The sequence below is a fragment of the Choloepus didactylus genome, chromosome X, assembly GCF_015220235.1.
Source record: "Choloepus didactylus isolate mChoDid1 chromosome X, mChoDid1.pri, whole genome shotgun sequence".
NCBI lineage: Eukaryota > Metazoa > Chordata > Mammalia > Pilosa > Megalonychidae > Choloepus > Choloepus didactylus.
In genome coordinates this window covers 172178579-172319697 of record NC_051334.1, presented here as the reverse complement: position 1 = coordinate 172319697, position 141119 = coordinate 172178579, and the positions used below count along the sequence as shown (strand labels likewise).

Genomic DNA, 141119 nt, shown 5'->3' with positions numbered 1-141119 from the left:
CTATTCACTTTTAAGGTCCGTGGCTTGTTCTGTCATCTTGGGGGGAAGCTGTCCACCTCTGAAGCCTGCAGAGTCTGGGAGGATTCTTAAGAATCCAAAGTTTAAGGTCTTCAAATGGAATCAATGTCTAATCAGGAGGAAGTGATGCCTATCTTTTGAGTTGAGAAACATGAATCCAAGGATCAATACTTTGGAGTTTTACCACTGTATCACTTGTTAGAACAGTGCCTAGTAATAACCTGTCTGTTGAGGCTCAAGAGTGGGTTTTCTTCCAGTATCTTTTCCGGAAGTCTAAATCTCCGGGTTGCAGATCATGCAGAGTTCGTTTAGGTGGGCATTTTGGAAATGCAGCTTGTACCTGTTGGTGATAAAACTGGAGATATTGTATATATATTACAGCAATTAATCATATCTTCCTGTAATAAGATAGAATGTAAGACTGAGGATTCAATTTCCAGACACATGGAGTGGCCTGTTATTAATTCATAAGGAGGTAACCTGGGGGTCCCAAAGGGAGTTAATCTTGTAGGCATTAAAGCTAATGGTAATACTTGAGGCAATGGAAGTTCCAGGGTTTCTGAAAGCCTTGCTGGTTTAAGTTTAAGAATTCCATTAGTTCTCTCTACTTTTTGTGATGACTGTCCATGATAAGGACTGTGAAGTTTCTGGGTAAAAAGTAGACGTTTACAGAGCCCCTTAATAACAGTGCCTGTAAACATGGGTTCCCCCGTCACTAGAGAGATAAGTTCTAATTGCCCAGGTTAGAAAAAACAAAATCGATATTTTTTTTCAGAGCCTTCAGATAAGGAAAAGCTTTAACCCACCCTGAAAATAAACTAGTAACAGCAAGACAGATTTATGGCCCATTGCAGGAGGCATTTGTATAAAGTCCATTTGTAATTGTTCAAATGGCCCTCAAGGCTTTGGTTCCAGTCCATGACAGAAGTTTACGAGGATTGTATTGTTAGCAAGTAGGACATGTTTCAGAAACATCCTCAGCAATACTGCTAAAAATACCCCCCAGTGTTGGTTTAGTATTGTGGCTAATTTTTGTCTGCTGTTGTGGATAATATCATGAAGAATTTCTGCTAAATTCCATTTTAAGGAATTTGGTGCTACCAGTCAGCCCTCCTAAGAGGGCCTACAGTTATCTTAATGAAATGAGCCTTCAAATTTTTCCCAATATCTTTTTTCCAAATTAGCAGCTTATCTTGGACCATTAACAACGATCTTGGTTAATTTCTCTAAGCTTTCTGCTTTCTGAGTGTTTACAGGAGCAAATATCTTGGTTAATGCTGCTTGTTTAGCATAGCAGCCATCTAAGGTTTTATAATGAGATTCTAGGACCTTGTGGTTTTGAGTGACCCTCCATTTTTATTATAGTTATTTCCTGAAGTTAACATCATCTAAGAGCATCTAAAAGTTCTTTGATTTGTCCATTTCTTATTGCGGTTTCTGTCGAGATCAGAAAACCTCTTTATTTTCACAGACATTTTAAAGCCAGACTAACCTAAAATCAAATACTTACTCTAACGTAAATATTTATCCTTTTGTTGGTAAGTCTAGGTGAAGGCAATTAACTCATCTGAATCAATTTAATTTCCATGAGAAGTTTATATTTTAAGGGTAAATTTAAGTCTTTGATAGCATATCCTGTTTGGCAATTTTTAGTTACATTTTAGTATTAATTACTCATAGACTTAACAACACAATTAAATCAAGATTACTCAAGGGAGTCTCTATAAAGTCTGTGCAGTGTGTCGATAGTTTTTTAACAATGGTAAACAAATACGGGATTTTCCTTTCTCAGGTAAAGGAAAGATGGTGCCCGAGTTTAGAGTGTGGTAGCAATGGACAGTTATATATGAATGAGAAAGGAGCAATACTTTAGAGGAGGTTAGGTAACTAACTAAAAACAAGAGTTTTTACAGCATGGAGAATCATTACGTTTAGTTGGAACTAAACTAACTGAAGTTTTCACACGTTTTGCCATTGTTGTTATATCTTTTTAAAAAGAGTGGGTGGGTGGGTATGTCTTAGCTACTGGATCTGATAAAAGATGGAAATAAGCAATGGGCCTCTAATGATTCCCATTTAACTGTCAGTATCTGTAATGCCTGTTCAGACCCTTTATGAACAAAAGAGGAAAGGGGCTTGTAAATTTAGAATCTTGGAAAATTTTTCTGGTAAACAGTTATTTTATCAGTGTTTGTGCTTATACATGAATATGTTTCTTCTACCTTGAAAAATAATCAATCATTGAAATATCTTTATATATAACCTTGACTTGGTCCACTTATTTCATAGTTTAGGATAGGTCATAGTTGGTTGGCTAGGATACAACAGAGCAGTCTAGGAGGGGCCAGGGTATAAATACAGGCTCACCCCGTGAGAAAGATCAGTCACTGGATGAAGAGCCTGCATGAAGACATCGTAAACCTACTGTTGTGGCAAGGATCCTAACCAGAGCAGTACCAACATCCATCCGCAGACGAGGCGAGCAGTGATATTTGGCATCCATCGCATCCCATAGGAAGAAGCAGGCTTGGCCAAAAAGAGAAAGAGAACACGGTAACTGGGGATATGGGGTACATGGAACAAGTAGCAGATGGAGTCATCAGATTAGGGCTTAAGGGTGGAATCCTCCAGGATGGGCTATTTTCGTTTCCTTCCTTCCCTCCCTTCCACTCTCCCTCCCTCCCGCCCCTCCCTCCCTCCTTCCTTCCTTTCTCCCTTCTTTCTTTCTCTTTCTTTCTTTCTTTCTTTCTATAATCTATTTATATTGCTTTATCTTTCTTTCTTTCTATAATCTATTTATAGATTTATCATCTATCTATATATCTAAATTATCCATCTATTTATCAATCTACTATTTCTATTTTTTTTTTTTTTTTTTTTTTTTGCTCCAAAGAGAATTTGAGACAGATTACGAAGATTCTTCCAATATGGCAACCTAAATAAGTTTGAAATAAAGTAAGAAATATTGGACAAAGAGATAAAGGTACTAAGCAGGTAACCTAGTCAAAGGAGCAAGGCAAACATCCACTTCTGACAAAGGGTCGCAATTCAGACTAGCAGCAGATGGGAGTATTTGAACTAGGAAGTGGAAAAAGACTACAAAGGGGGTAATGGATCTGGACTTTAAAGGATCAATGGCATTTTATGGGTTGAGATGAAGTTTAGTGTTTCAGGTGGACAGAAAAGGCCAATACCTGCACTGAGGCCTGAGTAAAGTGTGTCCACCAGAGATGATGGGAAGAAACTCTGGGAAATGGCTAAGTGTGGAAGGGGAAGCAAGGACCAATTCATACAGGGTTCTGAATGACTGCTAAGGGACTGGAATAGGCTCCTTTGCAATCATGCAGCAGATGTCAAAGGTACTGAAGAGTAGAGAAACATGGTTATGTCTTAGAAAAATAAATTGAATAATAGGGTATGTGAAGTGCCTAAATGTGACTGCATGTAAATCCCTAAGTCACTGTGATGTGAGCAGTCTATGACATCACTGAATAAAGAGAAACTATATGGATGCAATTTGGGATGAGGGTGAGGAAATGAAATTAAGAGAGGAAGGGGCCTCATACATAATAATGGTCTTTTATATTTATAACTCTATTCTACAGGAAGGTATTAATGGACTAACAGGCATAATTCTCTGACATTAATATACACATTTCATCCACTGGGGGTCTCCAAGTTGCTGAGGGATCCAAGTGAGAGAGGAGCCATGATGCCTCCATTGTGAGGAATTGACTGGCCTCTCCAAATAAGGATTCCCATTGGAGGCAAATGAGTCAATGGCTGCCCTCTTTAGTAAAAGCCTCTATCTTTAGCCAAGGTGCTTGATTCTCTTTCCAGTGCTGCAACACAAGGGTTGATCCATTCAGAGGTATAGAGATGACCCTAGACCTCAGTGCCCTCCCACCCAAAACACCACCACCACTCCACATTGCATTGCTGTCCCATGGGAAGGTTTTTGTAGGGATGCAGTTGTGATCCATGACATTACTATTCACCATGACATCCCAAGGGACTACCAGGACTTGACGGGACTCCTGTGAGGGAGGAGCCATGATGCCCCATTGTGAGGTAGTGACTGACCTCTCCAACTGAGGACTCCCATTGGTGGCAGCTGGGCCAATGGCTGGCCTTCTTAGTAATAGCCTCTATCTGTAGCCAATGTGTTTGATTCTCTTTCCAGAACCCAACACCTGGGCTGGCCCAATCAAGGGTACAGGGATGACCCTAGATGCCAGTGCCCCACCCACAACACCTCCACAACCACCCCCCAACATACACTGCACTGCTGCCCCATGGGAAGGTTTTTGTAGGTTACAGTTGTGATCCATGACATTAATATTCACTGTGTCATCTCAGGGTCCTATCAGTGACTGAAGGGACTCATGTGAGGGAGGAACCATGATGTCTCCATTCTGAGATAGTGACTGGCCTCTCCAACTAAGGACTCCCATTGGTGGCAGCTGGGCCAATGGCTGGCCTCCTTAGTAATAGCCTCTATCTGTAGCCAATGTGTTTGATTCTCTTTCCAGAACCCAACACCTGGGCTGGCCCAATCAAGGGTACAGGGATGACCCTAGATGCCAGTGCCCCACCCACAACACCTCCGCAACCACCTCCCAACATACACTGCACTGCTGCCCCATGGGAAGGTTTCTGTAGGTTACAGTTGTGATCCATGACATTAATATTCACTGTGTCATCTCAGGGTCCTATCAGTGACTGAAGGGACTCATGTGAGGGAGGAACCATGATGTCTCCATTCTGAGATAGTGACTGGCCTCTCCAACTAAGGACTCCCACTGATGGTAGCCGGGCCTATGTGTGGCCTATTTAATAACAGACTTCTGTATCAGCAAACCCTAGGTGCGTTTTGCATCAGGGCCAAAGGTGAAAAGGTCTCTCTCCCATTACAACTCTCCTGAGTCTACAAAATTCATATCCTGGTTTTGATGAAGAGATTATTTAAAAGCACATACTCTTGACATTTTAAGTGGTAAATGTCACCGAGATTTAGTAGAATTGGATAGACAGGATTATACAAAATGGGATAGAAATTTTTAAATCACTTAGTTTAATTATATTTGCATTTATATAAATACATATAATATATATTGCCAGTCAGTGAAGGTATGAGCCTTTTCATGGCCCCATTTTGATCCTTTAAAAGTGATTTTAATTTGTTTTGGAATATTTATATGAATTTGGCCATGGTTGCTATGGCGATCTGGAAGCTCATCCAAACTTCTCTGTGGTTATGTCTGAAATGATGCCTTTAGGAGACTCAAATTATGAGAATGAGAACTGTGGGTGTCTGCCTCTCATGAAGCCACTTGTTATCAGCTACCATCACCTACTAAGATAGACTCATAGATTCCCAATCTTAATAAATGATTGCCCCCATAGTAGATCTTTTATCCTGTCAACCATCATGAATAGCGTGCCAAATTAATTTGGGGGGATAAATGGATGTGCTTTTTATGAGAGTTTGGCTCTATTTTCAGCTGTGAATTATGCATTAGTAAGAATTATTTGGACAGCATTCATCATCATTTCCGAAGTTAATGAAATTCCATTACACTTTGGTTCATTTTCATTTCATCTAATGGTAAATTAATTCTCCCTCACTCTTTCTCTCTGTCTCCATCTCTCTCTCCTCTTTTGCATCATTTACAGTAGTTAGAGTGGGGATATGGATTTGCTTCATAACCAGAATAAGTTAAATAAGGGGCAAGAAAGACAGATGTTACTGATTCCCTTGATAATGATGATATGCTCCGTAACTCAATGCCAAGATGAGCAAGGCTGCTTGTTTTCACAGCTGCCACTACTGTTTCCACTGCTCAGGAATTCAGGGCAGGGTGGAGGTAGGGGTGACTGGGTTACAACTTAGAAGACTGGCCCCTCATTTCCTTAATGCACCACTCGCATTTGTCAGCAGCAATGGCAGCACATGCCACCCAGTCACATTGTTGAACAGGCTCCTTGGGCAGCTGAGAGGGCCAACAGCACTGCAAGGTCCAGCTTTGCCCCGCCAAGAATAAGCAAGGCCGGAGCTCCCCTAGGTGCTAGATGTCTTTGTTTAGTTATTGGTGTGGTCCTTCCCTGGGGCCACTCTGCTTCTAGCCTAGGCATGGTCCAAGCCAGATCCTGCTTTCACAGGTCCCCTGGCCAATAGGCAAACAAATATCTTCTGCCCAGTTCTCTAGGAACTGACCATAGTACACCCTGGAAGCTACTTTGAGCCCCACTCATAGTTGGCTCTGTATGTTTCTAGAGTCTCCTTCCAGCCAATAGTGCAGCAATTAAGAGAACTCTGACTCTGAACTCTGAAAGAACAGGTTTTGAGGGCCTTGGACCACTGTGGGAACACTGCCAAGTTTCAAACCAACTTGAGCCCTAGTTTCCATAGCATAAAATGGAGATGATATATCTCTCTCACAGACTTACTATAAGGAATAAATGAAATAATGTATAGGAACATGTGCATAGAATCTAAACTTTAGTAAATAGCAATTATTATTACTACTCACTCATTCTAGTGATGTTGACTGACTACTTCTGACCTAACTTCTAGTTCACAAGTTCTCTTTCACCCATGTCTAATACATTGTTAAATCTATAAGTCAATTCATTGAATTCTTAATTTCAGTTATGGCATCTTTAAGTTCTAGACTTTTCTTTTTTAAATTTCCATTTCTTAATGAAAATTCTCACTCTTTATCTCCTTATACATAGTCAGCATAATTATTTTATACTTTGTGTTTATAAGGCTGATCTACTGCTGGTTAATTCTTCATATTAAGGTACATATCTTTTTCTCTTTGCTGTTGGGCACAGCCTCCTGCCCAACACCCCTGAGGCTTAGAAGGGTGATGGCAGGCATAAAGTATGAAAAGCTTAGCCTCCGACACTCATGTTTGTATACCTGACTTCCCAGTGCAGGCCAGTCTAAGCATGGTATTTCCCTCCTTTTCCATTCCCTGTCTCACAAAAGCATGACCAGACATCTTTGTTCTCTCTCACATAAGCATGCCCAGATATATCTGTTCCTACCGATTTTTCAGAGGTTGGCATTCTGCCTACAGGAAGTTTGGGAATGGCAATGTTTCTCTCTACTCTTTTTAACTGATTCATTCATCCCAGTACTGAGTCCCATCAGACTCTATGCTAGGCAAAGAAATATTTTCTGAGCACCTATTCTATTCCAGGCACCACACTAAGGATTTAAGGGTCAGCAAAACTAGGCATGGTCCCTGTTCTCACAGAACTTAGTGTACTAGGTGAGGAAGATATCAATAAAATAGAAACATTAATGATTTAATAATGCAAAACTAAGATAGGTGCTCTGTAGAGGTTGATTTACCATGAAGCTAAGAAAGCTAATAAAGCTTCAGATAATCTTTTGGGCCCATCACTTGAACAGGCCCCTGAAAGTGCTGGGAGTCACTGGGAGTCACAGAGTGTTCTAAGTGGAGAGGATACGGATACACACAGGATGATGCAGGACTTGAGGTAAAGAGGAAGACAATTTTCATAGTGATTTAATTATGCAATTAATAGGTGACGTGTTATAAACTTGCAGGCTTCAGACAAATTTGTGTTTGCTTTTTTTTCTTAAGAAAGAGAATGGAACCATTGAATCATATACAGAAGGAAAAGGCTTCCAACTTCCTAAATATAAAAACCCTACAAAAACAAGTCTGTTTCCATAGCTGAAAAAGTCCTCAATCAATTCTGTCAGAACCATTCAAAATGACCACAGTTAGTTGGATTATTTTCTGGTCGATAGTATTTGGCTAAACTAACTAGAATGAAATCAACCAGATGGCAATCCCATTAATTGTACACTCATCGGCCATTTTCTAGTCCAAAAAAAAAATGACCTCCAAATGAGCAATTCAGGCATATAATAACAACAGAGACGCTTGCTTACAGATAGTAGTCATCACTTTAGATTACTCTTCAGCTTGATTTAATAGCCCTGTGTGACAAAATTATATTTATTCAGACTATTTGATGCTGTATATTTCAATTAACTCCAGACAGGTCCCCTCCAGAGGCAAAAGGTTGAGAGTATAAGGGTGTTTACCTACATTAACCAAATTGGCGCATTATCAGGCAAACACAACTATAGCAATATCTGTCCAGTAAGCTGCTCAAAGCTCCCAAGCCAGGAGAGTGATTTGAGTCATGTGGAGATAAGAGGGTACCTTGACTGTAATGTACAATTGTCAGGGAAATGACAGAACTGGGGAGTTGCCCTAATCTCAGTGAAAGCAGAAGCCATTAATGAGAGGAAGTAATTGGTATTGATCTTGAAAGGTACAGTAAATCCTGTGACCACCTGCATCCTCTTATCAAGAGATGGTCTCCAAGAGTCACAAACCCTGGGCAGCTCAGATTGCTCTGACTAATTTGAAATGATGCATAACGTAGTCATTAGAAGGAGCATTGAATTAGACTGGGCACAAAAAGGCCCATGTGCCAGTCGTGGCTCCATCACTCTGTGACCTCGGGCAAGTCATTTCTCTCTTTTGGGCCTCAGTATGTCCATCTGCAAAAGAAGAGTTGCAAGGTCACACACACACCCTCTAATTCTAAAAACTTCTCTCTCTTAGGAGGGGTCTAAAGAATTGATCAATTTCTTAAAATGGAAAGGAAATGGGTGCCCTCTCGATGGTCGAAATTAAGTTTCCAGAAGTGTGTATGTAGCTTTAATCAAAATATTGCCCAATACTGAGCCCTCTACCACAGGACTTGCCCTTGAGAAGACTGTTGCTGCAAGGGAGAGGCTAGGCCTGTCTATAGTTGTGCCTGAAGGTCTCCTCCTGAGTGCCTCTTTGTTGCTCAGATGTGGCCCTCTCTCTCTAGCTAAGCCAACTTGGCAGGAGAAAGCACTGCCCTCCCCACTACGTGGGATCTGACACCCAGGGGTGTAAATCTCCCTGGCAACATGGAATATGACTCCCGGGGAGGAATCGAGACCTGGCATCATGGGATGGAGAACAACTTCTTGACCAAAAGGGAGAAGTGAAAGGAAATGAAATAAGCTTCAGTGACAGAGAGATTCCAAAAGGAGCCGAGAGGTCACTCTGGTGGGCACTCTTACGCATAATATAGACAACACTTTTTAGGTTCTAATGAATTGGAGTAGCTAGCAGTAAATACCTGAAACTATCAAACTACAACCCAGAACCCTTGAATCTTGAAGACAATTGTATAAAAATGTAGCTTATGAGGGGTGACAATGTGATTGGGAAAGCCATGTGGATCACACTCCCCTTTTTGTCCAGTGTATGGATGGATGAGTAGAAAAATGGGGGCAAAAAAAAAAAAAGCACCCAGTGTTCTTTTTTACTTTAATTGTTCTTCTTCACTTTAATTTTTATTCTTATTATTTTTGTGTGTGTGGTAATAAAAATGTCAAAAATTGATTTTGGTGATGAACGTACAACTATATAATGGTACTGTAAACAATTGAATGTATGCTTTGTTTTGTATGACTACATGATATGTGAATATATCTCAATAAAAATGAATTTTAAAAAATATTGCCCAATAAACTCTTCTCTTTGGGCCAGGCTTCTGGCTGAGATCATGAGCTGAAGTCTTTCTCCAGGGTTCTTCATTTTACTCTGAAATGATTTATTTAGTCACCACATAACATGTGGTCACTACTGTTTTTAGCCACTGCTGCTATCAGGGTCTGCTTATCATAATACTTTATTTTAGCTTTTGGCAAGATGATGAGACCAAATTATAATGCATATTCATCCTAATTTCCTTGAAGAGTTCTCATCTTACCAGCAACATATGTGTTCCAAAAGCTCAGCATCCTTGCCAGCATTTGATATTATCTATTTTCATTTTGGTTTTGTTTTGTCTTAGCCATCCTAATAGGTGTGCAGTGGTATCTCACTGTGGTTTTCATTTGTATTTCCTTAATGACTAATGATGTTGAGCATCTTTTCATGTGCTTTTTTGTCAGCATTATGCTCCCTCTCAAGATTTCAGTTGGTTTCTTACCCCCTTCTTCCCAGATAAATGATTTTAACAGAGAACTTCTAGAGACAAGACCTCTACCCCCAGAATTTTCTTTATCAGTGTCATGCTTGAGAAGAAAAGCATGGAGAGCTAGGGGAAAAGGGAGTATCTTTGGGAACATCCCGCATACACACCACATAAGTGACCATAGACTTCTGATAGTAAGGCTTGCCCTGATCCTAAAAATTCATTCCGGTACTATTTTCTCTGATTTACATGCACACACACACACATACACACTTTACAGACACACACACAATATTTTATTTTTTCACACATACACACACTCTACACACACTTTTATTTTTTCACAAATACACATGCATACTTGACCACAGTTTTATTTTTTCACACATACACATACACACTTTACACACACACTGCTTTTTTTTTTAATTAAAAAGTTGTTTTAAAGTAAGTTCTACCATAAATCTAAACTATAGGGCAGCTGTAACAAATCACTGAAAAACTCCCCAAATGTGCTGCTGGCTGCATTATTACAGTTATAATTCATATAACGTGAGATGAGAACATATACTATCTTTACAATCTTCCCTTCACATTTGCCATTGTTTCTCATTTCTTTTGCTGTTTAAGAAACAACAACAATAAAACTTGATTCTTGAAGGCTGGTACCTGATTACAAAGTTCATTTTGACTCACCAAATATTTGTCAAGTCCCTAAGACATGCCAAGCACTAAGGTAGACAGTATGGGAAAAACTGATGATAAATAAGACACAATCTTAACCACTGGAGGTTTGTGGTCCAATTGCACCTCAGGGTTATTTCAGGGAACAGCTAAAAATTCTGCCTGAGGTGTCCAGACTTAGTACATGGAGTCTAGGCATGACGCAGGTCTTGATTTTTTTGTTGTTGTTGTTGTTTTTTCCAAATAGGCTTTTTCTTTTTCTATGACTCTCTGAATACAAAGCTTCCTTTACTCCTCAACTCACTTCCTCTTTTTAACAGCATTCTTAGCTGTGTTCAACTATTCCTGTTCACATTTTGTAAATGCCCTTATTTATCATTCTCTGCCTTAAAAAAAACTGTAGCGACAACATAAAATATGTTATATAAGCCTTAGCATGTATCCTTATCCTATGGAACCAATAAAAAAAAGAGGGGTGAGGTGTGGGGGCAATGGTAAAATCACTGCGTTACATATCGTGTTCTTATTACATAGATAGATGGTTAGATTGATCGATTTTTGTTTAAAGAACGTCTTCCCCTAATCAATAATTTAATGGCAGAAGGGAGATGAATTAACAAGAAGCACGAGAAGCAAGTCCATTCCTCTCAATGAATAAATCCTGTGTGTGTTTGTTTATTATGGAAGAGGATTTTGTGTTTTGTGACAGAGGAGGGTTTGAATCACTTAAGGACACAGTCATTTCTTAATTGTTCATGTTAATAGAGAGAAGCAATCGTGCCGATAATTTGAAACAACAGGTAGTCAAAATTCTTCCCCATAATTGAGTCACCTACCCATCTACAGTCTCTCTCCCCATCTGTCCAGCCCAACAAACAATTTTTATAGATTAGAGAAAATATTTTCCCGAGGTAACCTCTCCCCCTACAGGCAACTAGCTTACCAAGCTGATCCGTTCCCTGAGGAGAGGCTGTATTACTTCCCATGTGTTCATTGACAACAAGAGCTATGGAGGGGCAAGAGGAATACACATGTCCACTTGCCAGAGTGTACACAGACACCTGGAGGTGGCATAAGGCAGTGAGTAAGAGCTGATCTAGTCAGGGGATGCTGTGTGACTTTGATTAACTCTACTCTCTGAGCCTCAGCTTACTCAGCTGTAAAATGGGTCTCATAATTATTACCTCATCAGGCTATGGCCATATGTAAATGAGTGAATGCAAAGTATCTGACTCGGTATCTCCTTGGTGCTCTCAGCCATTATTATTAATGTTGTGGTTTTTGCTAAGGTTGTTGACTAGAAAGAATCATTACAAGAGGGAGTGGATCATCACCTATAAGGGCTATGCATTTGTTGAAAGTAATTTAGCATAATAGTTAAGGTTTCGAGGTTTTCGCTATTCGAAAATACATTACGGCAGATTCAAGTTATCCCCACAATAAGCTTTGCTGGTGAGTGTAAAGGCCCCCAAGTCTGCAGATCTCATGAGGTGTAAGATCTTCCTCACAGCCGAGAGCACCTTCTAGTGACTGGAGTTCACCTCAGCTTCAGCTTCTCCACCTTTCCAGCCAGACCACCTATTCCTCCCCCAGAAAAAAACGGGGACATCCTTTAAATATGTTAATATCATTCATTAGGTCTCCTAATCTTGCTCCAGCCCCGAGAGCTGTATTCTCTTCAGAAGGTGATTTTGCGACTATCTAATCTCATCCATTCTGAGTCGATTTTATGAGACCAAGTTTCAGAGCCCTGGGAATAGTCAACTGTCATCCTCACCTACATTAACTACCTGTATGACCTTGGTCAAATCACTTTTCCTCTGTGCCATGCTGTGGGTTGGCCTAGAAATTCTCTTAAGGATAGTCCCTTTCTTCTCAGACCTTCTAGAATTCTGGAATTCCAACTGGGAGAGGGAGAGAACCAGTAGTGGGGAAAGAACACGGTATAAGCGTGATTGGTGGAGGCCAAAGGCAGATCATGTCTACTTGCTAACATTGCCCGGAGTTGCTCTTTCCCCAAATACTGGGCTTGCTAATACTGAAGCCAACCTTGTAATATTTAACATAGAGAAATCCCATGAATTACCTGGTCAACTGAATGATTTCTGGTGTTTTTTTCACTCTGTCTCCTTGCATGGAAGCCATGCTTCTTTTATTCACTAGGTGGCAGCAACACTTAGCTTTGCCAACTAGAAAGTGTCCTTTCTGTTGTCATTTTTATGATGATCTCTATTTTCTAAATGCTTGATTTGGGGGCATCTCGATACTTTCTACTTTTATTTTTCTGAACAGTTAACTAGGTTTAATTATGAACACAAGTAATCACAAATAGTTGTACAGATTTCAGAAAAAGGCACAGAATGCAAAGCCTGGGAAGAACCATAGCATTAATGGAGTATGGCCCTTTGATTTACAGAGAATGAAACCGAACTAGAGTGACATTCCCAAGGTGACACAGGTAGTTAATGGCAGAGTTGGAACTAAAACTCAAGTATTTTAACTCTCTCAGTCCCAATCTCTTCCCCTTTTCTTCTTTTGGAAGGTGAGTGTGCTCAATACTTTAACTTAATGGTCCAGAGCAACATCTGGGCTTTGTCATTTAGTAACTTTGTACTCTTGGGTAGATTAGTTAACCTCTCTGGGGCCTCTAGTTCCTCATCTGTAATATGGGGATAAATGATGGTATCCCATAGGGTTTTAAGAGAATTTGATGAGACCATACATGTAAAGGACAGGGAGAGTGTCAAACACACACAGGGAGGGGTGTCACAAACAGGAATACCTGTTGGCGTTTTGTGCCATAATTTCCCATAACAGATTTCGAGACAACATACCACCTATACAGTGTTCTGTCTCTTTTCCCTACATAGGACAGTGCATGCCTTTTTAACAAGAACAATAAAGCTATATTTAGGAAATAATAGGAAGGGGGGATCAGCATCAAATGAGAGGATAACTAAGGTCTTTTTCAATGCTAATAGTCTCTGGTTCTAATATCAAGGTGATATGCATCTAACTCTAGGTTTCAGGCGTAGGAGAGGAAGTGAGAGAGGCAGCGGCTCCTTCAGTTACTCCTCCCGGCTCCTTTTCACCTATCTACAAAGACCTGAGGTAGAAGAGTTGGGCTAGAATTGCACACCAAGTCTAAAATTCATCTGACTTCCTCCAAATAATGCACAGGACCATCATGCACCATAGCATCAACACAGGTGGGTCTCAACTTTTTCTCCTTAGAGCTCGATGGTGGGGGAGTGCTGTGTTTGTAGATACCAGAGTGTGACAATAAACAGGGACCCACTTCTCAGAAATTATTCTCAGGACAGAAACAACTGAGTCTCTCCAGAGAGCTTAAGACTAGGCCAGATTCTGTGGCTGGTGGGGTCCTAGAGAATCACGACAGCAAAATTAAATCCACATGATGATAATGCCTTACCTTTTCAAAATGCCTATGTTTTGTGATTTTTATCTCATTTGATCCTTGAAAGAGCACCGTGGAGTCAGTACAGCTGGTAAGATTACTCCCGTTTTATAAATGAGCAGAGTATGAGAGGCAGAACAAGATTAAACACTAAGGCTTTCAAAACAGAGAGAGCTGAATTCATATCACAGCTCTGGCACTTCCTAGCTGTGTGACTTTGGGCAAGTTAATTAATCTTTCTAAGCCTCAGTTTCCTCAGCTGTAAAATGGGGATAATAATAGTGTTGGCTCCAAGGGTTGTTGTGAGGATTAAATGAGATAATGTGTGGAAGCCAAGGGCCTTAACACTCAAAAATGTTACTTATCACTAGTAAATCATTGACAATCTGTAAGTGACAGAAGTCTGAACTAGCAGCCCAATCCAGGGAGCTGAATATTCAAATACATAGACCCACACTTGGACTTTTTTTCTAAAGAGGCAGCTTTTTTTAATCAGCTTTTTGTCCATGATCCAAAGTGAAGTGCCTTGGATAGTCACACTCCCATGTGTTTCTTTTGTTAGATTGTGCCTAGTACTGATACAGAAAATGTTCATCAGGTTCTGGAGTAGCATGGTCACTTCTGCTCCAAGGGGGAAGTTAGAAAAAGGCCAGGAAAGCACTAACACAGCTGAGGGTAGAGGGGTGGGGTGACTAGGGGTGGGGAAGAAAGTTCCTTTTCTGCACCCAATAGAGAGAAAAGTTCAACTAGTTTGTTTGTTTGTTTGTTTTAAATAATATAGTCTCCCCATCACTGGTGACACACAAATAGTACATTTCTCTGGGGAGTAATCTGAGAAGATACCCCAAAGAAACAATCCCCAAAGGAGCAGGGGGCAGGAGGATGAGAAGCCATGTACAGTTATTCCAAGAAGCACTATTTATAATCATGAAACAATCCAAATGTTCAATAATGGTAGATTATCTAAAAAAAAAAAGTAGAGTCTATCAATTGGATGGAATGCTATTTAACCAATAAAATGGAAAGTATGCGGGCTGTGTTAAGTGAAAAAAAAGAAGCAGATCTCAACATGGTACCAACACAAACATTACAACTATGCAAACCCAGAATATATGTGGACATTTAAAAAGGGAAAGAAAATTTATAGTGAAATAGAACATTTTAATTTAGTTTTGTTTAGCTACTACACATGCATGTACAGTAATCCTCATAACAACTTATCTTGTAAAAGATGGGATTATAATTGGGATTGTGTATAGCAGTATTTTGAAAATGGGACTTTGGAACAAAATGGTTTTGCTGTTTACTAGCTGTGTGACCTGAGACAAGTCACTCCATCTAAGTCACTTCTCTTGTAAAATGCAGAGGAAGCGGACTAAATTTTAAATTTCGAGATCTAAAAATTCTGTCTTGGAGCCATCAAATGAGTCATAATTGTAGTTTTTCTGTCTCTGGTGCCCCTGAGAGTCCCTGCTCAGAATCCCTACCACATGTTGTTTTGAAAAATATGGTACAAAATGCCACCAGAGAAAAATATAACAGACTTTCCCATTTTCAAGCAATTCACAATTCAAAATATTATATTATTGTCATTCGTATTTCCATAAATTTCAGCGACCAGAGAGATTGGGCATAGAGAGCAAGAAACCTAACTCATTAAGAATTTAGACTCTTTCTCAGATAGTTTAAGTGAAAACTGTTGAAATTCTATGCTGTGGCATCCCCAAGGCCAAAGGAAAACTAGTGTTTGATAAGGATTAAAATAACCTGATTACCTAGGAGGCACTTCCCCCTACCAAAGTACGTAGGAGGGTGAAGCGCGTGGCTTCTAAACCCACTGTTCTTCAAGGCCAATGTGTCTTCCTTAGCCATAAACTGCTGAGGCTTTTGCCTTACTTTTGAGAGTTTTTTTCTTCTTGCAAGATCTGTCTTCCAATAATGCCGCTTCCATTCTTAAGAAACGAGGGAAGAACTCAAGCATCCTAGTGGAGGCAATCCATCTGTTTAGACTAGATTTGTTTGCTCCTACTGGCTTCCCCATGAGAACATGGACAAATAGTCTCTACTTTGTCCCCTTCTGAAACAGGCCTTCTCCTCCCCAACAGCTGAGGGAAGTGGAGGAAGGAAGGGGAGGGGCAGGAACACAAAGGGTACTGACATTCTGTGAAGCTCCAGTATTCTGGTTTAAAACAATTTCAAGTATATGAATATCTCCTGTGTTTATTCCGTCCCCCACCCCTGGCCCCGCCCTGAAACAAGCTTCTGTATCAGTTACACACAATTATTATTATTCTTCATATGCAAAATTGATCTCTTGTCTCTGACTCCAAACCCCTCCTCCAGCATTTGGGTTGCAAAATGCTTGTTCGTTTTGCCTCCTGTCTTTATTCTCTTATCACTCAATGAACTATCTCTAGCCCTCTGTCCAAAAATGAAGATGTTTAAGGGGAAGATGTCAGGGAGCAATAAGGGAGAAAAGACTTTCCTGTAACTTTTGAGGTTGGGCAGGATTAGGAAGCATAGAATTATTGATTCTGATTTCAGCTGTGCAGTATGACCATAGTATTGGGCATTTCAGAGGATAATTCTCCCAACCTCATAGTATTATTGTCAAGAATAGGTGAGAAGATGTGAATAAGGTGCTTAACTAAGTGCATATAGTAAGGGCCTCCAAAACATCAGCTGCTATTATGACTAATAACCATTTTGTATTGAGCTCATACTGTATATTGGGCACTATTCCTGATCCTTTCTATCAACTAATTTGAGTATCAATAAAACAGTTTTAAGCAAACATTATTATCCTCATTTTACAGATGAGGAAACTGAGGCTCAAGGGGGGCACAGTCCCTACACAGCAGAACAGGGAGCCGGGCCCAGAAGTACTGAGCTCCCAAACCCATGCTCTTTTCACCACACATCTTGGGGCTTTACAGGTTAGCCCATCTCTCACTCATCTAACCAGTCTCTTGCTACATTTTGAATGCTTATATAATGACAGTATTTCTCTCTGAACCAATTTTATTCAAATGTCATCTCCTCCTTCTATAAACAGATCAAGCACATCACTGACTCACATGTGAACGAAGTCATTTCACATTTTGAAGTGCCTTTCCCCTGCCGTCAGTCCTATGGCAATGCCACAGGCCCAAGGCCAAATTCCAGCTCATAATGGAGGATGTGTGAATACCATAGGCTAAGAAAATAGCATGAGACCAGCTGACAAGTCCCCAAAGTGCTGGCGTACCCAGCTATTTCCCAGAAGGCTGTGGATTAAGATATAAACAAAACATATGGAAATGGGAACAAGCATATGCCAGCCATACTGTGGTCCACGTTCCTGTCAGGTACATGCACCAGGTCGTTTTAATCATAGAAACACCACCAAGCAGGCTATCCAAATATTTCTACAGAAACAAAATTGAAGTCAATGCTTTATTTCTCACACCCTCCTTCTTAAATCAACCTCATCTGTAGTATCCCAGTATACACACACATCCAGAAGAAATCAGAATTTGGCATCCACACACAGAAAAAGTAAAATGAGAGAGAACTGGTTAGAGTCACCCAAACACTGAACAGCTCTTCCTGGGAATGTTTCTGTTGAATTCATTATCCTCAAGCATAATAATAAATGTCATCATCAGCAACAAAAACTTACTGAACACGCACTCCCTTCAGAGCTCTGTGCTGACCCTGAGAATGACACATATGAGACAGAATCTGCCCTCAAAGAACTCTCCATCCAATAAATAGCCCAATTGTAAGAGCCAGCTCTTCCATGAAACCTCCCAGGCTAGGCTAGTGCTTGGCCATCTACTCTTTTCCCACCAGCATGACCTAATTCAACTGACAATTAGATTTCACTGCTCATTTAGCCCTTGGCACATGGAGTACCAGGCAATGGTGTTAGGGATCCTCTGTTGCTCTGGCTCCTCATACTGATGGAGAAAGCTCTAGAGCTCTGGAGTCAGACTGTCTTGAATTTGCATCACGCCTCTATGAGGTGGGGGAAGAGGAAAGATCAAGAGGCAGGGGAACCTGGTTTAGCTGGTGGAGGAAACGATGGGAGATGAGGCTGGAGCAGCAGATAGGGGCCAAATAATAGGAATGTTCACAAAAACAACGGCAGCTAAGGAATCCTCTAACTGTGCCTTGCAGAACTTAGCATCTCCATTTATTTTCCTCCCATCTCCTTTTAAGTTTCATTGGGAGGGTAGAGGTTCAATTCCAACTGGATTACAGAACCCAGTACTGCATCAGCAATTCTCATTTTCTTCCTTCCAAAGATTGTTTGGACAGCCTTTTACTCGTGTGTAGAGCAAAGAGCATGAGATAACAGGTCAGGAGACCTAAGTTCCAGCTCTGGGAACTTGAGTCAACACCCCTGACTGAGCCTCGGGGGAGAATGAGAGGACTAAATTTATGTGGCCTTGAATGTCCTTCCTAGGTCTAACGTTCTGTGATCTGTCCTAATACCTGGAAGCTAAAGAAAAGCAAATTCAAGGGTATGTGTCTTTCATGAGAAATATGATCTGTTTGCCCATAGGCTCAGGGACCACCTGTACTTCTTCTCTTCTCCTCCCCATCTACTCCAAAAGTCTTCTCTGAAAACTCTCCTTGGGGGCCTGAAGGGGCTGGCTGTTGGACGAACCTGACCCTCCGAAGTTTTTTTCCGTTGTGCTGAATCCTTCACTCTAGCTACACCCAGAGATGATGGGAACCCACTGGTGAAACCTACTTTGGCCCTTGGCTGCCCAAGTGTGCATTCCAATAGACCCGCATGGCCTGGAAGTGTGCACATAGGTCCCTTTGTCCTCTCGGGCCCTTTTTTCTGTCAAAATACACATTCTCGAAATAGATCTGTGAGCTGGCCATGAAGAAACAATGAGGTTTACAGTGCAGGCTTTCAACTCCACAACTGTTTAAGTCTATTGACAAACAATTGAGTTTTGCAAAGGGAAATCTCAAGAAGAGCCAGATTAAGAACAGATTTTTAACCATTGAAAATGGTTTCAAAGCTTGAGTCTCTTAAAGATCTGACTTTTTAGAATACCAGGACAGGCCCAGATAGAATGTGATGATTAAGTGCAACACCTAAAATGGAGGAAATTCCTTCCATCCACACAACTTCCAAACATTTCAATCAGTACCCAAAGCTACAAACCATTCCCTCTACCATGGAGGCATCTGAGATTGCAGCATGATAAACTCAGAGCTGAGTGTGGTCCTTTAGGAGTGGGCGAGGGGACACGATCTACTGCTACTCAATACCTGGCACAGCAAGCACAGATGTCTGATCAAAGCTTCCTACAAAGTTTTCTGCATTTCATTTCCTGTGAGTGATCAGGTTATCTTTACTTTCCCCTTGTTCATTTGAGTAGCTATTTTAAATGTAGTTATGTATGTGCCTGCATTGTCCTGTGTGGGGAAAAGAGGAGAACCGTATATATAGTGTGTTGTATCAGACTCTTCCAGGAAATTGTGGTAGGAAATGCCATCAGGCATCCCTGTGTGTGATGCATCTGCCTTTTGTGATTCTCACAGGTAATGCCATGATGATACCTTGGCTTTCAATGTACCTGCGGACAAAGCATTTGCCTGCCCTTAGTATCCAGGATGCAAACAACACTAGATCCGTATTATAATTTCTAATATTTATCATCATGAATGCATAATGATATTAAGCACTCAGCTGTAATTGACATTGTACTAGACATTATTTAGTTCACTTCTTTCGGGGAGGGTATGTTCTACAAATGATAACATTGATGTGGGCTAACTCATTGTTATAAGCCTTGCTGAGAGTTTTAGCTCTTATAATTGTTAGTGAATTTATAACAGTCCCTGATTCTTTAAATCAAAATGAAAACATTCCTCCCTCCAATTATAAAAATAGTAGTTCATTGTAGACAACATGGAAATAATAACACATTCTTCTACAATCATGGAAGACACTGATAACATTTTAGTTTACGCCCTTTCATTTTTCTAATGTACATGATCAAATAATCGTAGTCATAATACAAATGTAATTTTATAATCTGCTTTTTTTCACCTAATATCATCCTAGTTATTTTAGCAGGTGTGTAGTATTCCATCAGTTGGATGATTTGTAAATTATTTAACTGTACTCCAACTGTTGTACATTTTGGTTGTTTCCAATTTTGCATAATCATTAAGTGTTTCAACAAACGTTTTGTCTATAATTCTGATTATTCCTGTAGGAGAAATTCTAGAAGTAGGATCACTGGATCAAATGGGCATGAACATTTTTTAGGCTCTTTTTGCATGCTGTCAAATTGCTTTCCAGAAATAATGTATCAGTTATACTCCCACCAGCAATGCAAGAACCTGCCCATCTCACTACAGCCTCCTCTCCATTGAACGTTAAGGGATGAATTATACGAATCAATTATTTGAGGCTCCTCTGGCAAAATCTTCATTTCTTTAAGCAAAATATTTTTTTCTTTAAACAAACACTCCAGACTATTATGTCCACCTTTGAGAACCACGGGTAAGGAAACCCAGGATGAGGTACCTACTTCCAGATTCCACTGTTGATGCTTTTGTACCCAGATTCAGATCCATACATTCCTAACTGTTTAACTGCCATCATCCTGTCTATCTCTGTTTTGATGATTCTTACTCCAGTAAGCCTTCTCAGAATCCCACCCCCCCCCATCCTAACAGAAAATTCCTAACAGAAGTTTCCATCTGGGCTCCCACAGCATCTAGCGCCTACTGTATCACAGGGTTTATCATGTTTTGTGTTTCCAACTAGACGGGGCGAGCTCCTTGTTTGCAAGGCCTAAGTCTTATTCATCTCTGTATCCTCAGCACCTAACGTAGCCCCTCATATTGAACATACGTTTGTTGAATGAAGAAGGGCTGAGAACAAATGAATATATGAAATATATGGCAGTGATTCCCAAAGTCTGTCCCTGAATCAGTAATATCAGTATCACCCGGGAACTAGTTAGACGTGCAACATCTCAAGCCCTGCCCCAGACTTTAGAATCAGAAACTCTGGGGATGGGGCCTAGCAATCTGTGTTTTAACAAACTGTCCTGACTCCTCTTTTTTTTTTTTCTCATTTTCTCCCATCTGGTTTTTACCAATTTTTAGCTTTATTAGGAATTCCAAAGTGTTTTTAAAGGGCATTCCTTGCTATTTTATGCTTTTCTGGCATCCTGTGATGCTTCCCTTATATTTCAGGCCTGTATTTAGAATGAGAAGGCACAGCCCATGTTTGCTCTACTTTATTAGAAGTCAAGAAAAAGAAATGAGGGCATTCTCTTGCCCTTCAATAATTTTAAATTTAGAGCTTTTCAACACCCCAGTGGTCATCCAAAACATTTTTGTTTCTTCCTCCTTCAGCACTGTGCAGGCTTTTAGTACTCTCATTTATCCAACAAATATTTGTTGCAGGAAATACTGTGATAAATGCAGCACGGTTTCCATTACACATGCCTTTTGAAATCAGCCCCAAATACTAGGCCTTTACTGAGTTCAGCTGAGCTGTTCTAGAAGGAAGGCTACTTGAGAGAATTCATATTTATCTCCATTGCAAGAACTATATTAAACACCCATATTCAATGGTTTCCTATTCAATAGTTTGAGTCAAGTCTATTAAAGGCTTAAGAGGCAGCTCTGCTGACACATCGATTTGGAAAAGTAGTCGTGGGAAGACCTTACCAATTAGAAAGTACATCTTTGGAGAAGGTTTAGTCGCCAGGGTGTGGGGACTGGATCAGTGAAGAAGTAGAAGTCACGGGTTAGTAACTAAGAGTGGACGAAGGCTCTTCAACTGGTAAGGTGGGAGGTCCAGGGGAAGAAGTATGAGCTCTGGAATCAGATATTTGTGGACTTGAACCCTGGCTGTGCCACTTCCCAGCCTTCCTTAGGCAGGTTAGTTAACCTATTTGTGCCTGTTTGCTTATCTGCAAAATGGGAGGATAATAATAGAAGTGATCTCATAAGACTGTGATGAGGATTACATGAAATAATCTACATAAAGCTTTTAGCACTGTGCCTGCCACTGAGTTAGGCCCTCAACAGATGATGGCTCTTACTATCTACCATTAAGTAGCCAAGACTTCCCTACTACTCCAAGCAGACTGCCACCGCTGCTACATCCTTCCTTGCGGAGGTATGTCTGAATTTGCAGTTTGGCGGGAAATGCCCTCAGTGGTGGTGGTGGTGCTAGCCTCTTCCTACTCTCCTTCGAAATTCACAGCCCCCCACTGCCACCCCAGAGAAGACCAGGATTCCCTAAAAGGAGATGGTAGAGTAGTCTGCTGAAATTAGAAAGCGAGATCACCCCGGTCCTCCGTGCAAAGGGAAGAGAGGTGCTGAAGGGTCAGCTGCAAGGGTGGGTGTGGGATGCTGTGCTCAGTAGGAATTGCAGAGCTGGGAAGGCTGCCATCAGCCAATCAAGACATGACCAGGACCCAGAGGTAAGTCTAACTTTGGAGGGAAGGAAAAAGCAGATTTGGGAAAGGGAAGGAAAATGTGAGTAGATTTGGCAAGAGACTGTCCAGACCGAAGCATCCATCGTCCTCCCCCTCCCCACACCCCGCCCCACATCACAACCAAGAGGCAACAGATGCAGGGCAAGAGTCAGGAATGAGAGTAGAATTGCAAAAGCAGAATGCTGTCTCAACTGTGTGCATGATGGATGAATTTGACAGGTAAATCAGGACAGAGTGGAAGAACCATCACATGGGTTGCTAAGCTTAAAACAGCACAGTGCTGTGGTGGTGGCAGTTTGCGTGCAAATCCATTAGTCTGGCTGAGTTCGATGAATGTCCATCACGTGAATTTAATTTTTCATCTTTTAATGGAAAAAAATGTGACAATCCCTAGACCTATTATGAACTGAGGTTTCTGATTATTTTTCCTGCTGGGGTGAGGTTTAAAAAAAATAGCCAACTAGGAAAAAAAAAGTGAGCAGGATTCCAGTTCTCTTCTGCTCATTGGGGAGCACATGCTTTCCATATGTGGGGAAGAGAGGAGAGTTGCCGCCTGGGTTCTTTCCCAGCTCTGAGTCTGTTTTGGCTCCATAATAGACTCACTCTCCCCAAGCTGGCAGCCTTCCATTCCAGTGATTTTCTGAAAAACGTACAGACAGTCTCATAGGGGGCTCAGGGAGCTGTTCTAGTCCCAGGAAAATGTCTAAGGGTGCCCTGATGTGAATCATTAGCTTAGAATCAATGAAATTTCCAAGCCCTGTCTTTGTCCTCACACTGCCAGGTGCAGAGTAGGTGGTCAGTGAAAGTTTAACCAATGACTTACCTGCTGAATGAATGAATGCCAAATTGCACAATAATCTATCAAAGCCATTAGAGAGAAGGAGGGGGAAAGCTATAGAGCAAAAGACATACCAATCAATTGCAATTTTTGGACTGTGTTTGGATTTTTATTGAGGCATAAAAAAATGAGACAATCAGCAAATTTGAAAACTGACTAGATATTGGATAACTTTATTTGCCCTACAGCATGTTTTTCAAAAGTTTTGATGTTATCATTTTTAAAAAAATAAGAGATGTCACATTAAAATCCAGATAGCCAGCTTATTTTGGAAAAAAAAAGGAAAGATTTGGCCACAAATGGGCATATCATCCCACTCAGACATTCTGACACTTCACCCCTATATTCCTTAGCATCTATTTCATAAGAAAAAAAGATGTTTCCCTAGCTAATCACAATGCCATTCTTGCAACCAAGAATTGACCTCAATACAGTATTATCTAACATTCAGTTCATATTCAGATTTCACCAATTGTCCTAATAATTAACGTCCTTTAAATGAAGCTGCTTTTTGTTCAATCTAGGTTCCAAGTGCATTGCATTTGGTCTCCTTAGCCTCCTTTGTTCTGGAACAATCTTTCATGCCTTGACATTTTGAAGCAGCCAGGCCCATAGAAGATGCCATGGTCTGGATTTGTTAAATTTGGGTTCACCATTTTTTTCCAGAAACTAAAAATTAATGCTGCATTTTTTTTTTCTGTATGTGAAGTTCTGCATACATTCATCAAAGTTGTGTGTGTGTGTGTGTGTGTGTGTGTGTGTGTGTGTGTACTTTGCTGGTGTCTTAATCACGTGTGCCATATAAATACCATGGAGACCATCATGGTATGGTATGATGCGAAGCACCAATCTCTGTATATACTTCGGAGCAGGGCATCAGATGCTATAATGCCAAACAGTTTTTTCCCCACTAGTATTGATCTACATCGTCACCAAAATTTACTGTCCACCCTTTAATTTTTGCTAAATCTGTAGGTGTAACATGATATCTTACTGTGACTTTCATTTGTATTGTCTTGACTACTAAAGAGTTTGAGCATTTTTTTCTTATGCTTATTGGCCATTTGTGTCTTCTCTCCTGTGAAAGGCCTGTTCCTGCCTTTTGCCTACTTTTGGGGAGGTTCTTTTTCTTACTGATTTTTACATCTTCATGCTGTCTGGATCCTAATCACATATAAATTATATATTTCCCAACTTTGTCATGAAACAGTATCACATAAGGTGCTTGGATACTATAGTCCAATGTTTTGGGTTCAAATTCCGTCTTTGTCACTTACTAAGTGTGTGACTCTGGACAAATTAACTTCTCTCTGCCTTAGTTTCTTTGTCTGAAAAACGGGAGTGACAATGTTACCTTTCACAGGGTAACAGGGAGATTAAGTTAATAATATAGGTAGTGCAGTTAGAACAGGGCCTGGCACATAGTAAAGAATCAGTGTTTGCTATTGTTCCTTTCTTCCACTTATAGGTCCCATGCAATTTTGAGGCAGTAGGCTTATCAAAGTGCTCACCCTACATGTGATCTCCTGCCCCGTTTTGGGGTTTCCTGCACTATGCCTAGGGCCCCATTCATACATTGTGCCCCTACAACCGTGTGTTACACCACACTAACGGGGGTGACTACACCTTGTCCACACAAGTGCCCCGTGAAGTGATGTCTATCCCTTGAAGGTTCATCAGGCCAATTAAGTTTTCCTTTGGGATTGGGAAAAACGTTTTGCAACCTCGAAGGGCCGCCTCCCAAATCTGAAGAGATTAACGCCCAGTAGTCCCCTCCTTTACTTTAAAGACCCACAAACACCCTTCACTCAACCATGAGACCTAACAGCATCATGATTTATTCTGCAACAATTTAAGAAAATTCTCTACTTAGGATTGGGCCCCTAGCACCTCACAGCAATCTACTCCCCAGCCCCACCCCGCTCACTGGGCCTCTCCCCCAACTTGGGCCTTTCTTTCTGCAGTGTTTCAAAGACTAGCAAACTCATTGTACAAGTGCATCCAGAAAGCACTCAGTAAGTGTTCGTTAACGGAAAGAAATGGTGGCAGGAAGGAAAGTTACTGCGTTGCTAGGTAGATTTGATGAGCTGAAAAACTGAGTGAGGGTCAAGCAGGGCGACGATTGGCTGGTCCCGAGAGTGGGGCTGGGGGTAGAACACCGAACGTCGGAGGGAGTTTCTGGCGACCAGACAGTCGCTGCGCAGCGGGTCAAGGAGCGGTGCGTGGCGAGAAGCGCGGAGAAGTTTGGTGTCCCCAGCCGGGACAGGCTGCTGCTCACGCCCCGCCCAGCTCCGTCCAGCCCCGCCCCGGGGTGCCGGGGCCGCGGCCAGAGCCCGGCCGCCCCAGAGCCTGCGCACTGCGGCCCGTGCGCCACTAGTGGTTCCCAGCTGGGCTCCGAAGATGGCGGACGGCACCGGCGCGGGCGGCAGCACATCCTTGAGGGGGCTGCGGGAACGGATGGGTGAGCGGGGCCGGTGGCTCCCGAAACGGGTGGGGAAGGATGGTGTTGGGCCCTCGCGGGAGGCGGGTTTCCCGCGGCCCCGGGGCCGTAAGAGCGACATGACCGTCGCCGGAAAACTTTTCTCCGGAGTCGACCCGCGTCTTATGGTCCTCCCCTCACCCCCCCTCCCCCGGAACCCGTGATGAGGACGGGGACACGGGACACGGGAGCCGTTCTGGGCCAGGGGCAGGACGGGAAACGGTTCCGCCGGCGCGGCGCGAGAGAACTAACGGGCGCTGCGGGGGGGGGGGGGGTGCGGGGGTACTCGAGGGTGCACCCTGGAATCCGGGCGCCCCACGGACAGTCCCGAGCCCCTTCTGGCGTTGGGGAGCGGCGAACGGACGCGCAACCGCCGCGAACCGCTACGCCGCTGGCTGGGATGTGCGGGCGCCAGCCCAGACCCCCGCGCCCCGCAGCGAGGGGAAGCCCTTCCTGGCAGGCATAGTTTTGAGTTTCCTTAGCCCAGGGCGTTTGCAGTTTAATGCTCTTTTGCTCTTGAAATCCTTCCTCTCCCAAAGTCTTATCTCCCGCACCCTGCTGGGCAAGGGCCAGTAATGGATGAGTTGTCGGGATCTTTTTCCTGGGAAGTTGGGATGAACTTGGCTCGCTGCTCCTCCTGATTTGCCTGCTGTAGCACATGACTTCGACAAGATGTCACCTTCCGTGGGACATCTTGCAATCCCTAGGCTGAACGGAACGAGAATCAGCACTTCAGAGTGCTTCTTCCTAAACTGGTCCCATTGCCAAAAAGTTCTTCCCCCTTCTGAAACCGTTAACTTGACAAGATCTGGCAGCGTGTTACTTGGTCCAGGAGACCGCTCGACTACCTGAGCGAGCTGGCACCCGGCGAGTTTGCGAGACTGCTTTTTAGCAAGTTTTCAGGCTAGTTGCCTCTAATATGAGCTTGAATAAAACGATTTTATTGAAATCCTGAGGGTTTTTTTCCTATGTAATTAAAAATTAATTTAGATCTGGGTGAAATAAGAGATATGTTACTTAACACTTTGAATCAAGTCCCCAAAGAATATATCAGAAATGCACTTCCATCGTGTCTACAGTGAGAAGAGTTTTCCTTTTCTCACTTTAGCTTATGGTTCTGGTCCACCTAGAGAGAGAGTTTGCAATAAATTAAAGTTGTTTTATTGCTAATTGACACCTAAGGCTCAGTGGTTTAATGTGGTTAACCAGCATTTTCCCAGTGTGTTAAAGGAGCTATGGTCTGGATAACCCTAAAAGCATTTGAATGTTGAATGTTGGAAAGTATTTAAAAATTACATATGGAACAGTTGCTTGAAATCACACTATTTCATACACCAAAATGAAAGCCATGCTAAAAAAGGCTTAACCCACCTAGTTTACATCCTTGCTACCCTTTTCATACTGGGAATTGCAAACATTACTGTTAGACTAACAGAGCACCAGCTTGTCTAGAACTGCCCTCCTGGGCTCAGCATTTTCCTGAAGGGGACAAGGAGACAATAAAATGCTTTTGCTAATAGGCCAATTTCATCTTCTGCTGGGTCCCTGGCTGCAAAACTTCAAACACTGTCCTGAACAAATAACCTATTTAGGCACAGTAGAGAACATCATCAATAGAAATTGTGTCTACATAGCATACATTGTATACATATACATTTATTTAGTTATGTTTTCTGCACATAGCACTGTGCTAAGCTTGCAGGCATGCCAAAGAAATAAACTTATTTTACCAAAACACATGTGTTTTATATTTTTATACAGAATTGCTTTAAAATAAAAACTTATTTAAACATTTCAACTGGTTGAGCATAAGAAACTTTGCTGCTGTCACCTTTCTCTTCTTGGTTTTTCTAAAATCACAAATGGTTTCTGAGTTTAGAATAAATTTTTCCAAAGAATTCTTTTATTTTCTACAAATGCAGAAAAAGCAGCTGAGATTGAGAGCTGGATTATCATAGAATTTTCACGCCCCATCTATAAAATCCTGGGCAGCTTGTATAACTTGCATGTGTACTGTAATGGGGAGCATAATATGTTTCCAAGTAGCTATCCCATTGTAAACAGCTCTAAATGGCAGAAAGTTCTCTCTAATTTCCATTTTTTTTAAGACATGCTATTTTTGAATTGGACTTGATGTCTTCTGGAAGTCTCTCTCTGCCCTATGACTTTGGCTGTGACTGTCTTAAGCAAAACTCGGTGAATATCTGCCTTATTTTTCTGATTCCGTGGTGGCAAATTTCTTACTTTGGTTTCCTATTAAATTTTTTCTTAATACTTATCTCCTCTCTCCCTGGCTTAATGATGTGTAGACTGTCCTATTGCCATGAAGAGAGATCCTTGGCATGGGTGGAATGGATCTGCTGGGACCACACCACTCCCAACTGCTCAGCTTTGCAGGGTGGATCCAGGGCAGGGCCAGCAGCTGTGGGGAGGCTCAGCTATTCTGCTCTACTCCCCAGAAGGGACTTTGTGGGCTACCCCCAGTGGGAGCTCAAGATAGGATTTTGTGGCAATTGCTCTTTTTTATTCTGTTATCCAAATAGCAGTGAGTAGTCCTACATCTATTAATCTGTAAAAATTAATTTCATGGTATAGTGTTCTCTGCCAAAACCATAGCCATTTTATAATAAATAAAAAACTTTCAATACATTTTTGTAACCTATACCCTTTGCTTCCTAATGAAAATACTGGTTTATGTGATCTAATATTTCTTATTAGTGCATAAGAAAACATCTTGGGGAACAAAGGTCATGGAGAGACGGGGCTACAAATTTTATTCAAGAGCAACAGCTGTGACCAGCAATTTAGAATTGCTGAATTAAGTATTGTGATGAGTATTTATCATTGACATCGCATGAGATAAAGCACTTTGAGGTGATTGTTCTTGGGCACAGCCTTGGGAAGATTATTACCCTGCTTGAACTAGTTTGCTCTAGTGTTTGTGTGTATGTGTGTGTGTGTTTTGGGGGAAGGGGGCAGAAAGGGAGAGAAGCAGAAATCTTCCACTATATTGAAGTCAATAAAGAGCTAAAATGCTTTATGTCCCAAAAGGGCCTCAAAATTTTAATGAAAACTTTTAAAAATCTATTAGTATATATTTTTTGCTGATGCTTAGAAAGCATTCTTTAATTTTGGCTCCTGGGTTCATCCTAGTGGCCCTTAACTGTTTTTGGTTTGTTTCATTCTGACACCTTTATTGGCCTAAATAACCAGAATGATTAAGGAAGGAATCCTCACCCAAAAGAGTTTGTCACTGTTCCCCTGATAGGAGAATGGTTTTCTTCTTATTATGGCTTTTACAAATTTTCTCTAAACTTAGACCTTTCCTAGCCACAGCATAAATAGTGTTTTTATTTTTTTAAGCAAACTTTAAAAATGGCGAATCCTTTATTTTAAAAATCTTTCCGTTGCTATATTTTTAAAGTACATAGTAAGTACCTTTTAAGCCAAAACCATATTTTTCATTTATTTTATAATTGATTTATTGATCACTTTATTTATTTATCATCAACTTTATACATTTAGGTCCTAATTCTTTCTTCCTGATATCTTAAACAGAAGTTCTTAGAAGTAGCTGATAGGAATAAGGAACTAAATCATAGAAACGTTAATGTGGTTTTTATACAATTTGGTTCTTGATAATATAATATTTAAAAGTAAAGTTACTTTTTAATCTATAATTGAGTCAAGTTCTGGCTTCACCACTTACTACCTATGCGATCTGAGAAACTTATGCTTAGCTTCAATTTGCTCATCTGAAAAAAGAATAGGGAATAATGTCCACTTTATAGAATTGTTGTGAGAATTAAACAAGGTTATACAAATGAAAAGAACTTCATACATGGTGAAATGATGTACAGTGTGCCTTGTGGCACTTTCCAGGAACATAACCATATATAAAGATTCATAACCCAATTTTAGTCATAAACTGTACACATTTCCTTATATAATCTCCAGGCAAAAGGGAGGTATTTAATTTGGGGCTTAACATTAGTGTAAGAACTATAGAAAGATATGGACATATAAATATTCTAAATACTGGTGTATTTATCATGCCTTGCTGTTCCTTTTAAGTGAATGTTAAGTAAATTCCCTCACAATGAAGTTAATTAAATAAAATGTTCATTTACTCAAGCCCAGCTATAAAGGCTTTCCCCCATTGCCTGGACATTTTAAATAATTTTTAAAGCCTGTCCTTTTTGTAAATGTATTTCCCGCCAGTAGTAATTTGGGTATAAAGGTCTAAAAAAATCAGATTTGGTATTATTACCATATTAACCTTTCTATGATTCAGTTCATTATTCCTACCACAGCTACTTATAATGTTACTTCTGTTTAATAAGCTATTTAATGAATCTGGTCAAATCGTACATACTGAAAGAAATTATCTTTAAGGTCAGCTGAATTGTTTCAAAATATGGACTATTAAAATTTGTAAGTAGGAGAACTGAATGTGCAAAAATAATGCTACAAGGTACTTTATTTTCTCTGTGCTTAAGTAGAAAGGTTGCTGGGGTGGGGGGGGGGATACCTGGGAGGGCTTAATTAATTTCTAGACCCTATTTAAGAATTTTTCTTAGTGTGCCAGTGCTGAAATTCAGAAGACGATTGTGGTCCACAGAATTGCCAGTAGTTAAATTATTAGGAAGTTGAGAAATTTAAATTTAGCTAGGTCATGAATTATCTGAGCTATTAGGTCTCTGGAGAAAAAAAAAATCTTTTCTTTTGAAATGATCTCTATGGCAGCAATTATGAGGTCACCTTGAAGGTTATACTGTAAAATGACTCCCGGCTCTCTTTCCTCAGTGGCAAAGTAACATATCAGAGTCCATTCATTCTACTCTCTTAATTATTTTAATTGCCTGTCCTCCCAACTGTTATATTTTTCTTGATGTATAGAAACCGGAATTGTATGCAATATCCAAGGGGCATATTTCCTGTGATTTTTATATAACGGGTTTCAGTGTTATTCCCCATACACTTCCTGAAGGTGCCCAGTATTTGGGGGGCATGTGTCTGATCCCATGTAGACACAGCCATACATGGAGTTAAAGAATTCAGGGAATCCCGTATAATAACTCTTACCTGTATCACCCTATAGTTAGTTTTTATTACTTTCCCTCAAATTGTACTTCCCTAATCTTATACTTAACCCTTATTGAAGTTCTGAAGTTCCTTTACCACTTTTCCACCTTTTTACACAAGTCGTTAGCACTTTGTATAATTTATATTTGTTTGCTTGTTATTTTTCTAACTAGAATAATGTCATCTTATTGGCCAGTCCTTCTAGATGAGCAGTTCTCCACCTTCACTGTGCATCAGAGTAAAGATGTGGGAGGGGCCCAGGCAGTGCTATTTTTTTTAAGTTTTAGGTGGTTCTGATGTACAACCAGGGTTGAAAGCCCCTGATCTGGGTAGTTTATAAATGTACTTCGTAATAATGTGCCCAGTCTCTGAGGGATCTCACTGTTGATGCTTTTGTACCCAGATTCAGATCCATACATTCCTAACTGTTTATTTTCTAAACGCCCAATTTATGGTGAAACATATTTTTTTCCAATTCCTTGCAAGCTCAGTTTTTCTAGTACTTGGTGAAATGTCTTGTTTGAGGCATTTTTGAAAGCTGATAATCATTAGCTCCTACTCATCCACAAGCTCCTGCTGCCACAGCCACCAAAATTTTAATTATCTTTATGTCCACAGTACCCTGGCACATCCACAGTAGACACTTTTAGTTCTTGGTAAAATGAGTGTTGAATATCATAGGTACTTAGTATATCATTAGTCCAGATTAATCAGTCATCATTTTACTTTATAGAAGACACTATAACTTCAGCGATCCTATCGTTTATCATCAAAGATACAAGTGGCCGTGGTTTCCCGACCTCTGTATTCACTGTTTGTATTCTTAATCTCTAATCCCTGATCTCTTCCCTTTATCTCCCTGTATTTTAGTTGCTGCAGCTCACGCAATTGCCGAAGAGAGACGTAATCAGAGTGGTATTAGTTCTACTTTATCCCATTCTTCAAATATAAGATCGACATTTAAACCAGGTATAATTTCTATTCTGCTTGAGATAGATGTCAGAATGTCATATCTTTAAAACTTGATACCCTATTAATGTCTAACTATATTCTTTTTTTTAGTGATAGATGGATCTGTACTTAAAAATGATATAAAACAAAGGCTTGCAAAGGAACGTAGAGAAGAATCCAAACGGCTACACGATGGTATATTTAAAACATTTTTAAAAAATCAAAATGAATGAATTTCATGTTAAGGTTATATGTTTCCAAGTCCAAACCTGTTTGTTTGATAGATGTTTTAGTTTTCCTTGGCTGCTCAAGCAAATACCATGCAATAGGTTGGCTTAAACAATGGGAATTTATTGGCTCACGGTTTTGAGGCTAGGGGGAGTCCAAATCAAGGCATCATCAAGGTGATGTTTTCTTCCCGAAGACTGACATTCTGGGGCTGGCTGCTGGTAATCCTTGGTCCTGGGCTTTTCTGTCACAGACAGTGCACACGGTGGCTTCTCCTGACCTCTCGCTTTTCTTCTGGGTTCCACTGACTTCCAGCTTCTGGTTGCTCCCTGTCTGAATTTCATTCTGCTTATAGAGGACTCCAATGATTGGATTAAGACCCATCCTGATTGAGTTGGGCCACACCTTAACTGAAGTAATATCCTGAATAGATCTTATTTACAATGGGTCCACACCCACAGGAATTAAGTTTAAAAACATGTTTTTCTGGGGTACGTAGCTCCAAACCACCACAATAGATTGCAATTATATTATAAATTATATTGCAGTAAATACTTATACTAAATCAGGTAAAGAAGGATGATAAAAATATTTGACTAAATTATTTAATTTTTGAAAGAAGTTTTTGTTGCAAGCTTTAATTTTCTGAAAACTAAGCTACGAAAAATTCTTCAACATTTATAGAAACAAGCAGAATGAGATGTCAGTAAAAATCATTGTAAAAAGTGAAAATGAAGCGCTTAATAATCTTAATATAAATTTGGTGTCTTTTTACTGATTGCTCTGCTTACTTAATCAAGTGTAGCTCCATATAAATTAGGATCTGAAAAGATAATCCTTGTACAACTTGAAAGAATGTTTTTCAACTATGTATCTTTCCTCTTTGGTCTTCTAAATCCACTGTCAGAATCATTGCTCAGCTTCATCCAAATGGAATATAAATGATCTCTGTTTTGATGGAACAGTTGTTTCTTCCTGTAGCACTATAGGAGTGTTTTACAACTGCATAGATACTCTCCAGGCTTTAGTGAGGGAAAACTTGAATGTAGGAAAATGTGCTATTCTATAATGTGGTATATAAGTAAGTCCATTAATGTAAAACTACTATGCTTAATACGGTCTGTATAGATGAAACCTTTGAAAGAAGTTTCTATTGAAAGAAAATAAAACATATATTCTGGCCATGTGTTTTTATAAAATTCTTATTTTAATGTATAGCATGTTAATCTGGTGGGATTTAACTTTAGATGAGCGTCATCTAAGTCAGTTGAGTTCTTTGGAGTTAAATGAACACTCAGTGAAAATGGCTCTTTAGTGGCCATCTGTTATTTATATAATAAATCTTTAGTTATTACCACACCTTATGTTATTTTAAGAAGGAGAATGAGGTATATTAGCTTTTTCCTTCTATGTGTATAATGTGGAAAACTTAAATATTTTCTTGGCTTCTGTATATTGAAAATGTATTTGGAATATTTCAGCTAATAAAGAAATGCAGATGCTTGAAAAAGAAAGAAAGTCCAAGCTCCAATATGAAAAGCAAATGGAAGAAAAGCAGCGAAAGCTGCGAGAACAAAAGGAAAGAGATGAACAACGGAGGGCATCTGCTGAAGAAAAAAGAAAACAGAAGTTAGAAGAAGAAAGGGTACATCATTTTATGGCCTGTTAATCATTTGATATGCTGTTTGGCCTGGGTCTGGAATATTTGATTCTTAGCCTTCCTCTGCCTTTACTGGTCCAACCTGTGGAATTGGAACCTCCCAATTCTTCCTTCTTCCTCTCTGTTAGAAGCTCTCATCCCTGTCCTGATAAGATCCCAGGAATTTAGACCAATTCTAGGTTGAGGAGCCCAGCAGATTCAGGAACAGAGCCCTTTCAAGCCTCAGGACATAACACGTGGGGTACCTATAGCTCGGGGTTTGTTCTGAGCAGCTCTCTACTATAAAAAAGCAGTCATTGTTGTCCCATTGCCTAGCAAGTATGGGCCGATCCCACCATCTGTCCCTCCCCAGTATGCCTCCATTTGACTGTCTCAGTCTTATTTGTCACAGCTCCTCTAATTGTATTTGACTCACCAGACAAGTCAGCACTTACTCTCCTTTACGTTTTCCTCTGGCTCTCTCTTATGGGCACTCATACTCTATCCCTCTCACTATCCCTTGTGTTCTTTCTTCACATTCCCTTCCCCCCACAACTGGGACCCTCTGCTTTACTGGTTCATTGCCAGCATTCTCTCTCTTTCCCTCCCCCTTTCATTCTCTCTGTTGTTTTTTGTTTGTTTGTTTGTTTTTTGGCTCTGCCACTCTTTTCCTTTCTGGACTCTTGTAGTATCTTTGGCACTCTTTTGGTATGAGTCAGTGGCTTTGTCATGCCCTCTTTCTGTCACTTCTGTCCGTCTTCAGTCAGTTTGTCCTTTGTTGTTTATACTGGGCATCTGACTACCTGTCTCATTCTATATGATTCTCCTGCTGTGACATCAATTTTTTCTCTCGCAGATCATTCCACTGTTGAGTATGAATATGCTTGACGCTTTCTGTCGAATCTGGCATGTTCACTCTGATGCGGTTCTCTTTTTTGCTGGCATTCTTGCTGTCTATTCTAGTGGCTCTCAACGGTCCCTAAATAAGACTTTGTCAGTCTGTCTCTGGTTTTCTAATTCTGGCCTTTTCCTGCCTCTGTCCCCTCACTTTTCCTTCTGCTTTCTTTGTCTTAGCTTCCCTTTGTTTTTCTCTCTTCATCTTTGGACTGTGCTGTTGTTTTCTCAGTATGTGTGTGTTTTCATCTTCCTCTCTTTTTCTCTGTTACACCATTTTAAGATTCTCCTTGGTTTCATTTCTCCCTGCGAATTTCTCTGTGCCTTTCTCTGTGGTGCTTACTTTTCTTCCTCACTTGTGCACACAGTTGCTCTTGTACATGCCTCACTCCCTTTCTTTCTTATTCCAGGACTGTTCCATGCCATTTTTCCTCATTCATGGCTCACTACCTCTTTCTTTCTCTGTCGTTCTGAATCTTTTTCTTTGTTGGTTATGCTCTTTCTCATGTTCTGTTATTTGGTAGACCCTCATTCAGAATTTCTATCACTCTCCCTCTTCCTCCATGAAACTTCTTCCTATTATCTGTGGCAAAGAGAATGAAGGCCTGGGAGAGAATATGAATTAAGGACTGTTAAAAAAATCAAAGAAAGTAAAATAGAAACCTGTGTGTGTCGGGTGGGGGAGGGTCTCTGGAGGAAAAGGGAACTGTCTCAAGGACTGAGAGAAAAAGAGACCATCTCAAAGAAAGAGGGTCCAGACAGGGAGAACATGGAGGAAAGAAGAGAATACAATATAATAACACTACAGACAGAAAGGGAGCCAGAGACATGGCAGAAAAATAGGCAGAAATGTGAAGCAAAAAGGCAAAAGAAAGTCAACCACAGAGCTAGCATGGGGGCATCCCAGAGAGAAACAGGAAAAATGGACACTCTAAGTAAGTAGGCTATACAAAGAGAAGAGAGAATACTATGGACAAAACCAAATTCGGTGGTACTGAGGAGGGGTGAGCGTGGACATCAGAGAGTGTATGTATGAGCCACAGGCAGCCAAGCATGCAAGAAGGAACCTGAAAGAACACAGAGGAGCAGTGCAGTTGGAAGCAGTGGGATAGAATTCTTAGGAATCAGAAATGTATTAACAATACAAGATTAATCTCTGGTTTTAGTCTTTATCATAGTTTCACAGTTTAAGTAAATCTTATTTTAAGAATTATAGTTGCTTTTCTCCTCAGAGGAAATGGATTATTCTTCAGTTTTCCTAGTATGTTTTTGCCCTCAGAGAAACAGTGGGGACCTTGTAAGGATGGTGATGTTATGGGGAAGAATAGAAAATCTCCTGACCTTGAAGTTGATTTGCTTGTCCTGAGTATAGTCTGTGGTTATGTTATGGCACAGGGATGAGAAATATCTGAGAAAAGAAAACTGGGCAACTCATTTCTGGAAGCAGAGTTGTTTTGCCACAGTGTCACGTTTATGTCTGTAGAGCTGCTGTCCTGACCATTTTAAATTGAAGTTGAGGTCAAGGCAAGCACGTCAGCTATTTTTTTAACTTTTTTTTTTTATCAGTTAACACCAGAATTAGAGATGATACAAATGTGGCTATAACAGATGGCTGGCATAGGTTTCATTTTGCTTATATGTGTATTGGTTGATTTTTTTTCCTGCTTTATTCTACAAAGAATTTAAGGTGGCTTAAAAAAAAAATACATACTGCACCAGATGATAAGACAAATGGTTGAGGGAATCGAGGAGAGTGGAAAATCAAGCTTAGGAAATAATAAGCATAAGAAACGGTTAGCATACACAGTCTTTGTACAGTCGCTAAAATAGGCTACAGATTCGGCTCTAGATTTCCTGATGATATAAGCAAAAAGGGAAATATGATCAGTTCTGGATTCTGGGTCCATAAAATTAAAAACATTCAGGTGAAGCGCTGATATTGATACCTGAGACATGTCTCCAATTATTTGTGAACTTTTACCTGATACAAAAAAGCAAAAGTTGGTGCTGGGGTTGTTTTATAAACCATAGATCAAAATTATAGTAACCAATGTAATATGTAAAAATATGTTGACTTTTTTTTTTAACATAGGAGCGATTCAAAGCCGTACTTTACCGTACTTTGGAACGGAGCAACCGTGTTGATCATCGTCAAAAAAGGTGGTCATGGGAAGGCTCTGCCACATTGAATTCTGAGAACAAATCTGGTAATTTATATAACAGTTAAACTTCATTGTTCATATTTAAATATTGGCTGTTAGTGTAAGGTTGCATTTACTGCAAGGTCTTAAACTGTAGCCTAAACAAGTATGCTGCTATGTTGTCTTTGGGGAGGGCCTAGTAAACTTATATTTAAGTTTGTGTCATGTGAGATTGCAAAGGAAACAGGAGAAATCAGTTTTAATGATATATTTTATTTAACTCAGTATATCAAAAATCTTATTTAAACTTGTAATCAGTATTGTTCTAGTTTGCTAATGCTACTGGAATGCAAAACACCAAAGATGGATTGGCTTTTCTAAAGGGGGTTTATTTGGTTACACAGTTACAGTCTTAAGGCCATAAAGTATCCAAGGTAACGCGTCAACAATCGGTACCTTCACTGGTGGATGGCCAGTCACATCTGGAAAACCACTGTTAGCTGGGAAGGCATGAGACTGGTGTCTGCTCCAAAGTTCTGGTTTCAAAATGGCTTTCTCCCAGGACGTTCCTCTCTAGGCTTCAGCGCCTCAAAAATGTCACTCTTAGTTGCTCTTGGGGCATTTGTCTTCTCTTAGCTTCTCCGGAGCAAAAGTCTGCTTTCAAAGGCCATCTCCAAAATGTCTCTCTGTAAGCTGAAGCTCCTCTCTCCATTCCAGTGCATTCTTCAAAGTGTCCCTCTTGGCTGTAGCAAGCTCTCTCCTTCTGTCTGAGCCTATATAGTGCTCCAGTAGTCAAGGCCCACATTGAGTGGGTGGGGCCATGCCTACATGGAAATTATCTCATCAGAGTTATCACCTACAGTTAGGTGGGTCACATCCCCATGGAAACACTCAAAGGATTCCAATCTAATTAGCACTGATACATCTGCCCCACAAGATTGCATCAAAGAATGTGGCTTTTTCTGGGGGGCATAGTACATTCAAACCGGCACAACTATTAAAAATGATGAGTGATTAATAAGGTTTACATGCTTAGCCAATACGTATTTTAAAAATAAACTAAGTCTGCTTGTTTACTATTGAATTATCATAAAATTTCCATATAAGGTCATAATTCTACACACCTTCATAAAAAGTAATTTAAATGTACGCAGTTTGGGAGGAATGTCTGACAGTAAACATTATGTACCTAATTAATGCATGTCTATCCTCCATAGAGCTACATCATGAAAATTCATTTTGTTTCAGCTAATGATGCTTTCTTCTTTTTTAATGATTACAGTAAATGTGCTCTCTTTTTTCAGCCAATAAACGTTCCGTATCTACTGAAAAACTTGAACAAGGGAATTCTGCTTTCAGTAAACAAATGTCTACGTCATCTGCAGGTCTTCAAAATTCTATTAAGAGTAAGTAGTTATTTCATGTAGTCTACTAAATTTCAATCTAATGAGCTCAGTTCTTTGTGTATTTTTATGGTACCGTTTATTCTTTAGATGGTAGAACATTCTAATTATTTCAGAGATCGTCATCTTTATTATTTTGTATTTTCACCAATAGAAGTCTTTGTATTGTGATTTTTATATTAATCATATCAGGTGGGTTTGTGGGACTCTTGTAGCTCAAACTGAAACATACTTTGGCAAGAAGACATTATGATTAATTGGCACAACAATTTATTAAAAAATTCATTCATGTTCTTTCTAACCTGCGAATAAAATTGTTATTTCTAGTGACTGGTTAGATTAGTCATTCAATTTCCATTAAGTATCATGACTATTACCTCATTTAAGAAAAATAATAGCATATATATAGCAGTTGATGGTTTGATCTGCTTTATATATATGACATTTGTTATTTCAGCCACCTTGTGAAATTGACAGGCAATTCGATTACCTTCCTTGTTTTATAGTTAAGACTCTAAGAAATTCAGTGTTTTCCACTCTCCCATGTTCTTTGATGGTTTATATTTTGGTCATTTGATAGGTGCATCATGATATTTAAATTGTACCTTTCACTAATATGACAATGTTTCTCCTTAAAGCAAATAAAATGATAATTTTTAATGATAGCAGTATTCCCAAGCACTACTGCACAACTCTCAGTAATAGGAATGCAGTGTTATTTTGAGTAAAACAAAGTTACCTTCTACAGAAACTTCAAATGCCTTTTTGCTCCTGGTGTTTTTTTGCCCTTTTAATTAATGTTCCTTATTTTAAAAACCCAAAAACTCTATACCTGAATGTGTGTAAATGACTATTTATGGCTTATAGTGTATGGTGATTCTCACGGTAATTGAAATGAATTAGACAATCATACCCATCAATCAAAAAAAATTCCTTTTTCTTTCCAGAGGAAAAATAGAAGTGGTCTTGACAGGAAAAAGACATGGCAAGCAATTCCACACCATTCCCTCAAACTTAGCCATTAGAAAAGAAGAAATGCCGCTTTCGTGCCTTCCGAATTGAAAAAGGCATAATTATAGTTTGAATAAAAGAAAGTTTCTTTTGCATTATTAGGTATCTTGACATTTTTTTTGAGCAGTGCTGATTACTATAAAATTCCAGTACAGCAAACCGTTTTGGATATCATTTAAAGTATAATTAATTGCAGCAGTGTTTGGCTTGGAAAAGATTTTCATTTTTGTCCCATAATATTATAGTTTTAATATGTTAAAAAGCATGTGGGACAAAAGCGATTTTTGTTAAGTTCATACTTTATTTATACTTTTAGGAATTTTACAGTTTCCATCGATGAGCCTGAGCGGTCTTTTATTTTGCTGTTTGTCAGCCTGGGCATATCCTATTTTCTCTAGTAGTGGCCTAAGAAAAGTTGATCCACTTAGCATCCTTAGCATCCCCGCTCTCAATATGCTTCCCCAAAGCATTTTTATGTATAGCCTAGATTCCTAAATTAATGTAGGAAGATTTTCTCTAGCACCTTGCTTGTCATATGATAAAATTAATTTATTTTTCATAGCTAAATCCTCTAGAAAAATTAGATACATTAATTGCAATGTCATGTTTATGTACTTTCATTTCAGTATATTTTAATTGCTTCACAAGCATTGAACTTGTTTTACCATCTAATTGCTTTGAGGGATTAACAAAGATTTATTCCACAGACATTTATTACATTTTTAGTAATAATAATGAGCAAATACTAATATGCGTTCATTAATATGTCTACTTTTCATATTAATGAGACATGTAGAGAAGGGGGACAGGAGATGACATTCAAGGTAATAGTTAAATTGCACTAATGGAGCAATTCCAAGTAACTTTTTAAATGATTTCTTTACTAGTTTTTAATATAAGAAGGTAGGTGTGGAAGATACCTGGAAGTAACTTGCTTAAAGGTACAGTATGTTGCACACTCTTCTGTACATAATGAGTCTGTGGACAATAAAATAGATTGCCAACATGTGTATCTTTGTAAAATCCCTTTCAATTTGAAGCCTCTTTAATCCAGAAATATCGACATTTCAAACTCAAACAAAGAACATCATCTAACCTGTAAGATTTTAAATGACCTTGTTTTACATCTTGATTGATTCAAATAGTCTATTTCTCTTCTACTCACAGATGACTCATAATAACGGTTCACACTGTGTTGTCATTTCTTTCAGTGTATTAATGAAGGATATGCGATTTAATCATGATTTATTACACTGCTATGGTTCAGGCTGCTCAATCATATTATTAATTCAAGGAATTTTCAAATGACACTATATTGACAATATATAATTTAATTTGCATCCCCAGAAGAGAAACTATTCTTTAAACAGACACTCCTCAGTATTCTGAGCCAACATATTTCAGGTGAACACAAAACAGCTTAAATTTTGATGTCTGTACCAAATGTTAATCTCACTTTTGTTTTTATTAAATACTGGTTATACCTAACATATAAATTACTTTAGTAATAGGCATCACAGATGGTGTCTAAAACTAAAGGTTTGTATATTCCTAATTTGGGAACTTTGATGTTTTTGGATAGTATCTCATATTTTCCCTCTTAATTTTTAATGTTTTCTAAATTTCATTTCAGATAACTTAAAGAGTAACGAGTAAACACTAGTATGCTTTCATTAATATGTCTACTTGTCATGTTAATGAAACGTATTAAGAGAAGGGACAGGAGATGGCTTTCAAGGTAATAATTAAATTGCACTAAAGGAGCAATCCCGAGTAACATTTTAAATGATCTCTTCACTAGTTTTTAATACAAGAAGGTAGGTGTGGGAAATATTTTGTGAAATAACTTGCTTAAAGGTACAGTAATGTTGCACACTAAAATAAGGCAATGATTACATTATTGGGTATGGAGACTCTCTGCATAATATCTGAGATTAAACAAATTCTTACAAGCAAGGGTAGTGAAGATAAAAAATGAGAAAAGACTGGTTCACTCCTGAACTCTAACATATTTAGTTTGTGAAAAATAATGTTCCTTTGCACTTGGTCTTTAGGAAAAACAGAAAAGAAAAGAAGTTCATCTCTGAATAGAAGAGATAGTAAGCTGCATTCAAGTATTGAGCTGGAACAAATGGAAAAGGAAGAAAGGCCACCGGGTTAGTCATTTCTAAGTACAAATCTTAAATACTGATTTAAAAGACGTATGTCTGGCAAGATTGAGTTGCTTGTAAGTCATTCCTAATACTGGAAGCGAAAATATCCCTTTAACTAAAAAAATGGACTTCAGTATCATGCTCGTGTAGCTGAGGCCAGAAAAATCTGTCTTTAAATGAAGTATTTAAATCGTGACATCATCTGAGCAAGGGGTCTATAATGAAGCTGAGGAAATAAATCACATAATGTTAATATAGATAGATTTGTACTGGAAGAGTTGATTCACTTAAGCATTTCTTGTTTTACTGTTCATCAATATGCATTTAGAAGTTCTAAATTACTGGCCACATTTTGAACTTCAAAGCTTTGCTATTTGGGCATCTTTCCACTGCTGATTATAACACACACACACAGTTATTACTAAAATGCTTCTTTATTTAAAGTAGTTTCTTTTGAACACCTCTGCCCCCATTCCAATATTGCCCTTTTGAATAGGTTTGTTGCTGCTTCTTCCTTTTTTTTTTTTTTTAACCAAACCATTTTCACTTACAGAAGACTCAACTTACTTGATTAAGGTCAAATCCTATTATAACAAATACCATTGTCACAGGAATCTTTATGAACATAAAGGTTTATTGGAGCCAGATTTTTAAGACAAAATTCACTTTCAACAAATGAATTTGGTCAATCCCTTGGAATTTTTGGCAGTGGATTTGACCTATATAATCATCATGTATCTGTGGCATGTATCTGTAGAAATTTGTGTAAAATAATACTGAATTGCAGAAATTCAAAATCATTTTTAGACTTGTACAGAGTTTTCTCTATATGTGAGTTCCTCCATAGAGACTCCATACAGTGGGATGTGGGTCTGTTAACTATATTACCTAGATTGCTTCATTGGGATTATTGCAGTATGCTGTGGCCTTGTCCCCTTTATTCAGGCAATCTCTTCCCTAACCTTGCAGGTAGAAACCTGTTAAGTAAAGGACAGATGCCATCCGGTCACATGGCAGTGTTCAGTCTTATCATGTTATGTGGTACTCTCATTGTCTCTACTTAGAGGCTGGGAAAACTATCATTTGCAGCAGTTCACATTGCTCTTTCTTGCTTTTCATTTATCTGTGAGACTGTTTTTGATTTGTTCTCATCGTTTAGCCCGTCGCTCATACCTGAGTCCTCAGGAGACCAATTTAATCAGTCGTCTACTCGTCCCAACGAAAGCATCACTGGCCAGAAGCAAGAGTGCTGCTTCCCTGTCCAGCCCTGGAAAAGATTTTCCAGGTAAGAGGCATTTGGTAAAAAGCCTGGATGTGTTATTATTTACACTCAAAAAGTAGGCCATATCATTTAACTTATTGCATTTAGGCATAAAAAATAATTTGAATCAATAGTTACAAATTAGTGATTTTCCCAAGCCTTTAATGTTGTGTATTTATTTTATGACTTCCCGCATGATAGAGTAGTTATCTGCATAATAGGTAGTTGATAGGATGCAATAGCTAACTCTGGTAGTTGCTAGATTTTGAAGCTCTATGGGTTTTTTGACCTGAACTTAAATGTTTCCCAGAAATGTAAAAAGACCTGGGTTTTAAAAGTATAGAAATCCTTAAATAATATCAAAGGAGAAAGTCTCCTACTCCATACTCCTCTTTCCTACAATATGGAAGAATAACAGTGAACTGCTCTTTAGCTTCTAATTAGGGAAATAAAGATTTTTAGTAAAATAAAACCAATCTTCAGGATTGTATGGGCTTTCTCATTTACAGGTTACACACAGTGGTAATGTGTCTGTGGGTAATAAGAAGTCACTGATAATGGAAAGCTCTAATGTATTGCTCCCATCATTTTTTGCTGTTTATTATCCATTCCACCATACCCTATCCCCTTTGCTTTTGGCAAAAATTTTTCGGTCATTATTCATTATGATTAGTAAAATGAATCAAAATGCCATCACAGACTTTCCTCATAGAGCAGCCTTCCTTCTTTTGGTTCTGATTCCTAATTTTGTTTATGCTCAGTTATTTGTATGTCAGATTATCTGTCAGTCTCCCCCACAATCTAAGGTAAGATAGTTCTAATTACTTTCATTTTAATTTATTATCCCCTTCAAAAAATTCAATATTTTGCCTTAAAATACCTATAGCTAATAGAAATCTAGTTATTAAACTTAGGGTTCTGTTGGCTTTTCTATAGCACAAACTGTTGGTGTTAAATAATATGATGGTTTAATTTTTAAATGTCATCAGTATTATCCCAACAACCAATAATAACAATATTTTTCTTTGCATTTATACATATTTTCCCAAAATTGGATCATAGCTTACTTTATTTAAACTCGATATATGCCATTTTCCATGTCTAAAGAGTGCATATTATTTCTCTTAATGACTGCCTTAGTATAATACCAATTTCCTTTTGAATATTTGAATTATATTTTCAATGGCCCTCTTGAATATTTGAATTATATTTTTCATTGCTTCAATTTTATACATGATGCTATAATAAGCAGACTTGTAATACATTTTTATGTATTTACCTGATGGTTTCTGTAAGGATAAATACGTAGAAGTGGAATTGCTAGGACAGAGGGTGTGTACTTTTTAAATGGCTTTTGATACATATTGTCAAAATGTCTCCCAGGAAGAATATGCAGGTATACTGTCTGACCAGTACTTTATGGGGTTGTCTGGTTCCCAACATTGGCATTATCGTTTTCCTCCCTCTTAGCTGACACCGAACGTTACCATTTTTTCCTGTCTTTGTCCATTTTGTAGGCAAAAACTATTTAGATTGTTAAAGCTGGAAGGGATCTTGGAGATCCAACCCACTCTGACGAGTATCTAATTACGTTTTTTAGAATTGGTGAGAAAATGCTCTTCCTTACATTACATTCTAAAACTATCAGATATGGAGTGTTTTACATAATTTATCATCTGTAATGGTATGATCTCTGAGCCTGGCAAAGATGTTTACATTAGTTTTAGAAAGTGATCAAGAGCTTATGATTTTCTCTGAAAATTATTCTGAAATACGGTTTGATTCAAATAGAAATGGCTTTTTGCAAATACCTACTTTGGAGAAGCATCGTCTTTTCATCTGGAATAGACTATTGCTTTCGCAGTGACTGCTGTTGTAGATGTCGCTTCCGAAGTGTAAACTTTGTGCTGGTTCTGCTCTGTGTCGGTTTCCCTAAACACCTCCTGTGTTGTGTGTAATCTCTGTGGTTTCCTAATATATGTGGTTTCTCTCTTTCCTCTGTTCTCATTAGTTTACCGGGTACCTGGTGCATTTTCTCTTGTCAGATTTCCCATTTTACGGAATCTCACCCTCTGTCCTCATCCATCTACAGGTATCAATAATTTGCTCCAGCCTCTAAGGATACCCTTGCGTAGCCATAGTAGTGATGAATTGAAGACTACTGTCGTGCCTCCACAATCAACAGTGAAAACACCTCCTCAGGAACAACCAGAAGTACCTCCCCAGGAGCAAGTAGACATGCTTCCCGAGGTGAGCATGGACACATCCCCGGAGGTGAGCATGGAAACTTCCCCCGAGGAGAGCACAGAAACATTCCCTGAGGAGAGCGCAGAAATGAACCCCAAGGCAAGTGTGGAAACATCCCCTGCGGCCAGCGTGGAAACATTCCCTGCAGCAAGCTTGGAAACATCTCCTGAGACGAGTGCGGAAACATTCCCTGACGCGAGTGTGGAAACATTCACTGACATGAGCATAGAAACATCCCCGGAGGGGAGCATGGAAACGTTCCCCGAGGGGAGCGTGGAAACCTCCCCCGAGGTGAGCATGGAAGTGTTCCCTGAGACTAGCGTGGAAATGGCCCCTGAGGAGAATGCAGAGGCGCCCCCTGAGGTGAGCGTGGAGGTGTTTCCCGAGGCGAGCATGGAAGCTTCCCCTGAGGCAAAAGTAAGAGACTCTCCATAGGTTTATTAAGTGCCTTCTTTGCCAAATTGTCTATTAAAATATGTATATTTAGTAGTATAGGTCATGATCAGATTTCCCAGTGTAACCAACTTATTATTTATAGTATTCTCCATAAAATTAAGAAAATAGGATGTTTCATTTAAACTAATTTAGAATTCTGTAAAATCCCCAAAGCTGGAATCTTAGGCAATTTTTAGTAGATGGGAGAAAATTTAACAGTTTATATGAACTATGCTTCTGAACTCTGAAGAAGAAATTTTTAAAAACTGTTCCAAATCCAATGAAATTAGGTTTTGAAGTAGATTTCTTCAAAATAAGGCACTGCTTTTACCTGCTTGCATTGTGTATTATTAATTATTACTCTGGAAAAAATATCTCTAATTTGAACATACATCAAAGGAAATTCTCATGCAAGAAAGGACAATTGGGGGTTTAAAGGAACTCATATTTTTATTCAGAATGTTTTTCTCTTAAAAAGAAAAAGCAGCCTCTGTGAAATCAATGTTAGTCATTCCTTATCTTATTGTTTTGATCTTTTCAGAAATCAGAAATGGACAAACAGCCTTCAAACCCTGTTACCAAGAAGCGCCTGTCATCGTGCATACCGTGTTATAGACGGTCATTGTCTCCTGCACGTGGGTGGCGTCCACCCTCTCCCGTTAGTGTTACGTAAGTAGCTGGTTTTACCAGGACTAGTTTCATGTTAGTATTTCCTAAATGAGATTGTGTAGTGTGTGTGATAACAAGAATGTAAAGAGAAAAGTATTAAAAATGGAGGTTTTTTCTTCTCTTAGAAAAATTTCCACATTATGATAACAGTAACCCATACTATAGAGCAATTAGCCCACATTTATCACAAAACAATATCAGACTTTCTCCATTAACTATTAATTTTTCCCAGCAGGCAAATCCCAAAGAACTGCCCCCCGTCACCTTCACCTGTTACATCAAAACACTCAGCAGCAACGTCTTCTCTGTCCTATAAAATAATACCTGTGCAGCGTACTCTGTTTGCACCAAGTGCGTTAAATACTCTCAAAAAGAGAAGGGAGGCAATTTCTAAAGCTCCTTACAAATGTGAGACTGTGAGCCAAATCAATATGCCATCACCTAACCTGGAGAAGGAAACTACGACTCTCGGTCCTAAGATCTCTGAAGGTAAGCTCTTTAACGATGAAGTTTAGTTTAACAACATGGGAAATCTTAAGGTAGCCAGTATGGTTTGGGAACAGTCACCTTCATTTTATTCCCCAATTCAAAGAAATTTAAGGAGTGATCTTTCTTTTTGATAAAGAGAATTCAGTAAATTAGTGGTATAATGGAATGTATCTCCTGCCTACTTGTCCCAACAGAGCTTCTTTCTTACTCATCCCCACCCCTACCCCCTTGTTTTGGAAAATCCATTTTTAGAATCATTGTTAAAAACACCAGTTGGATGAGCGGGTTGGACTAGGTGATCTCTACAGTCCCTTCCAGCTCTGATGTTGGATGGTTCTATGAATGGGCCTAACCTATTTTCCATCCTTGGAGATAGAGGTAAGGGTCCACGTATAGACTCTAAAATGTGGTGTACACTGGTTTGTGCAGTATGTGGGTTCCTGAAAGTGCTCTATTAGTATTTTGCCTGTCACTTGCATTCTTAATACCCATTGACATTACTTGATTTCAAATACACTAAGGAATTTTGCTTTTTGAAGGAATTCTACACTGAACCCTTTAGTAATAGAAACAAGCTTTTTGTATTAATAACTGTTCATTCCTGATACATCTGAAAATTCTCATTTCCATATGTGGTTTGTTTAAAATGAAGAAGTTAGTCACATAGACTATATTACTTTGCTAATAAAATTCCATGTGGTCATTTTATTTTACTGACAGTCTTGGATTCTTTGATTATCTGCAGTTAGTCACTTTATGATCAACCAAATTATAGTAATTTACTATTATCAAAGTTTACTTAAACAGTAATTACCTAGTAAAAATGATGCACAAATCTCAGTTTGTATGTACAGGATGTTTTTGTTTAGTCAAGCATTTAAGATCTTCGTCTGTATTCATTATATCTTAATCTTTTCCCCTAGGGCAATTTATTCACTTAGATGAGCTAAACCCAAAGTAGATGTACATTATTTCATTTTGGAACAAGTAGTTACTAAAAAGAAACAAAATGCTACTGCTATCTTTGGGAGGAAGGGTTTTGAAAAAAATCTGTTACAGGATCCACCTATAAGTTACCTACTGTTTTAGTTTGCTTTGCTGCCAAAAGCAGGTACCATAAAATGGGTTGGCTTTTAACAGTGGGAATTTATTAGCTTACAAGCTTACAGTTTTGAAGCTATGAAAATGTCCAAATCAAGGCATTATCAAGATGATGCTTTCTTCCTGGAGACCAGCTGCCAGTGATCCTGGACTCCTCTGCCACATGGCAAGGCACATGGCAGTGTCTGCTGGTCTCTCCCTTCTCTTGCTTTCAGCTTCTTGTGTCCTTTTCCTCTCTGTATTCATCCCATTTATAAAGGACCTCCAGTAAGAGTTATTAAAACCCACCCTGGGCCAAGCCTTAACTGAAGTAATCTCATTAGAAGGCCCTACTTACAATAGGTTTACACCCACAGGAATGGATTAGCTTTAAGAACATGATTTTCTGTGGTACATTTTCAAACCACCACATTTATTATTATGAATTTTAGGCTATGCACATTTTTTTTTGTTTTTTAATGCTTATGGTTGCCTTGCACTTCTTTATTGAACTGAGAGGCAATAAGTTCCCTAAACTAATTGTTCCACGTTTATTTAAACTAGAACCCAGTAATAAAGCCATGCCAGGAACAATGAATGCTGAGGAGGCAACGAGAATTTTGGCAGAAAAACGCCGCCTTGCTCGTTTGCAACGAGAAAAAGAAGAAGAAAAAATGAAAAAAGAAATGGAGCTAAGGTCAGTACAAAATCCTCCTTTCTATACTACAAATTTTGGCAAATTTTGAAAGTCAAAAATTTACTCTTAAGTTATACGTATTAGAAATTCTCAAAGAGTAATTGACTTTTCAGTGTTGCTCAGAAATGATGTATTGCCTTCTAAGCAAGTACAGAAAGCATTTCAAGCCCTTGTGAATGGCTTAGCAGAGAGGACACTGGAGCCATTAAGGTGTGATATAAAAATGCAAAGAGAGAACTGAACTCATGCCCGGGTTCTGGTCTCTCAGCTGTAGCAACTGAGCAATCACACAAGAATGTTTATTTGCATTCACTGGTCTTAGCCCTTTTCTTTATTTTAAAAGATTTTTGTCACTTTATAATTTATAAAACTTGAAATTACACTTATTCATGTTTTACTTTGGGTGCTTTTGAATGACCTTTGTGACACCTGAATCTCACCAGTCAGATGAGTCACTGCTGGAATGATTTCTCGAGGGCCACAAATCTCATGTACAGTTGTGTGCATTCTAACTCAGTCTAAAGGTTTCTTGATCCCTGACCTTGAGGCCCATTTTATTTTTGGCCCTCTGTCCACTGCCTATGAGGAATAACTACAGTGCTGACTTTGTTTTTAAGTATTAAGTGTTCTTTAAAATATAATCAAATACTTTCCTTACACTTTATATGGGGTTGGGAGAAAGGAGAAGGGGATATTGTGAAAAGCAAAAAACAAAAACAAAAAAATGAGAAATAGAAGAATATTATTCATTGCTTCATGTAAACAGAGCTCATTTAGCATTTTGAAAGCACTGAATACTGGTCATTGTGGACTGGGCTTTCCTCATCTAGGTACAGCCAGACCCTTCTCTAAATTATCCCTCCCACTCCCATGTGAGCTTGGGCATGAGCGCATATAAATAAGGCCTTTTGGAGGGTCCCATGTCTCTAAAACGATTAGGAAGGAGTGACTATACCCATCGTGTGTGTGTTTAAGATGCAAAGTAGTTTACTACTTAATAGATGTCTTTTTCTATAAGTAAGGGCTAGTTTTCCCCATTTGAAAATGAAGAAATTACCCAAGTTCTGTGTAGTAACAACCCAGAAAATGTAGTGCATCTGGTATAAAATGTGAATTGTATAGTTATACATAAGGAGTTTAACTATAAAAAAAAAATGCACATACTACTAACCAAAGTCAAAAGTAAATTCTGAAAGTTATTTAAATATTCTCCATTAGGAGAGTGAAAGATATGGTAAAGAAAGCAGATGAAGGGCAAGAAGAAGAATTCTCAAGATTCGAAGATGAGCAACAACAAAAGGAAATTAAAAAGAAAGGGGGTCAGGACGAAGAAGAACAGGGACTACTACTACAGGTTTGCTGGCTCTACACTTAATTGGGGATAAGAATATGATTATGAAGTTCAGTTGAAACCCAAAGCAAAAATATATTTCTCCAAGAAAGAAGATGAGCAGATGCAACATCTCTGACTACATTTTTTTACATTATACCCTAGCTATTATCCAATGCCACTGCCAAATAATTCTCCACTACCCTTGGCAAAATCTTAGAATGTTATTCAAGTAAAACAGAAGCAGAAAGCAGCAAATTATAGATTAGAAGTCCTTTAGCTTGTCTGCATAAACAACAATGCAGTCTGGTTTCAGGTAATCCAGATTGCTGGCACGGATTGCATATCCCATGCCAGTTTTCCCAGTTTTGCATTCTGTAGTGGCACACACAATGCAACTGCACCTCATGCTCCTTTCCCAACAGAGAAGAAGATAAAATAACATGAATACCTCTAAAAGTTTAATCAAATTCGCCGATAAGAATGCCTCACCCATCTAGATTCAAATCACTGGGGAAATAAATCCCCAAACTGAGGACTATACTCGGTTTGAACTCACATAGCCCAATGTATATTCCTGGTTTTAGTGAATCATTCATCAAAATTGGCTACATCTTGCATGAATGATTGTATACCTATGCATTCCATGAGATAGTACCTTTAAGATTCCTCTGAGTGCTTTCGGTAAATGTAAGAATTTTGGCTTCTGTTGATATGTTAATGGATAGCTACACAATCACATACACTTTTTAAATACACTTTTTATTTTGATGTGATTTCAAATTTACAGGACAGTTGCAAAAATAATTCTAAACCCATATGGAGATCTCTACCATACCCCCCACACAGATACCCAGATTCACCATCTTTTAACATTTTGCCACATTTGCCTTGAATTTTATCTAGCTAGCTATCCATCGATCTGTCTGTCTATCTGTTCTATCTATTTTCTAAGCATTTGAGAGTAGGGTGTACACATGAAGCTCCTTGAACACTTTTCGAATATAGTGGTCTGATATTCATAATGATAACCCTGCAGTCCTGGAGAAGACTTACATGCCTTTTAAATCCTCCACATAATATTTAGTAGCCTCATTTTTTGTATTCTAAAGCTGATTTGAAAACCGATCATGCATGAATGTCATGTATGTAGGAACTCTCATGTAGGAACTCACAAGTTTTCATTCTTTTGTTATGCTGTATTATAGTTTACTGTTTAACTTTTTACACTAGTTCCCTCCAATGTCACTCAGAGATACAGAGGTTAATGATATTTTTTATACAAATTTCCTAGAAAGCAGCTGCCAAAATTAAAGCTCAGGAGGAAGCTGACAGACGGAGGAAGGAACATGAGAGAATCATGTTGAAAAATTTGCAGGAACGTTTGGAACGGAAAAAGGTACCCCCCTCTCTGTTGTTGGGGTTTGATTCTTTGTTCAAAACACCGTTGGGCACATGCTATCAAAACATGCTTTTGGAAATCATAAGTCTCATGCTCATCCCTGATGGTTCTCCTACTAAATTCTCTCCCTCGTTCAAAGATCTGACCTTCCCTAAACAGATGGATCTCTTCTTTAATTGACCATGCCTCTCCCTCATGGACCATTGGTGGCCATTACAGCAATGCCTCGGTGTGTCAAACTTCTGGGAGCAGACTCCTTTGAACGTAACTCCTCGAGTCGTGGAGGTGGATGGTGGAAGTTAGAGTTTCTGCTATGCTGGGCTGGAGATGGCAGGACTGAGTGGGAAGAAGCAGTAGATGCAGGCCTCTCTGCCAGGCCAAGGTGCAGTCGTCTGTTTGTCGGTTGGGCCTCACTCCTCATGTGGTTCATCTGGGAGCAAGGAAGGCCCTCCACCTGGCTGAGGTGCTGCACGTCTTCTCTCACCCTGAGGAGGCCAGGGAGCTATAGCTCTTCTCACCATCAGGGAAAGAGGGCACACTGGGGAGGGAATTCTTATCCCTTCCTAGAACTCATTCCTCCTCTGCCTCTGTGTGATTTCTATTTCTTACAGCATAATCTCCGGCAGCCAGCCATGTTGGGTTGTGTTGCTTCCATTTAATACAGGTTTTGTCATATTAGATTACTTTCAGAGCTCTAATTGATCTGTAATAAATAATATGTGCTTGGTCTGAGTAATGGATCTCTGAATCTGCAAAAGGAGGAGTGAAAAGTTGTCATGTAGGCATTCTGTAGATTACTGTGAAACTGGAATTGGAAGAAGGAAACCAACTGATGCATGATGGTCTTTTGTTGGTTACACTCATGGTTTTAGACCAATCACTAATGTTGTCCACTTTTGTAAAAAAGAAACAGTCACCTTTTTCAGGACCACTGTCTTGTATTTAATCTGCATTTTCATGTTTGAATTTTTATTTTCCTTTAAATAGCGAATAGAAGAGATTATGAAGAGGACGAGAAAGGTAAACACATATGCTTCCAAAGTAAGTCTACTCACTCCTCCCGGCAGTGCATCAGAATTCCTCTGGCTTCACATTCTTGCTGACTTTTTCATTTTTGCCAGTCTGGTGGTAATGAACATAGTATCCCATTTGCATTTTCCTGATTATAAAAAAGGTGGAACATGTTTTCACGTGTTTAGTTAGCTTTCACATATTCTCCTATGTGAAATCTTTGTTTAGCTCTTTTGCCCATTTTTCTTAGGTTGATTTGTCTTTTACTTACTTGTGGTTCTTTAAATGCTTTAGATGCTGCTACTTTGTTGGTTCGATGTCTTGCAGCTCTCTTCTCTCAAAAGAGAGCTCATCTTTTCTTTTTTTCAGTGTTGTCTTCTGAACAGAAGTTTTTAATTTTAACGTTATCAGTATTTTCTGATGGCTGATGAAGTTGAGTACCTTTTCGTATGTTTATTGGCCATTTGGACACCCACTTTAGTGGCATACCTTTTCAAGTCCTTTGCCTGTTTTTCTTTTTGGCCACCTGCCTTTTTCTTGTTGGTTTTTACCTACTCTGGTTTTGCAAGTATTTTTCCCCTCATTGTAGTTTGCCTTATACTTTCTTAATGTCTTTTGATGAAGTCCTTAAACTTATTGAACTCAAATTTTTCAATATTTTTCTTTTATAGTTAGTGCTTTTTGGTTCTGTTTCATAAATATTTGCTTACCCAACATCATGTCTTTTGATGGATTGCATGCATTCAAGGATTTTTTCCTCCAAAATCTGTCTTCTTTTTTTTTACATTTTCTGCTTCAGAATTGATATTTTGCCTGTTTACAGTTGCCCAGTTGTCATCATTCCTATTACTAAGTAATGTGAGAATTTGGAATAGAAATGTCATTTCTAAAAAGTGCTGGGAGTCACCATCTTAAATGATCAGCCGCTCATTGGCCTGGGGAGTTTCATTTCAAGCAGCAATCAAGAATTTTTTTGGTTCTTCACTGATTGACCCCACCTTGGCTAAGTTAGGATTGCGTGTGGGCAGAGAACGAATGCCAACCCAAGGGAGCTGTCCCTTGGCTCCAGCTCAGGAAAATATTCCATTTTTGAGCTTCTTTCTCTAGCTGGAAGATACAACTAGACCTGCCTATCCATGTCCCCTGTGGATCCTTGGGGCCAGTTAAAGAGGTTAGGTTTTATTTTTTAGTTAAAATGAGAAAATTAGCAATCAGTCCAGCCTTGAAACCCATCTGCTCTCAAATAACTAAGCCAAGATGATTGACTCTCAGGTTTAATCAAGATTTTCTTTTTTAATCATAGACCCCAGAGACAACAGGGAATGAAACATATGAGGAGGACGAGGCAGACGATGAGGGTGAGACGGAGACTGACGAATCCTTTGATGAAATGACACCAGGAGGTTTGCTTGCTTTTTTTGAGTTCTGTTAGTCACCAATTAGGAGCTAGACCTGCCTAGGTTCATATCTAGGCTTTTCTGCTTCTGAGCCATGTTTCTTTAGGCAAGTTACTTACCCTCTCTGTGCTCAGTTTTCCCATCTGTAAAATGGGAAGCTAATGTCCCCCTCACATGGTAGGCATGAGGTTTCAGTGAGATAATCTGTACAATGCTAAGAACAGTGCCTGTCACATAGTAGACTCTCAATAAATGTGAGCGCCTGCTGTTAGCATTTTACAGGTTGTACTAATAGACTGTAGATGGCAGCTCTTTCTCAGTTGAATGTGAGGATTGTTAGCATTTCACAGCTCAGGGCCTAGCAAGGTATCCATGATTGAGCGGAAGTGGAATTCCACTTTCCACCTCATTAAGGAAAGTCATATCTTGCTATGACTGCCCTCTAAAAGTTGTTGATTGCCTCATGAGCAGAAACCACTTTATAGTAGCAAGAATTGGCATTTGAGAAAACGGTATCCATCCATCCAGTTATCCTGCAAGCAGATATCAAACACATAAGTCAGGCACTCTGCCAGGTTCCCTCAACTTCAAGGATCCTTAGCCAGCGAGGAGACAGACCTAGACACAGGCAGTTACACTAGCACTAGATAATTGCACTAAAAACAGCCTGGCCAAAATGCAACAAGGGCATAGCAGTGGGAGCACCTGGATCAGTCTGACTCAGTGAGTTGAGGAAACTTGAGTGTAAGGAGACAGCATTTGAAGTGAGCCTGAAATGAGGGTTGGAGTTTGTAAAGTGGATGATCACAGGGGAGGGGTAAGAAGCAGGGTACAGTCCTGCATTCTGGGCCATCGTTCTTTCCTAGCAAAGGAAAGAGGACCAGTTCTTCAAAGGTAGTCCCTTTGGGCAGAGGGCAGGACGAGTGTCCATGCTGGGCAGTGGCCAAAAAAACAGGCAGCGTTCCACCTCCCCCCCCCCCCCCCCCCACACACACACACACTCACCGGAGTACAGCCAGCACTTTTTCTTGTATTGGTTATTGAAACTCTGGTTTTAATCTTGATTCCCTCCCCCCTTTTTTTGTCCTAGCATCTGTAAATGGTATCAACTTGCCTCTGAAAGTCAAGACATTAACTAAAACTACTACCAAGAAGCCGCCTCCCAAGTTGGTTTATTTGGAAGCAGCCTCAGACAAAGAGACCAAAGCGTCTGTCAACGGTGGCATAAAAATCTTCAAGAACAAAAATGCAAGGGACCCTCTGACTCAAGCAAAGGGTACCAGGTGAGACATGATAAACTTCATGGACTATGATTGACTAAAAGATAGTATTTATTGGCTCTTAGTTTGTACCAAATACTATGTCAAGCACTTGACTTAAAGACAGTCCTCACAACAACTTTGCTAGGCAAGGATCATCTCCATTTTTACAGATCAAGAAACTGAGGAGCAGAGAGGCTAAGGGCCTTATTTGCCTGACATCCCACTATTAAAGGGCAGAGCCTGAATTCAAACCCAGATGCATCTAACTCCAAAGCTGTGCTTTTGCTCTTATGAAACAAGGGGAGAAGATGACAGCATTTATCAAGTGACTGCTGTGTGCCAGGCATCTTACATTGCCTATTTTAATTATTGTAATTCTGTGAGCTGGCTATTAATATCCTCATTTTACTTATAGGGAAACTAAAGAGCTGAGGTTATCTCAATTACCTTAAATCACCCAGTTCATAAATAGGGAGAGTGGGAATAGGTTCTTGGAAAGAAATGCTACTCAGGTGATTGCTGGAAAAGACATGAACTTTCAAGGGCCATTGAAACGAGAATTTAAGAGCCACAGTGATGGTAGGGATGGAGCACTGGAGCTAGAAAACCTGCATTAATTCTCTGACTGCACCTTACTGGCTGTGTCCTTGTTCAGCAGGATTTCTGGAGCCCTGTGTGCTTGGCTGTGTCCTGCTACTTGATGTCTCCATGGAACCCTAGGACTTCATAGGAGACAATTTCAAAACCATCATGTTCTGTGATCTCTAGGGTCCCTTCCAGCCTTCCCATTCTATGAGTCTGAAAGTACATTTACTTCCGAGGCATTTCTTATAAGTTAATAAAAGGCTAGGGCTTCTTTCGGGGCAAAGCTTTGGTTTGGGGATAATCAACAATTCTAACTGAAGCATTTCTTTCCAGGCCCCCAACCCCAAATATGGTAAACCGGGATGCTGACATCATGAACATGAGTGTGGTTGATGGCTCACAGGGACCTTCAGAGAGTCTCAATGGTAGCCCCCAGGAGTGGATCTGCAGCAAAATCATTGATATCTTGGGCTTTGCAGAACCACATCTGTTAAGCCCTGGTGGTTCCCCTTCAGAAGACCACCAACAGAATGTTCCAGATGCCATGAAACTTCACCCGAGTCCTTCAACATCTTTCGAGGATGAGACAAAAAACCCCGTTTCAGTTCAGTCAGGTAAGGTCTCATCCCATCTTCACAGGCCATCGGCCTTTAACCCTCCTCTGCTTCCCTCCGTTCCACAGCAATCTTTGTACCGTGTGGCTTCGGAGCAGAGGGAGAAAAGTAATGATGCAGAAGAGTTTTCGATTAGGCCAGTGTTGAGAGTGTAGATGACTTGATTGTAATTTTTATATCCCCAATTCCCACTAGATATTAAAAAAGATAGGCTGCTTTCCCTGAAGGGACTGTTCCCTCATTTTGTATCTTATTCCTCTGAGCTCCTGACCAGCATGCCAGTATTTATTTAGGGCACATAAATCGTGAGGTATCTGGAATTAGGCTTTCAACCCGTGTGTCCCAAACCAAAAGGCCTTTGTTTTTCTTTCCTTGAGAAATTCTCTGTGAAAGGAAGAGGCATTTTTGGGCCCCTTTGGGGATGGGGGTGTGTATGACACTTAAAACAACACCAGTGACTCCCCAAGGGGGCCTGCCAAATGTCCTGGGTCTGCCCCAAAGGGAGGCCAGGGGCAAGTTTCTATGCCATCAGCATTTCCTTTACTAATCTTTTTTTCTTTTTCCCTCTGGTCAGAAATAATGTGAATAGCCCTACAGCCTGGGAGGTTAATTCATCCACCTTCCACTCAGGATCTCAACTCCCAGGTCTCGGCCCCCAAACTACTTAATAATGTGCATCTAACCTGGTAAAGAAAAGGACCATGGGGAAAAAAAGGAAAACATCAAAAGTCACCTCAACATATCTCAGAAACACATTTTTGTTTTTGTTTATACCACCTTGTTCTCTTGCATCAGAGGCCAAAGTTTTGACGTTTGAGTAAAATGTCATCTATGCTTTCCTGTAACAATCTCCATTGTCTCTCATTCTTGCGTTTTCCTACCAAGGTGTTAACCGTAGTGAGTGCAAATCAAGGATATGTTTACATAATGATAATATTAAGATTCCGAAAGAATCCCTATTGAAAGAATAATTTTCTCTCAGTACATATTTTAAATCTTAAAATAATGTTTAGTCTGTTTAACAATTGATTTAACAATCAAAAACTCATATTTGATCTTGTAGAGAACATAATGGGTTATGCAGGGAACTCGCTTTGTCAGATGGTTTCTAATATAAAAATACCATAGGTTGCACAACACAGGAAATTGTGTCTTACCATTTTATTTTATTTTTTTCTTTTTCACTCTGACACAGTCTGTGTTAGCGAGTGCTCAGGCACTTAGTACGCCCCAAATGCTGGGAGTCCTGGAAAGCAGAGTCTTGGAACAGTTCACATTTTTCATGCTTTTGTCAGTGTTACCTTTTGAAGTACACATTGGGGTTTATCTACAAAAACATCTTTATTTTTATTGTGTATATAAAGCAGCATTTGCCTGTTGTCTCGTGGGGTGTGTTTAATTCCTCTAGATGTTTCTAATCTGTTAATGCTTAGGTTCTCCAGTCCTGTCCTCCGATATATACTAAGGCCTGGGGTATGTAACCAATATTTGCTTGCCTTTCTCAGCCAGTGGCTGCAAATGAGTATAGCAGCAGCCTTATTCTTCAGTCCAATGGGCACACATGTAACACACACATACACACACACACACACACACAATGGATATATGTTTCCTGAAATCACTTTATTAAATCCTGCTTAAACCATTGGCTAAAACATGAATGCAAATTAATTGCCCTCATACTGATGAGTTTTCACTGTTGAATTGCAAATAGTTGGAAGGGCATCGGGGTTCCTTTCTGTCTACCAGTCTTGGATTAGATAAGGGAGCTAATTGTTCTTTCTGATTCCCCAGTCCTTTGCTTTTCAGAGTACTGTACCTTTGTTATAGATTAGAGGAGTGCCTTAGGTTTAAAAACCATCTATCATAGCTCTTTCATATATGGAAGGCAGTGACAGTCATCCTAACCAATGAGTTTCTGATATTTTTCTGCACAAATGTCACAGGTCAAAACCGTCTATTACAGCCCCGTATAAATGTGTGCTGTGTGAAATAAACTTTGAGGATAAAACAAGTTTTCTTTCCATTATCATAGTAAAATTTTACTGGTGGTGGTCTAAAGGTAACACCTATTATTACCCAAGCTATGAATACATGCATCCAGCAAGCTCAGTCAAGAATAATCAAATCTTGGATTTCCCTCTTCTTCTAGTGGGTAATTTTGCAGAGCTCCACTTCTGGGACATTTAGAGGTGAATTTCTGAATGCTGGTTTTCTTCCTGTAACAATTTCAATGCTTGTTTCTCTTCTGTTGATGACTCTGACTTGTAGTTGAGGCCTATTATTAAATTATCTTTTATTATTGCAGTAAGGGTCACATAACATAAAATCCACCATTTTAACCATTTTAAAGTGTACAGTTCAGTACAACCATCACCACTATCTCATTCCAGAACATTTTCATCACCCTAAAAGGAGACCCTGTACCCTTGAAGCAGTTGCTCCCCGTTTTCCCCTCCCTCCAACCCCTTTAAACCTCACATTTGGTACTGGCCACGGATGAGGAAAACAAACATTGCTTTTGAAAGCCTGAGTATCTGCTCAGGCTTTTATTGTGCTCTTTTTTTATCCAAGTTTCTTCATGACATCGCTGTCATTGTGAGTCGGATAACAATGTTCTGATTTGCCAGTAAATGTTAATAAGGTGAGGTTCCTGTTTATCCCCGATCTTTGGGATCTGGTGCTTTCTGACAAAGGCGGCAGCCATTTCCCATTTGGCATTCTCTGTTTTGTACATGGTTCCAGTGCACAAACTAGACTGTTAAAGGTACCACCTTCATGTTCTTCATCTGAGTTGGAAACTCTCCTCTGCCCAGTCTGGCACCAGGTCCTATCTGTTGTAATAGTCGAACCAGAATATTCCTTGATGATACACCCAGCCCGGAACACAGTCAAAGCATCCTGTTTACAGCTCCAAGCTGATGGATACTGACCTAACCCTGGGCTGGTGTCCTTTAACCTGTTAAGGGAACACAATTGTCCCCTCAAGTTTCTTTCCCCATAACCCACTCCCCACTTCCCTGAATAGCCTTTTGATGTCTTGTCCCCTGAGGGAGCTCCCAGGGCTCAGTGGGTTATACAGGTTCCTACACCATCTCCTCTTGGACATTCTGTGTAGAATGAAGCCTTTTAACAACTCCAGTCCGAGACCACAAACATACAGTAAGAATACTAGACAGGAATCAGAGCCCTAGCTGTGACTGCTGTCACCTTGCCGTGTGACTTTAAGTCTGGCATTTCCCCTCTCTGTGCCTTGTTCCTTATCTTTCAAACAAGGAGGGGGCTTGTACTACATCTCTGAAAGCCCTTTCCATCTGAGATGCCACAATTCTCAAATGCTACTACCTCACTGTGGCAAGAGCTAGAGACTCTGGAGGCACAAAACTGCAGCCACAAAACAGTAGCCAAGAAGCAAAAGCTTGGAGGCAGACTGTCCACAGTTTATCTTATCAAGGGTCAATTTCCTGTGTCCCTTTTAGTGCCCCTCGCCCTCTGCCGGCCTGATTTGTTAGAGCAGGGCCCAGTAAGTCCTCCTTGCCCTTGGTCTCCCTTCCCACCAATCCAACTGCGACGTTGCCAGATGGGTTCTGGCCACTTATCTAATTGTAACCTCCTCAACCATGTCGTGAGAACTGTAGTTACATTTGCAGGTGCTATATGCCTGCAGGTACTTAATAGGCACTGTTTTAAGTCCTCAAAACAACCCTGTGAGGTGCAGGTATTCATTTTTACCTACGAGGACATTGAGATGTGTGGACATTGGTGTTTGTTCAAGGTCACGCAACTAGGAAGAGGCAGAGCTGAGATGCAAACCCAAATCTGATCCCAAAGCCAGCACCCCATACCACTTTGGGAGTGGAAATAGCATCTTTTTTTCTGGCTTGCATAGTAGGTAATAAACACTGGAGCGCTGTTTTTGGTACTGGAGAAAAATAATTGTTAACATTTACTGAGTGCTTTCTCTGGGTGTCTGTCTTGTTGTAATTTGCATGTGATTCTGCAGGGTAGGAATTATAATTCTCATTTTACAGGTGAGGAAACAAACTCAAAGAGGTGAAGTAACTTGCCCCAAGGGCTCATATAACTTGAAAGTGGCAGAGCTGAGATTTGAACCCAGGCAGTCTGACTCCAGAACCCAGTTACCCACAAGTAGATGGGCTCTTGATCTTCTGAGCCTCTTAATTACGAGGGAGGAAATGTTTCTCTGCTTAAAATCTGACCACAAGAAATATCCCCTCCTTTCTGAGCCTTACGATTATCGCTCAAAATGACATATTCCACAAGCACAAGTGCCTTAGCATAGTGCGTGGTAGTTTCCTCATTGTGACACGTCAGACCGAAAGGAGCTCGCCAAGGAAGTGATGTAGGTATAATGGATTAAGGTGCTTGTTTCTAAAGAGGCTCAACTGTATGTATCATGAGGCAAGGAATAGCTGGAGACAGACCCCGGATGGGTCTTGATTGCCTCCACAAGGAAGGTCTTGGGAGGCAGTCTGTTGCAAATATGGAGGAAGTTGTGGAGTGGTGATACCTGGATTTTTAGGCGGTGTGGAGGGCCTAGCTGGAGTTCATGCAGCGCTGGTGGATGCGGAGTGAACTCGTGGGTTTTTCCCCGGCAGAGCTCTCCAGCCCTGGTGTGAGCTGGAGTTTTGCAGGCCAAGTGGGATGGAAGGGCAAAGGGGTAACAGAGCTGAGGAGGGTGCAAAGAAGGTTTGAAGTGATAAAGCATAGACTCTAGGGTGGATACTGAAGGAAGTAAGGGTAGGAAAGGGCTGAGAGAAGAAATTAGAGTGGTCAGTGGGCTGGGAGTCAAAGAACTGGTGCAGCGTGAATAATTAGGAGTAGGGAAGGAGTTGGAGCATGTGGCTAGAGGGAGGGCTCCGGCTGGATAAGGAAAAGGTCCCAGTTATAGCCAGAGTGGAGCAAGCAGAGGCAGAGGGCAAAGGAGATGTGGTCAAGGAGTCAGCCACTGGAGGTGTCCTCTATGTGAACTTTGGGCAAAGACCACAGGCCAGGAACCCAAGTCCTCGGGGAACTGGGGTGGCCACCTCTCCAGCCCAGGCATGTGCCCTCTGGGCCCCTTCTCTTCCTTGCCATCCCAGGAAGACTGGGGTGGCCTGCTCCAGCCAGTCTGAACTCCCCAGCCTACCCCTGCTTCCCTGGGGCCCCAGAAGACAACTAGAGAGGCACTTTTCATCATTTTAAGGGTTTTAACTGCTCATTTATCTAGAGATATATATACACACACAAGGGGAATGTTCCAGATTCTTAAAAATGGTTTCTTGCTCACAGGTTTTGATTTCCTTTGAAGTTGGTGTCAGCCCCAAAGGGGTTCTGTCCTTTGTTTTCAGTTTCTTTGGCATGAGGCTCCCCACCCTGCCTTTAGCCAAAATGCACTTCATCTGGGTGCCCTTATGGTTTGTGGAACCTTCCAGCCTGAGGATGAGAGCAGGGCACCCATCTCACCTGGCCTCTTGTGCCATCCGGAAATGACTGTGGCGTGGCTTGTCTGGCCTGACAACATGAGCCTCAGAGGTGAAGGGGTTACAGTGGTGGGTTGACAATGGAGAAGCAACACTCAGGGAGCTCTCCTCTGCCCACACCTCTCCCCTCACTCCCTCTGCACGACTAACCCAAGTGCATGGGCCAAAAGGAGCCACCTTGGTCCAAATAAGCAAGACCACAAGGAGGAGCAGGGTTCTCATTAAGGCCAGACAGCAGGAGCAGTAGTTGAGGATAGAGTGGAGTTTAATAGGAAGCCGAGGCTCCAGTAGGCACAGGTGAGCAATGAGGCATTGCTGAACAAAATAGAGACTGATTTCTCAATGACACACTTTACCTGGGATTCCTTCCCTGCCACACCCCTCCCCCCCATCTTCCTGGCCAGATCAAGTCATCATTTTTAAGGGAGGTGAAAACCTGGGAAATGCTCTTTGGGGTCAAAGTGTCTTCTTACTGTATCAAAGTGGTATCACAGGTTTGTTTTTATTTTATGATTCCTTTGGTCCATGCAGCTTCTCCGAACTGAGCATACCCTTGACATAAAGAAACCAAAGTCACTTGGGTTTCTGGATCAGTAGTATCAACTGATCATGATTCCATCAGGCAGAATTAAAGCAAAAACGAGAGGCAAAAAGTTCTTTATTTATATGCTGCTTTATTTCTGTAAGGATACACTGAAATGTTAGATGATAATAGCTAAGGACAAAATGTAAAAATGAGGCGTCGGCTTCTCTAACCACTCCTAACAAGAATGTTAATATGTATTGTCATTACACGATTACTGTTGATACTGTTCTCGTTATACTATGTAATATAACCATGTAGAATACAGTAAGCAGGTGATCCTGCATTTCACGAAAGCAGTGGAAATCCAGTTCTACCTGTGAGGATGGTGGCCTCCCCACTCCCCCAGAGATCCAGCTAAGCTACCGAAGACAAATCCTAGGAATCACAAGCGAAGGGACTCCACAGTCCTCCTTAACACGTGAACAAAGAGCAGACAACTACTATGTTACAAGAGATTCAACCTGTCGCTGCTTTGACATGTCGTGTCCATGTGGACGAGAGCTCTGGCGCCTGCTCAGCTACCCCTCTATAGAGTTTTACAGTTATTTCCGTGGGACGAATCTCAGCTTTGAGGGGGCCCAAACAAAATCTTTTCATGCAAGTTTCAAAACTCAAACTATGAATTAAAACAAAACAAAACTATTATTAATTAAAAAAAAACATGAAAAGGACAGTGGGGTTAGTTTCGTTAGGCTTCCAAAAGGATTCTCTGTGACAATGTCCATCTGAAACAGGCTCATTTTCTCAGACCGGTTTACCCTTTCCAAATCACCTGCATGTTCCACACTTTAAAAGTTGGAACACTCAGAGAACATACCACACAGGGAAATCAAACGTTAGTACAGAACAAGGTCAGTTTAGAATCAACAGCTAAGTTCAAACGTTAATTTTCTGGAAACTCGTATTAGTCATTTGAAAGCACAAAAGAACAGAAGGCAGGTAATAGTCTTGATGAGGAAGTTCAACCGTGCATTTTGGTAAGTTCTTTTTCTGCTTACAGGATAGGGCGAACAGCTGAATTGAAGCAGCCGCTGCAACTCCTGCATGTCGCGTGACTACACGTGTGACAAGACGGTGGGGCTCGGCTGAGCCATGAAAACCACCACAGTGTGTGTGTGTGTGTGTGTGTGTGTGTGTGTGTGTGTGTATGGGGGGTTATCTCTTATGCTTCTTGCTTACATCACTAAGTGGCTAAATGGTTAGCGCTGTTCTGCTCTATGATAAACATGCAGAAGAGTCAACCTATCTAAGTTTTTGTTTTTTAACTGCAGCTGGAGAGAAATTAAGTCAGCTGCAGAATTGCTTTTGGCTAAATCCTAAGATGACCATGGTGTGCCCTTCTCTGAATAATACTGTAAAATGGGAGTAAAGCCAGAAGGAGCATACTTTGAGGAAGTGAAATACCGCTCTTTCCCTATGGATGGTGTAGGGCAGAGAGAGAGGACACAAAGAACAAGACTCAAATTCCATTTTACAGGACAGGAGCCCCTGTCAATTTACAGCTTTTTGGCACAGTCGGGGCAATACACTTGCTCCTGATGGAAAACAAAGCGCTTGTTGGCCAGATTCATGGAGCATTTTTTGCAGTGGAAGCAGTAGTCGTGCCAGGATTGTCCTTCATAGGCCACCACACTGGAGCCTTTACCAAACCCTGTTTAAAAACAAAAGAAAACAGAAGAGAAGACAGCTGCGTGAATACAGGTGAGGAAGCTGCGGTTCCGAGAGATCAAATGACGACTTGTCCCGTCCGCAGAGCCAACAAGCAGGCAGAGCCAGCGTCCGCCCGGCTCCCGGGCCCACCCCTCTCCACCGCGCGCTGCACCCCATGCCACGGCTATCCTGCTAGGCACTCAAGGTCCAGTACTGCCCAAGCCCTGTGAGGATGCCAGGGCTCGGCCCAGGGCTTCCCTGATTTAAAGACGCGCACCGACCTCCCAGCATAACCAGTTTCTTTGATTAAGGCCATGGCATCAAAGTGGCCACCAGGAGGCAAACTTGGGCTATTGGTGGGGCGTGCACTTACCGGGCCTCGAGGAGCTGCTAAGCTTCGATTTTTTCTATAAAGAACAACCACCCACGAGGGACAAGTTCTCTCTCCACCCGGATGCCTGCCCCGGATGTTGGCGCTGGGAAACAGGGTGAGAGGCAAGCGTTTCCCGTGGCACACTGGGGGCTTCCTAGCTTTAGAGACTGGGTGGCTCACTCTTGACACAGTCCTTTTCCCTGAGGATGGCAAAAGTCTTCTCAAATGTACATTTCAAGGCTCCCCGGGGAGATGGGAAAATTGGAGGCAGGGGAAAGGGCCCAGGGCACTTGGATCGCGGCCGCGAGATGAGGGATGAAGTGGTTAAGCTTTTCTTCTGAACGCAACCAACTGCCAACGGGCAACTCTGAGCTATGCTTCATCTAGGGGGTATTAGAATCCCATGTTATCTCTCTCCAGGCCTCCCGGTCCCCCTCCCCCCTCCCCCGACGGCCCCCACCTCCTCCCCCCCCACCCCTCCCCCGCCCCTGCTGCCTTCGCCCCCACCCCCTCCCCTCCCTCCCTCCCATGCGCAGCGCCTGCCTGTGGCCCAGCAGGTCTCAGGCTTGTGAACTCCCGGCACCATTAAGTCAGCAGTAGTCAGGAGGTGTTCTGTATTGCGGAGGCTAAACCTGGCCTGAGGGCGAATCCAAAATATTGGGGGGGGGCCTTGGGACCCCGATGGCAGGGGTCCTTCATGGATATGAAACCGACAACATAGGAAAATGATAGATGGTTACCATGCGCAAAACCTACTAGCCTGGCAGACTTAGCAAGGACTCTTTAGCCTACCAGTGATGGGGTTCTTGCATCCAGCACACTTCTTGGCCACAAAGTTCTTGTAGCAATCCACGCAGTAATACTGGTCCTCCACAGCGGTGAAACGCTGCCCAGCCAGCTTCTTAGAGCAGGTAACACACACAAAGCACTCGCCATGCCAGGGCTGATCCTGGTAAGTGATTCCTCCAGAGGTGATGGCCTAGACCAGGGAGTGTAGCACCGGATTCAGATTCAACAACCATTTGGTTGAATGCCTACTGCGTGCCAGGCACTATGCTGGGCGCTTTGGTATACAATATCTCATTTAATCGCCACAGCGACCATGGGAGGCAGGTGCTATTATTATCCCCAATTTCCAGACGAAGACACCGAGGCTCACGCATGCCTGGGTCTGGCCCGGAGCACTGCTTTCTAAAGCAACGGTCTCCTCCTCTGTCAAATGAGCATAATAAGGCCCACGTCACAGGGCTGCTGTGAGGACGGAATGGGATAGTGTGTGTGCAAGTGCTCTGCAAGCTGTCAAAGGCTTCTAGAAACAAGCGTGAACGCGGAACTCCCTGGCAACGTACCTTGTTGCACTTCACGCAATGCTTGGCGAATTTGGCCTCATGGCAAGTCACGCAGTAGAAGTCCTCCCCTTTGGGGAAGAAGCTTCCAGTCCCGATGACTTGCTTGCAGTGGCTGCAGGTGAAGCAGTCTTTGTGCCAGACGGTCCCCTTGTACTCCACATTTTGATCTCCTGCAGGGGGGAAGCAAGTGGATAGACCCACTGACAGCGCTCTGCAGGGGGCTGCATCCTCTCAACTCCCCGCCCCTGGACCCCTCCGAGTTGAGGGAATGCAGTCCCTGCAGTTACTGGCCTCAAGCTTCCCATGCCCCTGCCCATGGGGGATCTGTCCATCATGTCCTCCTCATGCTCGTGCCAACCCAGGCTTCTGTCGTGGGAGGGGACCCCAGCTTCCTGATGTCAGGATGAGATGGCTGAATCCCCACTGTCCCCCCGCCCCCACCCTCCACGCCCTTCGCAGACTTAGAGATGCAACACGAGAAGCTCCCTGACCCCAAATTACAGAACCACGAGTAAGAGGCACCCTAAGGAAGAAGCATGCTTTGATCACTTACTCTCCCCAAATGAGAAGGTGCTACCTACTTTTCACTTCATTCTCTTGCCACAGACAGTTCTCTCCAGTGTTCTTTAGTTCCCGAGTGTGTGCGTGTGTGCGAGCATCTATGTGTACGCATATATACATGTCTATATATGTGTACATATATATGCTAAAATCTAAAAGCAGCTAACGGCAACATTAGCCCCATCGTGGGAAGCCAGCCCGCGTCATCCCTGCCCTCGGGGCCTGCTCCCCAGCCCCGGGGATGAGTGAGCATGTGCAGTACCTGCCACGATTGGCTTGAAGCACCCTTTGCACTTGGGGGAGTCCTCCCGAGTGACACACTTGTTGCACAGGATCTTGTTCTCCTTGGCCACGAAGGTCTCATTGGCCAAAGGGTGAAGGCACTTGGCACAGCGGAAGCAGGTGTCATGCCAGTAGCGGTTCTTATAGTGCACCTCCTGAAAACCGAGCAAAATACCACAAGCTGCTCGCTGCAAGTTACTCCTTGGGGGTGCTGTAACCCTCCCACTGAGACTGAGTTGTGTGGGGCTCACTTCTCAGGCTGTGTGGTCCCATATTATACCCAGGAGGGCCTCGGGATGAGTTCTTGGGAGGGGGGCTGAGAGGAGGAGGAAAAACATGGAACTCCTGAAAGACTCGGAGTATGACCAAAATGGGCTAGAAGGGGCCCTCAGCAGCTTCTCTAGTGAAACTAAGACATGGGAAGTCGATGGCGGCTTTACCCTGTCACTGGGCCTCCGTTTCCTCACCTACACATCACTGCCTGTCCTGCCTTCCACAGCGGAGGCTACAGTGATGCGGAGAAATACTAAGGGCAGGAGGTGGTCACAGCTGCCGGGGAAGTACACTCCACCCCCACGCCCCAGCCCGTTTCGTGCCCCAACAGGGATGAAGGTTACCTTGGAATCTGCGCCAATGGGCTTGCGGCATTCCACACAGGTGTTGGCGCAGAACTTGTCAAAGCACTTCAGGCAGCAGTGGTGGCCGTCCTTCTGCACATACTTCTTCCCCTGCAAGGGGTCCCTGCAGTAGTGACAGTCCATCCTGTCCGCCATGGTGCCCACCCTGTAGCTGGAGGGACCTGCGGGGGCAAGCAGACAGAAGGCAATGACTGACAGAGGCACCAGGGGGCTGTTCTGCGCATGTCCAAGAACACTGTCCTGAAGCCGTGGAGTCCACAGACCAGGGTCACCAAGAACCAAGGAGACAGGTGCTTTACTAGGATTCCTGGTAACCCCCGAGTTAAGTTCCCCACAGGCCAGCAGGCCGATGGCCAATGAATCCCTAGGGTGGGAGACATCCCCGCTCATGTATACTGCTGTGCTGATTCTCGAAGGACACTGAGGGGCTCAAGAGGAGCAGAGCTCAAGTTGGCTACAGTCACGAGAAGGGGATTCTGGGAGGTGTGGTCACTTTGAGCAGCGATTTGCAGAAGTGGAAGGGTGCGACGAGGCAAAAGAGAAGGAAGACATGGCTTTACCCAAAAGGAGCAGTTTTGGAAAGAGAGGCTCAAGGCAGAGGTAGGTGACGACCAGGCGCAAGGATGGCGAGAGTGCAGCAGCCACTACGGGGGGAGTTGTGGGCTGCCCTGTTCACAGGCTGGTCAGAGCAGGCTGGCTGTGGGAAGACGGAGGGGCCTGGCCCCCCTGCTTGAAGGGTCCCACACCAGCTGGGGAGTCAGAAGCCTTCCTGCCAGCTTCTGGCTCTTCCTCTGGAACTTCTGTGTGTGTGTGTGGGGGGGGGGGGGGGGGGGGGGGGCAGGGCTGAGTTAGTACCTCTCAAGACCTCACTTTCCTCACATTCGCAAAATTCAATTTATTTCCACAAAATCTTACTGTAGACTGTACTACACTACATTAGGCACATAAGCAATCCTTCCTAATTTGTTTAAAATGTTACACTTGACTTTCAAGCTGGCAAAAAAAAAAAAGAGAAAAGCTTTTAATTCCTGAGTAGATCCCAGAGAGTATTTCCAAGACAGTTTTACTGACCTTTGAGGCTCGAACAGGATTTGCCACAAAGGATTTATGAAACTGACCTTCACGATTTCTACAGGCAATTTTTGTAACTGTGAATGACTGGTCACCATGGTATGCAGTTTAGTGACAGACCAAAACCAAATCTCCCTTTGTCCAAGGGAAGGAGGATCAATAAATATATATATTCATGGAAGTGTTACAATTTGGGATGTGCTCTGTTTTAAAATTTGTGATTTTGAAGTGTAATCTGGGGCTGGGAGGGATGACTTTTAAAAAAAGCAGATTAGGATTCCAAGAATCCCTTCCCTTCAGAGAGACAACTCCCTGGCCTCCCCTACCCTGATCTCCCCAAGCAACAACTCGCGCCCCCCCCCCAATGTTGGGTCGTGATCATAGACAACAAGCCTGCGAGCCCATCCCTAAGGCACTCTATAGCCGCCCCCTGCCAAATCATTACCTACTGAATCCTGCCACCACAAAAAGGTACCAAATGTGAGCAGCAATTAGCTCTCAACTACTTTAAACATATGCTAATTTGTTCCTCTTCCTACCACCCTCTGCAAAAGAACCTTACACATGCGGGTAAATAGATAGCAATTATTTAATTTGCGCAGGAAACGCAAGAATTGAGACTATTTTCTCCAGCCATCCACAAACATGGTTATCATGCTCGCAAATACCCAGAGTGTTAATTTAGAGAGAAAGAATGAGGGAGAAGAAATGAGCAGTTGCCCAGTACTCACCGCAGCTCTTCCACTAACTGAACAGTCCCAAACTCCCACATTGGGTTCCATTCCCAGGTTTTTTTATACAAACACATGTCCAAGTTGTTTGGATCCTGTTGCCACAGGCAACCAAATAGCAGAGACGGAGCCAAGGAAACCACACCCTGCATCTCAGAACCAGCCTCTGAGGCCGCTTGAACTCTCACTCAGAACCATGTCAACTTCTGAAGTCAGCTTCCAAATAAGACGATCAGGCCACAGACAACCCCAGCGTTCTAGAAGAGCCAGAGTTCCCAGTGCCTCACACTGACACACAGACACCCACCCCCTCCCTTTAGAGAACTGACAAATGGGGCTAATGAGTGACATTCTTGCACAAGGACAGTTGCTTGGGACAGCTGTGTCACAGTTAAGAGATTTATCAAGCCCAGAGAATGATGACTTTTGGCCCTTGGCCCTAAAAAGAAAACCACGCTGTTCCCTTGTATAATTGGGTTAGAAACAAAAAGCAGAGGCAGAATGAAACCAGGTTCTATCTTCTTGAACTATGTACTGTTTATGTAAGGCAGCTTTTTGAAGACGCTTCATTTAGCCTCTGTGTATATATTTAAAAAGTACCTGTCAAAGAGATGACATGCTAAAAATCACTCTCCTCAATCCATTCTTTTTTTAAAAGAAATAAATTTTTATTAATTTAAAGTCTATGAATAAAGGTACACATATACACACACAAAATGCAGAAGAAACAGCAGTGCCTCAATCCATTCTTATTGTTCTTTCCCTGGTCTCATAAAATCCTTGTCTCAAGCTTTTCCACATTGAAATTGTGCCCTAAACAAAGATTTACTTTCTTGTTAAGAGATAAATGGAGAAACTAAATAAATGTCCAGTAACAGCAAGTGCCAAGGAAATTAAATTATCAGTGGTTCCTAAATGCCATCTGGCAGGAAAACAGATTTTGTAAGATTAGACAACACTGGCTTCCTGCACACAGCTGGTTTAGCCCATCAGAGACTATGTTCTTGGACCATATTTGAAAATCCTTCATTCTCCTTCACCAAGGTCTCTACTTAGGATAAAACTTTGAACTTGCTCATTTTACTATTACTCTCTTTTGATGTCTTCCTCAAAGAAGAACCCAATTCCAAATATTGTTTTGTTAAAGCACCACCTAGAGTCCCACCTAAGAAGAGTCCCACCTCTGGGTATGTTTGAGTCCTAGTTTTATGGTAAACATAGAGATAATAATGTACTATAAAAGGAAAAATAGTAGAAAATCTATTTAATTCTATTTAAAGCTATTTAGGGGTTTTGAAGAGAAGGAAAACTACACTATGGTTCCCAGTACCAGAGAGATCTTACCTGCCAAGCCTTCCCGTTTAACAACTGCACACTTTCAGAACTGTTAAAATTACCATGCCAAATTCTTCCCTGATTATTTTCACAGTTCTAGAACACAAATGCTCAGAGTTTCTAGGCATCCTGATGATGACATAATCCACAGCTCACCAATGAAAATGGAAATAGCAAAGTGTTGAGATATTTCAGATGGTGAAGCTGCTTACCAATGTATCATTCTTATAGTGCAGGGTCTTAAACCAAGGAAAAGGAAAACTGAATGAATTGACCCCCCAGTTAATGGTACCATCAAGAATAGTTCCACCCCTTGGTATCCTGGAATCCTAGCTTTAGGCAATTTTATTTTTTTCCCCTGTGGCACGAAGAATCCAGACTCATCTTACATTCCCCAGCACCATCCACTCAAACCCTTTAAAGAGTCTGCATTCAGATGGAGAAAGAGATTTCAAAGGGCATATTCCTTTAGAATTGATTTCGACAGATGACTTAAGCCTTTCTCATGTATGTGGAAACACTTATTTGTCAAGATAAAATAGGCACTTCTAGGAACACGGGCTTTATTGCCTAATAAGTAAACAGGCTGGAAATAACTTAAACTATGTTAACAATGTCTATGTCAAATTCATGAACTTTAGTACTTTTTTTTTTTTTTTTTTTGCAATAAATCTAATCATGTGGAACTCTGGACAACCCGCATTAGCTCACCTCGTGCTTTTCTAACTTTGTGATTCTTTAGTCCAAAACTATTTCAAACCTTTATACAGTGTGCTTAGGATGAGGCTGAAATAGCACATTCTTACTGAAGTAATAGTTACCACGTCAAAACTATGCATAAAATATGGATGATTGTGTACCAGACCAAAATATTTTGCTACCACTTATTTTCGAAGAGGTTAACAACTCTAAGAAAACAGCTCATAAATGAGAAAGCCGAGCTGAAATGGGCAGAGGTTAAAAGGTTCCTGAAAGACAGCAAATATCCTGATTTGTGGGATACACTTTTATAAAGAGTCATGAGCCATATTTAGGCCTTGATTTCTCGCAGAGAGAAAATCTTGGCACTTTCCTCTCTTTCCTTTTGTTAGAAATGATAAAAGGATAGACAAAAATGATGATGGCACTTTGCTTCTTCTCTTGGGCTCTCTTTAATCTTACTGAATTACATATAGTTAGACATTTGTCTTTTGGGTAATAATAATTTTTTATCCCCTTAGCAATTTCCAAGTCCCTGAAATATGAAGCCTTTTAACCTTCCCAAACTCCCAGATATGTTTGCCTTGGCCTACTGCTGTTATCTGGAAGAGGGCACATCATCAATCATTAAATGAAATATTCAATACATGTAATTAGAAGGCTACTTCCCTTTACTGCCTGTCTTTGCGGAAGCTATGTTTGCCCTGAGGCAATTGTCTGACTCATTTTAATGTCACCTTGTGGCCTTCATCTGTACATAGTGGAGAGGTTTCTCTATCACAGAAAATTCAGCAAATATACTTGGAGTCGGTTGATTGAGACATGGAGAGAAGTCACCACCACTGGGCTTCTAAAGTTTCTTTTATTCAACGCATTTTGTAACAAAGATTTCTGTTTTAGAAAATCAGGGACAGCTCACGTGAACCTATGGTACTGAAGTCTAACCCACCATCCTTTATACACTTAGTAAGTTAGAATGCAGTTAGAAACGTGACTGGGTGATCACATTTTAGATTATTTAATCCAAGATGGTAACCTAACTTTCTTTCTGTGCCTGCTGCAAAAGACATACCTTTCCTCACTTAATAAACTTCCTCTTTCAGAAGATTTCCAAACTACATCCAACATACTAACTGATGCCTTAAATCAACCTCAGTATCTCAATAACAAGTTGTGGCCCTTGACTTAATCATGTACACACAGGAGTAATATAACATTGCAACATTTGTTGTTGTTTTTTTTCACTATAAACCTCTCATCAGAGAAGATTCAGCTTGTATTTACTAAGTCTTGCTTGTGCTTTAATATGTATTTTTCTCATGTATTTCTTACAAATATTCATTTTTGTTCTCTCATGCCCAAGCAGCTCAAAATAAGAATATTTAAGGAAAATGTGAGTATTATGACTAGGTAGTATTTTTCTAACTACTGTATGTGCTTTCCCTAACTGGTATAATGTACACTGTAAACAAAGAACAGCAATCCAAATGGAAAAAAAAAAATCAGGTTATTTCTAATCTGTTAATTTCTAAGTCCAACATACCAGTACATTACTCACTCCATGTATAAACACTGGCTTCTAAAGAAGGGGTATATTGCTTTCCTGAGAACACTCAACAAATGGAACGAAGCTTTAGCCAATGAATAGGACACTTGTGTAGTAGACAGCCTAACACACCTGGAGGTGTCGTCAGACATTTGGGAATAAATACCTAAATAGCTGCAATGAGACGGAGTTCATGAGTCATGGTTGAAGAGTAGTCTTTCATAGAAAATCTGAAAGTGTTTTTTTTCCCTTAAAAACAGAACATGTACAGAATGATTCAATGTTATCAGCAAGTTCACTTGTACACTGCACTGAGCAAAATAAATAAATAAATAAAACCCATAAATCTCTTTTGGGTTACTGATACATAAGTAACACTGTCTCAGATTTTAGCTGGTATCAGGAGAGTTGGAAATAGTTAAACCAGAAATCACGTGCCACTAAACTTCTACTGGGCCGGGTTCTAGTCTAGTATGGTTTTGTCCACTTATAAAGCTTTTCTTAATGCTGCACACACATATTATATATGCAACACGTTCTGTCTTTCACATGGGGAAAAAAAAGGCATCTGGGACCCAGCAGCAAGAGAACATGTGTTTTCTGTTTCTCTAGTTGTAGTGAAGTAGTAGGCGGTCAGTTGGTGGTCATTAAAAGTACAAAACGTTCAGTTTCACCCTTGACCAAATCTTCCGACTACCATTTTTCAGTTATTTAAGGAAGCTAATCCAGTTTGATTACTCCTCTCTCGCCCCAACCTTGCATTTTCCATCCTTGCCATGAGAAAAGACTGGCAGGTATGTGAACCCCACTGGGCAGCAGTGGCAAAGGAAATTAATGGCTAGATGAATATAGCAAATTATTTTACTTCCCTTCCCACCCCACCCCATTCCTCAACTTCAAAGGTCAAAAGGGAAAGGAATTGAATTGAAGGTCCATAATTGTGCAGATAGAAAATGTTCCATAAGAAAAGTATAAAGGTTTGTCCTTGAACTTTCCTCTCAGTATGTTGACAGATGCTAAAAACTGGATTTTGTTCCAATTATCTGTGCTTGTATTTTGTCCTTTTGAAGCCCATTTCAGGGCAACACTGATTTTCTTCCTGTGAGGAACTTCTCTCTCGTCTGCTTTCATGGACCTTTGCACTTAACACAATACAAACAGCTATTTCCTGATTCAAAAAAATCATCTGAAAGGTGTAAATTATTTGTCTAGTTTAGCCAAGTTGTAGCCTCGAGATTTATATAAGCAGGAATAACGTAAGGATATGGTACAATTTAAAACCCAAGATTGGGTAGGCTATAAATATGTCACCTTTTAACTATATTTTCCTATTCTGCCACTTAGTAAATAAAATTGGGAGTTACTCTCCCATTTATCATGCACTCAAGGTACTGAACAGTTTGCCTACACCCCAAGAATGTATATGTTGGCCGATAACCACAATCTCAGGCATGCGGCACCATGTTTGTAAAATGGCTCCTGGGGGTGGAAAAAAAACAGAGCCAGCTTTGGAACACTTGGGAATAAGGAAGATATTGCGCATGAATGCACTCAAGTAGAGAATTCTACTGCAGCCACACTGCTTTGACCCACCAAAAGAGTCATTTCCCAAAGTATTTCAACTGTTGAAAAATTGACAGGAAATTACCAATTTTTCCAAAATAAGGTTTCCAAAACCCCACCCCCGAGGCTTACTGTGCCCTTTAATGTGAGAACTGGGGGGTGGAATGAAGGACTTGGTTTCCACCCAACTGTCATCCTTGCCCAGCCCAAAGAAAGTGGACCGTTGCTCAGGCAGAGGGCAACAAAGCAACAGAAACATTCCTGCTTCGGGCAGAGACAGGCAGCAGGCTGACTTCAGAGAACTGGGCTTTCTCGGAAAACTCCCCCTCCTTCGGCCCCTCTTCCAGGGACTTCTTGTCTATGGTCAAAGGGGTCTCTTAAAGGCAGGTTACAAAACACGGGGAAGACCCTCATCATCATGGTGGCCTAGGGTGCCCGAAATGTTGCCTCTTTTTCTGAGAAGAACAATGAATAATAAACTTCTATCACAAGGCCCGTAGCTGTTTCTTCCGGAAGATTAAAAACGTTGTTCAGCCAAGGGGAAGAGGTGGCAAGTCACCAGTTGTAGACATTTAGTTATAAACATTCCCCCCGACCACCTCCATATTCTATTAAATTTTCCAAACACCTTAAATTAAATCTAAAGCAACGTTAAGATGATTAGGTTTTATAAATAGCCCCAAATTCCTAATCTCCCAAACCTTCTTTCCTCACACTATCTCTTATAGCTTCGTAAGACGTCCTGAAAAGGGTGAAAAATATATTAATAGGTCTATATTTTTTGAAAAAACAATAAACCACTGAAGATGCTAACTTTGCTTGAATAAGAAGAGTCGTCTGTCTTCGTAATAGCACTAGAAGGCAAAGACAAAACAGAGACAAACTGTGCCTTATTTACCGTTCAGACAAGATGAAAATCATTTAATCCAAAATTACCTTTTAGCCAAATGATGGATTCGCTGCCCTAATAAAACTGTGCTTGGTTTAAGGTAAAGAATATTGACGTTTTTACCTGAGTGTCTATGGGAAGCCATTGCTCAGAGACCAAGTTCGGGAGCAGCACCTAAACCAGTCTTCTCTCCAACCCCAGCTGATAAGGCTCTGGCTCATTTGTGAACATACATTTAAGGGGAAGCGGCTAACACAAAAATAACCGAGAGCAGATGTCCCACCCCTCCCTGGAGAGCACAACCTTAATCCCACTAGAAAATTCTTAACCATTTTAGGTGATCCAAGGGAGAAGAATAGGACCCAGTAAAAATACCAAACACTACATATAAATACCTGCGGGGCTACTCAGCATCCAAATTAGCTCCAGAGCCAGAGAGGCCACATAGAAAGTCATCCCTGTACCGGAATAAAATTTGGACTTGGCTCTGGCATAGCCTAATGCTGAGCCAACTTTATTAATCCACTTTATATGCCTAAAGAGCTCGCATTTGGCCCTATAAATAATTCATTTCTGTGCTGTTAATGAAAAAAGTAACTGTAATAGACAGATTTTTGTTACCAGAGTAATTAAAGGAGATTCGATACTCTGACTATAGACTAAGGGCATTGTAGATGCTTAACTCTAAGTCTTCCTTGGCAAGTGCCAGAGATCAGCAGAATACTGAAAAGGGGAGAAGTTCTAGCCACCCTGAGATCTCCTTAGCGTCCGATAGAATAGGATGGAACAGAATAGAAGGTGTGTGTCACACCTACTCTAGACAGAGTGAAGATGCTTTGTCCCACAAATGAAACCTCCTGCTTCTCTCTGTCAGGGACGATGAAAGTGATCATATGAATGAAAATGAAAATGTTACAGCAACCTAACATGTTGTACCAACTCGACAAGTCATCAGGTGGCTGGAAACCGGTTATCAGGAACCAGTTCCAAAGACACCAACATCCTTAGGATGTCCTTATTATAAGCTCCTCCATGCCCCTCATTCCCCACTCCCACCTGCTTTACTTCTCTAGCCTCACCCCTGCCTTCCTCACCCTCATTTCCTTTGCTCCAGCCTCACAGGCCTTCTCGCTGTCCCCTGCACCTGCCACACATGCCCGCCAACCTCGGGATCCCAACCCCGACTCCCCTGGCCCAGATCCTGTCATGGCTGCTCCTCTACCTTCATCAAGGTTTTGCCCCAAGTCCCTTTTTCAATGAAGTCTTCTTTGCCCAGCCTATTTAAGCTCACAACTATGCTCATCACCACATGCTCTACCTGTACCCCCTCACCCCAATTTGTTGTTCTTCACAGAACTTGGGATATTCTAACCAAATAGAGAACTGCACTTATTTCTCTTGCTTGTTGTCCAGTTCTCCTCTCTGCTCCATGAAGGCAGGGATTTGGTAGAGGCATGCACTAGAAATACTGCCCTGCAACCAGGAGGCCATCCACTATTTGCTGAAGAAAATTACTTCCGAGAAGCAAAAATGTTCGCCAAGCCTCATATAAAGCCAAGCCAGAGTTTCACCTAGAATCCTGAAAGTAGCTTTTGGTGGCTGAGCTTCGAGGAAGGTGGCTGACCCCTTTCATTCTGGGACAGGGCCTGGGCTCAACCCCTTTACAGACACTGTGTTTTGTTTAATAGTGCGTGTCACTGCTTTGGCCCCATTTGCAATCTTCCCCCCCTAACTGGCTGAGGGCCAATGCAGTGTTTTACTTGCCTGGGTATTCCCACAGCCCTACAGTAGATGAGCAATAAGTACTTTGTGAATAAATGCATGAAGGAGGTGCACAAGTCTCAGCCACTTCAAATGTTTCCTGAAAAGTTATTCTAAAAGAGAGGTGAAGTAGTCGGTAACTCCTGGTCAGCTAGAAAGTGACAAGACAATAAAAGTCAAGATGTTCCAGGCAAAGTTCTTACATGTTGAGGTCAAAACCTAAGCCTGGGAAAAGAAGGGAAGTGACACAGTGCTCCCCCCACCCACCCCCCAAACACTTTACTAGCCTCTTATCCAGGCTGATTAAATTACAGCAGGGAGACTGGCCAGTTTTAACAATACCACACCCCGAAAATAAACTTAAACTTTTCACCTAGTGGAAATGCTCTTATTTTATTAGATGATTAACCTTTATGAACCCTAAATTTTAGATTTTAGTGAGGTTTATTTTTAGGTAGAGCCAATGTATTTTTAAACGTCCCTGTTGTAGCACACCGTGAACAATAAGCTTATGTGCCAAATATTTTCCTTTAGGAAGTCAATTCTAGTTTCCAGTTATGCATCAGGAGGTGTGTTCATTTAACAAGCAGAGCAGCCCCTCTAGGTGTCTGATCATTTTCAAAAGTGACTGCCGAACATGGACAGACAGCCTTGTAAAGGTAGCAGATAAGTCTCTGAAATACTGCTACCAGAGACTTACTTTCTGGCTGTTAATTAATCAACCACCAGAAGCCAGTGTGAGCATTTATTACATTTTCAATTTGCATCAACCAGGTAACTCTCTGCCTTCCTAAAAGCTTCACGAAGCATAACCACTGCCTGCTCTAATATGTGTCCCCATCACCGATGTCCTTGAGTCATGGAACTGCACCTTTCACAAAACCAAAAATGAAAAAGGGCCTTTGCAACTTTAAAAACAATTTCTCAGTAAGAATAGTTGATAACTCTTGTCCTGACTTGGATCAGTGGTTCAGAAATCTCAGTGGTACGGTTATTTAGTAGATAGTAAAAACCTGAACAGTCACTGGTTTCATTAGCATCGGAGCCAACGTTGTTACACATTAACAGCCCGATGTTTAATGATATCCTTACTAATCACTGTACTGTTTGCAAAGTGCTTTTATATATTACTGCTGGAGCTGGCTGGTGTTTGACGAACAATTCTCTTTTGTGTTTGAAGGCCACATTTCAGGCCTTCTAAGGCTCTCACACTCTAGCATAATCAAGATGATTTTTTAGTGAGTGCTAGGCATCCAAAACCCTAAGCTCCCATTTACTTCAGAGTACTTCCTTGTCTTCTAACTACTCTGTTGTAGCAGATATTTGGGGTCCACCTGTAGATGAGGGCATGCCATTCATTCATTACTTTTATATGACAAACTTTTATTGAACAGCTGTTCTACTTATGTGCAAGCTGTTTTGCTGGTCACAAAGAATAAGGTACAGTCCTTACTTCCAAGTTGATGGATATAGAGTGTGCTCAAGATTTATCAGAGGGGGAGACCATATCGGGTTTAGGGGATGTGATGGCATTTGATCTGGTCCTTAAAGAATGACTTAAACATACAGAAGTGGGGGGAGTGGGCATTTTGAGAACAAGGTATGGAGGAGAACACGGGCTGACTCAAGAAGCAGCATGTGGTCTAGTGGGGGCAGAAGCACAGGATAAAGAAGTAGCTAGAAAGGAAGGGAAAGCCTGTGCATGGAGGGCCTCTGTGCAACTGGTGCAAGAGAAGAGTGAGATGAGAGTAATGCAAGACAGCTTAGATATGCTAAGGCTGATTAGATGGACAGGAGAGAAAGGAGCTGAAGAGCCCTCTGAGGTTTTGATTCTGGGTGACCAGGAAAATAATGGGGAAATTGGGAGGCAGAGCTGATGTGGGGAAGAATGGACCTCATTTGGGGCTTTACAATGAGGCTCTTCTGATGTGTCAATAACTGCCCCCCATGCCCCACCTTTAGTGGAACCCGACTTGTCGAGCAGAGAGAGAAACAGGGATAATAGTAAGGTTGTGGTGGAATCACCTTGGTGGGGATTCTCATGATGCAATCTAATCCTCAGACTCTTTACCTCAAAAACCCCACTGGGAGGATCAGATTTCCAAAATTCAAAGTGGTACAACCTAAGAGTCAAACACAGCAAATTCAATGACCCAGTTGGCCCATGTCTCAGGAGTTCCTCATATACAGCTTGGCTTCTGGTCACCCTTCTCCTCCTTTGTTATATTTTTCTTTAGCTGAAGAAATTTCCAAATGGTTCAAAGCTCATTGAGACAATTACTGGCCATTAATCATGATCAGAGGAAAGAGGGTGAGAACAATCTGGGGTCTTTGCGGATTTCTTAGTGGTTTCAACTTAAAAATTTTTAGTTTTTACAGTATTATACTTCTCCTCGGGCCTAGTACTAATACATTAACACATTGCAAGTTTTTTTTCTCAATATCATTTGGTAGGGCTACTAGTTCCTCAGCCAACAATTTCTACTAAGTGACTCCAACTGCAAGATTAAGGCACCTAGTCACGCCCTATGATATGATGTGATTCAATGTTGAGCTCTCTGGAGCATTTCTAGTCCTATGTGCTCTTGCCAGAAAGAGTCCAGTACAACTTCAGCCATCTCATGTTCCTGTCAATCTTTAGGATGGGAAGAGTACTTTTTCCTCCTGACAAGTCAAATTGTGCAAAGTCACTGCTTAAATGTCACAATTTGTGGCATACCCTTCCAACAGTAAAATGGGGGAACACCCCCAAAACCACAAGAGGAGTGAGCTCATCATGCCAAATTCCAATGAAAGCAAAACCTGGAATTATTCCTCCCCAGAGGGTCTCCAGATTGCACAACAATGGAAAGGGGGACTATGAAAATGGGGAGACTAGTTACAAATGAGATAAGACACTTGAACTAAAAGACCCTGTAAATAACAAAGCACCTTGAAAATGTTAACTCCACTGAAAACATGCTCATTTCACAATTAACCAGAGCTTAGAAGGTCTCCTTAAAATATTCACTCAGAGATTAAGAATTTAACCATGTGCTTTGGACTCTGCCATTTGATTTTTAGAAATGTCATTCCATGATTACTAACAGTTCTAAATGTCTCTGGCCCCTAAAGTCTGTCCTTTCCTCTAATTCTACTAGACTTCTATTTTTTTTTTTTAAAAAAAGTGGCACTCTAAAGAGAAAATTCAAGGGAAAGTAATAGAAGAAAAGAAATAGAAACCAGAAGCTTTAGGAGGAAATATAATATATAATACAAATGCAGACTCTCAGTTCAAGGGAAAATGAATGTTTCATAAAATGGAGATGCTGGTAAGGATAAATCTTTCTCATATTTTAGGTGTTAAAATTTTCTTCCAGTCTATTTCTACCACCCACTTGTGATATATCTGTTTTATTTCCATGTTGCCATGTGCCATGACTCAAAAAAACCTTTCAATCATGCAAATCCTGGCATTCGCCAACCCTACCTGTTATGGACATCTCAAGCCTCTGATAGATGCTTGAGGGCTAAACATTCTGTGACCCTAGTCTATAATTTACCCAGCTAATTAATATCCATAATGGGAAAGAACAGCCAAGTAAATGAGCTTGCATCTATACCTTTATTCTTAATGCTGATAACTAAGGCCAACTGCCTCAATCAGTGTGTCATTCACAATACTTTACGAGTCCTGCTTCCTGGTGTGAAATATCAAGTCTAGTAACAAAGGCTCTGTCTTCATTTACCAAAGGACTGGTAGGTAATCCCATACCTTATTATTCACTGGTGTTTTCAAACCCCACACAGGGGACAGCCCCAGAAATCAGGGTAAAGGTTAACAAACAATCATGAGTGGCTCTGTTGGGTTTGGTTCGGTAGAACATATGAACTTAACATGGTGTATGGAGGTGAAAATGTGAGCATGGTGAGAGCAAAGAGATCAAGCAGTGATTTGGATGTCATTCAGGAACTCTGTATTTTGTTAGGCCATAGGATTGACTATTTCAATAGCAGAGGCAATCCAGATTTCTGGAAGACTGAAAATACAAAGGTGAGAGCTTCACTTGGTCCTCATCTGCCATGTTTTCCCCAACACCCAGGAGAGCAAGCTTACAGGTGGACCACAGTGGGTGGTGGCTCTGTCACGGGTTCATCTCTTTACACCTGAAGCTAGTGATCACCTTTAGAAAAGGTCTAAACCTTATCTGTTCACGATTCAATAAGCTTGGGCTTCAAGTAACCTCCCACTCAAATAAGAGTACTGGGTGGAATATAATTTTAAAGTAAAAAGCACTCAAGAAAGAATTCAAATTCTATGTAGATATATCTACAGTAGGAACACTTAAGGTAAAAGGAACAGGTATACAAAGCGGATATAAATTAATACATTACCAAGCCTGGGAACGCCTGTCTCTCAAGTTGCAGCTGAATATGACACGAGAGTTCCTCTACATTCTAAGCACAGGGTATTTATATTTTAAATGATAAAGGTTATGATAAATGATAAAGGTTGGGTAAATGATAAAGAAAATGTAATTTTCTGGCACTGGCATGAGGGTTCTCACCTAAAACTTCAATCTTAATCATCTGCATCACACTTTTTTTTATGTTTAGCAAGCAATAAAGTCTTAGTTCATCAACCTTAATCAAAAAAGCAAATGTCCCATGGTTTGTACTAAAACTTAAGTGAACTAAGATAAGAGACATATATATTTCTGGATTAATCATTAGTCTTAAATAAAAGCATTACATAATTTTAGCAAGCATGTAATCGGTTAAGAATGTATTCATAATCTTGTAACTCTGACTTATATCATAAAGAGCAGGATGGTCTTTTGTTGTCTGTGGTTGACAACACTGGGGAGGGTCTTCTTATTACTTTTACAGTTTCCCAGCCTTTCTTAGGCTCTACATCATTTCTTCTTTTCTCCCTTTCTTCTGGGGCTAGTTTTGCCTCCCTCTCAGTTATAATTGGGATAGTCTCCAATATAGGACTCATGGGGTATGAATCATTTGTTCCAGTCATATTTCTCATGTTTAGGGACTATTACCTTGGTATTCTTAGGTAAATGTTCGGATAATTATGCCCCAATATCAGAAGGTATGACCAGTTCTTCGCTATCAGAATCAAAAACATCTGGTGGTATATGAGGACAACAAGATTCCTCAGTTTCCTGATGCTTACTGAGTGGGGGAAGAATCAGTGTCTTCATTCTCAGATTCCTCGCTAGAGGTACTTTCCCATAACAGCCCAGTGTTTCATTTCTGAGAGAGCAAACCCAAATAACCCTAAAGGGCTGTTGTGCTGCACAAGGAGAGGCTCTGTCATGTGAAAACTGAGCAGCAGAACCAGAATGAAGACCAGCGTGATCCTGTTGGTGTGTGGTCTGCCATTAGATCACTGCCCCGAAGGGTAGCTTGATCTCCCTGTTCCTTAGTCTGCACATAATGAAGAGACAGTACAGGTTCTTCCAAAAGTTACAGATGCTTGGAGGACCCAAAGATAAAGAGGGCTGGGACTATGGGCATTTCCATTTTCATAAAGATTAGATAATGATAGAGCTGGAAATGATCTCAGACACAATCTAGTCCAACCACTTCATTTTGCAGATGGGAAAACTGAGGGCCAGAGATGAAGAAATGACTTGCTTCACTGAGTCAACAGCAGCCCCAGGTCTAGAATGTAGGTGACTAGACTCCCAAGGCCCTGCTTCTGTCACTGTATCAAGCTGCTCCTGGCAAGGGATCTTTACTCATGATGATATAAAACTTGGGGAATGTGATTTATGGTAAGTGGGGTTCATGGTGCCTCAATTTTTCACAGTATCAGCAGAGTCTAGGTGTCTGGGTCCCAGACATTGAGATTAAGGAACAACTGGGTGATTTGTAGATGAAACACTTTGTGGATTCTCTCAGGAGTCTAGTCATAGGGACCACAAATTCAGCTGAGATAGACAGTGAAGAGCAACAAGGACCAGGTTGAATGGAGGAACAGAGGGTCCACCTAAAACAGCTGACACTCAAGTGACTTCAAAACTCCTAAAGTTACGCACTAGTTTCCCCATGTCAGGCAGCAAGTACATGAGATGGAATGACAGGAACACAAAGTCCAGCAAATAGAATGTGAGAAGGAGAATCTGCAGCTAGAGCAGCAGAAGCCACCAAAGGTCACACACCTGGAAAGGTTGCATCACATCTACCTCAACTCCCAACCCTTCTTGTTCATTTTCAAGCAGTAGGTTAATCAAAGAGAACAAATATGTGAAGGTACATACCTGGTGTTAGTAAGACTGGATTGTCTAAGGTATAGAAAACTTAACAAAGAGTGATGATGATTATTCTGTTGCATTCAAAGAATTCAGTAAAATGGTTTAGACTGGACCATGATTATTTTGAAGGCTTCCATGACAGAAGTTCATGGCTGAGTTTTATATAAGACTGGTTGGACAATTAATTAATATTGTTAGTTCTGAGACAAATAATGTGGAATTTGCACTGAGTTTAATATGGCTGCGTCTATTTTATAAAGTTTCAAGGGAATACTATGTTGTGGTTAAGAGCATGGACTATGAAGCCAGAATGTTTAGATTCAAATCCTGCCTCTACAATTTACTGGCTGTGTGACATTGGACAAGTTTTACTTGATTTCTCCAACTCAATTTACTCATCTGTAAAATGGGGAGAGTAAGAACACCTACCAAATACAGGGTTGTGAGAAAAAAATAGTAAATATTTGTGACTGGTTTAGTTTTCTAGGCTGCTCAAGCAAATACCACGAAATGGGTTGACTTAAACAATGGGAATTTATTTGCTCACAGTTTGAGGATGAGAAAAAGTCCAAATCAAGGCATCATCAAGTTGATGCTTTCTTCCTGAAGACTGGCAGTCTAGGGCTGGCTGCTGGCAATCCTTGGCTCCTCTGTCATGTGGCAAGGCACATGGTGGTATCTCCTGGTTGCTCTCTTCTCTTCCAGGTTCCACTGGTTTCAGCTTCTTGCTTCCTGTGGCTTTCGTCTGTCTGAATTTCATTCCACTTATAAAGGACTCCAGTAAGAGTATTAAAACCCATCCTGATTGAGGTGGGCCACACCTTAACTGAAATAGCCTCATCAAAAGGTCCTACTTACAATGGGTTCACACCCACAGGAATGGATTAAATTTAAGCTCATGTTTTTCTGGGGTACATACAGCTTCAAACCACCACAGTAACATTTAGAACAGTGGCTGGCACATAGTTAGTACTATACATATTATTTATTCAACTACACTGTAAAAATGTAGATGTTCCAAGCAGCATATTCCTGCAAAAGAGGAATTTATCTTCAAGTCTACCAGTTCATGGGGGATATATAAACATGTGGAAAAGAGCTAAGAACTCAGGATCTTGGCCAAGAGTCTAGATGCAAGGACCATGCACCTGGGAATGCACCTGGGCACCAGAGAGCAAATCTAAAAGTCCTAGGAACTTAAAGGAATCAGTCACTGCCAGCAGGACAGCCCAGAGGGGAGAACTGTATATTCAATATGGATAAGGAGGTGATGAAGACCTAAGGAGAACACAACTCTGCTCTCCTTCTCTAGTTTAGTAAATATAAAAGACCCAAACGGTCTAGGTCAACTGCTCAGTCTCAGGATGGGGAAGGGGCTTCTCAACATCCTTCCTACCAAGTAAGGGCCTAGTTGGCCCAATGGATATTTAGACCTTTTTTTGGTTAGTGTTAACAGACTTTTCAGCACAATGAATAAGCGTTTGCTTTTATGATCACTTATGAATAAGGTAGGCCCGTCCTTAGCTGACATTTCTGAGCTTAAGTTGGCTTCTGAAGACCAACAATGAAGAGGCGACCTACCATCAGGAATGGCAGCTCCAGCCAAAATGCAGAATAATTGTGTATTATGTGAGTTGATTCTGAATGAATGCCCAGGACTCAGGTTCCAAAAAGCCTTTTTTTTTTTTTTACCTTTTTGTTGTGATAACAAATATACATCTCAAAATTTCCCATTTTAACTACATTCAAGAATACAATTCAGTAGTATTAACTACATTCACAACATTGTGCTACCATCATTTAAATCCATTACCCCTACTTTTTCATCACCTCAAACAGAAACTCTTCACCCATGAAGCCATAACTCTCTCTTCCTGCGCACCCCCCCGCCGCCCTGCCCCACGCACTCCGACCTATAAACTACTATCTCAAAAGACCCTATCTTGTTGGACCACTTACAGGAAGGACTCAGCAGCTCAGGTAAGATGAGGTTCCTTGTGTTGAGATTTAGCTTGGGCAAATGTAGCAATGCCTGAAGTCTCAAGGGCAGCAGAACTCAAAAATACACTGTCTCCCCGACTCTTGACCAAAGACACATTGTGGTCAACCACACACACTCAGCCCAAGATGACTTTAGGTTAAAGCAGCTAGAGTTGAGAAGACCGGTAGAAGGCAATTATCTGACCAACCAACCTGTGGGGCAGGCCAGATGCTATGATGGCACTTGCCCTGCTGAGTATACAATCCACAACAACCCAGTACATGTGAGGAGAAGCTATATTGTCAGGTCCACTGATCTCATACCAGAGCTTCTAACAGGAAGAGCTCCTTAGACCCTGCGATCTCCAGCTCCACCCAGGAGAATACAAGGCAAGGAACAGGGGCATTTCACAGGCCAAGGGAGGCGGTGTAGGAGCAGAGAGAATTCTGGGATCAGCTGTGAGGAGAGAAAGGGCAGACTGGTGCAGAAACTTCTTTGAGGCTCAGCTGAAAACTCTCATGATCTACCTAATGGCTTCTCTTGTGGCAGGGTCTGGGGAAGGCCTGCAGCCAAATATCTCAATCCCACAGAATAAAAAACCCTTTATTTAGTCATTTTGCCTAAAATTCTATCAATCAGGGCTTGATCTGGTTAAACAATATCCTCCTAAGAATGAAAAGATCACAGGTGAGTGTTAGAGAAAGTAGCTAAAGGACATGAAGTCCTCCGGTCTGATTGGGGGTAATATATAAAATATTTTAGAGTGGAGATATTTCTTAAGTGGAAACTTCAGAAATTTCTTCATTGTTTCATGTGTTCACAGTGATTCTTAAAGTTTCCTGTTCATGACTTCAACTTGCATTTTCTTTTATTATTGGGATATAATTCACACACCATAAAATTCACTCCTTTAAAAAGTGTACAATTCCGTGGTTTCTAGTATATTTATAAAATTGTGCAAACATCACCATTACTTAACTCCAGAGCATTTTCATCATCCCCCAAATTAACCCTGTACCTGTTAGCAGTCAGTCCCCATCCCACCTCTCCTCCCAGCCGCTGGCAGCCACTAACCTACTCTGTGTCTCTATCGATTTGCCTCTTCTGGACATTTCATATAAATGGAATTGTACAACATATGGCCTTTTTTGTCTGGCTTCTTTGACCTAGCATAATGTTTTCTAGGTTCATCCATGTTGTAATGTATCAGAACTTCATTCCTTTTGATGTCTGGGTAATATTCCATTGTATGGGCAAGACTATGTTCTGTTTATTCATTCATGCACTGAAGGACATTTGGGTTGTTTCCACTTTGGGACTATTATGACTAATACTTCTATGAATGATCATGTACAAGATTTTGCGTGGGTTTACTTTACATTTCAATTTGTATTTTTGAAAGGTACAAAGAGTATATAGTGAAAAGTCTTCCTCCCCCGCCTGTCCCTAGCCCACCAACTTCCTCCTCTCCAATGGTAACCAATGATACCAGTGTCTTCTTTATTCTTCCAGAGATACTGGGCATATAAAAACAAATAGGTATCTCTCACTATATATTTTTTTTCCTGCCTCTCCCTTTTTTTTACATAAATGGTGGTATACTGTACATACTCTCCTGCACTTTGTTATTCTACTTAATATATTTCAGAGAAATAAGGAGCTTCCACTTTTTAACACCTACATAGTATTCAACTATGTAGATATACCACAATTTATTTAATCAGTCCCATATTGATGGACATTTAAGTTCTCTCCAGTCTTGTGTTATTACAATGCTGTAAGAAATACACAGATGTTTAAAAGATGAAATGAACCAGCTAAAACAAGTCATAAGTTCATTTAATCAGATTGCCTTCCTCTAACATCCAAAAGAGGTCAGCTGCACTGACAGAATGGGATTTACAAGGAAAGGGAGAGAAAAAGGAAGAGTACGAAAGAGTCTCAAGTGGATCAGACAGCACCCACCAAAGCTTAGCAAAATGGCAGATTGTTTCTGTTCACACAGTGAAGGTGCCATGTGGATATTCCATGCCAACTATCTTAATAAGCTAATAAGCTGCCCAGGGAGGAAGTGGCTTTCGATTCCAAGTCTAGTGCTCTTTGCACCAAACCACAATGCCTCGCCAATGAATTCAAAGCAATAAACTGAGTAAAGCACTTCTACCGACAGTAAACACACATGCTCCTGCAGTGCCACTCCATGATACATTCTCAAAGTGAAGGAGGCACCTTAGTGTTGTCAAGTCTTTAGGCTGGAAAAGTTGTAAAGTACATATGGCATTTGACTTTCAAATGTTCCTGTCATGCTGTCTTCTTTATCTATTTTAAAAAAATAAAAGGTGGCTTCTCATCTGGGGATTAGAATGGAGCAATCTGAGCTGGGCACAAGCCCTTCTGGACCATTAGACTGGCAGCATGTCACTGATGCATACCACCATCTGAGTGCACGGCTCTGAGTCACAGGCCTGACCTTAAAACTACATGCAGGGAAAACAAAAACCCATACTCATTCATTACGTAATTCTATCAGGGATTTTTCAACCATATCTGTGGTTGTAATTTCAACCATATCCGAGTTGCAAATTAACCCTGTAACTGTTATTGTTTTTTCTTTAAAGCAGAAGAGTAGCACGATGTCTATAGCCTGAAAGTTCAGTCTTTTCTGAAATGGGCACGTGTCTTTTTAAAGGCCACATAACTAACTGAAGCCAGGACCTGTGTTCCATGGCTATCAGTCACTGGTTTGCTAACTTAGATTGTACCTCCCTGTTTCTGCTGATAAACAACAAGAAGAAATGCTCGTCAGCATCCCCACTCCAATCTCACAGTGAACATTTACAAAATGAACTCTTTGGATTTCGGAAAAGGCACTGATGTTCATAAATCAGCTTAATATATACAAATCATTTTCCAAGTGTGGACACTAGCTATTTTTGTTAGATGTTCAAATAGAGATCCCAGTCATGGTGCTGTGGCCATTCAGTGTGGAAAACCAGGAGTATCATAAACATTGCAAAGCCTAAGTAATTTTAATTTACTTCAAAAGGCTGACTCATTTCATATCATAAATAAATGCTAAAGCCTATACAAATGAACAATCTGGATCAGTAACTGTACAGAGGAGAGCTTGATTCAGGACTTGTGAAACATGACATTCAATTTCAAGAAATTTTTAGCAAGTTCAAAACCAATAAAAAGTTCACTTTGTAAAAACTGATGTTGAGGTAACAGGACCAAAGTTGTATTAATTTGAAGCTTTCATTTAATGAAAACAACGGTGACTGTTTTGTTGCCTTTGTTGTTTTGTAGCTCAAGTAAAGAGCACTAGACCTGGAATCAAAAAACTCAAGTATAATCTCTGGCATTTTGCTTACTATCCAAGTTCATTTTTCTTCCTCATCTGTAAAATGGGGATAATAATACCTGCTCTGCTTTCCCTGTAGAACTGTTTTAGGAGAAAAATTAAATAATATGTGTCCAAGTACTGTATAACTGAAAAGCAATATAAAATTGCTTGGTACCAAAGTAGGTACTGTCTTCTAATTTTTCACACCCTAATAAAAACACTCATTCATCATATACCATAAAACCTAGTGGCAGATCGTTGTAGAAAGACTGGCCATCTGTGATGAGATCCCTCCATCTGTCTTGTTAGCCCAAACTTTCAAGGATAAAGAATTTAGGAAATAGTCATATGGGTATTTTAGTTTCACTTAGGGTCTAGCTATTTAATCCTCTTGATATGTAGTTAATTTGTAATTCTTTGCAAAGGCACAAATAGCTGGGAACCAATGTATAATAAGCAAGCTCCACATAATCTTGGTTCTTTGCTTTGATCTAAAAATCAAACCATACTCCTCTGCATATTTGTTGAGGGTATTTTTAGTCGCTTTTCATAACTGACATGGTTTATCCTTCATTCCTCACAAAGAAAAGAACTTGGAAAGCCCTCAACAAAAGAAAAAACTTAAAACTAAGGTTAGGTAGAAGACTTATATTCCAGAAAAGAAATTAAATAAAACAAGGAGTGCTTTTCATTTCTGTTGTTTAAAGGGCTGGAGGAGATTCAGTAACAACTTGAAGAAGTGAGTTAATCCCTTCGTCACCCAGCCAGGACAGGGTTTATATTTTCCTCCTGTTATGATGGTAACTTAGAACACACAGGACAACAATATCAAATATCAATTCCCTTCAGAGTAGTAACTTTCTAAATGTAGTAATTAATAATTTGTCAAGATTATCAAACATACAAATATTTCTACAGAGTCATTTGAACCTCCATGTCACCTTTTACACCAAGTCCTTAAAGGCTATCAAATATAAACCAGGTACTGTTTTCATGAAATAAGAATACAGGTGTTATAGATGGATAAACCAAAACATTCAAAAGATTAAATGTCTGGCCTTAAGAGAGGGGGTCAAACTAAGAATAGGAGCTCAAGTACTGTCACCTGTCCTAATCATAAATCTAGAAAACTTCCCCCTTCCTACTAGCAATAATTGCATTTTCTAATCAATTTTGATGTATTTTAAGCACAGGTTTTGCAGTAATAAAATTAATCTTAAACTCAATTGTGGAAATATAATTTAAGTGTGTACTGTACATATTAATAACAGGGCATAAAGTATTCAGACACAAAACAATGTTTTTCAAATAAAATTAAATCGGATTTGAAAGCTCAATGTTAATATCTAAATGTTAATAAAATAATTCATGAACCTGGGCTATAACAGACACCAAATACACTTTTAAATTCACCTATTACGTTTTCTCCAGTATATTATCCATGATTATAAAACAATCAAAGAACAAGTCAGTCATAGTCTGAGATCAAAGAGTAAATGAATGGTAGAGGAATCAAAAACTTTGCAACCTAATAGTTTCCCGAGACCAAACTACACGTTATTCTATTGTGCCAAGGACTTTTTGTGGCTTTTAAGGGGTAATGTGTCTGTCTGAGGTGTTTGGTAAATACTTCACAACTCCCTATATAGGATTTTTTCAAAAATTCATGTTCTACTTGACACATTTAAAATACATCTACTCACCAAATTCCCTACCCACACCCCACGCCCAACCCCTGTGCCAAAGATTTTCTATCATAACTTTTGGTTCTTATACATTAAATATTCTTGGAAGGTCCAGATTGGGAACATAGCAGAGATCTGTTTGTACCCAAGCGACAGCAGCTGGAACTGAAGTGGAAACTACAGGATTAGCCCCTATGGGGAGTGGGAAAAAATTGCTTGGAAATGTTTTTAGGGAACCTCCTGCCAGCTAACTCGGGAGTGCTAGTGAAGACTTCCGGAAGGAAACACACCCAGCCAACCCCCTGGGCCAAGGGAGAGTGTCTGGCCACAATTCTGCAGACTGAAAATAAAGGGAACAACAACACAGCTTTGCAACAACACAGGGTGTGCTTGCCATACATATAGGGGCAGAAGCCACGCACCAGAATCTTTCATCTCCATCCCTTTCTCACTTGTGAATTGTAATGACAGTATTTTTTAAAACAATTTGCAATTAACAACTTGATGTCAGTTAGCTGCTCCTATGCCTTCCAAATGCAATAGATTTTCTTGTAGTGATCATCATTTGATGAACACTTTTAAAGATGATCCTGCCTCTCTGTAAAAAGTGGCAGTTCTTTGGATCCTGTTCTCAACAATGAAAATAAAATTTACAAATGTACCCCATCTTTATTAGGGGCCAGCATTGGTTGAGTCAGAGAAAAGTTCAGATATAAAAATAAGCCCGTATTTTTCCAGCTCCGTGCCAGAATTCCAGAAAACCTGTTATTTTAAAAATGAGGCCCATCCTTCTTCTCAAATCTCTAAGCCCAACTCTGCGAATAAATTCCTTACACTCCCCCCATGAGGGACATGACCCCCAGAGGAGTGAGTTTCCCTGGAGACATGGGACATGACTCCCGGGGATGAGCCTGGCCCTGGCATTAAGGGATTGAGAAAGTCTTCTTGACCAAAAGGGGGAAGAGAAATGAAACAAAATAAAGTGTCAGTGGCTGGGAGATTTCAAATGGAGTGGAGAGGTCATTCTGGAGGTTACTCGTATGCAAGCTCTAGTTAGGTATTCCAAATGCCCACAGTAAGCCAAGTCCTAACCAACAGTAGTTCCGAAAATACTAAAGAATACCTAGGTACCTATCTGAGATTCTATAAAAGTTTCCCTACGTTTACTTTTCAGAAACTTAAATCCCCCAAGAGTGCTCCTATGCCAGATAAGTGCCCAAACCCAGAGGCAACTGTCTCTTTAAGAACATCAACCAGATGCATCCCCCTTCCCCATAATGTTTAAACCCCTTTTCAATATGAACAAGTTAGGGTGGTCACCGCCCAGATATCCTGAAGATTGAGAAAGTGATCAAACGAGAGAGGCATAGCAACTGACGAGATAGGATTTAACAAAGGATGACAAATACTGAATCTTTATATAATTTTTTTTTTAGTTTCTAGGGTACTAGAATAGCTTGAAGGAAATAAATGACATGGTGGAACTGTAACATATAGCATGTATAGCTACTTGTTAAATTGTACTTTGAAAGTTATCACATTTCTGTGTGTATGTTATACTTCACAATAAGTAAATAACTGAAATTGTGGAACCGTAACCCATAACATTCTTCGAAATGTGCTAACTACTTGTTAAATCATACTTTGAAAGTTATTACTTTTCTGTATATATGTTATATTTTACAATAAAAAATGTTAAAAAATAAAAAAGTAAAGCCCATAATTTTTTTCTCCCAGTTAAAACCAGGGCCTTTATTATATATCCTCTTTCACAGAACTGTGTGCCAATGTAGGCACGATATGTAATGTTCAAAAAGCCAGATTCCAAGTTAAAAAGCCAAATTCCAATAAATATGAAATTAATTGGCAAAATCTACTACATTTACTTTAAAATGGATCCCAAACTAAAATGGGTTAATGGATGGATACAGGGATGGAGAGATGGTAGATATATGATAAACCAAGTGTAGTAAAATGTTAATAGTAGAAGCTAGATGATGGGTATACAGTTGTTCATTGCAAAATTGTTTCAACTTTGAAAAATTTTCGTAATAACGTTAGGGAAAAATAGAATAGAAAATAGCTAAGCAAAAATTTAAAAGCTGACAGCGGCGACATATAAGCAGATACTGGCATCTTAGGCTATGGGTGCAGAATGTGGGAAAATCTGAAATGAAGTGAGCACAGACTCTAAATGAAAAAATTCTGTCAAACCCAGCTTATCGTTTTCCAGGAATAATCAAAGAAGTCCCAGAAATCTCATAATGAACTGCAATACTGCATGCATTCATGTTCAGCCCTGTGTTCAGCAGCCTGGGCTATGGGGCAAGAGGGGAGACCTCTCTGAAGGTTCCCTAATCCATCCATGCTGATGAATGACACTGTAGCCTCACTGTCCCTCTTAACCACCTTACCCCTTTTATGGTTGTTTCAAGTTTAAAGCATATACTCATCTGTTTCCAGATTCCTAAAGGAAAAAATTCTAAATATAACAGATGGATAAGTGCTCAGGGTAACTGGAAACCAAAATGTAACTTCAGCTTCCACAGGCCAATACCTTAACACCCATGGCTTTAGTGTAATGTTCTCACTGTAGAGCTTCTGTCTGTATTCCCACAATAGAAATGTTACTCCAGCTTTGATGGATGACACATAAATGCAATTAGAAATTTTACTTTTACGTTGACATTAATAGGCTCTAGTTATGTTAAAGTCAATCTGGGAGAAAAAAATTATGGGCCTTACTTTTTTATTTTTTAACATTTTTTATTGTAAAATATATATACAGAAAAGTAATAACTTTCAAAGTATGATTTAACGAGTAGTTAGCACATTTCAAAACCCAGTGGTGGGAGCCTGTTGTTTTTATTGAGTTGTTTATGTAAAAAAAAAATAGTTCAAGACGCTTAAAAAATATACTTCAAGTGTTGGTGAAATCTCTGTCACTTTTCTATGAATTCTAAGGTTCCAAAGGATATAAGGTAAAAACCAAGATACTAGACAAACTCTTGATTTGTACTACTAGTGTTTATTAATTCTATAACTTTAGGTAACATGAACAGCCGCTAAACCTTCTCTATAATTCATATAAGAAAATAGTATCTGAAATTTCCATCCCTACCCTTATGATACAAAACTCCAGTTCTTTGCCCCACTATCTTCTACCCTAAGTTTCCCATTTCATTCATATAAACAAGACCCTCGGCTGTATTTCCTAGGCTAGCCTGCAAAATGTCAAAAATAAAAATAATGTGACCATGTAATGTGGAAGGAGGGACGGTGATATGTAAGTGTACATGTATCTACTAATTACAAACAAATGGAAACTCTGAAGTCTGAAAACTGAGCATTTTTCACATTCAAATTATCATCTCTTCTTAGCTAGCAGCAAAATAAATGCCAGGATCTCATCAAATCTGATAGTAGCTCTAAGAATGTCAAATTTTAAATGAAGTAATGATAACCATGCTCAAGTGTTTTGGGGTATACTGTGCTGATGCCTGAAGCTTACTTTGAAATGCATCTAAAAAATAAGATGGATGGATGAGTGGATGGATGGTAAAGCGAATTGAAGGATAGATGGTAAAGTATTTCAGTGTAGTCTATTCTAATTGGCTTTTTGTAAAAAAGCAAACACATCCTGTTTGCCCCAGACCAGTAAATAAGCAAGAGCTACATGCAGCAGTGTATTAAGACATTTCTCAAGTCTTCTCAAACGAGTCCAAGGTGGGAAAGGGATGGGGGAGAAAACTGATAGAAAAACACTGCTATAGATATCATAACAAACAACAAATTTAGACAAATAAATAAAAAAGGAAGTGTTCTCAAGTAAGTCCAAGGTGGTGGGGATGAGTTCATCATACAGTCTTTTGACTTTTCTGTCTTTTTGAAAAATTTCGTAATAAAATGTTGCAAAAGATGACATAATACATAAAGTACAAGGTAGGAGGGACTGTTCCATTTGGTATTACCCTCAAATGATGTCAGGAATACTGATATTAGAGAAACAGGGAGTCAAAAAAAGATCCCGAGATTGCCCTGTGAATAGCCTCGTGTAATAAAATGTCTTTCATTCAATTAATTGTATCTCTATTAAATGCCTACTAAGTCTCCAGTACTAAACAGTACATGATATGCAGGATGCAAGAGAAAAACAGATCAGGATTCTTGCTACCAAAGAGCTTCCAGTATCCGGAAAAACACAGGGAACAATTTAAGACAACAGCCCCAACCAAATCCTTTACTCTTTGTGCTTTAGATATTGTCCCATTAATAAAATGGAAAACACCCATGAGAGGACCAAATGAGTCGGGTCAAGATGCTATATAAAGTCTATGAGGACTGAGAATACAGAGGGCAAAGCTAGGAAACATAAGCAGTGGGCTCAAAATATTGGAGCGTGTTGTATGTTTTTCCAAGTTCAAACCTAACACTAAGGATGGAGCTCATCCTTCACAAGCAGTCAGCATTTGAACCACTTTCATGAGCCAAAGGCACTACCACTATGGATTACAAAACCCCTAAACCCAAGTACGCTGACAACTACACACACAAACCCTCACTAGAATCCATAGAAAAAGCTCCACTGGTCTGGGGAAGAAATCTTTAGAATACCTTAAGTAAATTATTAATATGTAGCCCTAAAGAATGTATAAAATGGTCATATCACAAATAGTGGCTTAGAAGAGCAGTCCACCAACTGTCAAAGACCACAAACTGTCACCAAACTACAATCTAAGGGCCATTGTTTTTCTACTTGTGTAAAGAATTGTTAAGGAAACTAGTTGTTTATCCAATAATCAAATATCCTTCAGTAAGAGATGCTATGCAAAGTATGAAGCCAATCTCACAGGATAGAACTCTTTTAAATACATTTAAACATATTTCATCTTTTTTGTTTAAATTCATTTGATTCCTTGAGCTGTTTAAACAAAACTGAAATACTAAAAATTAAATAATGAAAAGAATTAACTGTAATGATCATGAGCACAGTGCTCCACACTGGGTTCTCAACATGTGATACAAGGTTGACATAAATATGATGATGACAATGATAATGATGATGATGAAAGTGTTATTCTTTTCAACAATTATTAAGGGCTTCAGGCATTAGCTTTCCTATTCCTGTAAAAGCTTTGACCTCAGCTGTGCTTATTGTATTGACCACAATAAAATTTGTATGATTTAGCAATAACCTTAATCTAATAAGTTTTCTAGTTATAAGAAGTGTAAGCCAAGGTTTCAAACCTAGAAATTAATGAGCATCCAACATTCATCTTACAACTAAGGATCATTTTTACAACTGAGCATCTGTTATTGGCTTCTCAAGTCTTTGTCCTATTAATAGAAGAGCTGACAGTGGAGAAAAACTTAAAACAACTTCCATATCCATTGAGCTTTGATAATGTTAAAATAAAAAACCATAAAAATAATAAGTATTCACAAGTTCCTATTGAACTTAAACTGAATTTGATGACAGATCTGCCTCTATTTTGGATAAATTATTAAATTTTCTAAAACTGGGACATTCTTGTAAAGTCTCAAAGCACACTATGGGAAAGGACAACAAGTTCTAAAGAGCTCGATGGAACACTAGATTTGAATTTCAATGTTCAAAATCTGACTTCTTCCATGGCAATCCCAGTCAAACCCAATCCTCATTGTAGACTTCCATGGCACAAGTTCAGCACATTTGAACAATGAAACAAAGTTTTGAGCATATATGTACATGCAAATTTATGATACTATAATGGATAAAGGGGATATTTTAAAAATAAAAAATGTAAAGTTCAATCAGTGTTCCCACTGATTTAATAATATCCTTACAAAAGGTTCTCTTACAAAAACTTCTCACAAAAAAAAAAAAGAAAAAAGAAAAAACTCCTCATGACAGTTCATTCATTTCAAGTATTCAAATCAACAATACTTGATCTGAATGAAAGAAAATTATTTCCTTGGAACATGAGTAATGTTGTGTGTTTTGAGTGTTTATCTAAAAGATGCCTTAGCTCCCTTTACAAGTGCTATATATTAGGACCCCTTTTCTCTCCTAAAGTGCAAACGAATTCCTTCTATATCAGATGCTGGGAAAAGTTAGTAGGTATACAAGGGGTCAAAATTAAGTCCATTAAATCCCAGACCCAGATTTAGTTGCCATGGAGACAGGGGAGATAAATAAACCAGTAACCTTAACAAATGTGCTGCACCTTTGCCAGTTGTATCTCTGAGCTTACCATTATTTTTGCTTAAGTATCCTGTAGTCCAAACATAACTGACTGCAAAGACTATAAAACCAAACAGAACTAGGCCCAAAAGAAATATGAAAGCTCCTTCAGGAAAAGAGCAGGCAAAAGATTCAAGAGCCGCCCCCTTTAGAAATGTGCTCTCTGCTCCCCTTGAAAAATGATTGCAACATGAAGCTCCAGAGGCAATGACATATGGGGAAAATATGTGGTGCTAAAGCCAGAGGAAACCATGTCAAAAAAGAAAAACAGACATGAAGTAACTGACCTAATTAAAAGAGAAAAGTATACTTGCAGCAGGGTAACAAGTATATTTGAACCAGGGAATACAACCAAAGAGGAGGGGGCACCCTGTAAGAAGGCTCACAACATGAAAGTGAATTTTTGTTGCTTGTCTTAAATGAAACAGGAAGACGGTACAGGCATTGCCCTTGAATTACAGCTCCGTTAAGAGTCTACTTAAGTGTACTCTGGACCTTTAGACATGAAGATTCATTCCCTGGCACTGCTACACGTTAATTAAAAGCCCTGAAACAAATATTTATACTTTGCCATGTAGGACACCAAGATGTCTATTTACCAACCACAGAAACAGAAAAAAGAGAAATGGGGACTCGGGATGATATAACAAAGCAAGCAAGCAGAACTGTATCATCGGAATGCCACGTTTAGGCTCTGGGAAGAAGTCATCGTCGTGCTTCATAGTTATTTACTAAATACCTACTGTGTTCAAGATAAATGGGACTATCGCTGCTGACTATGTGGACTTCATTTAACCAGGTAAAAGCAAGGAAGGTTCTCAGTCTCTAAGCTAGCACATATTTATGGTACAATATACAAACAATATCACAGTGACCTGAAAAAAAAAAGTGCTACTTACATTTGTCCATGTGCCTTCTAGTTCTTGTCCATATGTACATCACTTTACATGGTTATAACCACAGCATACATACAATTTTGCACCCTACATCTTTTAGTGAGGCTATATTATACAAATTCTTTCATTTTGCTATACAATACATATCAAAATTATAACATTTTACAGATTCTTGGAATTCCGCAGCATAGATGTACCATAATTTACTTAACCAAAATAAATATTTGTTGAATGAATAAATGAACCATTTCTCTAATGTTGGACATTTAAATTCTAATTTTTTTGTCCTTACAAATAACACTGTGATGAATACCTATAATGTACAGCTTTTTTCCTCTGGTCTTAGAACAAATTTGTTTCTTAGAACACTTTTCCCAAAGTAAAATTACTGGATCAAAGGGTACCAATCATTGTGACTTTTGCTATATATTATCAAATAACTTTCCAAAAGGCTTTGTTCCAACTTATAAGGCTACCAGTAATGGGTAAGCATATATCAGTTTTAAGGTAACTATGTTAACATTGTGGGGTTTTTGGTTGTTGATTTAATAGGCGAAAAATGTACCCTGATATTTGAATAAGCGTGTCCTTGCATATGAGTGAGCTGAACATTTTTTCACACATTTACTTTGTGACATAATGTGAATGTTGGTACCCATTTATCTACTGGAAGATTCATCCAGCCCTCAGTTAAGAAGCATCTGCCCCATGCCAGGCCTTGTGCATGCCATTCTTACAATCTGTATGAGCTCTGCACATATATAGAAATGAATTACACTGTCATATGTGCCATAAATTTTCCCCAGAATGTTTTCTTTTTTGTTTTAATTATGCATCTTCATTGCAGAACTTCATACATTTGAATCTGTTGATCTCTTGCTTTCTGACTTTCCTATCATTTTATAGCTTACAAGGTTATCATATATCCAGGGATTTGATAATTATCCTACTTTGTATGTCTTTATAAGTTTCCTAAAAGAGTCCCATAAATACATTCTCCTATAATTGTAAAATTAAAAGCTCTAACTCCTACTTCGGGATTATTGAGTTCTAACATATCTAATGTTTGTACTAGAAACCACTTAATTTAAAGCCAATTTTTACATAAAATTTAGATTTCTCCTTCACATCTGCTACATTGTATTTAAAATAATTAACTTTAACCCACCCTGCTGCAACCAGAATTAAGCCCAGATTTATCTATGAAGACTCAAACCAAAAGAGCCTGGCCTCAGGGCAAAGAAAAGATATTTAGAACATTACTGCCTGGTTGCTTTTTCTTAGGACTGCTTTAGGATAGAGTCCCCTTGCTACTCAAAGAGAAGAAGGTTCTCAGATCTGCAACAATATCATCTGGTGCTTGTTGGAAATGGAGACTCTCAGGCCCTACTCCAGATCTGTATCAGATCTGTACATTAAAGTTTGAGAAGCTCTGAGGTAGACCACAGGACTCTTCCAGAATAAGATAAAACCACCAGTACTTGGCTGATGCTCCTTCTCTTAATCAAGTACCATCAGAAGGAATTCCACTCCTCAAATGTTCATCCTCAGCCCTTCAATGCATCCCCCCCAAAATGAATGTCATCCAAAATGTTCCTGAAAATTAGCAAGCTGAATTTTTGAGAGAAAGAATGGCTCCAAATTTGAGTCCTCAACTGTATCTAGACCTGGGATTGAAAACTCCCATGCCTACAAGCATCGAGTAGGTCTGGTAAATGAATGGTAACGTTGAGATAACGGCAAAAGACCACTGTCCTTAGTGTCAAGGAGACAATAAAGACTGGTGGAGACTGTGGCAAACTTCAGAGTTCATGTTCCATCTAAAGTTGTGACAGCTATTTGGCTCCGATCTAGTGTTGCCAGATCTTGTGCTGAAAATCTGGATTTTTTCAAATGTGAAATCTCTTCATTTTGAAATGCTGGCAATTCACTTAAAATTTTTAAAGAACACCTCTGTGTGCCAGATCCAGCCCACCAGTTAGAGACCTTGGCTCTAGACCGATGATTTCCAAATTCTTGAAGCCTGTGCAACCCATCTGTGCTGATTTTCATGCTTACTACAGTAACAAGAAGAGAGGTCATATATATATATACATGGAACAAATTAAATCACTATGAGTACTTTATTTTAAAAATTTGTGTTTTATGAATATTAAAAGACTGCCAAATCAATAATGAAAATGACCATATGTCAGTGATACAAATATATCCTAGATGTGAAATAACATGTTTAACTAATGAACAATATTGTCACTACCATGGTACAAATACATAAAGTGCTTGTATTTAGCCCAGCTCATATATGTGTTAAGAATTGCGTTGTGTTCAAGTTTTTGTTCCAAATAATTCCATAAATAAAGGCAGCCAAGTGGAATTATTTCAAGTGTTTGAATTATAACGTTTACCTATGACAACTGTAGTGCTGAACATAAAACAGAACGCATTATAATTTAAAAAACAAAATATCCTCATGTGGAAGCTGAAAGTCTATTTTCCTAAACTATTCAATTATTCCAAACAAACTTTTTTAAAAATAGTGTAGAATACATAGTTTACATTTGTTTTCATTTTGGGGGCATTCGGGTCCCAGGCACAGCTGCATCCTCAGCAATTATCTCAGACGTTATTATTTGCACGTTTATATGGAAGTGGCATAAATCTGACTCAAACAGCAGACTACAGATGGGGACTTTGAATTGCACCCCTGAATCCATATCGGCCTATTCAATACTGGGCAAACTACTAAAAAACAAAACCGATTTCCAGTTTCCTCAACTGCAAAAGAGAAAATAATCTGGGGATATCCCACCCTTGAAAAATATCAGATCCAAAATATATTTACTCTGCTTTGTTTACCACTATATTTCTGGCCTGGCACATAGTAGGGGTAAAGGAATGAATGAATAAAAGAAAGGAAGAGAAGTCACAAGATGCAACTACATCTTGACTGTTGAGCTGTTTTACATAAATACACGATGAAACAGAATTTAACAGATTCTGTTCAAATCACCTGAGAAACTGATTAGTCTAAAAGAAAGGAAAACTCAAAGACATTAAGCACTGCTCAAATTAAAGATGTCACTGGAGTATTCTTGATATCATAAAACCACTTCAAATATGTGTTTGAAAACTTGCAATAAAAAAATTCCCTTTTAAGAATACAACCTGTACCCACAGTTTCTATCAAATTTTTCTACCAATGAAGTTCATCAAAGGTGCAGGTTGATGTGCAATTATTACTGCATGTGAATTTCAAGTTTCATCTAGCCAGCATTCCCAACTAAGTTAATGGGAGGATGTTTTACCCTTCTTTGTATCTCCTTAAAGAATCTAGTCTTTGTTTCTGTGGCATAGAAAAAGAAAATTAAGAGTTCTGAAAGGGTACAAAGCAGAAATCTATGCTCTTTAGAATACTCTGCTTTCAAACTGCCCTAGGGTTCCTCGGAGGAGGGAGACATCAGTCACAGCCTCCTGCCTGAGCCAAAGCTGCTCTGCTTTTGTTTTCTCTACTGGTGTTAGACCTCAGACTTTGTTCAAAGATACGGTTCTACCATTAAAAAAAAAGTTTGAAAATAACTGTTTTAGGTAAAGGCTATGAATGCTATCTATGACAGAGATGAGACCAGAAAATGAAGATTCCATCTCTGATTTCTGAATCTACTGAAGCTTTTATCACCAAGCTAATTCAAAGGCCAAGACCCTGAGAAGGACTTCTGACTACCACTGTAATTGATGAAACGGAGAAAATTCAGACCCAAGCATTTCTTAAAATGTGTTTTATAGATTTTTTTTTTACTTTTTAAGGTTTAATAAATTTAGAAATTTGAATATATACATATATACATATATTTTTAATCCGTGAAAAAAAAAATCTGCAAGTAGATATAATAAAGGCAACTATTGCCACCTAGTGGCCATCTACCCTAATTGAAATAAAAGCACCTTGACTGAATGCTGGCATGGGGTGAGGAGCAAAACTCCTCAAAAGTGTGAAGGCAAAAGTACCAGCAACCTTTTAGCCGAATGAAACTGGACATCCTAACTGGCACAGTGCTGGTAAATGTCATAGCCTCATTTCTGAACTCATGGAGACCAGGACACAGAGAGTAGGAACCATTCTGACACTATGCCTAGATGAACCATCTTTTAGATTCCCTTCCTTTCATTATTTTCAAAAGTGAATGTGCCCTCTCTCCAAGAGAGAAATGAGTAACCCTGGATCATCAAAGAGTATAAATAAGCAACCGTGGGTAAAAGAAGAGGACAGAGGATGTCGATCCAAGGTGCATTTAAAGAAAGGGCTGGTCAAGCTGGGCGCTCACACCAATGCAGCAGGGCTGATCTGAATTTTAGTACAAATTAGAAAAACTTTTTAAATGCTGCTCGCCCATGTTAAAGGAACCCAGTGGAAGCACTCCCTGGTATTCCTATTACCAGAGTTTGCAGTTGCAGTCCCCCACCTTGGCTCCTGTCACCTGGCAGCATAAAAATTCCTGATGGTTGACTTCAACCCAACCTTCTCACAGTTGTCAGCAGGAGTCTCCTCCCTCCAATCCCAGTATCTGCTCCATGCAGCTTTCCTGCTCCCTACTGTCCACGCAGAGCTTTAGTTTAAAGCTGACCTTCTAACAGTTCGTTGTGCCTGGCACATTCACTTTTCATGACCCCCAAGTTAAAAACAAGTGAGATTATTCCCTTGAAAAGGCACTCCCCGAGAGCTAATATTTAGGGTAAACAGTGGTACTGGTCGGGTCCATTAAAAATGAACCCCCTTGAACCTGCTGTTCACAAAAAGCTCTTTGTCCAATGGTGACCCTAACACATCACACACTGAAAGGTTGGAGAACAGCCTAAGAATCTGTGGCAATTAGTAAAACTTACCTCACACTAGATGTGTGAGAACAGGATGTATTCTACAAGGGCTGGATACAGCTATCGTTGAGAGCCACTTCCAATGTGCCTAAGTTAGGAAAAAATGAGAATCAAGAGGCAAAGTTACCTTTTCAGAAAAAAAGTTAGAAACTTGAAAAATAAAAGCCAACTTCCTTTGAAATAGCTCATGGTAACACATTCTACTTTGTATTTACAACCCTTAAAGTTAAAGGAAAACTGCCAAGATGTTCTGCATATTTCTCCAAATGTCTGTTTATCATATAACATTAGCACTGGCAGTGGATCTGGCTCCCTCATTATCAAGCTGTATTAGCTCAAACACTCAGCATTGTTAGGGGAGTGAGCTCATGGCCTATTTCAGTTTTAAATTAACATCTGGCAATCACCCGGGTAATCAAAACAAATGACTCAGTCGTTTAGAATAGATTTATTAGTTGAGCACCCCCCCTTTTTTTTTTGCTCTTTGGTTTTAACATCTTAGGATATTTTGCCACAGGAGGCCTTAGATCCAGACAGAATGTAGAGCACAAGTCACTAGAGGAATATTTAGAGGTGTTGCTATGGAGATGTGGTGCCGTGTGACTGCTGAAGTTATCTCCAATGAACAACAGGATTAGGATGCAGGCCAGTGGGAAGGTTCACCCCAGTGCGGATGGCTCTGCATTACTAGGAAACAGGTGTGCCCTGTGCTTTTCCCATCCCCAACACAAATACAGTACACCACGACACGTGCCCTCCCTGTGCACATTTGGCCTCCCCACAGGCATGAACACATCACTGCCCTCCTCCCATTATTCAGAAAGGACTGGCTGGAGTTAAGGAGAAAGGAACTGTGCTCATCGTATTATCCCCAAAGTGTGAAATCCTGAAGCTCACACCAAATGTACTTTTCTATCAACTGTAAAATGTACACAAGCATACAAAATCTGAAGAAAAGACAGCTCCCTGAGAGGAGGGGTCTGTCTGTTTGCTTTACTGTTCTATCCCCACGGCCAGAAGTATCTGCCAAGAAGCAGGGCAAGCAGACACCAAAGATTGTTACTAGACTTGTAATCCAGCACATAAAGTGATTCTAGGCTGATTACCAAACAGGCGATGGTTACAGATAAAAAATGTTAACGTACTGGAAAATAAAAATAGCTGGTCCAGATAGTTCAATAGTCTAATGGTTTCATCTATTTAGAGAGCTTAATGACAACTGTCATAGTTGAAGAGAACCTTTCCAAAATCAAACCGGACAAGTCTATTGACTATAGGGACAGGGCTCCTACCGGCCAGGTCCAAAACCCAGAGGAAACCAGATGTGGGCCAGTGGTGAGGAGCTAACATTCCAAAAGTGAATGTCTGTAAGTGACTCAATTCAAAGGAACACCTTTCTAGGGTCTCTTGAAGCTGTACTTAATAGAGATAATATTTTCATATTCTATCATATCAACATATATGATTTGTTTCATGCACTCAGATCTTGTTTGTCCAACAGGACTTGAAGTTTTCTGATGGCAAGTTTCTTGATGGCAGGGACAGAATCTCCTACCTCTTTTCTATCTCCCAGTACTTAGTGTGGTGCGTATATACAAAAGGCTTTGCTCAGTCTCATTTCCCACCATCCACACTCCACTCATACAGGACTCACTCTTTCAAGACGGTGCCACACCTTTTCACGCAGCTGCAGCAAGAATGAATATAGCATAGCTCAGCTGGTAAGGGTGAGGGTGCCAAAGTCAAATTGCCTGGGTTCAAATACTGGTTCCACCTTGCATCAACTGTACAACCACTCTGAGCCTCAGAATGGTAACCTACCCTCAGAGATTTGCTGTAAGTTGTCAGATACATGCATGTAAAGCACTTAGTGCCCAGCACTAACAAATACTCATTGAATACTACATATATGATTATTACTTTTATTATAGCAGGTGAAGACAAAAAAGACAAACTTGGATAACGATTTCATATGCTGCCACCACGCCTGGCACCAAATATACCCTTTAGATTCAACACAACTTAAAACTTCAAACCTGAACACTCTAGTCTTTATGTACTTTATAAAGGATATATATGCTTTATATACTATTTGATTTTACTCTCCCCTTTGGAATTGATTTTTCCTGGAAATGGATGCAAGTTCTCCTTGAAGGGCACTGGCTCACTTACTTGAAGTACCAGAACAGCTTCCTTCTTAAGAGTCCAGCCCTACCAATGCCTTCCCTGAACTCTGTCTGGATGCTCCCCCATTGATGACAAGTTCAGGCTTTGCAGAGCTCCAGGTGGGGAAGAGGCAGAGAACTGGACTCTGGTCTAGTAGCCAAACCCAAAGCCTGGCTATGCCATTCAGAGGAGAATTCCTGCATTTCATGTTCCCTGACACCCTGCAGGGGGCAGAAGGGAGAAAGGCTCAAAGGCTGAGCAGACAAAATTCTGACACTGGGGTCCATTCAGACCCCTGCTAGAGTAGTCTGTTTCACAGTTCATGGTTCCACCACCAAGAACGAATACACAAAGAATAATGAAAATTTACAGCAAGATTTTAATGCTTCACTTTATCACCTGTACGAGTGTTTCCCATCTAACATTAGCTGGAGTTGTGAAGATGACGGAACTCATAGGAGGTATACTTGTGTGTCCTTATTCTAAATTAGCAAGTGGGTAACTGTGGTTCTGACCAGATATAATACAAATTGTGTTGACAACACTGCACAAGTCAAAGAATAAAAAGAGAAGAGCAGCCAAGCACACTGGGTAAAATGTGATGACTGCAACGTAATCCAAAATAAAACCCAAACACTTTCAGGTCAGTCATTCTTTAAAATAAATGTTACTCTTACCCCACCCTGACAGAATTAATAGGTACAATTAGGCAAACAATTTATATTTTTCCAGAAGAAGCCAGTAGTTATTTTTTCGGGATCTTTAACATAAACAATCACTCTCCTTCAGGTTTAACAATAGAATTGTGGACATGGACACTGACAGCTAAGCTTAAACGATCCCAGTTGGGTGAATGATGTGGAAAACTAAAATCCAGAGACAACAGCTGTTTGAGTGAACCTGAAAGACCAGCTAAATCAATCAAAATGGATGCTCCCCATAGATTCATTGTCTCCTCTAAATTCTTTGAATGTGATTGTCATGGTAACGGTTCCTTAATCATGTCCTTCAGAGTATTCTCTCCCACCTAAAAAATCAGAGTGGTGACTGCCGAACAGCTCCTTAATTATAATTAGGACCACTTGTGATGGTAGCAGGCCGCTTAGACTTCTCATTTACCCTATTTTTATCCAAATGCTTGGGCTACTATGGTAGTCAGGAACTCTGGCATATACACCATTAAAAACACTTTTTATATGTTACCATAAAATGCAATAATAAAGACAAATGAGATGAGCCACCAGAACTCATTTCCCTTAGCATAAGAACTGGTAAGTTGGCTCTCAGTCAGCAAAATAATTTATTGGAAATAAATGGTTCAAATGAAGGATGCCTCATTTTTAATAATTTCAACATAATCAAGAGCTTCAACATACTCATATCTTTAACAATATAGTAAGTTAATAAATAAAACAAAACCAAAAGGTTATTACCAGTTGCAGAAATATAATAAAAATCCAGTTTTGCAGCCTCATATTAAGATTTAGTACAGAGTATATCATATAGAGTATATCTGATGATATATTCTGTACTATGTCTGGAAGACAATTTATTCCACCAAGTTTCTACACTTATTTTTATATGATATGATCATAGTATTCTTCACAGTTTAGAAAGAGATAGGTTTTACTTTTATCCAGTTTGCAAAAAGACGGGATATATTTTTAGGAGGAATCTACTAGACAGACCACATTTTTAAAGTTGTGATTATTCTAGATTTTCCCCCGAATTTTTGCAGCTCCTTCAGAAAACGAAAGAGTGCACAGGTTTTTAGTGCTTGTTTTTCCAAAGTTAGAGTAGTGAGTCATTTTTAACTTGAGCATTGGAATATATGTAACCCTTTAAAACACTGAATCTGCTTTTACCGTTTTCCAAAGTAGAAAATAAAGGATGTTTTGCCTTCTAAATTTAGCACAACCTATAAACTAACAAAAGACAGAAGGGTTAGCAGTGGCTCCTACTACGTCTCAAATAAATACCAAGGAGCTCTTTCGATAGGCCACTTCTGGATGCAAATTTAAAGAAATGGTCATAAGGTGGGGAGGGGGGTGTACAAAAATTAAAATATATTTATTTATTGACTGGAGTATTAAAACATTAAGAAAATAGAGAAAACAGCATCAAAACAGAACAGAGGAAACTAAAAATTATCAGGCAGTACGAACAAATGGGAACAAAGTCCAAAGCAAAACAAAACAAAACAAAACAAAAACAAAACAAGAAAAACCCTAGCAAATCAAATGGTGAAATCCAGCAAGAAAAATGGAACAGCAAATATTTGCTGAAGTCAAAAGGTAAAACCCTGAAATTCTTGTCCTTTGCCCTAATGTTCAATGGTATTTTTGTTCTATTTTAAAAATAACGAGATTGATGTCCTTTCAATGACTAATTACACAGCAGTTTCCAAATAAAACAAATGATAAAATAATTCACTTAATTGACTGATAGGCTTAAATGTGCCACTGCCAAGTTTACAAGTTTCCCACAACTCCAAGCATTTTTTGATTAAGAAAAGCAGGATTTGTTTCCCCTGCCATGATGATCATGGCTAGCTTTTTTTTTTTAGATGGTGTATTTTTATATAACTCTCTGTGGAGACCCCTCAAAAGTTTGATACCCAAAATCAAAGCAATGAGAGGGACAAAGGATGAGTAACAGATCAATAAAACTCCCCCTCCCAGAAGGCTGAGAGGAACTCTTGCTAACCCTGCCATCAGCCCCACAGACGGTCACCAAATCCTGCCCATTTTTCCCTGCAAAAGAACGGTCATACTTTTTCTTCCTTCAAATCTCATTTTAACAATTCTAATTCAAACGATTATCCTTCACACCTAGGCTACTTCAACAACCCTCTTAACTGTGGGCACACTCCCATTCATATAGAGCTAGCAGCATAATCTTTCAAATATACTATCTTGAACATGCCACTCCCTTTCCTAAAAACCTTCCACCCAATGTAAACTAAAGGCCAAATTTCTCATAATGAAATTCCTGGCCTTACAATCAACTCAACCTCTAATCCACTTTTGTCCTTCCCCCGTACTCAACTCTGGCCTTGGCTGACTTCCTGCTTCTGAGGTTTTTCACCACTGGAGAATGACAGGTGCTTGTGGCTCATGCCACCCTCCCCTGGACTAGCGATTCTCACACGTGGCTACACCTGGGGAACCACGGCAACTAGTGATGCTTGGGTCTCCCCAACAAAGAGATTTGGGTGTAACTGGCATGAGATGCAGTCTGGGCTTCGGGATTTTTAAAAGTTCCCCCAGATGAATAAAATAGGCAGCCAAGGTTAAGAACCGCTGGCCCAAAATTCCTACAGCCAACAGTTCTCAAAATTTAGTGTGCATCAAAATCTCCTGGGAGGTTTGGGGAAGTGAGGTGGGGGGGGCTTGTTAAAACAGATTGCTGGGCCCTATCTCCAGCGTTTCTGATTCAGTAGGTCTGGGGTAGGGCCCAAGAATCTGCATTCCTAACAACCTCCCAGGTGATACTGATGCTGCTGGTCCAGGGACCCCACTTTCAGAAACATTCATCTACACTAAATAGCGTAATAATATACTATAACTATAAATAGAATACAGTATAAATATATGTGCCATCCACATATCATAGTAAGTATATGTACAATTCATTTGGCAAAAGAGAATGTGCCATCTTCTAGAATCTCTTCTATTATTGTCTTGTACTATTGTTTAACTGTTTTATGCATTCATTTATGAGTCAATCCACAGAACATCTTAGAAATAATCTAGTCCAGTTTCCTTTTAATCAACTGAGACCCTGAGAGAAGTGACTTGCCCATGGGATCAGATGATTAGGGGCAGAACTCCGGTAAGAATTCAAACCTCCTGACTCCCCCCAGCCCCACCCATTTCAATACCACTTTCCACCACATCCTTACTGCATCTCTAACAGCTTCCCCAATTAAAACGGATACTCCTGGCCTGAAGAGATCACACTTAAAAAAAAAAAAAAAAAGTTCCCCACAGCATCTAGCAAGGCTAGCAAAGTGCCTTGCACACAGAGTAAGCACCCAATAAGTATCTGTTGATCTCATTTTATGAAATACTCAGCCCCCTGCTTTTCATAAGCTGGGTGCGGCACTCTGAACTGTTTCCTTACAGTCTGGCAATTGGGCAGCCCTGCGCCATTCAATTCGCCATAGAGTAAACCCTGCGTGTCAGCATGCATGCTGACATTATCTGCTAGAGGGACAATAATATGAATATAAAGAAAAATTATGGGGGTTTTAAAAGCAGCAGGAACAACTCCGTTTATAAGGTGATAAAATTCGACTTTCAAGTTGTACATCAGAAAATGCTTACAAAGTATTGGAAGCTCCATTTCATACCTAACAAACCCCAGCAGCAGTAAAAATCTGGCAGGTAGAGAATTAGAAAGCACATTGCTCTGGCAGTTTGAATATTTAGGCCAAGCCCCCCCCCCCATTTTGTTATGCTGAATGGAAAATTGCAAATTACTTGGGTTAAGGGTAAAGGAGGCATAGAGGGGAGGTGACACTAACAGGGGCCAGAGGGTGGCAAGATGCAGCTGAGTGAGCAGCAGGAGGCAAGAGGTGCTGTCACGTACCTGCCCTGCAAGCCACTGCCCTTATACCTCTCCAGTCCTTCCGGGCATTTCCATCAGCTAGATAGCGTAACTGGAAGCCTCTGGAAAGGTATTAAGCTAGGCTATACGACTGGCTTAGCCTGTCTATATCTGTGAAACAAATACATTATGATCTGGTCAGACTGTTCCTTTTGCCATCTTTACAATCGACAGGAATTGCTATAAAATCAGTTCAGTGGCAGCACTGGGTTCACCACTGGTATCAAGCAACCAATTTTCTTGGCAACCGAACTTGAGCTGTGACTAGAGGAAAAGGTTACTTCTGTCCTGTCTCTTCCCCATTCCCCCTATTAAAATCAGCTGCTTCTAATAGAGGTATTAGATGATACAACAGGTGTGACAATTATTATAGAGAACAGATCCATACATTGATTACTTCCAATATACAAAAGAAATTTTGCTAAGTTAGAGGTGAACTCTATAGCCAATCCTGCCTTTATCAAGACTTTTTTCAGATCACTATCATGAAGCTCTTCCTCCTGGGTCTTAGCACAAACAGGGATGGACACATTCCCTGAAGAGCCACATCCTCCAGATAACATTTTCTTGAGTGACCCCTCTCATTCATGTTCTAATCCTTGATGCCTCATCAAATTTTCTCTTCCAGCTACTTTAACATCACCACATCATCTGCTTCTCAATCGCAATGTCTCTCTCAGAGCTGCTCCCCCAACCCCACAGTTACTTACCACCATCTACCACAGAATGTTCTGTTTTCCCAGTCAACTCAGGATACTAACACATACTTGTAGTTGCTCATCACAGTCACTGAGTTCCAATATACAGAAACCGCTTACAATGGTATTTTTAAAAATGTAAACATTTCACACAAGTTTAACTGTAGAGGTGGCCAGAGTGAGTAAATGTGGAGTTCCGGGGTTAGATCTATTCTTCTCCAAGCCATGCAATGGCCTTTGGTCCAAAGCAATCAAACTCTGCCCTGGATATTGGCTCAAAGATTGGCATGGGCTCATCAACAGTCACAAATACAAGGGGCAGAAAGGGCTTGTTGAGTTGTAGGGCAGGGAATTTGTCAAGTTGGGCACTCCTCTCCACCCCAAAGATGGAATGATGCTCCAACAGGTGGCAGACTAGGAAAATGCCAGTCCAATGCTCACACTGACCTGTCCATGGATAATTATTGTGAAACCAGATAGTGTTTAGCAGTACTTGTCAGCTCTCTAAGGAGCTCCTACTTTCACTTTTTTAGGGTCCTATGATATAAGTTATGTCGCTCAAGGAAGAAATGCTGCTCTTATTTTCCAAATACTTAAAAACAAACATTGGGCTTTAATTTAAAAGGTAATAAAAAAAGCCTGATATCTTCTTTGCATTTCCAAAACCCAAACATACAAATGGGGGTTTTAATACCTTCACAGTACATTCTGAGGAACAATAAATCGCCTTACCTTAAGGTAATTTTTATTGCTTTAGCCTTGTAAAAGGAAGTTTCCCATGAATATTATATCATAAATCATTCATTTATTTTTAATGCTTCATGGTTTCAAAGGTGTCATAACATAGCCCCCAACAAATATATTCAACTTTTATGATCCAAAAACCCACCTCTCACAACACTTGAATCTCCAATATGCCTCCAAATTTGAAAGGAGTCTGAAAAAATTATATGACCACAAAACAAAAAGTAAGAAAAACAGCTTCCAAGATAACATCTGACATCATAGTCAGTCTGCTGACTATGGAGATGTTTGTAAAAATGGCTTGTCTTGAGAAAGCAGAGGCATGCAAGAGAGTCACTGTGAGAGACATCAGGAGACAGAAAAGACAAGGAAGAAAATCACAGGACAAAGACAGGGAAGGCAGAAACCAGGAAAATCGGGGGTGGCAAATGGACACTAGATGCAGGACAGACCAACAGCAATGGAACATAAAAAGAACCTGTGACGTGAAGTTTTTTGAGGGGGTGAATGGGAAAGGGACAAACTGCATCTCAATACTGCCTAATAATTATTCATTCAATTGAATGTATTAATAAGAAAGTAATATTTAGCATTTAGTGTAGTAAAGATGGTACTCCTATGCACAGAAAATTCCCTCGGAAACCTGTCTCAAATCTTTCAGAAGCCTCAAAGGATAGGGTTATTCCTACAGTTAGCATACACGTGCACGTGTGCACACACACACACACACACAAAGCTAGAGGTATAGATATAGGTGTAAAATATTTATTTACAATCTTTCATTCTTACTTCATGAATAGGTATGAAACAAAATTCAGATTATTTTATTTTTCTGTTCTTGGGGGATTTGACATCTTACTGCAACTACTTCAGAAGAACATCTACTACTTTTCCATTTTATCAGAATGGCTTCTTTCTTGGCTGTAATTTCCCTTTGATCCAAGTATGTAATGAGACCATTTAATAAGTATGTTGTAGTTTATTTGCAGGCAAACTTCTTAAGTATGCATCTTTAGGCAATCAGAAAAAGGTTCTAGGAAATCAATGCCTAGACTCTCTCTGCGATATGATTTTATCTTAAAAGTAGAGAACGGAAATTTTAGGTTGCATATATGTTACTAGAATAAAATTGGTTTAAAAATCCATAGGACTGTGCAGCACAGTGAACCCTAATGTAAACCATGGACTGTAGTTAATAGTACAATTATTAAAATGTTCTTTCATCAATTGTAACAAAGGCACCACACTAACGCAAGGTGTTAATAATAGGGTGGTATACAGGAACTCTGTATTTCCTGCATGATTTTTCTGTAAACCTACAACTTCTCTAATTTAAAAAACGACCAAAAATATAGAGAAGGAGAGTGTGTTTTTTTGGATATAAATCTGTTCTTTGGATACAGACACATTCACAAACTTTCAAATCTAACTTTAAACAGTGGTCCTCACATAAAAGCAGATCAGTGGTTGCCTGGGGAGGGAGGCAGAGGAAGAATATACTGCAAAGGGGCATGGGGAAACTTTGGCAGGTGATGATAATATTCTATATCCTGACTGTAGCATAGTTTTGCATGTATATACATCTATCAAAACTCATCAAATTGCATACTTTAAATGAATGCAATTTACTGTATGTAAATTATAGCTAATAAAGTTGATATTAAAAATCAGCTCTAACAAAGGTCAACTTCCTAAATAGATGCAAGTATACAATTTTACCATCTCGTACTAGTTTGCTTGGTTCCTTTCTCAGTGTGGTTAGGTGTACCTACTACATTGGAAAATTCCCTCTCTGTTCCTCCCTTAAAAGAGGTAGAGCTTCTTGGGACCTAGAAGGGAATGGGACTAGGATTTTAAAACTTGAGTAGGCCCTGGCATCTGCAGATTTAGAATCTTTGACAAGGTACTTAAAGTACCTCTTTAACTTCTAGAAGCTATCAGGCTGAAAAATTTAATTAATCTTATCCTTTTAAGTATTTGAAACAACAATCATTTGCAGGGTAGTCCTTGGAAACTGTTGAAAGTCATCAATTTTGTTAATTCAAATGTCTAACCCTAACCCTAACCCTAACCCAAGCACTACTATGGCTTAGTAATGTAAAAATTTTTGTACTATATAATTTGTGTGTGTGTGTGTGTGTGCGCGCGCATGTGTGTTTACACTCTTTAATCTCTGAGAAACCTTGGTGGAAACCTGTAACTTCAGTTCACCTGGCCACATGCACATGTAGATAAGGGATTATTTCTACAGCAGATAGACAATCAGCTTCGCAAACGAGAATGATGTGTAAAACCAGACCTGGCAGGGGTTCACTGACAAACTGATCATTACTGTCTCCAAATAAATCACACATTTCAAATTTGACAAGAGTCAAGCAGTCTTATCCACTCTAAAACTGAAAGTGAGAACAAATTTTGTATTGTCCTTTTCAAAACAACCTTGACAACAAAACCTCTGCATTCCCAGCTATCATTTCTGAGTATTCAAAAGTAAATTTAAAAGCTTGTGGATACTACAAATTTTTGTGATTAGGATGTCAATAGAACATTTTATGTCTTAGAAAATGTATAACACCTAGATAGTTTCTATGTGGGTAGATAAAATATAAATTCTATAGGCAGTAAAGTACTGACAACAAACTTATTGTTATTCTTTTTTATTGATCATTCTTTTTCTGAGGTTTCACTGCACTAAGAAAAGAATACATGCATCTTCTATCTGTGTGATTTTTATCTACAGTTGTTCAAAAATTAGATATGAGCAAATCTCAGTGGAGGAAAATCCATTTTTAGAAAAAAAAATTTTACAGTGTACTACAAGAAGCTGGGAAGAGCTGGCCTCATACTGACAATGCACATATTCATTAGCAGGCAAGAATGAAGACCAGGAGCAAAAACTACTTAAAATCACACCCCTAGGGGAGGCGGGGCAAGATGGCAGACTGGTGAGCTGTATGTTTTAGTTACTCCTCCAGGAAAGTAGGTAGAAAGCCAGGAACTGCGTGGACTGGACACCACAGAGCAATCTGACTTTGGGCATACTTCATACAACACTCATGAAAACGTGGAACTGCTGAGATCAGCGAAATCTGTAAGTTTTTGCGGCCAGGGGACCCGCGCCCCTCCCTGCCAGGCTCAGTCCCGTGGGAGGAGGGGCTGTCAGCTCCGGGAAGGAGAAGGGAGAACTGCAGTGGCAGCCCTTATCGGAATCTCATTCTACTGATCCAAACTCCAACCATAGATAGACTGAGACCAGACACCAGAGAATCTGAGAGCAGCCAGCCCAGCAGAGAGGAGACAGGCATAGAGAAAAAAAACAACACGAAAAACTCCAAAATAAAAGCGGAGGATTTTTGGAGTTCTGTTGAACATAGAAAGGGGAAGGGCCCTGAGGCGCATATGCAAATCCCGAAGAAAAGCTGATCTCTCTGCCCTGTGGACCTTTCCTTAATGGCCCTGGTTGCTTTGTCTCTTAGCATTTCAATAACCCATTAGATCTCTGAGGAGGGCCCTTTTTTTTTTTTTTTTTTTAATCCTTTTTTCTTTTTCTAAAACAATTACTCTAAGAAGCCCAATACAGAAAGCTTCAAAGACTTGCAATTTGGGCAGGTCAAGTCAAGAGCAGAACTAGGAGAGCTCTGAGACAAAACGCAATAATCCAGTGGCTGAGAAAATTCACTAAACACCACAACTTCCCAAGAAAAGGGGGGTGTCCGCTCACAGCCATCATCCTGGTGGACAGGAAACACTCCTGCCCATCGCCAGCCCCATAGCCCAGAACTGCCCCAGACAACCCAGTGTGACGGAAGTGCTTCAAATTACAGGCACACACCACAAAACTGGGCGTGGACATTAGCCTTCCCTGCAACCTCAGCTGATTGTCCCAGAGTTGGGAAGGTAGAGCAGTGTGAATTAACAAAGCCCCATTCAGCCATCATTTCAGCAGACTGGGAGCCTCCCTACACAGCCCAGCAGCCCAGAACTGCCCTGGGTGGACGGCACTCACCTGTGACATAGCACAGTCATCCCTCAACAGAGGACCCGGGGTGCACGGCCTGGAAGAGGGGCCCACTTGCAAGTCTCAGGAGCCATACGCCAATACCAAGGACTTGTGGGTCAGTGGCAGAGACAAACTGTGGCAGCACTGAACTGAAGGATTAGACTATTGCAGCAGCTTTAAAACTCTAGGATCACCAGGGAGATTTGACTGCTAGAGCCACCCCCCGCTCCCTGACTGCCCAGAAACACGCCCCATACACAGGGCAGGCAACACCAACTACACACGCAAGCTTGGTACACCAATTGGACCCCACAAGACTCACTCCCCCACTCACCAAAAAGGCTAAGCAGGGGAGAACTGGCTTGTGGAGAACAGGTGGCTCGTGGACGCCACCTGCTGGTTAGTTAGAGAAAGTGTACTCCACGAAGCTGTAGATCTGATAAATTAGAGATAAGGACTTCAATTGGTCTACAAATTCTAAAAGAACCCTATCAAGTTCAGCAAATGCCACGAGGCCAAAAACAACAGAAAATTATAAAGCATATGAAAAAACCAGACGATATGGATAACCCAAGCCCAAGCACCCAAATCAAAAGACCAGAAGAGACACAGCACCTAGACCAGCTACTCAAAGAACTAAAGATGAACAATGAGACCATAGTACGGGAGACAAAGGAAATCAAGAAGACCCTAGAAGAGCATAAAGAAGACATTGCAAGACTAAATAAAAAAATGGATGATCTTATGGAAATTAAAGAAACTGTTGACCAAATTAAAAAGATTCTGGACACTCATAGTACAAGACTAGAGGAAGTTGAACAACGAATCAGTGACCTCGAAGATGACAGAATGGAAAATGAAAGCATAAAAGAAAGAATGGGGAAAAAAATTGAAAAAAATCGAAATGGACCTCAGGGATATGATAGATAATATGAAACATCCAAATATAAGACTCATTGGTGTCCCAGAAGGGGAAGAAAAGGGTAAAGGTCTAGGAAGAGTATTCAAAGAAATTGTTGGGGAAAACTTCCCAAATCTTCTAAACAACATAAATATACAAATCATAAATGCTCAGCGAACCCCAAATAGAATAAATCCAAATAAACCCACTCCGAGACATATACTGATCACACTGTCAAACATAGAAGAGAAGGAGCAAGTTCTGAAAGCAGCAAGAGAAAAGCAATTCACCACATACAAAGGAAACAACATAAGACTAAGTAGTGACTACTTAGCAGCCACCATGGAGGTGAGAAGGCAGTGGCACGATATATTTAAAATTCTGAGTGAGAAAAATTTCCAGCCAAGAATACTTTATCCAGCAAAGCTCTCCTTCAAATTTGAGGGAGAGCTTAAATTTTTCACAGACAAACAAATGCTGAGAGAATTTGCTAACAAGAGACCTGCCCTACTGGAGATACTAAAGGGAGCCCTACAGACAGAGAAAAAAAGAAAGGACAGAGAGACTTGGAGAAAGGTTCAGTACTAAAGAGATTCGGTATGGGTACAATAAAGGATATTAATAGACAGAGGGGAAAAATATGACAAACATAAACCAAAGGATAAGATGGCTGATTCAAGAAATGCCTTCACGGTTATAATGTTGAATGTAAATGGATTAAACTCTCCAATTAAAAGATATAGATTCGCAGAATGGATCAAAAAAAATGAACCATCAATATGTTGCATACAAGAGACTCATCTTAGACACAGGGACACAAAGAAACTGAAAGTGAAAGGATGGAAAAAAATATTTCATGCAAGCCACAGCCAAAAGAAAGCAGGTGTAGCAATATTAATCTCAGATAAAATAGACTTCAAATGCAGGGATGTTTTGAGAGACAAAGAAGGCCACTACATACTAATAAAAGGGGCAATTCAGCAAGAAGAAATAACAATCGTAAATGTCTATGCACCCAATCAAGGTGCCACAAAATACATGAGAGAAACACTGGCAAAACTAAAGGAAGCAATTGATGTTTCCACAATAATTGTGGGAGACTTCAACACATCACTCTCTCCTATAGATAGATCAACCAGACAGAAGACCAATAAGGAAATTGAAAACCTAAACAATCTGATAAATGAATTAGATTTAACAGACATATACAGGACATTACATCCCAAATCACCAGGATACACATACTTTTCTAGTGCTCATGGAACTTTCTCCAGAATAGATCATATGCTGGGACATAAAACAAGCCTCAATAAATTTAAAAAGATTGAAATTATTCAAAGCACATTCTCTGACCACAATGGAATACAATTAGAAGTCAATAACCATCAGAGACTTAGAAAATTTACAAATACCTGGAGGTTAAACAACACACTCCTAAACAATCAGTGGGTTAACAAAGAAATAGCAAGAGAAATTGCTAAATATATAGAGACGAATGAAAATGAGAACACAACATACCAAAACCTATGGGATGCAGCAAAAGCAGTGCTGAGGGGGAAATTTATAGCACTAAACACATATATTAAAAAGGAAGAAAGAGCCAAAATCAAAGAACTAATGGATCAACTGAAGAAGCTAGAAAATGAACAGCAAACCAATCCTAAACCAAGTACAAGAAAAGAAATAACAAGGATTAAAGCAGAAATAAATGACATAGAGAACAAAAAAACAATAGAGAGGATAAATATCACCAAAAGTTGGTTCTTTGAGAAGATCAACAAGATTGACAAGCCCCTAGCTAGACTGACAAAATCAAAAAGAGAGAAGACCCATATAAACAAAATAATGAATGAAAAAGGTGACATAACTGCAGATCCTGAAGAAATTAAAAAAATTATAAGAGGATACTATGAACAACTGTATGCCAACAAACTGGATAATGTAGAGGAAATGGACAATTTCCTGGAAACATATGAACAACCTAGACTGACCAGAGAAGAAATAGAACACCTCAACCAACCCATCACAAGCAAAGAGATCCAATCAGTCATCAAAAATCTTCCCACAAATAAATGCCCAGGGCCAGATGGCTTCACAGGGGAATTCTACCAAACTTTCCAGAAAGAACTGACACCAATCTTACTCAAACTCTTTCAAAACATTGAAGAAAATGGAACACTACCTAACTCATTTTATGAAGCTAACATCAATCTAATACCAAAACCAGGCAAAGATGCTACAAAAAAGGAAAACTACCGGCCAATCTCCCTAATGAATATAGATGCAAAAATCCTCAACAAAATACTTGCAAATCGAATCCAAAGACACATTAAAAAAATCATACACCATGACCAAGTGGGGTTTATTCCAGGCATGCAAGGATGGTTCAACATAAGAAAATCAATCAATGTATTACAACACATTAACAAGTCAAAAGGGAAAAATCAATTGATCATCTCAATAGATGCTGAAAAAGCATTTGACAAAATCCAACATCCGTTTTTGATAAAAACACTTCAAAAGGTAGGAATTGAAGGAAACTTCCTCAACATGATAAAGAGCATATATGAAAAACCCACAGCCAGCATAGTACTCAATGGTGGGAGAATGAAAGCCTTCCCTCTAAGATCAGGAACAAGACAAGGATGCCCGCTGTCACCACTGTTATTCAACATTGTGCTGGAAGTGCTAGCCAGGGCAATCCGGCAAGACAAAGAAATAAAAGGCATCCAAATTGGAAAAGAAGAAGTAAAACTGTCATTGTTTGCAGATGATATGATCTTATATCTAGAAAACCCTGAGAAATCAACGATACAGCTACTAGAGCTAATCAACAAATTTAGCAAAGTAGCGGGATACAAGGTTAATGCACATAAGTCAGTAATGTTTCTATATGCTAGAAATGAACAAACTGAAGAGACACTCAAGAAAAAGATACCATTTTCAATAGCAACTAAAAAAATCAAGTACCTAGGAATAAACTTAACCAAAGATGTAAAAGACCTATACAAAGAAAACTACATAACTCTACTAAAAGAAATAGAAGGGGACCTTAAAAGATGGAAAAATATTCCATGTTCATGGATAGGAAGACTAAATGTCATTAAGATGTCAATTCTACCCAAACTCATCTACAGATTCAATGCAATCCCAATCAAAATTCCAACAACCTACTTTGCAGACTTGGAAAAGCTAGTTATCAAATTTATTTGGAAAGGGAAGATGCCTCGAATTGCTAAAGACACTCTAAAAAAGAAAAACGAAGTGGGAGGACTTACACTCCCTGACTTTGAAGCTTATTATAAAGCCACAGTTGCCAAAACAGCATGGTACTGGCACAAAGATAGACATATAGATCAATGGAATCGAATTGAGAATTTGGAGATAGACCCTCAGATCTATGGCCGACTGATCTTTGATAAGGCCCCCAAAGTCACTGAACTGAGCCATAATGGTCTTTTCAACAAATGGGGCTGGGAGAGTTGGATATCCATATCCAAAAGAATGAAAGAGGACCCCTACCTCACCCCCTACACAAAAATTAACTCAAAATGGATGAAAGATCTCAATATAAAAGAAAGTACCATAAAACTCCTAGAAGATAATGTAGGAAAACATCTTCAAGACCTTGTATTAGGCGGCCACTTCCTAGACTTTACAACCAAAGCACAAGCAACAAAAGAGAAAATAGATAAATGGGAACTCCTCAAGCTTAGAAGTTTCTGCACCTCAAAGGAATTTCTCAAAAAGGTAAAGAGGCAGCCAACTCAATGGGAAAAAATTTTTGGAAACCATGTATCTGACAAAAGACTGATATCTTGCATATATAAAGAAATCCTACAACTCAATGACAATAGTACAGTCGGCCCAATTATAAAATGGGCAAAAGATATGAAAAGACAGTTCTCTGAAGAGGAAATACAAATGGCCAAGAAACACATGAAAAAATGTTCAGCTTCACTAGCTATTAGAGAGATGCAAATTAAGACCACAATGAGATACCATCTAACACCGGTTAGAATGGCTGCCATTAAACAAACAGGAAACTACAAATGCTGGAGGGGATGTGGAGAAATTGGAACTCTTATTCATTGTTGGTGGGACTGTATAATGGTTCAGCCACTCTGGAAGTCAGTCTGGCAGTTCCTTAGAAAACTAGATATAGAGCTACCATTCGATCCAGCGATTGCACTTCTCGGTATATACCCGGAAGATCGGAAAGCAGTGACACGAACAGATATCTGCACGACAATGTTCATAGCAGCATTATTCACAATTGCCAAGAGATGGAAACAACCCAAATGTCCTTCAACAGATGAGTGGATAAATAAAATGTGGTATATACACACGATGGAATACTACGCGGCAGTAAGAAGGAACGATCTCGTGAAACATATGACAACATGGATGAACCTTGAAGACATAATGCTGAGCGAAATAAGCCAGGCACAAAAAGAGAAATATTATATGCTACCACTAATGTGAACTTTGAAAAATGTAAAACAAATGGTTTATAATGTAGAATGTAGGGGAACTAGCAGTAGAGAGCAATTAAGGAAGGGGGAACAATAATCCAAGAAGAACAGATAAGCTATTTAACATTCTGGGGATGCCCAGGAATGAATATGGTCTGTTAATTTCTGATGGATATAGTAGGAGCAAGTTCACAGAATTGTTGCTATATTAGGTAACTTTCTTGGGGTAAAGTAGGAACATGTTGGAAGTTAAGCAGTTATCTTAGGTTAGTTGTCTTTTTCTTACTCCCTTGTTATGGTCTCTTTGAAATGTTCTTTTATTGTATGTTTGTTTTCTTTTTAACTTTTTTTTCATAAAGTTGATTTAAAAAAGAAGGGAAAGTTAAAAAAAAAAAAAAAAAGAAAAACAAGGAAAAAAAAAATGATGTAGTGCCCCCTTGAGGAGCCTGTGGAGAATGCAGGGGTATTCGCGTACCCCACCTCCATGGTTGCTAACATGACCACAGACATAGGGGACTGGTGGTTTGATGGGTTGAGCCCTCTACCACAGGTTTTACCCTTGGGAAGACGGTTGCTGCAAAGGAGAGGCTAGGCCTCCCTATGGTTGTTCCTAAGAGCCTCCTCCCGAATGCCTCTTTGTTGCTCAGATGTGGCCCTCTCTCTCTAGCTAAGCCAACTTGAAAGGTGAAATCACTGCCCTCCCCCCTACGTGGGATCAGACACCCAGGGGAGTGAATCTCCCTGGCAACATGGAATATGATTCCCGGGGAGGAATGTAGACCTGGCATCGTGGGACGGAGAACATCTTCTTGACCAAAAGGGGGATGTGAAAGGAAATGAAATAAGCTTCCGTGGCAGAGAGATTCCAAAAGGAGCCGAGAGGTCACTCTGGTGGGCACTCTTATGCACACTTTAGACAACCCTTTTTAGGTTCTAAAGAATTGGGGTAGCTGGTGGTGGATACCTGAAACTATCAAACTACAACCCAGAACCCATGAATCTCGAAGACAGTTGTATAAAAATGTAGCTTATGAGGGGTGACAATGGGATTGGGAAAGCCATAAGGACCACACTCCACTTTGTCTAGTTTATGGATGGATGAGTAGAAAAATAGGGGAAGGAAACAAACAGACAAAGGTACCCGGTGTTCTTTTTTACTTCAATTGCTCTTTTTCACTCTAATTATTATTCTTGTTATTTTTGTGTGTGTGCTAATGAAGGTGTCAGGGATTGATTTGGGTGATGAATGTACCACTATGTAATGGTACTGTAAACAATCGAAAGTACGATTTGTTTTGTATGACTGCGTGGTATGTGAATATATCTCAATAAAATGAAGATTAAAAAAAAAAAAAGTCAAAAAAAAATTTGTGTGGAAAAGATTTGGAGGAGAGGTAGGATAACTTTGCCTGCATACACTCTAGCATACCTGAATTTGGGTACTGATAGGGCTATTTCCTCAATGGAGATTTTCCACATTATGAATGGAGCTGGACTTGTGCAGACATGACTATACAGCAGTGTTACCTGTGAGTGCAAGATAAGATTGCATTCTTTCCCACACAGATTTCCTTCTGGCAGCTTATGCAGAATGAGCTCAGTGAATTTGCAATCACATTCATTTAATCAGCTACAAAATGAAAAATCATGGTGGCTTGCATACATGTTCATATTCTTCTGGTGACATTCTGACACACTGATTAGAAACTTTTTACATACACCAAGTTGACCAAGGTTTTTGATTTTTTCTAGTGTTCCTGAATTCATTTGGTTAGCCATAGCATCTTGCACTGTATTTATGCAAAGACATTTTGTATGCAAGATTTAACTGGCTAGTTTATTTAGAGGCTAGATTTAATAGGGGTTACAGGCTGTTCTAAAAGAACATTTCAAGTAACTACAAGGTCTGCACTGACATGATCTATCTACAACAGTTAACTTTCGTGAACTGAAAACAATCAGGAATATAAAGATCCTTTGTCCTAAGTTAGCCCACAAGTCACCTGCATATACATACTCTGTTTTTTGATGTATTGACTTATTAGTCACCTTCACCTTCCACTTACCAAGGTACAAAGGCTATGTGTAATATGTGTAATGAACTTAAGTTTTGCACTAAACTGAGTTGCATAAAGAGGAAACACAAATGAACAAAACTTCTTAGGAATTTGTTCTGTTTTAAATAGAAGCTGGTATTTAAACAGGGAACTGCATAAATAAAAATTTAAGTTCCTCACAAAAAAAAAAAAAAAAAATCACACCCCTAGGCAAGGGTACGATTTTCTTATTTGTTCACATAGTAAGCCCTTGGCAATGAGCATCCATATTCATTATTTCAAGTGGCTTTAGCATTTGCTGGGGCCCTGGCTGTCCAGAAGAGATAATTTCATGTTCACAGGTTGACATGTATATGGAGCCAACATAATCTCTGTAAATATTTTAATTCTCTTCCATTGTTTAATTCTCTTCTGTTGATGGCATTTCTGTATAGAGACACACTAGCTCTTCTCACCCCACACCTGCCCTGGACATCAGCTTCCCTGTCCATCCTAAGCTGAAAACCGGACCTAGCCCAATCCATGTTGGGGTAACTATAACACTGGCAAAGGGGATAGGTAATAGAAAGATGCAATGGTGGATAAATGTGATTAGGATAAATGTGATTAGAGGGGTGTGGATACCCTGAGAGCTGGTGAAAAGGGAAAACGGGCAGTCAAATGGACCTCCCCCAAAAAAAGAGTCACGCTGAGACCCTGGGTGTGAAACAGACACATGCAAAAGAGACACAAAGATAGACAGAGTGAACCACACAGCTACACAAAGAAATGAAGAGGGGCAAGGAAAGAAAGGGAGAAAGGCTCAAGAACTTAATTGTGAATAGTGCCAGATTAAAATAACAATCCTGTGTGTGCATCTGTGCATGCACACATGCGTGTGTATTTAAATAAAGCCATACTGCCAGCATTTGCTTCATTTTTTTAACTTCCTACCAGAGGCAATCTTTAAAGTCTCTTTCCCACAATTTCAACCACATCTAATTCTATAAAGGACAACAGACAAAAAATACTTTCATGAAGCAATGTGGTCTTTCAGGCTACCATCTCTAAAGACTCCTAAAGACATTTTTTATTTTTCTAACTGTCAGCATACCTGATATATCACCTCTTGGCTCTTGCCCCAGAGGCCAGAGGAAAGCAAACTGCAGGTCAGATGCATGCAAGAGGTTCCCCATTACTAATGTTCCATTTGAATAAAGCAAATAATATGAAAACTGCCTGCAGTGTTCAAAATTATTTCTATCATTTTCTGAAATTAGGAAATATTGGCCTTTTGATATCTTTTAGTATATGATTAATATATTTCCACCATAAAAGCTTGTTCCTTTGAGGGACAGGACACCAGAAAGTTCTTGACTGCAAAGAGTTTTTGATTAGGAAATGGTTACCTACGTATAGAGAAGACCTAAAAATTTAAAAATTCAGACTGGAACTCCAACAAACACACTGCATGACCACGGACCAGGTGCTTAACCTCTTTGATCCTCAGATTCCTCTTCTGTAAAATGAAGGGGGGTGGACAGTGACAGCTGGGCTCTCCCGTTGCACTCATTATACCCATGACTTCTATCTAGAGATCCAACAAAATGCAGAAAATCTTTTGGTAAAGTTTTAAAAATATAATTTAGACTACATTTGTAAGCTGGAGACTATGCAATGGACTTGAGTCCAACAACTGAACAATTACTGCACTTTTCAAAGAAATACAAAATAGTATCATTCATTTCTGGGTGGTGGATTATGACTGATTTTTATTTTCTTCAGGCTTTTCTCTATTTTCTAAATTGGCATTTAGAAACAAAAAAGTGCCACTCTTATAAAAAAATTCTACTTTTGAACAGATTATTGCATCCTTGCAAGTCTTATCAGATCTCTCAAATCTACTCTAAAATCAGTTAGGGGGAGGGACAAATCAGAGGGGATCACCATGCATGTCTATACACAGTAGTTGATTACCCAAATGGCTGACTGCTGTAGTCACAATCAGGACATTATTATTATAATCAGAATCTATGCTTTGATTTCTATGTGGAAATCAAAACATGCATTTTATCTAAACAACATTTCTTTTTTTTTTCCAGCATCCTGGCCCTTGAGAATCATGGTTAAAATTCCTTTCCAATTTAAAGTAAATGAAATGAAACATGAGATCTCTCTTGTGCCCACACACACACAAAAAATGCTTGCCAGACAAAATATGATCACTATTGAGCTGTTTCTTATTTTTCCTCTTTTTATGCTGTCCAACACAACACATCAAAAGTTAAAATAAATATTTAGCTGTCAAAACAAAATACACCCCCCCATATGGAAAGCACAAGTATGAATCTGATGACTTCTATTATAAAACAACTTCCATAGCAAACACAAATGTTTAAATTGTGGAAAAAGATGACAAGACTAAATGCTGTCATTACTAAGTTCTATGCAACAATCCTAAGAAAGATAGAAAGTGAGCTGCTGGAAGGATCTAAATGTAATTAGGTAACTTCCAGTTTCACGGTTATCAAACCACTATCTGAAAAATTCAGATAAAACAGAAAATGAAGTTACCCAAAATTCCAATCACAGTCTTGATCTGGAAAGATCTCTAGAATAAATTCCACGTTGAACTCAAGTCTCACCAGTTGAGGAAGGTACAGCAATTCACCTCTCCATTTTCTGCATAATGAGAGTCCACTGTTTACTATAGTTATCTCTGATGTTACTTTTTATCCAGAAGCAGTTACTCTCCTCTCTCCAGCTCATCCCCCTTGAATTCCAATCCCCAACATTTAGAGCAAGCAGCAAAGAGAGTGGCTTCATTGTGGGCCATGAATCCCAACTCTGCTGCTTATTAATTCTGCAATCTTAGACAAGTTACTCAGCCCATCTCTTTGGCTCTCATCATAACACCTACTTTGCAGAGTCGCTGTGAGGATCAGATTAGATAACGGATGTAAATTCGACTGGCTACTTTCTGGAACTGTAATGGGTATTCAGTTCATGTTGCCCCCCCCCCACTCCTTGCCACTTTCTCCAAGTATGATCAAATTCAACAGTCATGGTTTTAATTACTCTTAAGCAAGCTCAATGGTACACAGGATATGTAGTAATTTGTAATTTTTTTTTAAAGTAGAATTTTGAATGGAGCATGCTACAAGGGAAAGGGTATGATGTGGTCAAACCCATGAACTTTGGAGGAGCAAGACAATCAATCTTAATTTTGATTTCTACTTCCAATCTTTGCCAGTGGGGAAACCTAGGGCAAGTTACTTTACCTCTCTGAACCTGTGCCTTATTTATAAAATGAAGAGACTACATAATGGATATAAGCGTCTGATGAGAGTACCATAAAGGTAACTGTCCTTATTCTTCCAATTATTTAGATCAGTGTGCAGGAACTAGTCACTTTTAAGACTAGTAAAGTGAGCTCAGCCAACTATTCAAAGTCATGGCAAGACACTATTATTGTTCTCCACCCTCCTGAAGTTACATTTTACTGCATTTTGGAGAGGAAATTACATCAACCTCAGCACTTACTGACATTTGGGGCCAGATAATTCTTTGTTGTAGGGGGGCTGCCCTGTGCATTGTAGGATGTTTAGCGGCATCCCTGGCCTCTACCCACTAGATGCCAGTAGTGCACCACCTACCCCCCCCCCACCTCTAGTTGTGATAACCAAAAATGTCTCCAGACCTTTCCAAATGTCCTCTGGGAGGCAAAATCACCCCAATATCAGGAGGTAGCACTGCAGAAGGCCAAAAGATACTATTCAGTATTATCCACTCCTCTGGGCTCCATCATCCATTATTACCCATAATTCACAATTGACCATAGAAAAAGATTTTTTTGCCTAATTTGGAGTCAGAAGATGCTTTAAGTCACAGGAAGGGATCCACTTTTCACTACTTTATGCAGTGATACTAAAGCTGAGTTTAAACACCAAGAAATCTAAGTGCCCTGACATTGTATAAAACCCATCTTAAAAAAAGAAAAAGAAAAGGCCATGGTCCTAAGATGACTTAGAAACCATATTATTACCAAAAATGAAAAAAGTTTGCCTTAGCTGGGAAGGTAAAATAGAATTTATGAAGTGACTAATCCACTGGAAAGAAACGACGCCATTGTTTGCATGGCTGAAGCATGTTTCACTTATATAAAGTGCAATGTTAATGTCCAAAACACTCCGGACAACTCTTGATTATTCACAACAAATTCATTGTCTATTTTTCATTTTAATGACTGCACCAGAAAGGCAGAAGTCATTTTTTTAATCCACTGTGTACCTCCACACTTAGCACAGAGCCTCCAACAGAGGAGGTAAGGCAGAAAATGTTTGCTGAATAAATGAATGTCATATATTCTGCTTAATTAAGTACTCCATTGACAAAAAAAGAAAAAACCTTTCCGTGCTCTCCTCCAACAGGAGCTGAAAGAAAAGATCTTTTAAAGGAAAATAATTATAGTCTACTTCGTTTTACCTCAAATCCAAACAATTGGAAAGTTCAATTACCCAAAAAAATTTGTAGGCAAAAGTTAGGGAAAGCAACCAAATAGATAAGGGCTAAAGTTTAAGCAAGCATGAACATTTGTTCAACGACCCCAAGGTTATAAAAGCCAAGGCAGAGGTGTCAGGACGAATGGAACCCAGAGGTGGAGAGCAAGAAAACAGGGATCGGTCTCAGAAGATCAACTACTATTCATTCAACAAACTGTTATTTTTTAAATGTCAAAATTTCTGAGGAGAGGGTCAGTTTCTTACACAGAGGCTTGATTTACAAATTATTTTTCAAATAGATATTCGCAAAATCTTGAAGAATATTTAGAAAAATATTTCATCATACTTTCATTAGTTTCTGAAATTTCCTCATCTTTTTTTTTCCTCCAGTCCCACAGAACAATAGGTTCTCAAAAAAATAGGTAAAAAACTCCATTTACTCCTTTTGTCTAGAGAGAAACTCAACACCCACCATCAAGCAACATGCTCTCTGTAAAAGATTTTACCACTCTCAACTTTCCATTCCTGAGAGAGACAAAAAAAATCAGGCTTGAATTTTATTGTAAAAATACTGTTTTCAAATTGTCCCCTGGGCACATCATATTAACATACAAATGGTACATACAACAGTGGAAATAAATGCTTCTAGGTCAGTCTTGGAGACCAAAAATCTCTATTTCCACTTAACCATTTCCAATTTAACATTTCCATTAAACATGGAATTATCTTATTTAAGTGGTCCATTAGTTTAATATATATATTAAATTAGCCCCACTGCACTGGTATTCTACAAGAAGCAGTTTACCAATTAAAATCATACACAAAAATTCTGTTAGAAAGCATCACTCAAAAATCTAGATTTGGTTGAAAAAAAAAATACTTTCGTTCTCCAAAAATTAAATATGGGAATGGTAGGTTAGAATTTCGAAAACCATATATGGTTACACAATCTATATAGTACTCCTAAGACTTATTGTGAGTGGTTTGCTCGAATCATGGCCTAACAATCTGACCAATTTCCTGTTGCATAAAGATTATATTTGCTCTTAAAAACGTTATATAAGCATTTTTAAAGACTGAAGGTAAAGACTAGATTGGAACCTTATGTAACCAAAATGGGAAAGTACTATAGGCTCACCACATTAAAGGTCGATGCCTTTTTAATATGTATTCTTTTAAGCAAATATGAGCGTGATTTTCCAAAGGCAAAGCTACCATCCCAGAAGCCCTTGCAAGAAAGGCTTCAGCATCAAGAATGGGGAGGGTTCCGTTTCTGGAGAAGGAGAGTTGGGGAGGGAAAGGCTTTGCAAAATTCCAAGGGACTAATAATTTAAACTTGTGCTATTCTGCAAATGTTCACATTTCCAAGGAACAACATAAAATTTACATTAAAACTGTCAATCAAGATAACGAAAAAAATTATTCCTGCTATTCTATAAGCTTGCCATAGATTTGATAACCCAGGGAAGAATCACGGGCAATTACAAAATGATGGCTCCAATTAGCAACACTGGATGGATTCCAAATACAAATCAAAAGGTGCTCAGATAATCCTAGTGGAATAACTTAAACGAATATAGAGGAGTTCCAGCAAAGACGTGCGTTTATTCTACTATTTTACCCTTCTGAAAGCCAAGCAATATGCTACAATGACTTCTCTCTTGCCCTTCAGGAAATTCAAAAACCAAACCTGGAGTCCCCTTAATAAACCTTGGTCTCTTCTTTTCCCAAGGGGACTCCCTGGTACAGGGCTTTTATTGTAAAGGGCAATCAAAACAAACCTGAGAAACCTGCACGCTCCCAAATGCAGAAAATAATATAGCACTGAACACGACCCACACAGCCGTGTCCTTTGCCTTGCTGATTTTCAAACCTCTACCTAGTCCTAGTCGACTGAGAAGAGGCCGCGAGGAATGGAAGAGAAAGAGAAACTTCGAAAGCAGAAACCTCTCTCCCTGAACTTACAACAGACCGCACCTTGTAGGGATTTCACGATTTTTGAGACGGAAAGGTCACACCCTGCACTTTAGAAAACCCACGTTCTAAGGCTCCATCCCCACGTTGGAACCTCCCCTTGCTTCCCTAGGTTCCCCGCTTTAGCTGAAATCCCCCACTCTCCCCACCCCCCACTCGCCACCCCCCCACACACACGCCATCCCCTTAGAAGAAGCACAGAGGGCCCCTCCCTCCCCATTCTCTCTGCAAGAAGCCCCCACTCCTCCAACACCCCCCCCAGCATCTCCCTTTAGAAAACCGAGGCGAGCCCCCCTCCCCTCCCTTCCATCCCCACCTCCGCCATCCTCAATGAGAGAACCAAGGCGAGTCCCTCACCTCACATCCTTCCCAATACCCGCCATCCTTGATGAGAAAAGCCAAGGGCAGCCCCCCACACACTCTTCATCTTCACCCGCTCCCCACCAGCCCCCGCCATCCTTGTTGAGAAAACCAAAAGGTGCCCCCACCTCACCCCACCCCCACTGCCCGCCATCCTTATTCAGAAAACCAAGCCTCCCCCTTCACCCCCCTACTCCCCCATTCCCGCAGAGGAAAACACGGAGAGACCCCATTTCATTCCCACTCCTCCTACCTCCACCCCACTCTCTCCCCAGCGGCTCCCCATCTCCACCACCCGCCACCCCAGTAAAGAAAGCCTGCGGAGGCCGAGGCACGCACCAAAAGGGACCTCACGGTCCCTCATCCCGCACCGCGCAGACACCGTGCGCCTCCCACTTCCATCCCCCGCCAGGCCGCCAAGGCCCGAGGCCGCAGGTACCCAGCCCTGGAAGGCCGAGCTACCAGCCCGGGAGCGATGGCTCCCGCGCCGCGGCGGGACACGAGGGCAGCCGCTCCCGGGGGACGCGGGCCTGGCAGGCGGGAAGCACTCACGCACGCACACGCGGAGAGAAAGAGGGCTTACTGCTTGGGGATGCTCGTCCGCTCAGCTGTCTCGCCGGCGGCCGTTGCCTGCACCGAAGCCGAAGCGGCGGCGGCAGCGGCGGCGGCTGCGGACTGAGCCCCCTCGCGGGGTGGTGGATGTAGGGCGCGGGAGGGGCGCGCGCGCGGGGGCGGAGGCGGGCGCGACTGGCCTGGGGCGGGGCGGGTCGTGCGCTAGCCGGGGATCTGCCCGCCGGCTGCCGCGGCGCGGGAGCCAACCGGGGGCGCGGGCTTGGGGAGGGCTGCCACGCACCCCGCGCGGCCACGTGTCCCCGCCTCGGGAGAGGCCCCGCCGTCTGCGAGGCACGGGCGCGCGGGGAAGGTGGCTGCGGGGAGACGGTGGGGAGCGCTTCCCGGGAGGGCCGCCTCGGGCCTGAAAGCCGAGAGGAGGGGCGGGCTGGGGGCGCCGCGCACGGCAACAGGCCTTCGAGGCTGACAGGGAGTCAGGAGTCACTGCGGGCAGCCGTGGCGAGAGCAGGAGAGGTGGGAGCAACAAAGAGAGTTCAGCTCAGTTCCCCAGCGGCCTCCGCTAACCTGTGCTCTCCCTGCAAAGCCGCCTGGGGTCGGGTCACCCCACGTTCTCGGCTCCTGACTGTGCAACCCCCTAGTTCCGAGTGGCGTCGAAGGATCCGCCGGCGACCCCTTCCCTCAGTAATAAGCTGGAGGGAGCGGAGGGAGCCCCATCGATAAGCCCAGTGCAGTGATCCAGAGGGCTTTACATCACTCAGAAAGCACTGATGGCAAAGCGGCACGTGGCGATTCATGCATTCACTCATTCACTCAACATTCAGTTTACTGAGTCCTCACCATGTGTCAGGCACTGTGCCAGGCGCTGGGGATAAGGCGCAGAGTCATGCAGCCACTGTCCACCCTTCCCTGGGAACTGGCAGCCTAGCGAGGGTCAGGGGGATGGGACAGACAATAACGAAGTGAGGAAATAATGAAATTTGGCATAAGTCCTGTGCAGGAAAAAAAGGGGGTGCAAATTGGCGTGGTTAGGAAAAGAGATGGCATTTAGCTGGGCCCTGATAGTTATGAAGGAAGCAACCATATGAAGAGCCGGGGAAAAGCCTTCCAGAAAAAGGAAACAGAGGTATGAAAGGTGGAAACGGAAAGGAAGAGGCAAAACTTGATGCCGTGGAACTAAAACATGGAGACTGTGATTGGCGCCAGGAGATCTGGGGAGAGAAGCATATTATAAGGTTGGCCGGGTAGGCAGGGACTTGATGGTGAACTGTATTGTCCCAGGGCAGGAGTTTCTGTTTTATTCCGAAATCAATGGGAAACCATTGAATGAATGGCTTTACAAGGGGGCATGGCATAATCTGATTTATATTTAAGAACATTTTTTCTTTTGAGATAATTATAGATTTGCATGCATTTTTAAGAAGTAATACAGAGAGATCTGGTATAGCCTTTACCTAGGCTCCCCCAATGCAAAACTATAGTACAAGTTCACAACCAGGATATTGACATCAGTACAATCCACCAAACTTACTGAGGTTTCCCTAGTTTTACTTGTATTCAGTCGTGTGTATTTAACTCTATACAACATTATTACATTTGTAAGTTCACGTATCCACCACCACAGTCAGGATACAAAACAGTTCCATCATTAAAGGGTCATCATTACTGTTGCCCTTTTATAGCCACAGCCATCTCCCCTGCCCTCAGTCCCCAGCCATTGGCAACTACTTATCTGTCCTCCATTTCTATAATTTTGTCATTTCAAGAATGTTGTAGAAATGGAATTAAGCAGTATGTAACCTTTTGGGATTGGCTTTTTTCACTCATCTGAATTCCCTTCAGATTCATCCAAAGTTGCATGAATCAATAGTTTGTTCTTTTTATAGCTAAGTAGTATTCCAGATCATATTTATATATTTAAAAGACCACCTTGGCTACTGTTTGGAGAATGGTTCAGAGGGGATTAAGAGTCAAAACAAGGAGACTAGTTAGGAGACTTTCAAAATAGTCCTGACCAAAGCCGAATGGTGGTTTAGATTAGGATGGTGCCAGTGGAGGGAAGTGGAAGGATTTCATGGAACAGGGTTGAAGAGGGAATTGGAGTTGAGGAAGTAAACACAGCCTAGGGTAGACAACACTTTTGAGAAGTTTCACTATAAAGGGGAGCAATAATAGAGTGGAACTGGAGGGACAAGTAGGGACAAGGGAAAGTTTCATTCACCCTTTTCAATTTGAGAGATGAGAGTATGTGTAAACAGTAGAATGGTATTGGTGATGCATAGGAGAAAAGGGATTACTAGAAGAGTCAAGTCCCTGCCAAGGCCAGGTGGAATGAGAGCTGGAGTCCATAGGAAAGATTGGTACTCCACTGTAGGGAAAAACGTGGACGCAGATGCTGATAGGATGAGGGATGTCTAGAGGTATAGATCAAGCAGAGTCTGATGACTCCTCTTTCCCCTAAGCATGTGAAACTGGGAGGTATCCTCCTTTACAAGAGAACCAGCAACATAACCGCCTGCAAAGCCCCCTTCTCTCCCCCTGGCTTCAAGGGCCTGGGCCTTCCATTTTCCCATTTTGAGCCCTCAGAAGATTGAATTTTGGCCTATCTGGATGGCAAGTAAGGCCCCCTGCTAGTAGGTATGGTGGGTTTGATTGCCAATGCTTTTCACACTTGCTCAAAAAAGAGGAAGCAGATCTGCCCCACCCCAGGGCAGCTGCCACTGAATACCAGCCTGCCCCGAGTCCAAAAGAAACAGCCAAGAGGCACCTAAGATGGAGAGTGCTAGATGTAGGGACCTCTTCTAGGGAACTTTCTGGCCACTTTTGACACTCAGTCAATGTTAGTTGTTGTACTGGTTTGAATCTGTTAGGTACCCCAGAAAAGACGATGTTCTTTTAATTCATTATGGTGGGGACAGACCTATTGTGGGTAGGACCTTTTGATTAGGCTATTCCAATTGAGATGTGACCCAGCCCATTCAAGGTGGCTCTTAATCCTTCACTGGAGTCCTTTATGAGAGGATAAAAGGCAGAGACATTTTGGAGAGAGCTTAAAGAGAAACACCCAGAGAGATTTGGAGACAGCCATTGAAACCAGAGCCTAGGAGAGAAGGACCAGCAAACCACCATGTGCCTTCCCATGTGACAGAGGAACCCTGGATGCCAGCAGCCTTTCCCCAGAGAAGGTATCTTCCTCTTCATGTCTTAATTTGGACATTTTCATGATCTTAGAACTGTAAATTTGTAACCTAATAAATTCCCATTGAAAAAGTCAACCCATTTCTGGTATATTGCATTCCAGCAGCTTTAGCAAACTGAAACAGTTGTGGTTCATTCCTCCTCAGTCTCTTTCCTTCCTCTTCCTTCCTACCTTTCCCTCCTTCTTCTTTCTTTCTTTTCCTCCTTCTACCTACCAACCTCCTTCCTTTTGGCCTCCCCCACTTCTTTCCTCCTTTCCTCCCTTCTACAAATGTTTACAATGCTCCTAGGTGCAAGGCACACTGCCTGATCTCCCATTTTGCCCCACTTAATCTGCACCCAAGGCCAGCTCTGAATGCTTACTAACATTTCATCTCCTTGAATTTGGACTCAACTTTTGAGGGTCATGGAAACACACCATTCCACTTAAAGCATTTGGGAGGCTGTGACTTGTGTTGCAGAATAAGCAAAATGTACAAAAGGAAAGGGGTTGCCCAAATTGCAAATTTGTATGGTAGGTTTTGGTAATCCTTACAGCGTAAGAAGCAAAGAGAACTAAGTAGAGTAAAATCAGATGGTATGATCTTGGATCTGATCTTTTTCATTTTTGTTTGTTTGAGCAAGGAAATAGGCATGAGGAGAAGGGTCTTTCATTTCAACAGAACTTAAAGGACCTTGGAAGGAAATGTGGAGCATTTATCAGCACACAAAGTAATCAAGCCCTTTGCCTTCTCTTCAAAAAGTACCATTAGGACTAATAATTCTAAGTTACTGAAAGTGTATTACATTCATCATTTTATTTACTCCTTAGTTTATTTACTTTCACGTTAGATACTAATATTTTCTCCACTTTTCAGAAGAGGAAACCAAGACTCAAAGAGGTCAAGCAACTTTGGAGCCAGGATATAAAACCAAGCAGCATGGCTTCAGAGCACACAATCCAAACCTGGTATGCTATACTTCCGGAACAATGAAAGAAGGGATTTTGGAGATTTCATCACTATTACTACAGTCATCCAAAGTGACTGCATCTTCCAGGAAAGCACCATCAAAGTGGTGCTGATGTCCTTCATCTCCATGGCTTTTCTCTCTCAATGGAACCCACAGGGAGGCTGTTCCTGAGCATCAAGTGTCTCCTTCCACAAGGGGCCTCAAACCTACATATGGTTGCTCCATTTCATGATCATCAAATGTCCTAGCAACAGTGGAGCCCAATACAACTCCTGACATAAGGCCTTCTCCAGCACATCTACCTCCCCAGCCAGCCTTACCTCCCACCTCTTCCCACTTAGACCCTATGGGCTGTCAGCCTGGGCTCTAGTTGGATCTTGGAACGAATTCTGCACTGTCCCTTCTCGAAGCCTTTGTTATTGCGGTTCCTTCTGCCTGGAACACAGCCTCAACAACCTCCTGGACATCTCTACATTTCACAGGTATCTCAACCTCAGTAGGTCCAAAGCTGAACTCCTCCTTCCCGAGCCCCACCCTGACCTATTGCTCTTCCTGTATTCCCTGTCTCTGTCAATGGCATGCCCCTTACCCAAGTGCCCAAGATAAAAACTTCATTTATCTTTGACTCCTTCTTCTTCACCTCCAATAGATCCCCAAGCCCTAGAAGTTTTCCTTCTGAAAGAAGCAAACCTCACCTCCTCGCCGAAGTTCTCCCTGACCAATTCAGCCAGAATTAGTTGGTCCCATGGCACTTGGTTCATACTGTGAGCAGGCAATTGTATACCTGGTGATTTTGTGTGTCTATTTCCCCCACCAGATCATAGCCTTCTTGAGGATAGGTCAGGTGTCTTTCCTTTTATACCTCCAATTTCTTGGAACATATATGCATTAAATTAATATTTCCTTTGTTAACATTTCATTATGATAAATTTCAGGCATATATAAAATAGAGAAAATAGTATAATGAACTACCGTGTACCCAACACCCAGCTTCAGCAGTTAACACATGCCCAGTCTTGTTTCATGTGTACTCCCCCCACCCATTCCCCCCAATATGCACACACTGAACTCTTTTAAAGAAAACCCAAGACATCATATCATACCATCCAGAAACTCTTCAGAATATATTGTTACAAGATAAAGACACTTTTTAAAATATATATAGGTGCAATATCATTCTCACCCCTAAAAGCAGTTAACTAAAATTCCTTAATATCAGCAAGAATCCAGTCAGAATAAAGAATTCCCTAGTTGTCTCCCAAGTGTTTTTCGAAATTTGTTTATTCCAACCAGGATTTTTAAAAGTCCCTTTTATTACACTTGAATGAATGAATGAATGAGTGAATTCTCCCTAACTTTCTCCCACCTCCCCTCCCATAGTCCAAATTCTACCCATTTTAAAATGACCTGTTTGATGCCGACACCTACTTAAGCTCTCCTCTGATACCCCAGCTAAAAGTAATCTCTCCCTCCTCTCATAGGATTTTTCATAAACATCTCTTGTCCTTATTACATTTAATCGTGTAGTAAAGATGTTGTGAAGATAGCTTATCTGTCCTATAAAGTTTTCAACTCCTCGAAGGTAGTAAAGTGTCTTACTTACCATTGTGAACCCAGTAGCACTGAGCACAGGAACTTATTCATATTAGACAGCCTATAAATTATTTCTTAACTGAATAGAGTTTAAGACCAACATTCACAGAATCCTTTGTCTTCTGAGGCAATGTCAAACAGAGCTTTAGAATCTTGCAGACATGGATTCAAGTCCCAGCTTGGTCACCTGTTTATTGTGTGCCCCAGGGCAAGTTATAAACTCAGGTGTCATCAAACTTTTTTGCTTATATGCTCCCTAAAATAATTTTGAAACTGATGTACCCACTCACATATTTTAATGTTGATATCTAAAATTTTTAGGTTAATATTTAAAGAGTTACAAAGGAAATTATTTTTGGAATATAGTAAAGATTGACATTTAAAAATAAAACAGTTACATCACTTTTTGAATCTTTCTAATTGAATGAAAATACAATAGCAGTTTCATACCCACCATCAGCCATTTTAAAAATACTTGATTATTATACTTGTACCTAAGAGTCTCCTCCAAGTGCCTCTTTGTTGCTCAGATGTGGCCCTCTCTCTCTCTAACTGAGCCACCTCAGCAGGTGAACTCACTGCCCTCCCCCCTACGTGGGACCTAATTCCAAGGGGTGTACATCTCCCTGGCAATGAAGGATATGATTCCCAGGGATGAATCTGGACCCAGCATCGTGGGACTGAGAACATCTTCTTGACCAAAAGGGGGATGCAAAATGAAATGAAATAAAGTTTCAGCAGCTGAGAGATTCCAAATGGAGTCAAGAGGTCACTCTGATGGGGCATTTTTATGCACTATATAAATAACACTTTTTAGGTTTCAATGTATTGGAATAGCTAGAAGTAAATACCTGAAACTACCAAACTCTAACCCAGTAGCCTTGACTCTTGAAGACGATTGTATAACAATGTAGATTACATGGTGTGACCATATGATTCTAAAACCTTGTGGCTCACACTCCCTTTGTCCAGTGTATGGATGGATAAGTAGAAAAATGGGGCCAAAAACTAAATGAAAAATAGAGTGGGATGGGGGAGGTGATTTGAGTGTTCTTTTTTACTTTTATTTTTATTCTTATTTTTGTTGTTTTTGGAGTAATGAAAATGTTCAAAAATAGATTGGGGTGATGAATGCACAACTATATGATGGTACTATGAACAGTTGATTGTACACCATGAATGATTGTATGGTATGTGAATATATCTCAATAAAACTGAATTTTTCAAAAAATGCATGATTAAAATCTTTAACACATGGAAATTTTACATCATAATTTTTTCTCCTTAAAAGATCTCCACTCTGTTTCTCCTACAGAATTTTGTCCCAATATGTTTTTATGCTTGCAAGTCTCTTTTTGATTACTCCATCATATTATCTGCAACATAATTATGTACATAAATTAAACTTATTTTTTTTTAATTTCCTGTCACCATAACACCCTAAGTGTAAGGGAAAAAAGTCTTCTGGATATAGTTATCCTTGGTACATAATTGAATAAAATAAATATTTTATAAAATTTGAAAAATAATTTAAACATACAAAGGAAAAAAGATTGGGTATGTATCCCTTAGAGACAGATGAGGCTTTTTTTCCTGAACTTGGGGATAAATACTACTTTACTGCTAGAAAGAGACAGGGTTTGCTATCAATTTTCTTTTTGATGTTGTTGTTTTTTGTTTTAAAATCAGTTTTACTGAGCTGTATTTACATGCCATACTATCCATCCAGCGTGTACAATCAATGGCTTCTAGTATAATCCCAGAATTGTGGGTTCATCACCACAATAAATTTTACATTTTCATTACTCCAAAAAGAAAAATCCCATAACACTTAGCAGTCACCTCTCAATCCCTTATCCTTCCCCATCCCTACATAACCACTAATCTGTCTCTATGAATTTATTTATATTTGCATTTTATATCGATGTAATCATACAATACATAGTACTTTGTGTCTGGTTTCTTTAACTTTGCATAATTTTTAAAATTATTGTTATTTTTTAATCAGAGATGTAGGTTTACAGAAAAGTCAGGTAAAAAAAAATGTTCCCATTATACCCCCCTATTATTGACACTTTGCATTGGTGTGGTACCTTTGTTACAATTGCTGAAAGAATAGTAAAATATTACTGCTAACTATAGTCCATAGTTTATATTAGGTGTATTTTCCCCATATACCACCTTATTATTAGCACCTTGTAATAGTGTCATAAATTTATTATAATTCATGAAAAAACATTCTTATATTTATGCTATTAACCATAGTCCATTGTCCACAACAGGGTTCACTGTGTTATACAGTCTCATGTTTATCATCTAACTTTCCTTCTAGTAAAGGAAGGAAAACAATGAGTGAGTAATATGAGAAACTTAGTAAAGAGATAGAAATTTTAAAGAAGAACTCAAACAGAACTAATGGAGTTGAAGACAACAATAACTGAAATTAAAAATGCCCAGGAGAGTTTTCAAGAGCAGACTGGAGATGGAAGAAGAAAGAAATGGTGAACTTGAAGACAAGACACTTGAAATGAGTCAGGCTGAGGAGCAGAAAGATTAAAGAAATACTAAAAGCAAAAATAGCCTAAGAAGGCTATAGAACCTTATAAAGCTTATAAAGCACACCAATTCATGCATTATGGGAATCCTAGAAGGAGAAGAAAGTGAGAAAGGGGCAGAAGGAATAGACAAAGAAATAATGTCAGAGAACTTCCCAAAGTTAGCAAAAGATGTGAATATGCACATCCAAGAAGCTCAGAGAACACCAAACAGGATAAACATGAAGAAAAATACACTTCAACATATATAGATTACACAATCAAATGCAAAGGACAAGGAGAGAGTTCTGAAACTGCAAAAGAGAAAAAAAGCAGGGTGTTATGTACAAAGGAGTCCCAATTAGGTTGCATGCCAATTTCTCATCAGAAACCATGCAGGCAAAAAGGCAATTGGTTGAAGTAATTAAAGAGTTGAAGGAAAACAACTACCAGTCAAGAATTTTATATCCAGTGACACCCTCTTTAAAAAACAGGGAAGACATTATTCAGATAAACAAAAGCTGAGGGAGTACATCACCACTAGACCTACCCTACAAGCAATGCTAAAGTTCTTCAGACTGAAAGGAAAAGACACTAGACAGTGGTTCAAAGTGGCATAAAGAAGTAAAGACCTCTGGTAAAGGTAATCACTTGGGTAATTGTAAATGCCAGTATTATTATATTGCATTGTTTGGTATGTAACTCCAATTCCTACTTCCTACAGGTGCTAAAATGCAAATGCATAAAAAGTAATGATAAATCTATGTTTTTGGACACACAGTGTACAAAAATATAAGTGGTAACAAGTACAAGAAAAATGGTGAGGGGACAGAGGGGTATAGGAAAAGTATATGTGCATGCTACTGAAGTTAATATCAAACTAAATATGATTGTTATATATTTAATATGTTACATTTTAACCCCATGGTAATCACAAGGAAAAGAGATGAAAAATATATCCAGATAGAAATTAGAAGGCACTCAATATGATACAAAACAGAAAAGCAAATAAATTTAAAAGTAGGCTTTAATGGAAGTGAAGGATAAAAAGGTAGAAGACTTATGAAGGCTAAATAGCACAATGACAGAAGAAAGTCCAATATTATCAGTAGTGACTTTAAATGTAAATGAATTAAACTTTCTAGTCAAAAGGCAGAGATTCACAGAATGAATAAAAAAGCATGAGCCAACTATATGCTGTTGGCAAGAGACTCACCTGAAATTCAGTTACAAGTAGGTTGAAAGTGAAAGGATGGAGAAAAATATATCATGCAAGTAGGAACCAAAAGAGAGCTAGGGTGGCTATATAAATATTGGATAAAACAGACTTTAAGTAGAAAACAGTTATGAGGGACAAAGATGGTCATTATATACTGATAAAGGGGACAATTCAACAGGAAGGTGTAACAATTGTAAACATATGTGTACCTAACAGCCGAGTCCAAAAATATATGAAGCAAATGCTGATAAATTTGAAGGGAGAAATTGACAGTTCTTCATTAATAATAGGAGACGTTAACACATCATTCTCAATAATGGATAGAATATCTAGTCAGAAGATCAATAAGGAAGTACAGGACTTGAATGATACACTAACCCAACTAGACCTAACAGACATATATAGAACATTGTACCCAATGAAAACAGAATACACATTCTTCTGGATTGCACATGGATCATTCTCCAGGATAGACCATGAATTGGGTCACAAAACAAGTCTTGATAAATTAAAAAATATTGAAATCCTTCAATATATTTTCTCCAACCACAATGCAATGATGCTAGAAATCAATAACAGAGGAAGAAATGGAAAATTCACAAATATGTGGAAATTAAACAACATAATCCTGAACAACCAATGGGTTAAAGAGGAAATCAGAAGCAAAATTAGGAAATATCTTGAGGCAAATGACAACAAAAATACATCCTACCAAAACTTATGGGATGCAGTGAAGGCATTGCTGAGAGGGAAATTTATAGTTCTAAATGTTTCCATTGAAAAAGAAGAAAGACTTCAAATCAGAGACCTTATGTCAAAACTTTAAGAACTAGAAAAAGAAGAACAAATTAAACCCAAAGTGAGCAGAAGGAAGGAAATAACAAAGATCAGAGTGGAGATAAATAGAAAAAAAAACCAATAGAATTGACAAAACCAAAAGTTACCTCTTTAAAAAGATCAATAAAATAGAGAAAACTTTAGCTATACTGACACAGAAAAAAGAGAGAAGATACAGATAACAAAAATCAGAAATTAAAAAGGGGTCATTACTAACAACCCTGCCAAAATGAAAAGGACTATAAGAGGGTACTCTGAACAACTGTAATGCCAATAAATTAGATAACCTAGATGACTTGGACAAATTCTTAGAAACACAATTACTTACATTGGCTCAAGAAGAAATAGAAGATCTCAACAAACCAATTACTAGTAAAGATACTGACTCAGTAATCAAAAACCTCCCAACAAAGAAAAGCACAGGACCAGATGGCTTCACAGGGAAATTCTATGAAACATTCCAAGACTTAACTCCAATTCTACTCAAACTCTTCCAAAAAATTGAAGAGTAGGAAACACACCCTGATTTATTCTGAGGCCAACACCACCCTCATACCAAAGCCAGATGAAGATACCACAAGAAAAGAAAACTACAGACCAATATCTCTTATGAATATAGATGCAAACATCCTCAACAAAATACTGGCAAACCAAATCCAACAGTATGTTAAAAGAAATAAGCACCATCATATGTGACCTCTCTCTCTAAGCCAGTTTGGCAGGTAAACTCACTGCCCTCCCCCCCTACATGGGATGTGACTCCCAGGGGTGTAAATCTCCCTGGAAACATGGGTAGTGACTCCCAAGGATGAGCCTGGACCCTGCATCATGGTATTGAGAAAGCCTTCTGGACCAAAAGGGGGACGAGAAATGAAACAAAATAGTTTCAGTGGCTGAGAGATCTCAAATGGAGTTAAGAGGTCATTCTGGAGGTAACTCTTAATGTGTTATATATATAGCCCTCTTTAGTTTTTAGTTTATCAGAATAGTTAGAAGGAAATATCTGAAACTGTTGAACTGCAATCCAGTATCCTTGATTCTTGAAGGTGAGCATGTAACTATATGGCTTATATGGTGTAACCGTGTGATTGTGAAAACCTATGGCTTACACTCCCTTTACCCAGTGTATGGACAAATGAGTAGAAAAATGGGGACAAAAAGTAAATGATTAATATGGGGGAGAGGGTATGGGATGTTTTGAGTGTTCTTTTTACTTTTAGAATTACCATATGACCCAGCAATCTCACTACTAGGTATATAACCAAAAGTGTTGAAAGCAGGGACCTGAACAGATATTTGCACACCAATGTTCATAGTGGCATTATTCACAGTTGCCAAGAAAGGGAAATGACCCAAGTATCCGTCAACCAATGAGCAGATGAATAAAATGTGGTCTATACATACAATGGAATATTATTCAGCCTTAAAAAGGAACGAAGTCCTGATACATGCAGCAACATGGATGAACCTTGAAGACATCACATTGAGTGATTTAAGCCAGACACAAAAGGACAAATGATTTCACTTATTTGAAACAATTAGAATAAGCAAACTCATAGAGTCAGAATCTAGAATATAGATTACCAGGGGATGGGGTGGGGATAGGGAATGGAAGTTAAGGCTTAAATGTTCAGGGTTCCCGTTTGGAATGATGGAACTGTTTTTTAATGTATGTTGGTAATGGAAGCACAACATCGTGAATACAATTAACAGCACTTAAATATATATCTGAATATGATTAAAAGGGGAAATGTTAGATTATATATATGGTAACAGAATAAAATTTTTGTTTTTTTAATTTTTTGATAAATAAAGTTTAAAAAAATAATAATACAAACCCCATACAGAAAACTCCAACATACCCTTACCACCCCATAGTACCCAGATATACCAATTTTATTTTTTTTTGCCATATTTGACATATTCTATCTATTCATCTATTTCTCAATCCATTTTCTGAACACCCAAGTATAGGTTGCATACATCATGTTCCTTGAATGTTTAATACTGCCATGAACAGTACTTAAGACATGGATATTCATTTACATGACCAGCTTAAGTACAGTTATCAAG

At 40.1% G+C, this 141119-nt stretch overlaps 2 protein-coding genes across 10 annotated transcripts; one reads left to right on the top strand and one right to left on the bottom strand.

Annotated features, from left to right (window-relative positions):
- Positions 1 to 25786: 25786 nt before the first annotated feature.
- MAP7D3 (MAP7 domain containing 3) lies at positions 25787 to 56759 on the top strand. Of its 4 annotated transcripts, none has more exons than XM_037821834.1 (19): positions 25787 to 25907; positions 31881 to 31979; positions 32073 to 32156; positions 33671 to 33834; positions 36815 to 36929; positions 38168 to 38269; positions 41332 to 41433; positions 42590 to 42715; positions 44784 to 45229; positions 45915 to 46042; positions 46278 to 46531; positions 48176 to 48308; positions 49527 to 49662; positions 50933 to 51037; positions 52028 to 52081; positions 53355 to 53454; positions 54539 to 54731; positions 55629 to 55909; positions 56484 to 56759. In XM_037821834.1, the coding sequence occupies exons 1-19, from the start codon at positions 25847 to 25849 to the stop codon at positions 56492 to 56494; spliced, it is 2694 nt and encodes an 897-aa protein (XP_037677762.1). In that variant the 5' UTR covers positions 25787 to 25846; the 3' UTR covers positions 56495 to 56759. The 4 variants fall into 4 exon arrangements, 3 of the variants coding, with proteins under 3 accessions (XP_037677762.1, XP_037677761.1, XP_037677760.1); XM_037821833.1 differs by having other exon boundaries at positions 44784 to 45355; positions 52028 to 52060; XM_037821832.1 differs by having other exon boundaries at positions 44784 to 45355.
- Positions 56760 to 62034: 5275 nt separating this feature from the next.
- Positions 62035 to 128874, bottom strand: FHL1 (four and a half LIM domains 1). 6 transcript variants are annotated; one of them, XM_037822186.1, is made up of 8 exons: positions 128731 to 128874; positions 101690 to 101768; positions 66811 to 66992; positions 66174 to 66348; positions 65351 to 65520; positions 64794 to 64980; positions 64002 to 64201; positions 62035 to 63629 (listed from the first exon to the last, which is right to left on the bottom strand). In XM_037822186.1, the coding sequence occupies exons 3-8, from the start codon at positions 66964 to 66966 to the stop codon at positions 63546 to 63548; spliced, it is 972 nt and encodes a 323-aa protein (XP_037678114.1). In that variant the 5' UTR covers positions 66967 to 66992; positions 101690 to 101768; positions 128731 to 128874; the 3' UTR covers positions 62035 to 63545. The 6 variants fall into 6 exon arrangements, with proteins under 6 accessions (XP_037678114.1, XP_037678115.1, XP_037678117.1 ...); XM_037822187.1 differs by lacking the exon at positions 128731 to 128874 and adding an exon at positions 128487 to 128504; XM_037822189.1 differs by lacking the exon at positions 101690 to 101768 and having other exon boundaries at positions 128731 to 128858.
- Positions 128875 to 141119: the final 12245 nt, after the last annotated feature.

Bases quoted from the DNA above. Each gene is read 5' to 3' on its own strand.
- MAP7D3 (XM_037821832.1), top strand. From the start codon at position 25,847: ATGGCGGACGGCACCGGCGCGGGCGGCAGCACATCCTTGAGGGGGCTG. The intron at 46,043-46,277 runs GTAAGTAGCTGG...TTTTCCCAGCAG, and splicing joins CCCTCTCCCGTTAGTGTTAC to GCAAATCCCAAAGAACTGCC. The intron at 48,309-49,526 runs GTCAGTACAAAA...ATTCTCCATTAG, and splicing joins AAAAAAGAAATGGAGCTAAG to GAGAGTGAAAGATATGGTAA.
- FHL1 (XM_037822185.1), bottom strand. From the start codon at position 74,810: ATGGCTTCCCATAGACACTCAG. The intron at 66,349-66,810 runs GTAACCTTCATC...CTCGGTTTTCAG, and splicing joins CCATTGGCGCAGATTCCAAG to GAGGTGCACTATAAGAACCG. The intron at 64,981-65,350 runs GTACGTTGCCAG...TCCCTGGTCTAG, and splicing joins ATTGCGTGAAGTGCAACAAG to GCCATCACCTCTGGAGGAAT.